The 121736-nt window shown below is 46.5% G+C and overlaps 1 protein-coding gene and 1 non-coding gene across 11 annotated transcripts; both read left to right on the forward strand.

Moving 5' to 3' along the window:
• Positions 1-5476: 5476 nt before the first annotated feature.
• Positions 5477-116249, forward strand: RBM33 (RNA binding motif protein 33). 10 transcript variants are annotated; one of them, XM_059886006.1, is made up of 20 exons: positions 5477-5971; positions 8983-9169; positions 17577-17655; positions 24389-24437; positions 27513-27589; positions 29597-29906; positions 33539-33655; positions 46822-46993; positions 52571-52779; positions 56946-57234; positions 60775-60833; positions 79195-79327; positions 79706-80049; positions 81245-81517; positions 82894-83181; positions 86474-87121; positions 102088-102297; positions 103701-103889; positions 110181-110269; positions 110391-116249. In XM_059886006.1, the coding sequence occupies exons 2-20, from the start codon at positions 9076-9078 to the stop codon at positions 110437-110439; spliced, it is 3678 nt and encodes a 1225-aa protein (XP_059741989.1). In that variant the 5' UTR covers positions 5477-5971; positions 8983-9075; the 3' UTR covers positions 110440-116249. The 10 variants fall into 10 exon arrangements, with proteins under 10 accessions (XP_059741989.1, XP_024847063.1, XP_010802995.1 ...); XM_010804700.4 differs by lacking the exon at positions 5477-5971 and adding an exon at positions 9283-10596 and having other exon boundaries at positions 9110-9169; XM_024991295.2 differs by lacking the exon at positions 8983-9169.
• On the forward strand, positions 19313-19385 carry TRNAG-GCC (transfer RNA glycine (anticodon GCC)). The gene has a single exon. It is a non-coding gene; the product is annotated as a tRNA-Gly (tRNA).
• Positions 116250-121736: the final 5487 nt, after the last annotated feature.

The raw sequence follows: 121736 nt of genomic DNA on the forward strand, positions 1-121736 counted from the left end.
CAAGGGACTCTCAAGAGTCTTCTCCAACACCACAGTTCAAAAGCATCAATTCTTCGGCGCTCAGCCTTCTTCACAGTCCAACTCTCACATCCATACACGACCACAGGAAAAACCATAGCCTTGACTAGACGGACCTTTGTTGGCAAAGTAATGTCTCTGCTTTTGAATATGCTGTCTAGGTTGGTCATAACTTTCCTTCCAAGGAGTAAGCGTCTTTTAATTTCATGGCTGCATTCACCATCTGCAGTGATTTTGGAGCCCCCCAAAATAAAGTCTGACACTGTTTCCACTGTTTCCCCATCTATTTGCCATGAAGTGATGGGACCAGATGCCATGATCTTCGTTTTCTAAATATTGAGCTTTAAGCCAACTTTTTTTCACTCTCCCCTTTCACCTTCATCAAGAGGCTTTTGAGTTCCTCTTCACTTTCTGCCATCAGGACGGTGTCATCTGCATATCTGAGGTTATTGATATTTCTCCCAGCAATCTTGATTCCAGCTTGTGCTTCTTCCAGTCCAGCATTTCTCATGATGTACTCAGCATATAAGTTAAATAAGCAGGGTGACAATATACAGCCTGGGCATACTCCGTTTCCTATTTGGAACCAGTCTGTTGTTCCATGTCCAGTTCTAACTGTTGCTTCCTGACCTGCATACAGATTTCTCAAGAGGCAGGTCAGGTGGTCTGGTATTCCCATCTCTTTCAGAATTTTCCACAGTTAGACACCATAAAAGGCTCAGGGCTCAAAATGCTTAGGGCTCAGGCGTGGCTTCACAAGATTTGTCACTAGTCAAAATGATAAACAGCAATTTTTAGTTGCAATACACAATGACCATATTTCTTTTTCCAGTCTGCAGTCAGTACTTGAGGATATTAGAGTTAATTGCCAGCTTTGCAACAGGGGGATGGATGTCTAACTTCCTTCAACAAGAAAGTGTTTTAATAATTTGGTCTTGTACGTTCACTCTGGGACTGGGCTGTTCTTATGTGAACCGCCTAGAACTGTTGGTGACACCAGACGGGGACCCCTGGGGCAGGGCAGCATCATGGTCATTTTTGTGCCTCCACTGCCCCACCCCATGCTTGCACACGTCTCGTGGTGGCTGGTGGGCAGCTAATGTTAACAGGAAGCAACTAAGCTAGAAATATGTATGGGTCCTTCACCCTCAGGAAGGTAACCCCAAAGGTGAGGAGGGCACACCCAAGTGACTACTTATCAGTTGGCACAATGGGACAGTGACTGTAAGGATGATGGGTATTCAGACAACACAAATCGTTTGGACTTGGAAAGATTAAACAATGTTAGCAAGAAAAAAGATGGGAGTTGAACTCATACTGAAAGCTAAGGTGTAACAGGGACCAGCAGGAAAAGATGAGTTCGATTTATAAGCGGCTAGAAGAATTAATTTAGAAAGGTAACATTCCCATTTCCAGGAGCACTGTTTTTCTTTCTGCTTTTACACAGATCTCAGTTTCATTATTCATACTGTACAGTAACTGCACAAAGCTCTCCACAACGTGGGGGAGGGATCAGACTGGAAGGTCTCCTGGGTGGACCGCTTGGTAGTGGGGGAGCCCTGTGAGTGTCGTTTCATTCTCTGTTAAAACAACAAAGGAAGACGGTAACAAGGTTGGGAGGCCAGCCACTGCCAGCTGTGATGCCCATGAGCACTGTCCAGATCGACATTTTAAACATGTTTCTGAAGCGTGATTGAACAACAACCAAAAAAGCTAGGGCTTTTTCTTTCTCTGTCCCCTTCCCACAGTGAAAATGGGTTCCCTATTTCCTCAAGGCCACGCTTTTGTTGCTTTTCTGCCCTGAAGATTACAGTTTATTTTCGGGGGAAGAAGAGGAGTGTGTGTAGGTGTGTGTGTAGGTGTGTGTGGTGGCTGTTCCCTTTCTCAGCCCACACAAGGGCTGTGCCCAGGACTCTGCCCATCTTTCTGGTCAACGCCTGATGCGGTTCGTGGAGAAGAAGCCTGCAGGATGGTGCAGGTCTTTCTGCCTCTGCAGCTCTGAGGGGCTTCCTACTCTCATGTTAGCCCACGTGTGGACTTTAGATGTCACTGAACATTTTTAGCTGAATCTTAGTTCCAGCTTCTAAGATACCTTGACTTGTCTGCTGCAGGTAAGCAAAGGCCCAGGTCCTGTTCTTCCTTGTAGATGTCTGTGTCTCCATTTTCCGTCGGCTGCTTTGGAACCCTTCGGTTCTCTGATGGATTGAGAAAATTGCCACTGATTGTAATTTTTTATTGTCATGAGCTTGGCAGTGATGTTATTTGCAGCTCTCTGTATATCTGAGATGAAACTGGAAATTTCTAATCTGCTTTTGTTGTTCTCCACTGAGTATTTAATTTCAAATATTGCATTTTCACCTCTAGAAGTTCCACTTCATATATTCTCTGTCCTTCCTCATTAGGGTCCCATTTACCTTAAGCCCTTGAGCATATTTATATCAAGTCTTAGAAATCCCTGGGCTGATAATTCTGTTGTCTCTGTTACGTATGTTTCTGTTTATTAATTTTTCTCCTGGTATTGGTCATATATTCCTGCTTCTTCCTTTCATTAGTAATTTTTCTTTAAATGCTGGCCTCTGTGAATTTTACTTTATTGAGGGCTAGGTTGGTTTTTTGTTAAAGAAAACTGAAGTTTGTTCTGGTGGGCCATTAAATTATGTGCTGATTAGCATAAACCATTTCAAGAGTTGTTTTTTAGGAGATTTAGTGCTCCTTTGTCCTAGTTCTAATGCATGGACCCTTCTTGGATCTTTCTGAAGGTCCTGGGTGGTCAGCCAGGGTTACCCCCTCTGGGTGGTTGAAGTTTAAACGTTGCCCAGCTCTGCCTGAGCTCCAAGAACGGTTCAGTTGATAGCTTTCTGGTTGTTCTGGTCCTCTGTTGATATTCATGGGATTTCTCCACACAGCAGCACATTCAAGGTGTCCCTGTGTGGATTCTTGGAGCTCTTCCTAAGCATTGCTGCATCATCTGCACTACCACCCCCCACAATGTCCCATGTTAGCCCCTCTAAATTCTGGTCTGTCTCCTCAAGTCTTTAAGACAGTTGTGTTTTATTTGAGTGTCCTCTCCTGCCTCATGGTCCAGAAACTGTTTCCAGGCAGAAAGCTGGACGATTATAAGGTTTCCTTTCTCTCAGTGCCCACAGGCTTGTGCTGCCTGTGGCCCAATGTCGGAAAGCAATTTTGTTTTTTCAAATGCGTCTTTTCAAGTTATGGAGTGAGGGGAGTCTGTCCCTATGTCTCCATCATGGCCAGAAGCAGTTTCTTTATGTCTGTGTTAAGATCGCCTTTGTGGATGCTGTTCAGTTTCATCATATACGTCTAGGTGTGGCTTTATTTTTCTTGCTTGTATTTGTTATGCCTCCTGTATTTGTGGGTTTGTATCTTCCATCTCTTGTCAAACATTGCCTCTTTTCCGTTCTCTTTTTTCTCTACTTTTTGCAATGCAATTTCTCATGAATTTGATTTTTTCATTCCAAGCTTCAAATGTTCAAACCTCTCCTTCATGTTGTCCCTCCACCCCCATCCCCCACTTTTGTGGCATATTCTGGGAAATCTTTTCCTGTCTTTAATTTTCTCAAGTCTCTTTTCTGTTTAACTCCTCTTTTGCATTTTTTACTTCAACAATGAATTTTTTTTGCAGTTTTATTGAGTTATAATTGATATACAAAAAAATGACATAAACTCAATGTATACAATTTGATATGTTTGGGTATGTGTATATACCTGTGAGACCATCATCACAAACAATCTACTCTTTGGTTCTCTCATTAAACCTTAACTTGGAGTACAACTGCTTCACAGTGTTGTGTTAGTTGTGCTACACTGTTTTGAAGCAATTAGAATTTTCCAGAAGTTTCATATAGAGTAGAACCCTTTTATTCTGAACCATTTGAGAATAAGTTCCTGACTTGATGTGCCATCAGGTACTTTTGTAAGAAGGAAGAAAAAATCTTGAGTCCATGTCGGGTCTGTTTCTGTTAATCTTTGTATTCTATTGTTTTTGCTGTAGTTAAGAATGTTGCCTATAGCCTGAACTATTCAGGACAGCCCATTCTCAAGGATCTGACCTTTAACAGTATAGCACTTTGCCGTTTGTGTAGAGATAAAAAAGTGGCAGAACAGAGAGTAACATTTGTCTTGCTGGGGTGGTTTATAGAAACACTGTAACCAGACCTTTGCAGAGAGCTGCAAGAACAAAGGATTCTAGTTTGTAATCATCACTTCCTTCCCTTTAATATAAAAGAAGCCTGAATTCTAACACATGCTTCTTTGGGACACTAGTCCATCATCTTCTTGGGTCTGTAGGCTTTCCAAATCAAGTGTTAGTCTTTGCCCCAACACCTTGCCTCTTGATTTATTGGCCTGCCAGGCAGCAAGAAACACAAACGTGGACTCTGTAATAGTATTTCCAACAAACACTTTCTTCCTGCATAGTACGTGCAATCATCAAAATAAGGAAGTGAAGTCTGCTACGTAACTCCCATCTTATTTCCAGACTCTGATTTTTGCAAATTGTTCCAATAATATTCATTAGCGTGAAGGATCCAGTTCAGAATCATGCATTGCATTCAGCTGTCATGTCTATTTTTTCTTCAATCTGAAAAAATTCCTCAGTCTTTTCTTGACTTGCGTGACTTCCAACACTTCGGAAGACCTTTGTGGTACGTCCCTCAATTTTTTTTGTCCTTATTTCTTCAAGGTTAGACTCAGTTACGTATCTGCGACTGGATTACCACCGGAGTGACACTGTTTCTTCCTGTTGCATCCTTTCAGGTGGCACAAAATTCTGATTTACTCCGTTACGGGAAAACGTTTACTATCATCAGTTAAGGCGGAGTTTTCTAGGCTTTTCCACCATAAAGCATTCTTTTCTCCTAAGAGCGTCCACGAGTACTGCTTGAGGATTCATATGAAGTCCTTTGGCATCTCTGCGCCTATGTTCGGCCTTCTCTTCCTAGCTAAAATGACCCATTTCTTTCCCCATATTTCTCACATTCCTTGTTCTTGCACCAACGTCAGTAGCTCGTCTGTACTTAAAGGCCTAGCTACATTCACCCCACCCACCCGCCGAGTGAGAAGCCGTCTTCAGACGCCTTCCCCCCAGCAGCCCTCAGCCTCCTCCGCACCCTGATGCCCTTTCTGTCACTCGTTAGCACCACGCTCTCAACCCTTCCCGCTCCTCTCGCGCTCTCGTTCAGCGCAGTCTAACAGTCTCAGGGCCCACCCGCTCAGCGAACCTGCCGCCGCCCCGCAGCCCGCAGAGCGCCAGCCGGGCGCCGCCCCGCCCGCCCTCGCCCCACGCGTCGGCCCCTAGCGCCGTGACTCCGCCCCCAGCCCGCGCCTCACAGTCCAAACACAGAAACCCGGCTGCCGCCCCGTAGCGGGGCGCTGGGCCTCTCCCACTTCCAACGGGACTTCCGCCGGGCGTAAAGCTCGGCGCCAACTGCTGCAAAACGCCTTACGACAGAGCTCGGGCCGCGCTACGGCCGGCAACCGCCCCGGCCCCCGCGTTCAACACTGGGCTGTCTGGAAGCCCAGCGAGGCGGCCGCTTGCGAGTTTGCCTTCCACCTTCGGCCTTTGTTTCCCCGGGGGCGGCCAGGAGCCGCCGCGGCCGGCGGGAAGGGCCCGCGCCGGCGCCTCCCGGCCGCCATCATCCCGGCGTGCACAGCGGCGGCAGGCGAGCCGTCCGCCATGTTGCGATAGTTTGTTGTTTTCTTCCTGCGGAGGAGCAGGCCGGAGGGCCCCCACCCGCCGGCCGCGCCGCCTCCGGCACCCAGGCCCGGCCAGCCGCCCCCGTCCCCCGTCCTCCCCGCCCCCCGCCGCGCGTCCCCGGGCCCCGGCTGGCCCGGCGGCCCCCCCCAGCTGGCTTGGTGGGGCGAGGCTGAAGGCCGGGCCCAGCGAGCACCATGGCGGCCGCCCTGGGAGCGGGCGGAGGAGCGGGCGCCGGAGGTAAATGAACGGCCGCGCGCGGGAGGCGGCGGCGGCGGCTGCGGGCCGCTCCCGGCCGTCGTAGTGCCCCCGGGAGGCTCGGGGGGGTCGGGGTCTCTGGTGTCCTTGTCCTGAGGCGGCGGGCTGCCTGCCCGGGGGGACAGCGGCCGCCGCCGGGCGCGCTCGGGAGGGTCGCGGCCCCGCTGGGGTCGTTCGGGAGGGCTCGGCGTGGTTTCCAGCCCCTTACTGGACCTGGCTGAGGCGCACGGACCTGAGGGAAGGTGTTTGCGGGGCATTTCAGAGAGTAAGGAGTCTGAAAAAAGAACCTCCCGCGACTGCTGTAATTTACCTGAACTCCTCGGTTGTCTGAATCCGGACCCATTAGTGCTTGCTTGTCAGCGTCTTGCAGAGGGTGGAACTGGGGCAGAAACGGCAGTTTTTTGTCTTGTCTTCCAACCATAGATAAGTTTGGCAGAGCACCTAACTCACACCTTAACCTGATTTTTTCAGGCAAAATCACTTTCTGCTTGAAATCACATTTTTGTTGACTGAAGTTTTTTGTTTGTTTTTAATATGAGTAAAACACTTGGAAGTGAGTTTTCTGATTGTTCGGAAACTGATAAAGGGGACCCTTAGGTGGAAAAGGGTGAACACCACCTGCATTCGGGCGGAGTTCTCATTATTGAAACGTTAGGCCATTCTGCTATATACTCTTCAGTAATAATGCTGATTTAAGGCTACATTGTAGCGATCCTGTCTAGGAGTTTTGGCCAAAGTATCGAAGAGTTCCTATGGCAAAATAGAAAAACCTAAGAGACCAGCGCTGAAATGTGACTTCAGGCAATATGATTTGTGCATGCCTTTTTTCTGTCACGTGGTTCCCCCCGAGGCTTTCTAGTTAGAGTTTGAAAATATTTGCTTTACTTATTGTTTACTTGCTGGAGTTTTGTATCATTTTCAAGAGGTAGGTAGTCTGGATACTCCTGGGTCAAAACTGTTTTCATTAGTAATACTAATGTAGCCTGGCATGTTTCACTCTTCCACGTGACTGCAGAGGAGTTTTCCAGAGGCTGTATGTATCACACGTGAAGACGTTATCGTACTGATGGCTAATGTAATGTGTGCTTGCATGTTTTTTCAAGTTTCTCATGTTTTGAAAATGGCAAATACCAATGAATGCAATTGACATAAAAGCTGGGTGATGTCCTCTAATAAGTTTGAATCCAGAAAGTTTTTGAGAATTGCCGTTTTAGAGGATTAGGCTTCATCCTTGATGATTTGGAGTTTTCCCTTCCATTTTGTCATGCACATCTGTTCTCCCATTGTTCTTAGACTAAAGCCAGGCTGCTTACTAAGGTTCGTTTGAGTCGTGCATGGCTCAGCCCCCAGCCTCAGCCAACTCCTGTCAGCCAGCTCCTCATCGCCTGGGTCTCAGGCTCCTGGAGGCTTCCCTGAGCGTTCTTCTTTGTGTCTCAAGTATGTCCGCCTCTTGCTTATGTGCCTCCCTCAGATATCTTGATTCTGTGGCAACCTTGTTTCTTATTCTGTGGCAACCTTGTTTCTCGAACATTTGTGGAGTTTGTGATTGTATTTGGTTACCTGATCGCTTCTTTTTTTACTCTCTCTTCCCCAGTAGCCTGCAAGCCCCTTGAGGAAAGTAATGCTGCCTGTTACACCTGCTGTGTATTCCAGGTTCCTGGCATGTAGTATATGGTCAATAAATACTTGGCAGCTACCCTTTTCTGTGCATTTTAAGTTGCACATTTACAGCAGTGTTGCCTTTTATGGTATGAATGGAGTCATGTAGTGTTCCCCAATTAGCTTTGTTCACTTAATAGTAGGTCTTGGCAATCTCTCCTGTGTTAGTAGGTGAGAGTTATGTGGTTCCACCATTTATTGATTAACGATATCATATTGATGGACATTTCAGTTATATGTCCTTTTTCACTGCTGTGGAAGATTCTGCACTAAACATCTACAGACACAATCGTGATGTGCTGAAGCAAATATTTCTGGAGGTTTGATAACTCCCGAAGTGGAAATAAGCTGCATATATTTTAAATTTTGGTAGCTATTTTCAAGTTATCCTCAAAAAAGCTGGTACCACTTTATCTTTCCAATGCTACTGTATGAAAGGATAGTTGCCCCATGCTTTGAGAATCTTTGTTTAGGCAGGAAAATAGCCTCAGTGTTGTAATTTGTATTTCCCAGATCTGTTGAAATTAATCATCTTTTCATGTATTACATTTATTTTTCTGTGAATTGTTTATATAATTTGTCTTTTTTATTGAGTGGTTGATTTATCATTTTAAAGAATTCTTTGTGTATTATGTTAGGATTATAGACTTTTTTTAAAATTTGGCTTGCCCTATGAAAAGTGAAAGTGAAGTCGCTCAGTTGTGTCCAACTCTCTGCCACCTCCTGGTTCCTCTGCCTGTGGGATTTTCCCGCCAAGAATACTGGAGTGGGTTGCCAATTCCTTTTGTTTTTTTAAGCTTTTGATTATGGAAGCTTTAAAATTTTACCTTGTGAAAAATGTCACTTTAATTTTTTTTTTTGGCTTCTTCTCATGGCTTGTGTGATCTCAGTTACCTGACTGGGGTAACCTGAGATCAAGGTAGTTAAAGGCTAGAATCATAACTACTAGGTCACCAGGGAATGGTGACCCCCTCTTCCCCCCTCCCGCCAAAATATTTTTTATATTGACGTCTAGTTGATTTACAAAGTTGTGTTAGTTTCTGGTTTATAGCAAAGTGATTCATTTATATATGTATCTTCTTGTTCAGATTTTTTTTCTTGTCACTTGTTTTTGTAAAATTTTTTTCCTAACGTTATCCCCATGCCAAGAGTTCCCCTGTGCTTTTAACATTTTATGTCTGTGCTTTTTTATGTTTAGCTTTTATTCCACATGGAATTTTATTTTGGATGTTGTGTGAATTTAGGGCTTCTAACAGTTTTAATACAATTTATTGAATTATTTCTTTTCTATTTTAAGATATATTTAAATTGTCATTCTTTCTTTTGTTGTTCAGTAACCAAGTCATGTCCGACTCTTTGTGATCCCATGGACTGCAGCACATCAGGCTCCCCTGACCTTCACTATCTCCTGGAGTTTGCGCAAATTGATGTCCATTGAGTCAGTGATGCCATCCAACCATCTCATCCTCTGCCGCCCCCTTCTTCTGCCTTCATTCTTTCCCAGCATCAAGGTCTTTTCCAGTGAGTTTGCTGTTCGCCTCAGATAGCCAGAGTATTATAGCGTCAGTATCTGTCCTTCAGTGAATATTCAGGGTTGATTTTCTTTAGGATTGACTGGTTTGATATTCTTACAGTCCAAAGGATTCTCAAGACTCACCTCTAGCACCATGGTTCAAAAGCATCAATTCTTTGGTGATCATCCTTCTTTGTGGTCCAGCTCTCACATCTGTACATGACTACTGGAAAAACCATAGTTCTGACTATATGGACCTTTGTCAGCCAAATGATGTCTCTGCTTTTTAATACACTAGGTTTGTCATAGCTTTCCTTATTGAATTCTTTCTTTTCCATTTTGTGATGTATTTAAATTCTCATAATTTTAGAAAATTACTGTTTCATAGTATGTGTTTGTCTATATACATTATAGAATTTTTTTCAGAAATTTCTTGATTAGCTCTGCATTTAAAATAAACTTCAGAATTGTCACATTCTATAAAGAATTCTGCTGAAATTCTTTGACGTTGCATTGAGTTTATTAATGCATTTGGGGTTTCCAAGGTGTTAAAGAATCTACTTGCCAATGCAGGAAATGCAGAAGACATGAGTTTGATCCCTGGGTCAGGAAGATCCTCTGGAGGAGGAAATGACACCCCCCTCCAGTATTCTTGCCTGGAGAATTCCATGGATAGAGGAGCCTCGTGGGCTACAGTACATGGGGTTGCCAAGAATCAGACCCGATTAGCACACACACAATGCAACTTGGGGACGATGGATATTTTTACAATATGTATTTTTTCATTCAGCAATAAGAATGTCTCACTGTCAAGCTCTTTTTTGTCCATCAGTCATCTACCACATTTTTGAGTATTTCCTCCATGCTAAACACTGATCTAAGAGGTTGGGTTATATAAATATTGGAATAGAAGAGATTGCAGATACGAAAACAGTTTTACTAAGGTAACTTCCAGAGGAGAAAGGATCTCTGCCATCTGTCTAGTCAAAGCTATGGTTTTTTCAGAAGTCATGTACGGATGTGAGAGTTGGACCATAAAGAAAGCTGAGTGTCAAAGAATTGATGCTTTTGAACTGTGGTGTTAGAGAAGACTCTTGAGAGTCCCTTGGACTGCAAGGAGATCCAACCAGTCCATCCTAAAGGAAATCAACGCTGAATATTCATTGGAAGGACTGATGCTGAAGTTCCAATACTTTGGCCACCTGATGCGAAGAGCCGACTCATTGGAAAAGACCCTGATACTGGAAGAGATTGAGGGCAGGAGAAGAGGGTGACAGAGGATGAGATGGCTGGATGGCATCATGGATCCAATGGACATGAGTATCCATAAACTCCGGGAGATGGTGAAGAACAGGAAACGTGGTGTGCTGCAGTCCATGGGATCGCAGAGTTGAACGAGACTTAACAACCGAACAGCAAATGGAACTTAACCTTCGTAAGATTTTCTTTATGTAGTTCTATTTTTCTTGTTAGTGTTATTCCTAGATATTTTGTATTTGTTGTTGTGGATGGTACAATTTTTTTTATCATACAGTATTCTGGAATTTTTTGCTGGTTTACCATAGAAAAACTATTTTCTTTTTTTGGTCATTATATATAATTGGCTTACTGGAATTTTGATTTAATATTTGATGCTTTAGATTTTCAGACTGCTGTATCTGCAGTCTCCTCTGTTCCAGTATTTATGTCTCATTTCTTCTTCTTGTACTTTTTGTTCTAGAAGTTTTCATTGTCAAGTCCTTCTATATAATGTCTGGTAGTGGGCTGACGACAGGCATCTCTATCTTGCCACCTTGTTAGGAGTTTAACGAATGTTCGTTTAATGTTTTACCAGTGCGTATGGTGCTTGCTGTAGGTTTCTGATAGTTGCTGTTTGTTTAGCTAAAAAAGTGTGTATTTTGAATTAGGGTTTTGATTTTATCAAATGCTTTTTCTGCACCGTGATCATGAGGTCCCTGCTTTTTATTATTCGTTCCTGTTTCTTTACCTGGCTGCACCAGGTTTTAGTTGCGGCACGTGGATTTTGGATATTCCTCCTGGCGTGTGGGATTTTAGTTGCAGCGTGGGATCTAGTGTCCCAGGCGGCCAGTGGTAAAGACTCCATCCACCTGCCAAGCCAGAGATGCAGGTTCCATCCCTGGGTTGGGAAGATCCCCTGAAGAACGCAATGGCAGGCCACTCCAGTATTGTTGCCTGGAAAATCCATGGACAGAGGAGCCTGGCAGGCTGCGATCTGTGGGATTACGAGAGTCGGAAGGCAGTGACATGTGGGACCTAGTTTCCTGACTGCGGATCTAATCGTGCACTGGCAGTGGGCTGTCTTAGCCACTGGACCACAGGGAAGTCCCGTGAGGCCCCTCTTTAATACCTTACTGTGATGTATCGATAGATGTCCAGTGCTGAATCAGCCACACATTCTTGGGTTCACAGTCTTCTGGTTGTTCAGGTTTTGTTCTTTTTGGTGTTCGGTTGCTTTTCATTTTAGGACTGTCTGATCATAAGAGAGATTGGCTTATAGTTTTCTTTGTGCTCTTCTGTGTTTTTGTAAGATAGGCTAACTGCCTTGAATGAGTTGTGAAATTTTCTGGATATTGTAAAACTCTCTTAAATGTTGAAAGAACTCTTGTCTGCAAAGCCATTTGGGTCTGTTGCCTGTTTAATTTTTGTTTTTTTTTTGTTTTTATTATTGGTCTGTTTAACTTTTTTAAATCCACGGGTCAATTCTGATAATTTTTTCTGGAAAAATTATTCTTTATGTTTATATTTTCAGTATAACAAATGATAGAGTTAAACGTTTCAGCTTCCTCAGTGGGTGTGTTGAAGGTAAATTTTTTGAAAACCCACGCATGTCTGAATGAAGTCTTATTTTCACACTTGACTGATAGGGTCGAGTCTTCAAGTCTAGCTGTGACTTAGATCCCTTTTCCTCAGAGTTTTGCTGGTACTGCTGTGTTGTTTTCTGGCGTCTAGGTCTGCTCTTGAGAAGTCTGATGACATTCTGATTCTTCATCAGTTGTGTGACCTTTTTTCTCTTCCAGGAAGGTTTTCACAGTTCCTCCTCATTGTTACAGAATTCATTAGCATAGGTCGAATTATGTTTCTTGTACTGCACTTGGTGGATACTTTGGTCTGGAAATGTGTGTCCTTCGGTTCTGGGAAATTATCTTGGGGTACTGTTTTACTCTCTTTTTCTCTGTTCTCACTTTCTGAAATCCTTGTTATTGAATTTTGATGCTTTGTTTATATACAAAGCATGAGCATGATGAAGCAGTTCATTGAGAATCTTTTGGAAGGATAGGTGCTTTGGCAGTTCACAGACTCAGAAAGAGCTGGGCAGCTCAGGCTGTGGAATATCAGGCGTCAGGGTCAGGGCGGTCTGGGCCCCGGGCAGGGTTGCGGCTGCTGGCGGGGCTTCTGCACAGGCTCCGGCTGCCACTTCCTCCTCAGTTCCTTTTCTTATGGAAGCAGAAATGTTGTTCCTGTTTGGCTGGGTGCCGCATATCTTCACTGATTTAGCTACACCAAAGTGTGGGTCTACTTTCCAGATCTTTTGATAAGATTTTTTTGTTTTTTGAGAGAAGCTGTAACTCTGGTAGTTACATATAGTTATATTTTTAAAATGTTGAGAATCAAGTTGATTAAAAAAAAAAAGACAACATAATTCAAAGATAGCATGTTCCTTATAGGCCACAGGATTCCAGCTGCAGGTTAATAGGTTAATAGTTGATTCTGCCTTCATAATTTTGTAGGTTCCATGGATTAGTGATCTTTCTACCTAAAGACTGAGGAAGTTATGGCTAGCTACCCTTTAATATTTTTATGTATCAGAGGGTTTGTTACTATGTGAAGTGAAAGTCGCTTAATCGTGTCTGACTCTTTACAACTCCATGGACTGTAGGACTATACAGTCCATGGAATTCTCCAGGCCAGACTATTGGAGTGGGTAGCCTTTCCCTTCTCCAGGGGATCTTCCCAACCCAGGAATCAAACCCAGGTCTCCCACATTGCAGGTGGATTCTTTACCAGCTGAGCCACAAGGGAAGCCCAAGAATACTGGAGTGGGTAGCCTATCCTTTCTCCAGAGAATCTTCCCAACCCAGGAATTGGACCGGGGTCTCCTGCATTACAGGCGGATTCTTTACCAACTGAGCTATTAGGGAAGCCCAGTTGTTACTATAGTTGCTTCCTCAATAAACTCAAGAGCGTTATACTTAGTGTTTGGTAGACCTGAGTTTAAATCTGATTTTGCTGTTTACTAATTTTTGGTTAGTCTTAGTTTTCACATCTGTAAAAGGAGAGTATGGGGCTGGATTAAATGAGAAAATGAATATAGCTACTTGTTGAAGTACAATGAAGCTTCTCTTCAGTGCTTCAGTAGTGCTAGACTTATTTGAAGTTTTATTATTAGTCTTATTTCAGTTAGGAAGGAAGTCATGCCTTAGCACTCCAAGTATGAAGGCTTTTAATACAGCAGTTAGAGGCTTCTACAACCCTTGGATAGCATCACCGACTCAGTGGACATAAGTTAGCGCAAACTCTTGGAGGAAGTGAAGGACAGGGGAGCCTGGTGTGCTCATGGACTCCTGGCAGGGGAGTCCGTGGGGTCGCAAAGAGTCTGGCGTGACTGAGCGGCTGAACAGCATCATCCACCCTTGGTGGTCAGGAGCACTTAGTCTGAGGACCAGAGCCTGATGGTTCAGAGTTCGTCTGGAGGCTGTTGCAACTGAAGACCCTTGTGGAAGCGTCAGTGGTCAGTCTCAGTCTGCAGCACTGGGTGCTGACTTCTGATGGTGTTGAGTCTCAAGAGGCCCCCTCTGACCGTCACAGCCCCTGCCAGCCCGGAGCCACGCATGGTTTTCAGTAGCCCATTCTGACTTATGAGAACCTCATATCTGTGAGGGGGTGTGTGTGTCTGTCTGTCCGTCCTGTGCCTGTCTCATGAGAGTAACTGAGATAATTGTGACTCAGACTTCCTGTGACTGCCTTGCCTTGCGTTCTCTAACTCGGAAGCGCACAGGGAAGGAGGCTCTGGGAAGTGTATTTCTTGCATTGTCTGCCCTGTTGTGTAGAGTGATGGGGACCACAGTCTCAGCATAGCTGTGGCTTCTCTCTGTGGAAGGAAGAGCAGCAGTTACTGGAAGGACTTTGTCCCTTTTTGTGACATTTCTTCCTTACACTTCACGAAGTTAGCAACTAACCATTAGCATTTTAGAAGGTTTCACTTTTAGAAAGAGGGTCTAGATTCTTGGGCAAAGAAGTGGGGCATTGTTTCCTCTAGATTCTCAGTCATGATGGGAACGTTCAGTTGGCTGAGCTCAGACCATTTTCCTTTCCCAGGTTCCTCAGGCTAACAGAGCACCCAAGAGTCTAGCTTTTATGGCTTGCATATCAGAAGGCAGAGCCCTGTCTTCTTTCAGGACTCTGATTGATTCCCAAACACAGGGAGAGAAGATTGAGTTGTAAGACAGGCAAACAGGTCAGTGTGTACCACACTTCGGAAGCAAAGTACAGAGTTTATTTTAGGGAAACCTGTCCAGGGTCCCATGCAAATAAGAGAGTTTTAAAACAAGACTACAAATTATTTTTCAAGCAACATAATGTATGGGCTCTTTCTGAAAATTTGCCTGGTGGTTACTCAGAATTTGAGTTATTTTGTAAGACAAATATGCTTACTTGGAAAGTTCTTGAATGTTAGTTTGATTCTTTTTTCTCATTACTATAAAGTTTAAATAAATACTGTTTAAATAAAGGGTCTGGATTTCCTCACCTATAAAATACGGAATTTTGAGTCAGTGATTCAGAATATGAGGTGTATACATGAGAATGGTGTCGAGGCAAAAAAGAAGGTTGAGAACCTTTGGACTAGAGCAAAGACAGGAGAACTTTGTAAAGGGCCAAATGGTAAATATTTTAGATTTTGCAGGTCATAGGGCTTCTGTTGCAATTCTCTGCTCTTCGCTTGTAGCTTGAGAGCTGTAGACAGTGTGTAACTGAATTAGCATATAGTGTTCCAATAAAAGCGTTTTTACAGAAATCGGGCAGTGGCTAAATTTGGACTAAAACAGGTAGCAGAGCCTACGTATGGGGGCTGTAGTTTGCTGGGTCTTGGATTAGACAGTTGGTGGAACCCTGTTCCAGACAAGTATTGTATAAAGTTTCTAATCTTAAATTCCAGGTTCCTGGAAAAGATGAGGAAGTAATAAGAATGCTAAGTAGAAGACTTGTGTTCATTACAGAGACCTAATTGCTGTGTAATTGAAAAGTGTAAAAATTCCAGTAACTGTTTCTAGTCTTGCTGATGGGGAACACTGATTCCCTCAGTAGCATGTATGTCTAGTGTAACCTTTGGCCTTGGGGTTTCTAGATTTCAAGATGCAGACCACTCTTCCCCTTGGGATCCAGTGCTGTGCTTTCTTCCTGTGAAACTGTGGACTAGTGTGGGCACATTCTGTTTTCTTGGTTCTACTCAGTATGACAGACAGAAACTTAAAAAGGACTTGTCTACATTCCAAATGAGAACAGAAGGAAAATGATGCAGAAAATGTGAGAGGAATAAGAACAGGCACACAGAGTTCAAGGTCTTGGTTTGTTTCTTAGGATTTTGAGTTAGGGTTCTTTTTTATCTGGTTTTGCATTCCATAATCCAAGTGGAAAGAAAGTATGTTTTGTTTTCTGCTTTATCAGGTGTGTGTTTGTTTTTTTCTTTGCTTATTGTACTTTTGTCCAAGCAGAAGGTTGCCCACATTTGCAATCATTCTCGTCTCCTTTGGGGAATTATGGTGATTTTGCACTTTAGGTATTTAGTTTCTCTCAGCAGTGTTTCATAGTCCTTAATTTACAGGTCTTTCTCGTTTTTTTATATTATGGTTATCTCTAGTATGTATTTCCTATTTTTATGTTACTGCAAGGATTTGTTGTTTAATTTCCAGTTGCTCATTCCTTGTATGTAAAAAAAAAATTGTTGACTTTTTAAAACTGATCTCATATTTTGCAGCCTAATTCAGTTCACTTACTAGTTTTTGTACTTTTTTCCCATAGATCCCATGTGATTTTCTGCATAGCTGATGATGTTTGCTGTGAAGAATGGTGGTTTTTTACTTCTTCCTTTTCAGTCTGAGCTCCTTTTGTTTTTCCTTGTCTGGTCGCACTAGGTAGAACTTGGATTACAGTGCTGAGTTGCAGTGTTAGGAGTCACAGCCCCATCTTGTTCCTGATTCTAGAGGAAAGCATTGACTCTTTACTTGGGGTGGTTGCTGTAGTTTTTCTATACAGATGCCCTTTGATCAGCTTGGGGAAAGTCCCTTCTATACTTAATTTATTCAGAGTTTTTAGGAATGTGGATATTCGGTTTTGATTAACTTTTAAATTGATTTTCCTCCTTATGTAGAGATGATAATGTAATTTTCTACTTTGTAATATGGTCTGTTACATTGATTTTTAAAAAGTACTGATTTTTGAATGTTGAATGAACCCTTCATTCCTGGGATAAATCCATGTGATTGTGATGTGGGGTATCCTTTTAATATATTGTTGAGTTCTATATGCTAATTTTTAAAAAATCATTTATACATGTATGTTTTGTTTTTCTAGTCTGTTTCATGTACCTCTGCTCTAATCTTTATTTTCTTTTGCAATCTTGGGTTTAATTTCCTCCTCTTTGTCTAGTTCCTCAGGACTTAAAGTAAGGCTGTTGATTTGAGGTCTGTCTTCGTTAGCGTAGGCAGTAAAGTTCCTTCCATGTACTGCTTTTGCTGCATCCCATAAACTTAGGTGTGTTGTATTTTTGTGTTCACTTTCCTCAAAGTATATTCTTATTTCCCTGGTTCTTATTTCTTCTTTGACCTATTGGTTGATGAAGTGTGTTGTTTAATTTCCATGTACTTGTGCATTTTCAGTTTTCTTTCTAGGATTGATTTTTAGCTTTATTATTACAGTTGACCCTTGAGCAATGCAGGGGTCAGTTGCACCCCTCTAACTGTTCTATCAGCGAGCTTTCATGCCTAAGAATGTTCAATAAATTGATTTTCTTTAGGTAGATGTGTAGTTTAAAATATTTTAATTAATAAAAATGGGCTTTTTTTTATTAAGCATTTATGGGCTTCCCTGTTGGTTCAGTGGTAAAGAATCTGCCTGCCAATGCAGGAGATGTGGGTTTGATTTCTGGGTTGGGAAGATCCCCTAGAGAAGGAAATGGCAACTCACTCCAATATTATTGCCTGGGAAATCACATGGACAGGGGACTGGGGGGCTGTAGTCCATGGACCTGGCTTAGTGACTAAACAACAAACAAACAACATTTGTAATTGCTTAATATTTTAGAATGTCCTATTGGGAATCCCTCAAAGAAACATTGTTTCAATATATAATGTATCTGTTTAAATTGAGTAAGACTGACTCATGGCCTCTCTCTCACAGATGATGACTTTGACCAGTTTGATAAGCCGGGTGCGGAGCGGTCCTGGAGGAGAAGAGCTGCGGACGAGGACTGGGACAGGTGCGGACCCCCCTGGTTACATGCAGGGCCCTTGCTGGCTCATCTCCTTCTGCCGCTAGGCCGGGCAGAGCTCTTCCCTGAGAACACTGTTAGCCGCCGATGCTCTTTCCTGAGTAGGTCTGCCTGACTGGGCTAAAGAAGGGCAGGGGTGGGTGTTCCAGGCGGAAGGCGTTGTGCGGAGCTCCTCCCCTGGCGGTGCTGCCTCCGGCTGCCAGTGGAGCTGTCTGTGTGTTTATCCAGTGACAGTGTTGAGTTGGTGGGCACTCGGAGCTATTTGGAGTAATTCTGTGCCCGCAACAACAGTAACAACAGAGTTCCTCCACATGCTGCATCGCTGCAAGGACTGCCCTCCAGCTGCGCCGTGCGGTTTCTCGTTGCGGTGGCTTCTCTGGCTGCCGAGCACGGGCTCTCAGTGTGTGGACCTCAGTAAATGTCACCTGGGCTCGTGGTTGCTGCTCCTGGGCCCCAGGGCACAGGCTCAGTAGTTGTGGTGCTTGGGCTTGGCTGCTCTGCAGCGTGTGGGATCTTCCTGGACCAGGGATTGAACCTGTTCCCCTGTTAGTGGATTCTTTACCACTGAGCCACCAGGGAAGCCGGGTATCTTGTAATTTAGTTTTATATATTTCTGACTAGTGAAGATGGAAAAATATATTTGGAAATCATTTTCAAACTTACAGGAAGATGTGAAAGTAACACGGAAATTCTTGCAAGGCTTCCTCGATCAGACTTAGGGTTGCTTTGCGTCATGTTTATGTTATCTTCCTCTCACTCATTTTACACACACAGGCACGCACACACACACAGACACACACGCACACACACACAGGCGCGCGCACACACACACACACACACACACACACACACACACATAGAACACTTTGTTCTTTCCTGCACCATTTGACAGTGGTTTGCAGGTGTCATGCCGCTTCCAAATCTGCAGTGGTCACCTAGGTTTTGTCAGTAGTCCAAATAACGTCCTTTTTAGTAAAAGTGAGTTTCTTTTTCTCCTCCTTGTTTCTTCGTCTGGAAGAATTCTGTCTTTAAAGGCTTCTGTAAAGGCTCTGTAAAGCCTTTGTGTTTAATGACTTCTGACTTTTTTGAAGAGGGTGCACCATTTCCCTGTGGACCAGCCCTCAGTGTGGGTTTGCTGGTGTCTCCTTGGGACTAGACTCAGGATGTGCTTTTGGTCAGGAGCGCCTTTTGGTGACCCTGTGGCCTTCCTGAGGGCATCTCTGCAGGAGGTACGTGATGTCAGTCTAGCTGCTTTCTGCCTTATGTTGGTAAGAAATTCTTCCCTACTCTGTATTCTCTGTGTTCCTAGGAAAGCTTTGAAGTGTGTGTGTGTGTGTTTAATAGTTACATATATAATCTACCTGAGATTGATTGATTTTTTACACTTGGAATTTGAAGTGTACATGGAAGTAGACGAGTACAGTGTAGGTAGCGTTCCGCCCTTCAGCTTCAGCAGCATCAGTATGTAGCTCGGTTGTGTATCTATGATCACAGGCATAATTTCATCCGAAAACACACCAGATTGTGTCTCTCTAAAAAATAAACGATTTACAAGTATAGCCATAGTAGAGTTCTATCCTAAGTCACTTAACATGAGTGTCTTATTAGTGTTCACACTTCGCTGTCTGTCTCATGTATATATAGTTTTCTGGTGGCTCAGACGGTAAAGCATCTGCCTGCCATGCAGGAGACCCGGGTTCGATCCCTGGGTCAGGAAGATCCCCTGGAGAAGGGAATGGCAACCCACTCCAGTATTCTTGCCTGGAGAATCCCATGGACAGAGGAGCCTGGTGGGCTATAGGCCATAAGGTCGCAAAGAGTCAGACACGACTGAGTGACTAACACTTTACGCTTTCATATATATTACAGGTATATACACATGTGTATTGTGGGTATGTTTCTGTGTTCTCTCTTACAGTTTGATTTGAGTGCAAAAGATGCAAATCCCATAAGTTAGGGGCTCTGCAGTGTTGTTCCTCCAGCAGGAGTAACAGTTCTGTTAGCTTTTTGTTGCCCTGTTACCAGCTGTTAGATGGTCCAGGTGGTGATGCTCTCATTCTGTCATTCCTCCTCATTTCTGTTGTGATAATTCTGTAATTATACTTGGTTCTTTTGAGGTATAGAGTAAGTGCTTGATTCTTTAAGTTTTCAAAATAATGGGTCAGTTCCTTAGCATCTTCCAGAGGTGTTTTGTTTTTGAACCATTTTGAATTCATAGATTTAAATACTGCATGTGCGATTTTATAACCCATTATGATTGTTTTCTTATTAATGCTTGAATTGCCCCAGTATTTGTTCAGTGGGAATTTATTTTGGCTGTCATGACATTAGTTGGCTTTCTGCTATGATGGAGCTGGGTTTTGTTTATAGTGTGAGACAGGGTTCTAATTTTCCTTGCCCTTTCCAGTGTGAATAGTTCTTGTCCCAGTGTTGTTTACGAACAGTCTCTTCTTTTCTTTACTCGTCTTCAGTGCATGTTTGCATGCGGAGGTGCAGTATCATGTATATTTCTTTATTTGATATTGCTAAAGCGTAAAATAACCTCTTCCGTGTACTGGGTGATAGAGGGTGAATTTTGAAAGTTAGGGAGAAGAAAGAGTCAGAAAGTATAACAGGCTGTATATTCACATAGGAAAGAGCATGTTCAAAAGGTTTTAACTGAAGGTCATTTGATGAAGGGTTTTTTTAAACGGGGTAGTGTTAAATAAGCAGGGAGAGTCGATGAGGTGTCCAGAATGTAGCAGCCAGTCTCACACGGGAGCAGTGATGTCCCAGGATCCAGCCGGAGCTGCTGTGGAGAGAGTGGGTGGTACTGGAGCAGTGCAAGTGGGAGGGAGCGGCCGTCTCCTCCGCCTTGGGACATTCTGTTGAGACCTCCATGGGCCGGTCCTATGGAAGAAGGGCCAGAGCTGGGAGCTGGCAGGGAGGGAGCTGCTGCGGCGGCCTGGGTGGGGAGGCGCGTGGAGGCTGCTCAGGCGCAGTGTTGGCACTCGCATTCCTGATTTTGAAAGGCTGCAGCCAGGTGAAGAAAAGTGAAAGTGTCAGTCACTCAGTCATGCCTGACTCTTTGCCACCCCATGGACTGTAGCCCACCAGGCTTCTCCGTGCGTGGGATTCTCCAGGCAAGAGTACCGACCCAGGGATCAAGCCCTGGTTTCCTGCACTGCAGGCAGATTTTTACCATCTGAGCCATGACTACCTGCAAAATACCTGTTTCCTGAAAAGTTTCCTGTGTAATTCTGTCGGTTAGTAAACATGTACCTGCTCCCAAGGATCTGATTGTCTTCCTCAACTAGTGGTCGCTGGCGAAGCCTCTCAGGTGCTGTGCAGTGGGACGCAGAAAGCCACCTCATCCTTGCGGTGCTCCTGTCACTTTCTAAGTACCTCTACTGTCTGCGAGCATTACTGCTCCCCCCTTTGAAAAGAGGCGATTTGGGCCACTCACTCCCTTTAATTCATTGTTTTTGGTGACCATTGGTGTCATTTTGGTAGTGTTTCATATTTTACAAATTTCTTCCCTTTTGTGTACCTCTTTATAAGGATCCTGCTTTATGATAACAGCGGAGAAGTACATTTAATTTTTGTGTGGTCTGTGTGTAGTAGGTAGGAGTTGGACTCTGGCACTAGACTGTCTCAACTCATCTGGTTTCTGACTTGGTGGCAGGGTGATCTTGGGCCAGTTATTTAACATCTTGAATCCTTGTTTTCACGTGTAAAAAGTGGAGAATGACGTGTCTGCTTGACGGGGTTGTGTTCTAGTTACGGAGATGTGTGAGGGGTCGGGCCGCTCGCCACTCAGAAGTCAGTAAACAAACCAGGCTTGTGGAAAGGCAAGTTTGCTTTACTTCAGGTGCCGGCAGCTGGGGTGGGGAGGGTGGCGGACATCTGTCCAAAGGCCGACTCCTGCCCCCGCCCAAGAAGCAGCGAAGGAAAGCATTTATAGACAGAGTGGTGATGAGGGGTTGCGTGCAGAAACAGCACAGTCGTCTCTAACGGTCATCTTCAGTTGGTCATCAGTGGTCTGAGTAGCGTCATCTTGGTTGTTTTAGGTACACTTAATCTTCAGTTCTGGGGTGTCAGTTCAATTCAGTCGCTCAGTCGTGTCTGGCTTTTTGGGACCCCATGAACCGCAGCACGCCAGGCCTCCCTGTCCATCACAAACTCCCGGAGTCCACCCAAACTCCATGTCCATTGAGTTGGTGATGCCATCCAACCATCTTATCCTCTGTTGTCCCCTTTTCCTCCTGCCCTCAATCTTTCATTCCCATTTCTTTGCAATCAGTTCTCAGAATTCTGGCAGCTCAAGTCCTGGGTACAGTCTGGTCGTTGTGTAGTTAACTTCTCCACCTGGGCTTTTAGTATCTATAAGACAGCTTACAAGATATGGCTCAGAATGTTATCTATAACCCTTGAGAAAGATTCCCTGGTGGCTCAGACTGTAAAGACTATGCCTGCAGTGCAGGAGACCTGGGTTCAATCCCTGGATTGGGAAGATCACCTGGAGAAGGAATTGGCAACCCACTCCAGTATTCTCGCCTAGAAAATCCCATGGATGGAAGAGCCTGGCAGGTTACAGTCCATGTGGTCACAGAGAGACGTGACTGAGTGGTCTCACTTCACTTCGGAAGGAACTAAAGGTCCTGACTCTGCTCAGCGACTGCATTGTTGTTAGTCTCCTTTGACCGTTTTCCTTTGTTTCAGCATTTCTCGCTTCTCTGGTTAAACTTACTCTTGACTAAAGTTTTGCACAGGCAAGAGGCGGGCAGAGGGCATGGTGGGGGGCGAGGGCCATACGGTCCTGCTCCGTTTCAGCGTGTCAGCACAAGAGCGAGTGTGTGTGCAGCGCCTAGAGTGACTCGCCAGCAGTGTATGGAGTGGGCGTCAGTGATCGCTCGAGCTGCAGCTGATGTGTGTTGCTCTGTGCGGTTGGTCTCTCCTCTTGCTTGCTTATTTAACGCTGTTTCTTACTACCTTTGTTAGTCAAGGAAACAACTGTTCATCTCTGTGCACTGTGTTCATTTACAGCTGATACAATTTTCATTTATCTTTTAAAAAATGCTCTTGTTTAGGAAAAATACTCATCAGAGTCACTGATTGCTTATTTCCATCTATGTGTCAGCAAAAGGCACCAACACTTTCTAGATTTTTGCTTATGTGATTACCAGCACCTGTTCATACTATGGTTTTTAAGAGTTCTTCCTAGTTAGTATCCCCTGGGCAAATGATATTACCTTCTGTTTTCAGTTATTTAGAGTGATGCTCCAGAGGGGTGCTTGTCCTCAAAGAGGTGCTTATATTTTTTGGGTCATCTAGAATCAAATTCTCAAGAGCAGTTATTGTAAATATTGTGAGTAGCAAGCGTTTATTTCCTCACCATTGGAGAATGAATGTAAAACAATGAAGATACAGAAATTGTATCTGAAAGATGATTAAATGATTTGAGGATTGAAAATGTTGAAAGAAGTTATACATTGTTCTCTGATAACTGTTGTATTTATGCAGGTCCATGAAAGATTTTTTCCATGAGCTAAGTTCTTGTCCTGGATTTGTCTCTGCTGTGTGACCTTGGGCAAATCATTTAATCTGTTGTCCCTATTTTCTTTATCTATAAAATGATGGTATAGGATCTATGTAAGGTAAACTTAAAGTAATAAAAGAGATACTCAGTGCATGAATGAGATAATTTGTTTCTAGTTCTAAGAGATAGTACATTGAATTTCTCTTGTAACTTCAAATGTACCTTCCAGGATATTCTGTCATTCTGCAGAGTAGCGCACTGGAAGTAAACGTGGGTTTTGAGTAAAATAGTGCTCGAAGCCTATGGAATCTATAGAAGTGTGTACCCAGAAGCCTTATGGAAAATAACAGTTGTAATAACATTGGTGCAGTTGAGTCTCCATTGGCGTTTGTACCTCGAATTGTAGTCTAATTGTTTTCTTCTTCTAGATGTTAGTCCTTAGACATTTGCTTTAAAAAGACATAACTTAATAAGAATAAATACAAAAGTAAGGAAAAAAAGGACATAATTTAGTGGTAGCTATCTTCCATCAGTTTAAAAATAAAAAAAAGGAAGTAGTGGGAAATGTCTCCAGGTTTCTCATCTGCTAAGGGTTTCTATTTTAATTATGAGAAAATCTGCTTTTGATCACTTCAGAACATAAGCATGCTGACTAGAAATTGCAGACAACTGACATGACTTCATTGTTATACAAAAATAATTCCTTTAGTTATTATGCTATACTTGAATGTTCTCATAAGCACTGATTTTTCATTTTTTAAGTTTTTCCTATTGATGAGTGTTAAATGGTCTCCCAGTGGTTTTGGTTTTAATTTTCCTAGTTAATGATATTGGGGCATGTGTCTTTTCCTGTTTCATTATAGGTTTTGAAAGGTAAGAGAAAGCATAGATATTACGTATGGTTTCTTTTTGCTCATTGATGAACAAGTCCAAAGAAATGAAGATCTCATATTGAGGTGAAAAACTAAGAGTAGAAGTCTGGTGAGAGCCACTAGTTGCAGCCAAGACTCCTACACTTAAAGGATTAGATGTTCCCTGTGTATTTGAAAATATTTTCATTATTAATAGAGATAAAGGAAAAGATAGCAAACTTAACGTGAAAGTACCAAACCCTAAAGTCCTGGGTAGATTTCCCCAGTGGTCTGCAAACTTTCCAGTGTTTAGTGGGAATAAAGCATTGTCATGTCTTTTTTTCCCCCACAGTGAACTTGATGATGACTTACTTGGAGAAGATTTGCTATCTGGCAAAAAGGTAACGATACAGTTCTTCCTGACATTAAATGATATTTAATTGCATTTAAAATAAGGAGTACGTCTTATGCATGGGATGTGTTACTGGAAAGTTGGGTATAGATTAAAATATTGTGAATTGATTACTTTTTATATGCACAAAGAGTTGACTGTATATCCGTAAATTATCTGATAACTTGTAATTCAGGCAGTGAATCCTTTGAAACAAATGTTTTAGTTTCTGGCATGTCAAGGCATTTGAGTGTATGAAAGTTGTAACAAAACTACCACTTGCCTTAAAGGAACTTAACATTTGGTGGTTAATATTTTGAATGCTGAATCTGAAATTTACTTTTTGGGATTCAGAGATAAGGATAAAATTATTCTCATATATGAACTTCTTTGATCAAGTAAAAACTTGGAAGCTGTTATCGCCAATGTGTGTATTTATGTATCGTGTTTATATGTATAACTTAACTCTACCAATATATTTTGAACATTATGAAACATACATTAAAAATAGAAATAAAAAGCCAGATATTAACGTGAAATACTAATTTTTTTTAACTTACTAACAATTTAAAGACACTTGTTATTCTCACTAAATATCAAGCTAGCCTTGTATGCTTAGTTTTTTTAAAGTCTTCAGACTGTGATGGCTCCTTACTGTCAGCAGTTACACTCAAGCTCATTGTTCTCTTAGGTGATTGGGTCAGATCAGTTGTCTGATTCTCAGATCTGATGAGGTTTTCCTTTTCATCTCATTTATAATTCGGTTGATGAAGGTCCAGTCCTGGCAGGAGTGCCAGTCCCGCCCCTTTCCTGTCTCTTACTCCACTGCGTCTGCATCTTCTCTGACACATGAGTTGCTGTAGCTGCTCTCCTTTCCAGTCCTGCCCCCGAGGCCTGCACGCGTCCTGGCTTTGGCTTCCCCCAGCCTTTCCTTTGTCATCCCCTGTAACTCTAAAGAAGAATTCGTTCTGTTACCTGTAAACCTGTGTGGTCAGAATGACTGCAAGGGAAGAACCCGTGAGCGTGCCCCTCAGCCTGCCCGTTTGTGAGCTTGGGCTGGCCTCGGGGTGCCCGTGCGTGGTGTGATTGGGGCGGGGCAGGCCCGGGGCTCGTGCTCCTACGGGGTGGGCACAGAAGGAGCGGGGACGGTTGTCTGCCTCTGGCTTAGTTTGCACTGCCTTGACGTGCACTCCCTGTATTTGGGAGCTCACTTCCCTGAGGTAAACACGTGTTTTCCTTTGTAAGTATTTAAAATGCTTTCGTGAGGGATACCAGTTAGATGCTAAAATGTTTAAATGTAGTAAAATAATTTTACATGCGGTTGGATTTCTACTCTTGGGCAAGCCTGATGTACTTTGCCCTGTGTTTCTGTCAGGGAGCCCACCTGGCCCTAATGATTTCACAAGTGTTCATGGCCGGTCTCTCACTCTCCTTGCCCTGCCTTCCTGCCGACCACCCTGAGCAGAGTCCAGCCTAGCTGTTCCCCTCCTGCCTGAGGAGACGCCACTGCAGCTCATCGGCACAGAGTAGTTAGGAATCAGCTGTGGCCTCAGGGCGGAGTGTGGCCCTCCACTCCAGCTTTCCAAGTGACGTTGGTGTTTTGGTCATTTTCTGCCTCCTGTGTCCATTGCTCATCAAGTTCAGAGCCGACATAGAGAGTTGAATCCTCAGAGCTCAGTGAGACGTGATGACCACCAGGGCCTACTGCAGCACACACTCTTTTTTGTTTGGTGTGTGATTTAATGGGTTTTTGACCAATATTTAGAAGTTTACCTAAAAACCTGAAGGGAACAGCCTATTACTGAATGAAATTTGGCTTTATTGAATTGTTATTTTTTAAAGATATCTTGTGCTTTTATTTAGCGATTCTGGGCAGCTAAATTTGAGTTCTCCCATAGCAGGCCTGGCCTTCCCAGGTGGCGCTAGTGGTAAAGAACCCACCTGCTAATGCAGGAGACACGAGAGACTCAAGTTCGATTCTTGGGTCGGGAAGATCCCCTGGAGGAGGGCATGGCAACCCACTCCAGTATTCTTACCTGGAGAGTCCCATGGACAGAGGAGCCCGACAGGCTACAGTCTGTGGGGTTGCAAAGAGTTAGACACGACTGAAGCGACTTAGCACGCACACATGCATAGCAGGCCTGGCTCATCCCTGTTAATGGATGACAGGTTCTGTGGGCAACTAATAAAAACTACAAATAAGATGGATATTTTTTGGGTTATATCAAAACTACCTTAATGAAGGGTAAATAGAGATATGTTTGAGAAGCCTAGGTTTATAATCTATAAAATGGCAGGAAAAGATTTCTGGTTTCTTTCTTTCATCCTTAGGTAGAAAATCAAGTCTTTTTTTCCCCCCTTGGGTGCATGTTGTGGAGGAATAGTAATTTATATATACCACAGAAATAATTTTAATAAGGTAGGAAAGTGTGAAGTTCCCCATCTTAAATCTAAGATACTGGTATGTGTTAGCTTAACAAAACCTGTAACTTGAGAAATTTGGCCAGTTGGTACACTCAGTAGACTGCCTCTGCTTATTCATAATATGAGTAGACAAACCTGTCAGGAACAGGAGAGAGAATCCAAGTTGTACTTATTTTCATGTATCCATCTACTGGACAAACCAGAGTTTTATTTTAGTCTCTTATCATTTCAGTTGGGCAATCTAGTTATCTAAAATCTGCTTTTTTCTAAAATTCCACTATTTTTTCTTTTGTTTATGTTAAATTTAATCAAATCTTAAGGATACCATTTTTTTGGTATGATAAGAAAAAATTGTTTGTATCATACTACCAAAGGACTTGTCGTTTTTTTCCTTCTTTGTTAGAGTCATAATATGATTCTTATGCTTGCTCCTTCTGTATTTACTTGTCTGAGCATCTGAAAATTAGTCTGGGGGAGTTAGCTAGTATGCCATGTGTAGAACCTTGACTGTCCCTGGTTATATCAAACTGAGAAAACTTTGTGAATGGCAAATGTTCTAATAACAAGGTTAGAAATAATCCAGTCAATGTAATTTTGCAGTTTTGTAACAAGTTTTCTTACAGAAGTGACACGCATTAATTAGATTTCTTGCTTTAATTAGAATCAATCGGATTTGTCAGATGAAGAGCTAAATGATGATCTCCTACAGAGCGATAATGAAGACGAAGAAAATTTCTGGTACTGAATATTATCTCATTAAAATGTTCTTTGTTTAAATTTCTAGTAACTGATTTATAGTTATAGTGGGATATAAATGATATTGTACTGTATCTTTACCATATGATTATATTCTAATATAATTATATTAATAAAGTATGTTATTATATTAATATAACTGATGTGGAAGCCGTATGTCTTTTACTACAAATAGATCAACTGTCTAAAATCATTGCTGGTCCTGCATTTAATAACCTGTGAACTCTGTTGAGTGCCGGTTATAGAAGTTCCAGATAGGTTTGTACTGCTCTTTTAGAGAATTCCTTTATTTGGATGGGGCAGTGGCCTCTGACTCAGTAATGTTGGTTGCAGTTTGATGTTGCTGCTTTTGTTTTCATTTTATACATTTTTTTACTTGTGCATATCAATTAGCTAAATTGTCATTTTGGAAATTCGTTTGGACTGCACTTTAGACTGTAGTTGACTATCTGAATATAATTGATGTAGTCAGTTTGGGCTGCCATAACACGATATCATAAACTGGTGGCCTGTGAGCAGCAGATACTTATTTCTTACGGTTCTGAGGGCTGGGAAGTCCAGGGTCAGTGCCGGCCTGGTTGGGGGCCATTGAGGCCCCCGGCCCTCTCACTGTGCTCATGTGGCTGGTGGGTGTGTGGGAGCCCTCTGCGGTCCCTTTTATAGGGCACTGATCCCATTCATGAGCTTCCACCCTTGTTCAGCATCTCCCAACGGCTGCACCTCCAGACACCATCACGCTGGGTGTTAGGACTCAACACATGAATTTTGCGGGGGATACAAATATTCAGTGCATGGCAGTAGAGAATATCTTTCTCTTGACTAAGAGCTTATAATAGTAAGTTCTGTTATAAAAAGAGGAAGAGGTATTTACTATACTCTTGTTAAGTGAAATATTTTCAATTTTATGAGGAAACATTTATTGTGAAAATAAAGACACTTCTTCTGTACAAATGTAATTAACAAATACATGCAATTTATTATTGAGCTGTAGACATGTAATAGATGTTTTTTAATATAAAGTAATTTTTATGGGTAACAGTAAGTTTTAAATTATTTATTCTACCAGTTATTTGTTTCCCAGTTTCATTCTTTGATATCATTATTAGATTTTGATCTTTTGAATTGTGTTGCCCTTGGAGTTTTTAGCCATGTAGTATCTTCACGTGTATGTGGAATGTTCAGTTTTTTTGTTAGGATTGTATGCTTAATGGGTGCAAACTTAGATTTAGCCCTAAAACCTTGCCTTTTAAATGTTGTTATTATGCATCTTAATTGTTTGACATTTGGCCTTTGTGATTTAACAGGTGGAATATGATTTTTTTTTCAGTTTTAAAATTGCCTTTGTTTATTTCACTCAGAAATTAGCTATTTTTTAAAAAATTTGAGACTAGTGTGAACTTGATTTAAACGTTGAAATGTATTTACATGCTAACTTTTAATGTTTTATTTTTTTAAAATACAAGTTTATAGTGTGCATCATAGATACAGAAAAGCTCTTAAAATTCCATTGGTGTGGGGAGGATATATGTAGACTTATGGCTGATTCATGTTGTACGGCAGAAACCAACACAACATTGTAAAGCAGTTATCCTCCCAATTAAAAAAAAGTTCAATCTATGATTTCCTATTTATAGAGTAATACTCCTGGTTTTACTTGGATGTCTTAGAAAATGGACACCACCCTTATTCTGAAAGATAGAATGAAGAGTGGTCTGTTTCAATCCTGGACTTCTCCCAGGCAGACCTGTCTCTCACAGTTGGTCTGATTCTCCTGCTCAGGTCACTGGAGTGACGATTGTTCGGGCGCTCAGGGTGGCAGGAGTCTGGTGCTGGCTGAGTGTGTAGCACGTGCGTTTCACTTGTAGTCTCTCTTGTAGTCTGTGTGCATTATCAGTCACTGGTCTCTGATAACAGTTAACTTAATGTGATGATTTAGTTTTGAGCTCCACTCCAGTTGCATACTTTTCTTTGTATTTTTGTCCTCTGTAGTACTCAGGATGTCACGATCAGTCTGACTGCCACGTCAGACATGGTCACATCATTTGAGATGTCTGACACTAACGACCAGTCTGCAGAACAGGAATCCGAGTATGAGCAAGGAGAGGACGAACTCGTTTATCACAAATCGGATGGGTCTGAACTGTATGCTCATGAGTACCCAGAAGAAGGGCAGTATGAAGGCCATGACGCTGAGCTCACAGAAGACCACATTGAGTACGTGGAGGAGCCTGAGGAGGAGCAGCTGTACAATGACGAGGTCCTAGACATCGAGATCAATGAGCCTTTAGATGAATTCACAGTGAGTCTTTCTCCTTTGTATGGCTGAAGATAACATGGCTGCCTGGGCATAGGTTTCTAGACTGATTTGAAATCTATTTCCCTCCCCTGGGAGGGAGGGAAATTAGACCTTATTATCACTGTCTGCCAGTTTCTTTATCTGAGCTATGACAAAGTTTGTGTTGACAGCTTGTTTGGCCGGAGCTAATGCTCCTTTGTCATTCTGGAAGGCTGCACAGAATTGTGACCTTGAGGATTGCACCCTAAGGAAGAAAACAGCTTTGTGTGGTGGAGATACACTGTCAATTGTTAGAAGTACTTAATGCAGCGCTTTTATCCAGGCTTTAGACAAGATCTGATAAAGTCCTTCTAAGGTGAAAAGATTATTGACCTGCTAAAGACATCTTTAAGGTGCTAATATTCCAGAGTGATTGATGTCCTGCTCATTCATCCTTTTTTGTAACTGAGAACTGTCTAAACATGAATAAAGAGATTGGAGGTTAGTTTAGGAAATGTCACACACAATTTGTTATCTGTAATCAGGAAGCAGAGATTGTGCTGATTTTTATTTCAGAAAGGTTTTGGTGGGTAGGTTTTTTTTTTTTTAAGGTTGAACAGTCAAAAAAGAAAAAGGTAGAAAAAGGTAGTAGTGAAAGATCATCTGTCTTAATGATTCATTATTGGAAGAGATTTGTTTATGAAACAAGCACTTAGTGAAATTTCTGTTGGAAGGGTGAGATCTCCATAGATGCAGTGGAATCTTAGGGTTTTCAGCATGTTGGCCTCCTGTGGTACCATGTTGGGGGCTGCTGGGAAGGGGTGGAGGTCAGCAGATTTAGGGCAAGAATTCTGCTTTTATGTTTTCATTCAGAGTAAATGATTTTTCATTTGAGAAAAAAATGTGTGTGTGTGTGTAGTTTTGAAAGAGATTGTTTACATGGAGCCTTAGAATATTTAGTTCCAGACACAGTTGTGTTTCCATATCTCAATAGTTATTTTTAAGGTTTGATTCTTTTTGAATGGTTTTTCTTTAGTAGACATAATCACTAAAAGATGTGTGTAGTTTTGGTAAACAGAATCGTATAAAAGGCATCGTGACTCCTTGTTCTTTCGATAACTCTGTAATGGTTTGTTTTGGTAATAAATCCTACAGTAGTGTGGACTGGTGATCTCTGGTTTACAGTGTGTTCATATACTGTGTTAAAGTGAGACACCGTAGTTTAAAATGCTCCTTAAAAATTAGGCCAAAATCTTTTAAAGTTGTGCCCAAGTATCTGCTGGTTAGTGTTGTGTTATTTCTACTACTCATCTCTAAAATGAGGTGCTTGGTCAGTCGTATCCCTTGTAAGTTCAGCATTTCAACAGATCTTTACCAGTGTGGAAGCAGTGCGGCCACGAGAATTGTTGAAACATGAAGCATGGCCCCTGCCTGCTGAGAGCTTAGAATTTAGCAGAACAGTCACCGTCTGGGAAGTGCTTGGTAGCACCTATACATGGTCACAGAAGAGGCCCTTCTCTCTGGTGTTCTTGCAGAGTTTGTTGTACAGAGGATTTCTAGCAAGTGAGGAATTTCTCTCTCTCGTTTTCCAAACTTGGGGTTACATTAGGCTCCTCATTGTCTAAAATCCAGCTTAAACCATCTGACATCTTGTGTGTAAGATTCAGGTATTGAAAAAAAAATATGCAAATTCAATACAGTCACAGTACTTTTCTACATTAAAATTAATTTTTTCAGAATTTAAAAAAATCTTGAAGTTTACTTAAGAATTCTGAATGCGTCTAAATATTTTTATAGAGAATTATAAAGTTTAAAGGTGAGGTAAAGGTCAGTATCTTTCTGGAGCAGTGTCAGCCACCCTCAGGATATCCAGGTTTATCATCATGCTCTTTCTTTTCTTCCCTGTTTAAGATTACTGGTTTCTTCTTTATAGTTATCACAGTGGTAGACACGGGCACTGCCACTTCTTTGCATGGGGAGAGGAAAACGCACTTAAGCTGTGAAATACTTCTCCAGCTCTGCAGTGAGGGCCTCTTCCTGTTTTCTTAGGCTGTCACTGGTGCACAGATTAATTAATTATTCATTATTAGACTAATGAACATATGAGTCGATTGTGTCCCTGTATGTCCCAGAGGTGTTTTAGTTTATTAAATGGTTTATTTAACTGTGGTTTGTGTCCTGGTTAGGCCATGTTGACTCATACACTGGAGCTGGAGTTGAACTCTCTACTGATCCTGAGTGTGTTCTATCTGTTTGAGCTCACGCAGGCCAGACGGAGGGATTCTGTAACTGGGAGTAGAATTATAATATTGCAGAATGTTACAACCAGAAGGGACACTTACCTAAAAAGTTGATAGTAAACTGTAGTGTTCTTTCCTGTCATACTCAGAAGCAGTTTTTTTGACTTTTGCTGTCCTAATCCTCAGAGTGAATTGAGATTTGATATAAAAAATTGTATTCTTGTATTAGGAAGGGATGTAAATTCTTTATTATTCAACAGGATATTTGGACTTTGTTAGGTGATTTGTACTTCTGAGCATAACTGGATTTACTTAGTGCCTTTAAAGTTAACATAGATTGAGATTTTGTAAAGCAGTGTTCTGTAAAAACAACTTGAGGTTGGTAATTTGTGTAACAGCAGATTTTTGTTTCCTGGTGAAAATTCCATGGTGTGGACTCTTCTCCCTTGTATGTTTACTGAAAATTTCGCTTGCCTCTTATGGCCTTCTTTGAACTCTGACAGTCCTGCTCTCAGTGAATCTTGGGTAGTGATGGTTGCTACTTTGGGTGGAATGGCAGCAGTTTCCTTGGGGAAGTAAATGCAGTATGTAGGGGCGGTCTTGAGAGACAGTTGAGGGGCCTCAGGAGGTCCATGCCTTGTGTGCTGCTGCTGTGCTTTGTGTCGAGACTGGGCCCCAAGCGGTGAGCTGTGCAGGCCCCACCGCTTGTCTGCTCTCCCCGCTGCCTTGCAGCTGCCGATGGCTCACTTCAGCTGGTGGCCAGGGACGCTGGGAAGTTCAACTCCCCTGGAGGGGAGCGGTTGCACGTGCCTGTCGGAGCCCTTCTTTGCTTGCAGTTGTTTCTAGCCAGTTTGCCTGTTTCCTTCCCTGTGCTTTTAAGAGCTGCCTGCCTGCTACCATGCTCCTTATATTCCCTGCGAACCTGAGGTCATCCTTCTAATTCAAAGGAGCGGCTGGTGGAGAAACTAACATGCAGTTTTAATACAGCTCCTGTGTTGAATTGAATTGCCCATACTTATGTTGGCTTCTGCTGCTATGAAAATAGTTGAAGTTGGGCATGATTCCAGCCCCAGTACTGCTGCTGAGCTGCTCTGTGCAAGCGCATGCACGCTTTGTTTTTTAAGATTCCATCTCCTTGGTGTTGATTTTGAGAAGAGCTGTGTGTTGGGGTCCTTGGAGGTTGAGGCAGAGTCCGTGTCACTGCCTGTATTGACCAGGTGGGCACGCTGCGCTTTGCTCTCGTTAACGCTCGGGGAGGTCCCGTTCTAGTTCTGTGCTTCGTGCTTTTCTGCTCGGTCTGGTAATCGTCATAGTAAAGTGTGCTCATGTGGCTCAGCATGAGTCATGAAGAGGAAAAGTGCTTACGAGCCCCAAAGCAATACGAGAAAAACTTATTTTCTGTTTAATGGCTGTTAGGATGAAGAGTACTTGCAGGCTTGTGGGCAACAAGGGATGAAAGAGCAGGAAGACTGTGTTGCTGAAGAGGAATTAGATGAGATTACTGATTCCCAGGTTGATCCTGAAACTGAAGAGGTATTTGTTCATCTTTTTAAAAAGAGTCCAAAAGTTTGCTGGTTTTTTTTTTTCTTCCATATTTAAAAAGAGCATCTTTTTAATGTTGGTGAAAAGTTAATACAGCTCCTCTTTGAAGTATGAGTGTAGCTAAAAAAGCAGAAACCAAAGTCCCTGAGCTTGCAAGAATCTTTGGACAGTGACTTCTGGTGAGCTGTGGTCTCCAGATAGATGTCTGCCCTTTGAGTGTTAGAATGTCTTAGCTGTTCTATGGGGTGTAGGTAGGAATCTTTTGAAATGCGTAGTATATGTTAGTGCCTTGAAAGAAGTACTGGGATTATCTTAAGTTAATTAGCATCAGTTAAATTTGACCATTATTCAGAAAATATTGCAGACTTCCCTGGATTTAGGTGCTGTGTTAGGTATTGAAGAAGCGATGATTGAGAAGCTTGGTTCTGGTGCTCACGGAACTTGCAGTCTAAAATAGGGGAGAAAAGACGAGCACCCATTCCAGTGAGGGAAAGGCAGAAGACCTGCCGGGAGGGAGGCTTGGGCCTGCTCAGGAGCACGCGCTGGGGCCTCTCTGTTTGGGTGTGTGTCTTGAGGGTGGGTTGGGGTGTTGAGGCTTTATGGAAGAGGTAACCTGTCAGGCACGTCTGGAGAACTGCGTGTTGTCGGGACAGATTGGGGTGTGCTGTGAGGTGGAGGCCATTGAGTTCTGTTTCCAACCTTAGAACTTGTCCCATGGGCCAAGCATGCAAGCTATAAAGCCATCCTGTAGTCTTAGAACTTGTTGGTTTAAGATTTTGTTTTCTTCTTAATGTGTTTTCTCAGTTATTTTTCTTAATACCTCCCCCCTCTTTTCCCTAAGAGGTCATGAAGAGTGATGCTTCACGGGCTCAGGTCATTTATACTAGGTCTTACAGCAGTGCTCTATGAACTCAGTGTACAAAGCACCACCCTTTCTTTTCCCTGATACATGGGCTGACAGAGCGTGTGGACGTGTACAGACACTTTCTGGGACACAGCCTTGTTCTTCTCCAATAAGCTAAATTTGATTTTTGTGCTTTCTCTTTCTTTTGCTCTTTGAAATACTTGAAACTTAAGAGAAAAGATAGAAAAGTAGTAGAAAGATCGCTTTGCTCAGATTCTTCAATTTTAGACAGATACATGTAATCAAAGGAACCGAGACAAAGCTAAAGGAAATGTTAAGAAGTGGTTCTCCTACTGAACTGCTCTGTTCTGAGTAATGAGCCCCCGCCCAGAGGTCCAGGGAGACGGATTTATGCGTGTCGTGCTTAGCACCATATCCTGTGTACTCTTTGCCCAGTGCAAGGCCAGTATGAGCCTCGATTAGGTCAGACTTGTGGAAGGCTGATTTTGGCAAAAGATGTCTGAGAGCGAGCTAAAAAGTCGTTAAAGGATGGTGTATGTGTGGGGGTGCTGACGGAGGTGGCTGTGGGGGTCATTCTGAGGGTGAGTAGTTGAGAGGGAAACAGGGATCCAGCGCCCATTAGTTAGTTCATGTCCTCTTCATTAATTTGTAATACTTTGTAGTTGGAAAATTAATTCCATTGATTTGTTTTTTCCTGTAACTTACTCTTTCAGTATTCTAGGCAGTACTTCTCCTTACTGTGACAACATACTGTCTTTGTAGTATATTTTAGAGTGAGAAAAGGTTTTATAGGTATTAATCTTTAGATTATCTCTGGAAATATAAACTATTATTATTGTAAAGCAGTTAATAAGAATTCTAATCGGTGTTACACTTCAGCTTGAATGCCTTCTGGAACTGATAGAGGGTATGACTTATAGATTTAGATATTTCAAACTTTTGTTCTTGAGCTGTAGTCATTAAAACATTGAAGCAAAAGTGGGCTATTATTTAAAAATGGTAATCGCTCCTTCCATTTTCAGTGTCTTCTGAACAGAGAGATTTAGGGAGAGAGAGAGGTGTCTTTGGAGGAACATTAATGATCAATCCCAGCCCTTAAAGTAAATGAACTCGTGACATGTATGAATTAATAAGATAATAGCTCAGATATATTAATACTTAGGAACGCTTAATCACTGGGACAGAAGTTAGACCCCTTCCTTGAACCTTAATGCCAGTATTGATCTGAGATTAATTAATGCCAGATTTTATATGTACTCAAAGAAAATGTTTTAATAATAGTGTGCTAGCTTTAGGCTCACCTACGAAACAGAAAACTCACCAAATAGTACAAGTTCATTTCTCACTAACGTAAAAACATTCCCCAAAGCGTTTCAGATCTGGTGTTGGCCTCACTAGGCAGCCGGGTGCCCAGGCTTCTTTCAGACTTCCATGCAGTCCCAGGGCTCTGCGCTTGCCGTGGTCCGCGTCCAGGCAGTGATTGCAGCAAGGCTGAACAGGCCCGTGCCCACCGTTGGAGGAGACATCCCAGAGTTCTCAAACAGCACTTGATAAACGTCTCGTTAATTATGCATTAGTCACATGGCTGTGCCTCCCAGCCTAAGGAGGCTGGCTAATACAGCGTTTTAGTAGGTGACAGCACCTCACGTTCAGCTAAAGCGGGGAGTGTCATGATCAAGGACGTCACAGGGAACGGGGAACAGGTGCCCGCCAAGTCGTTTTGCTTTTACTCTACTGTTGTTGGTATCACACCTTTTTAAGCCATAAAGGAAAAGAATGATTTGATCATACACAAATACCCCAAAACAGTATAAACAAGTTCAGAGAAATGACAGTATGGGGAAAGAATATACATATAAGACTAGAAATTAATGTATTTAGTAAAGTTAACATATTCAGTGCGTTCTGTATATTTGTAAAAAGAAGGGCAAAAAATGTGAGAAGGTAGTACAAAAATAAGACAGATGATTACTAAGTGTATAAAATATATTTAATAAAATGGAGGCAGTTGTGAATTCTAACCTGTCTTAATATTGGCAAAAATAAATACACTGGTCAGGTGTTGTTTATTCTGTTGGAGGATTATCTTGGAGATGGGAGATAGTCTTCCACGACTCTGTCATGTCTGTGCAGGTTTGGGGAGCAGAGCACTGACTGCCCTTTGTTCCTGTCTTTTCAAGGAAAGACGTGTCTGTCTCTGGAGCAAGGGGCGGGCCTGCTTTCTGTTCATGATGACAGTGCCCTGAACGCAGGTCCCCCCACAACACAGCTCCCTCTGTGCAGGGTCAGCTGCCCTCTTTGTCTGGTAGCCCGCCGGGAATTGGGGCTCACGGAGCTGGCCCCCACACGGCACTGCTGCTGTTAAAAGTAGTAAATTGTCCTCATCTGTGACTAGGAGTGTCGTGCCTTCTCACAGCCTCCATGAAACAGTGGCAGACCTACCTTAGTAGCCTGCAAGAAGGGTGAAATTTCAGACCCTTCCCTGTTTGTGACAGTGTCAGAAGCCTGAAAGTGCCTTGGCTCAGTAATCCCAGGTTAATGAAGTTACCCAAGAGCCCCTAAGATGTGCTCAGGGACACCCGTGCCAGCTGTTTGTCTGCAGCCTTGAAAACAAGTGGGCCCAGCGTGGATTTTTCTGCAGGGTTAGATGAATGATGGCCAGGGGGCTACACGTTCCTAAAGGATGCCCTTGCCCTCTTGGACATGGAAAGAGACTTGTGATGTGTGACACGAAAAGAGCAAGCTAGTGGGGTTCCTCTGCTAGGTCCTCCATGCTGTGCATGTATAAACGTGTGTGTGTGTGTGTGTGTGTGTGTGTGTGTGTGTGTGTCTCAACACGTGTCTGGGAGGATCAAGACAAATGGTGACAGTGGTCACCTCTGGATGGTGGGATTATTATATATTTTGTACATCAAATACTGTAAAATATTTTGCTGTGAATAAGATAACTTTTGTGAACAGGGAAATACTGAGCGGTTAAAATTTGACCCGTGGTAATTTGGAAGGCAAAGAACTGGGATGCATTTGTTTAATTCCTGTGATTTCTAGTTGATATTAACCCTAACTTGAAACATCTTAATGGTGGTTTTCTGTATGTACATTTTTATAGAGAAGAGAGTAAACTCTCAGCCAGATTACATAGTTTATCTTTTTTATACTGTCTCTTAAGAGGTATATTGTTGGGTTTGTCTTCCAAGATGTATGTCCCATAGTTTTAAACAAAATATTTCAAAGTATTTTTTTAAAAGTTACACATTTTTCTTACGCTCTGTCCTTGATTGCTGGTTTGTTTACCTTGTTTGTGTTGCTTGGTTTTGTATTGATGGAAACTTCTTCGTATTGCTCTTTGCTCTCAGGTCTTAGTAGTCCTTCTTGGAGGCAGGTAATATGCTGGACTTTGTCCTGGCAACAGGTGTTTTGGTGGTGTTTTCTTCCTCATACTGGGATCACTGAATGTCCGTCAGAGCATCATTGTTGAGAACTTGTATGCGTGGTACTTTTGTAGGTGCTGGGAGTGAGTGTTGTACATTATTTCGGTACCTTTTGGTAGGCTTTGCTTTTGGAGGGCTGTCCTCCCATCTTTTTTAGACATATAAATAAATTACATAGTCCTCATGGGAGAACAGCAGTTTTATTTTGCCACATACACCTGTGTTCTGGTGTCTTTCTAGTCTTTTGACTCGTGTTCTGGGGATTAGCTGCAGGGTGTTGTGGAACCAAACCGTTGCACTCACCTTGTGTTGTAGTGTGCATGCTCTGGGTTGCTTAAAATGGACTGGAAAGCATATTGCAGTTTTTCAGATAACTTCTTTCTCAGAGTTATGTTTAAGTACACACTAGATTCTGAATTATGGAACTAAAAAGAAATTTCTGTTGAAAAGTCTTATTTTCAGTGACTCCTTTTATTTAACTAATGTTCCTTCTTGGTTAATACAAAAAGAATCACTGTACTTGGAACAAGTTAGAAAGATCTAGTTATGAAAACTAACTCTTGAGCCTTTCTAATTATACAGTCTTGTCAGTGCCAGCGATGCTTCTGTCTTCAAACGTGGTTACAAAGGTTTGCTATTTGATAGTTTTGGCTTGTATAGAGGAACAGGTGAGAAGTTTAAATAACATCTTTGTACCATTTAAATTTGAAGTACTTTAGAAATTGTGGTAACATTTACATGCAGTGGTATTTACATCTGAGGTATACAGTTCAGTGTATACTTGAAGATCAAACAAGATCTTCACGACCCAGATAATCACTGTGGTGTGATCACCAGCCTAGAGCCAGACATCCTGGAATGTGAAGTCAAGTGGGCCTTAGAAAGCATCACTACGAACAAAGCTAGTGGAGGTGATGGAATTCCAGTTGAGCTATTTCAAATCCTAAAAGATGATGCTGTGAAAGTGCTGCACTCAGAATGCCAACAAATTTGGAAAACTCAGCAGTGGCCACAGGACTGGAAAAGGTCCATTTTCATTCCAATCCCAAAGAAAGGCAATGCCAAAGAATGCTCAAACTACTGCACGATTGCTCTCATCTCACACACTATTAAAGTAATGCTCAAAATTCTCCAAGTCAGGCTTCAACAGTACGTCAACTGAGAGCTTCCAGATGTTCAAGCTGGATTTAGAAAAGGCAGAGGAACCAGAAATCAAATTGCGAACACCTGTTGGATCATCGAAAAAGCAAGAGTTCCCGAAAAATATCTACTTCTGCTTTATTGACTATGCGAAAGCCTTTGACTGTTGTGGATCACAACAAACTGTGGAAAATTCTTTAAGAAGTGGAAATAGCAGACCACCTCACCTGCCTCTTGAGAAATTTGTATGCAGGCCAGGAAGCAACAGTTAGAACCGGACACGGAAGAACAGACTGGTTCCAGATAGGGAAAGGAGTACATCAAGGCTGTATATTGTCACCCTGCTTATTTAACTTATATGCAGAGTACATCATGAGAAACGCTGGGCTGGATGAAGCACAAGCTGGAATCAAGATTGCCGGGAGAAATATCAATAACCTCAGATATGCAGATGACACCACCCTTATGGCAGAAAGTGAAGAACTAAAGAGCCTCTTGATGAGAGTGAAACAGTTGGCTTAAAATTCAACATTCAGAGAACTAAGATCATGACATCTGGTCCCATCACTTCATGGCAAATAGATGGGGAAACAGTGGAAACAGTGTCAGACTTTATTTTTTGGGGCTCCAAAATCACTGAAGATGGTGACTGCAGCCATGAAATTAAAAGACACTTGCTCCTTGCAAGAAAAATTATGACCAACCTAGATAGCATATTCAAAAGCAGAGACATTACTTTGCCAACAAAGGTCCGTCTAGTCAAAGCAATGGTTTTTCCAGTAATCATGTATGGATGTGAGAGTTGGACTGTGAAGAAAGCTGAGCACCGAAGAATTGATGCTTTTGAACTGTGGTGCTGGAGAAGACTTGTGAGTCCCTTGTACAGCAGGGATATCCAACCAGTCCATCCTAAAGGAAATCAGTCCTTGGTGTTCATTGGAAGGACTGATGCTGAAGCTGAAACTCCAGTACTTTGGCCAGCTGATGCAAAGAACTGACTGGGAAAGATTGAAGGTGGGAGGAGAAGGGGGCGACAGAGGATGAGACGGTTGGATGGCATCACTGACTCAATGGACATGAGTTTGAGTGAACTCCAGGAGTTGCTGATAGACAGGGAAGCCTAGCGTGCTGCAGTTCATGGGGTCGCAAAGAGTCGGACATGACTGAGTGACTGAACTGAACTGACTGATGCAGTTCAGTAATTTGATAGACGTGTACAGCCAAGCTACCCTCGTTATCCCTGAAGGTCCCTACCTTGTTCCTTTCCAGTCAGCCCTGACTCCTCTCAGAGGTGAGCCATGCCTGTGGTTCTGTGTATTTAGTCTTTGCTAGTCTAGAACTAGCGTTGGCGACTCAGTAGGTGTGACTGTGAGCAGACATCAGGAGACAGTGGAGGACAGAGGAGCCTGGTGTAGCGCAGTCCACGGGGTCGCCAAGAGCCAGACAGAGCTTAGCAACTGAACAGACCAGTGATGGTGTGCTGGTGTCTAGCTTCTTTTGGCCACCATAATGTTTTTGAGGTTCATCCAAATAGTCATTTATGCCCACAGTCAGCAGTTCATTCCATTTGATGGACATACCTTGTTTGTTTTCTCTTGATAATAGGTAATATTTGGGTTGTTTTCAGTTTTTCTGTTATCATGGATAATTAAAAGAGCTTATTGTACTTATGTTTTTGTGGATATATCTTTTTTCCCTGTAGCATTAGGTAGAAGTGGTACTACTGAAACAGGGTCGAAGTATGTTTGATGGTGTAAGAAACCGCCAAATGGCTTTCTTGTGTTTGTACTGTTTATACTCCCACCAGTCATGAATGAGAGTCTCAGTTTTCCCACTTGTCTGTCTCGTGTTTGTATCATTTTTTTGTCTAAAGGCTTTCCTTCCCCGTTGAGCCCTTAGTGCTGTGTGAGGCTCAGGCGCCGGTGGCGTCCGAGCCTCTTTCTGGAGCCCGCTCTGCCCCGTCGCCAGCGCTGTGCTGTCTTGGCCGCTGTGGCGTGAGATCAGGCAGTGCAATCCGCCAGTTGTGGCGCCTTTTCAGGGTTGTTCTGGCAGTCTGAGTCCTTTGAATTCTGTATATAAATTCTGCAATTGACTTGTCAGCATCTATTAAAAATCTGGTTGGCATTGTTTTTGAACACTGCATTGTATTTTCAGTCCAGTTGGGGGAAAACTAGCATCTTAATAATCACATTGCCTGCTAATAACCACAGGCTTCCCTTGTGGCTCAGCTGGTAAAGGATCCGCCTGCAATGAGGGAGACGTGGGTTCGATTCCTGGGTTGGGAAGATCCCCTGGAGAAGGGAAAGGCTGCCCACTCCAGTATTCTGGCCTGGAGAATTCCATGGACCGTGTAGGCCATGGGGTCACAGAGAGGCCTGACTGAGCGACTTTCCCTTTCAGTCACTTACTGATTCTTGGCATTGGGCAGGCCACTTAATACTCCATTGCCTTAGTTCCCTTTTCTGGAAAAGTTATAACCACTTAATACAGTTCAGGGATCTGATACATGTGTACATCCAAGTTACCCTCATTATCCCCAGAGATCCCCCCTTGTTTTCTTTCTAGTCAGTCCTGACTTCTCTCAGAGGCGAGCAGTGTCCTTAGTTCTGTTAAATTAGTCTTTCCTAGTCTAGAATAGGAAAGTTAATAACCACAGTTTAATGGTTCTCACTTGTGTTTTTATTTCATTCTTTTTGCCTTGTTGACCTCCAGTATTCTGTAGAAAAGAAACATTGAAGGCATTTATTTTTGCTTCATTCTTCATGTTAGGGGTGAAATATTCAGTATTTTATCAAGTAAGTAATATAAGCTACCTGGAGGTTTTTCAGTCAGATTGAAGCAGTTCTTTTCTGTGTCTAGTTTGCTGAGTTTTGTTTTTTTTTTAATCAGAAATGAGTGTTGAATTTTGTCAGTGCTTTTTCGGTTCCTATTGAGATAATCTTGTATCATCCCTCGTTTTTTTAACGTGCATTAAATTGACTTTAAAAACTATTGCCTATATTGCGGACTTAACTTCTGTTTTGCAGATTTTCCCGTTAATGTCCTCTTTCTATTCTGGGGCCCAATCCAGGGCACCACATTGCTGTCCTGTCTCCTCTGGTCTGCGGTAGTTTGTAGGTCTTTCCTTGAGTTCCACAACCATGACAGTCTAAAGAAGTGTCCTGCCCAGGTGTCCCGTGGAATGTCTTCTAACCCATCCTTGTCTGGTGCTTTTCTCATGGTTAGACTGGGGCGATGGGATTTTTGGAAAGAATACCATGAAGGTTAGGCGTCCTCAGCCCATCCTGCAGCTGTGTGCAGGACTCCCCGGCAGTGTCCGCCTTGGTCAAGTGCCGAGGTGGCCTTGGCCAGTAAAGATCGTCATTCCGTGAAGTTCTGTCTTTCACATTCTGTTCTCTGTTCTTTAGAAGCAAGTTACTAAGTCTAGTCCTCACCTGTGTTCACGAAGTCCTGTCTGTGTTCACGAAGGTGAGCGAGAGGGACTTAGGTGCCACCTCTGGAGAAGGAGACTGTGTGTACATATATTTGGAATTTTTGAAACGAGATTTGTTAAGTTGACTGGTTTTTGAATGTTAAATCAGTCGTGTGCTTCTGTCTAAACCTTCACTTGGTCATGACATATTTTCCTTTTTTGTGGGATTCCATGTGGACAGAGAAGCCTGGGGTGCTAGAGTCCATGGGTCACAAACAGTTGGATGCTACTTGGTGATGGGGCAACATAAGCGATTTTGTGTCTGTGTTCATGAAGGAGATGGGTCTGTAATTTTCTTCTCTTGTAATTTTTGCACAATTTATTAATAACTGCTAGTCTTTTCAGTTTGTAAGTTTTAGCTCTTGGTGGAATTAGAATTGATTTTTATTTATGATATAGATATGATAGTATAGAATTATTCTCTATCAAATATTTTGTAAGCACTAAAAACGTTTGGGAAGGTTTTAGAAGCAGTGTTCTCTATAGCTTTCTATTTCAGAGAACTACCCAGTTTCCCACCCCACCCCTTTCAGATTTGGGATGGAATATTGAATTTTCTTTTAGAAACTGAGATCACAAGTTCATTTCAGAGTTAGCTAGAGAATGTAACAAAACTGGGTCTTGCTGCCTCTTAGAGTTTCTAATTATGTATGTATGTTAAGACTTTGGTGGACTTGTCTGTTTTGTAAAGAACTTTCATGATGATTTTCATATGCATCCTCTGTTAAGTATTACAAATGCATCTTTCAGGTTTTTAAGATAATTAGCTAAAAATCAAACCTTTGAATATTTTTGGCAGTGTCTATATAATGAAGTCAGATATTTACATACAATTTAAATTCTTACAAAATATAATCAGGGTAACTTGATCTTTATATTGGTATCCAACACTGCTCTTCAGTGGAATTTTACTTGTGAATGAAATATTGTGAATATATGTGAATATTCCATTCATAAGTATTTCTCTGCAGAGAAAGTCAACATTATGGCAGATAGGTATGTTAATCCTAAGTCCATGGCCAAAGAAGATGCCCTTTTTTTGAGCCTAGTATTTAGAGTAAGAGGTAGTGACCAGTGGCTGAAAGAGTGAGTCTAACTTGGTCAGTGTTGCCAGGTGACCTATACTTGAGGCAGCTGAAGCCAGCAGTGTTTCAGGTTCAGCTCAGGGCTCGTGTAATCCTTGATGAAGTTCAAGTGGAACTGGACCCTGAGTGTGAACCAGAAGTTTGCGTCCTAGGATATTCTGTCTCTCCAAAAGTTGACATTGTGCCACCCTTTTTGTAGTCAGGCCCTCCCTCCATTGCTCATCCTCGGCCTCTTGGCAAGTGTCGTGTGTGTGGAGGTGTGGCGGTGTGTCCCCTTTGTGTGGCGGTGTGGCGGTGTGTCCCCTTTGTGTGGAGGTGTGTCCCCTTTGTGTGGCAGTGTGTCCCCTTTGTGTGGCGGTGTGGCGGTGTGTCCCCTTTGTGTGGAGGTGTGTCCCCTTTGTGTGGCAGTGTGGTGGTGTGTCCTCTTTGTGTGGCGGTGTGGCGGTGTGTCCCCTTTGGCAGTGTGTCCCCTTTGGCGGTGTGTCCCCTTTGTGTGGAGGTGTGGCGGTGTGTCCCCTTTGTGTGGCGGTGTGTCCCCTTTGTGTGGCAGTGTGGTGGTGTGTCCTCTTTGTGTGGCGGTGTGGCGGTGTGTCCCCTTTGGCGGTGTGTCCCCTTTGTGTGGAGGTGTGGCGGTGTGTCCCCTTTGTGTGGAGGTGTGGCGGTGTGTCCCCTTTGTGTGGCGGTGTGGCGGTGTGTCCTCTTTGTGTGGTGGTGTGGCGGTGTGTCCCCTTTGTGTGGCGGTGTGGCGGTGTGTCTCCTTGGAGTGACTCACTGCACCTTTGACTTGCGGCATGGTGCCTCTGTGGCTTCACCTCAGTTTTTGTGTAGTTGCTTCCTCTTTTATTGCTGAAAGAGCATGCCATAGTTTGGATGTACAGCAGTTTGTGTATCCATTCACTGTTTTTCTATTTTTGGTCATCCAAAATAGAACTGTAATACTTTCCCTGCAGGTTTTTACACGAACATAAGTTTTTATTTCCCCTGAGTAAGTGTCTGGCAGTGGTAATGCTGGGTCATAGACTAGAATTGTTTGCTGATGTGTTTCTGGTAGCCTGTAGTATTTGTTTCAGAGAAACAGTTTTCAGCTTGTCTTTGTTATATTTGGATTTCTTAGATGGAGACTGTGTGTAGAATAAACTGTTATTAGTTTCAGTACTGTCATGTTTTACATTAAACTTGCTTGTAAAGTGTTTGAACTGTAATTATTGTTAATGATTGAATTAAAAATGACTACTGTAATAAAATCTTTGCTTTATCGGTAGTGATTTCTTTTCCTCCTCTCGCCTTGCTGCTTAAAGTGTGGTCTGTGGACCTGCATGTTGGCTTCACCTGGAGCTTGTTGGAAATGCAGAATGTTAGACCCCCACCTGCAGAATCAGAATCTGCATTTTGGCAGGATTCCCAGTGATGAATATAAACCTTCAATTTGAGAAGCACTGCTCTGGAGCATTAAGAGGTGGAGAAGAGTATTTTGTAAATGAGTTGACTTTTTGCTCGGTGTGAGTGTAGTGCAGCACACACATAGCTGGGTCCATCTCACACGTCATTCCTGTGGTTTCAGATGTTCAGTCAGATAGAAGTAATGGTATCAAACCAGCAAAACAACAAAATGCCAAGGTTCTGGTGCTTTAAAATTCTACAGTATACTGAGTATCAGAATACTGAAAGGTGGTTTTGCAATCATTAGGCTAAAAGTTATAGTTTATATTCAGTATTTTATTTTCAGGCATTGATTCTCTACTGTAGGGTTTATAGCAATGAATGTGTGCATTTTTTATGCAGAAAATGTTGGGGAAAGAGTCCAAAATGATTGTATCATTTTCTTTCCCTTGCACATTTTCTAGTAAAGTGGTTCATTTTTGTTTCTGTTAAGAGTAAAGGACATGTAAGAATTATGAGCGATGAGACTAAAGGAGCAGTTTTTAAGTTTGCAAAAAGCATAAATGAATCTAGCCGTCAGTAGGTACCTGTCTTATTACCTGACAATAGGGCACTAAGATCTAACATGAGATGAAAGTGATCAGTGTCAGACGGAACATGAGTTAATACAGTAAGAATTGTTGATAAATTATTTTAGTTTGGGACTAGATTAAATAAAATTTTTGTAGGAATCCTGACATAATGAAATATAAGATAAAAACTGGTTTTAAGGACTCGGCTGGTGGCACAGTGGATAAGAACCCGCCTGCCAACGCAGGGCACACAAATTGCAAACCACTTGCTACTGGTCGGTTAAGCCCACGTACCACAACTGCTGAGCCTGTGCTGCAGGACCTGCGAGCCGCAACTGCCGAAGCCCGTGTGCCCCAGAGCCCACGTCCGTAACAGGACGAGTGTGTGTACTGCAACAGAAGGGTCGCCCCTGCTCTCCACAGCTAGAGAAGGCCTGTGCAGGGCAACGATGACCCAGCACAGCCATAAATAAATGAATTTAAAAAAACCAAACAAACCGAAAACTGGTTTTGGTGTGAAGCGAATGAAAAAAAAAATAGTCTTCTGGTTAATAGTGGTTAATAGTCTGAACCAGAGGTAGTAACTCACAAACCCTGGACAGTGGGAGGAAGTAGAAAGGGGTGAGAAATGATGCAGGAAAGATTGTACAGGCTGAGAGAACCAGAGAAGCCAGGCGACCCAACAGTGGATTCGGAGCACTTGGCTGCCTTGAAAGTCAGAGTAGATGGGGTCAGGAGTGCCAGGAAATGTGGGGCCTATTGGTGGGAAGGAGTGTGCTGTCATCTAACGGGAGCCACAGGTGGCTTCTATGCTGAAATCAGGCTCAGGGACTCTAGGGTCAGTTTAATTAACATACTGAACTTTGTTTAGATCTGAATTAGAGTCTAGGCCAGCACGGGTGTTTGGAAATCATGTTTGTTCTCTTATGAGTGGTTACAGTGTATAAGACTGTGTGTATTAACTAGGAGTAGGAATTTGAGTTTTTTCTAACGTCGTTAATTTTTAATATTAGAGGTTTTTTCTCCTAGGATCAGTTTAATGTTTCTCATGGCTTTATAAATGGGACATTGTGCTGTATTTTTACGTCTTAATTATAAACAGCTTTTATGTGTGTGTACACATACGTGTATGCGTAACCGTTGTTCAGTATTTAATTCAGAAGAGTATGAGCTCACTTTCCCTCCTTGCTCTTTTGTCTGTCTGCCATGTAGGGAGGCATGGAGACTTTGGAGCTGCAGAAGGACATCAAAGAAGAGTCAGATGAGGAAGATGATGATGATGAAGAATCTGGACGATTACGTTTCAAAACTGAAAGGAAAGAAGGAACAATTATTAGGCTCTCAGATGTAACTAGAGAGAGAAGGAACATTCCAGAAACTTTGGGTAACATTTTTTACCTGTCTCACATTCTCTTGCATTCCCATTTCAACTTCCTGTATAGTACTGTTACGATTAATGAAGTAGATAAAAAACAGTTGACTTTATAGATTGTTATGCATGGTGTTCAGAAGGTGGATGGTCTGTATGAGGTGAGAGCTGAGTTAATAGTGCTGTAAAAGTCGCTCTATAAAAATGACTTGTCTTCTGGATTAAAAAAATGTTTGAATAAAATATCTGTTGTTTTGAAATAGTTTTCCTTTTGTAGTCTGTGACTTAGACTTGCTCTCCTGCATGCCGCGTGGTTCCTGGCTGGCTCTGGGAACATGATGTCGGGTGGTGCAGGGGCGTCTCGCCTTTCCCAGGTTGCCAGGGCTCCTTTTGGGCCAGATGGGCTTCATTCTGTGCCTTTTAGTGTCATTACAACCGTGTCTGCGGTGTGTGTTTTCCTCTGCGCCGCCCTGCTCAGTGCCCAGGGAAAGGGCTTGTCTGTCGCACCATCAGTTGCACGTCGTTCTGTTGCAGACCCACAGCAGGCTGCTGCTGCTGAACAGAGCCTTTTCCAGTGTTCACCGTGCCCACATTCTTCTGGAGTTCTTTCCAGTGCCCACTGCAAGGAATAAAGCAGTGGTTCTCAAATTTGAGCAACAGAATCCCCCAGAAGACTTGTTAAAACGCATACTTCTGGGTGCACTCTCAGCTGCTCCGATTCAGTAGGTTTAGGATAGTGCCCAAGAAAGTTGAATTTCTGACGAGTTTGCAGGTATTGTTGTTGCTGTTGCTCCAAAGTCCATGCTTTCAGAACCACTGGGCTACTGTCCTGTATTCCAAGGAGTAGGGTGGGTGGGTGGAAGAACAGAGAATTATACCTGTTCTCTGGTCTTGGTCAAAGTAAAATCAGTTACTACCTTTATTACTTTGTAAAACCGTTATTTGTAGCCACTTACTGTTGGAGGCCTGAGCATGTGTCTCGCAGTGGCAGAAATGAATTCTCTGTGAGAACACCAAGCTTTCAAGGTGCACATCGTAATAGTAGTGAGCCCATCTTACCATGTTACATCCCTAGGTGAGGTTTGTGGAGAGATTGATCTGGAGTCTTAGTGTTCTCTGTCTTTCCCTTCTGGTTTCCTGCTTCTAGCTTTTGGCCCAGGCTCTTCCCTGGACTTTGCTCAGGTTATGGTATTAACTTGCTTGTTGGTTTGAACCAGTACAGCATAGGCTTCTAAGAAAGAGCTGAGAAGTTGGCCTTGGGTAAAAGGAGATGGAGCCAGCTTAGGTCTTAAAACAGGGGGATGGGAAAAAATGAAAAGTGTTGTCATCAGGAGTGATTGGCAGCGTCACACAGCAAGCATATTGAAACAGACATCTCAGTCTTGGACTGGGGTAAGACGGGCAAGGGAAGGATGGCGCCCTCGCTGCTCACAGACAGCGGTGGCTGCGGCTTGTTAGGGAAGGAGAGTGCCGTCGAGGGGCGGGGTGCGGTGAGCGTCCCTTCTGCTTCTGTGTAGCTGGGCTGTGGCTTTATTACATAAATCTGGGAGCTGTACGTTATGTCTTAATAAGTGTTAGCTGCATGTTCTAAGTGTGTGAAGTCAGCTCTCGGACACCATTAGGAATGGTGGCCTTTGCTCTCTGCAGCCAGCTGCTTATGGGCTCTGGTACACTTTATACATCACCCTCTCTGCACCCCCAGAGCCCCTGCTCCTCCTGTCCCCTGATCCTCAGCTACGGTTATCTCGCCTCTGTTCACTTGAACTTGACCCAAGCACTGACAAGTTCTGAAGTGTCTGAATTGCCTGTGTTGATAATTTGTACTTGTGTTATCCCTGCGTCCCTTTCTTTTCAGGATCTTTGCCTCATTTGGTTCTTCACAGGGTCATTTGTACTTTTTTTATTAAATAATTTGTGTTGCTTTTTTTTTTTAAAAGTCATTTCTTAGTTCTATAGTCATGTCATTCTGAGACAAGAGGCTGGAAAGGGTTATTGATGGGCAGGTTGGCCCTTTAAATGTGGGCGGAGAGGCAAGAGTGGCTGAAGCATTAACAGTTCGACCATTTACCATTCTTTTAAACGTTAGGAAAAAGCCTTTAAATGTATTTGTGCAGAATGTGATTCTTTGGCTAGATAATAGGGCAAATAAAATTGACGCTAAGAAGTATCTTTCTCTGTTCCCTATTTGTAAGCCCAGTGTAGGAAAGCTGCAGTAGGAAAGCTCCGTGTTTAAAAACAGGTTTTCATTTTTCTAGAAAAATTAGGATTATTCCCAGTATAGAAATGATTTTTCTATCTATTTTAGAGTTTGGTTTCCTAAAGCAGTGAGCTCCTTTGTTTCCTTAACACCTCTCACCCCAACAAAAAGTTAATTTTATACAGAAGAAAAATATTCATTGAGAGAAGCTCCTATAGTATTTGGTATACTAGATATTCCCATGAATTTTTACTCATCACTTTGTGTACTCCTGGTGATAGAAACACCAGTTTCAGGTTTTGTATACAGATGCTTGCATTGATTTGACTGTAAAGCTGCTCATATACTCTTTGTAATGGGATTAAAATATCTTGCTACCGGAGTATGTATATCTCCTGTGATGGATTTTTCTTGACAATTGATCTCTTTTAACATTCTGAATACAAATAAAGGCAGTTATTTTGTGATACCATTGATTACTTTTGAGAACATTCTGCTCTACAAAGAAGAATGAAATAATGCTCTGGCCTGGGAATAGTGAGTTCTCTTCAGAATCTGGAAGGGCATTCAGTCACTTTTAGTCTTCTTCACATTCAAATGTATGATGTCATCCTTAAGTAATTCATATTTGTGACAGTCTTGACCATTATGGAGCCTGAGACACAGATGTTGATCTGTATTTTCAGTTCATATTGGATTAGGCATAGAATTTTGGGCTTTTACCTGAGTTATGATCTTAAGTACTGAGCTTCTGTCCTCAACCAGGATTCTGGGAATTAAATACCTTAGAGAAAATGTGACATCATCAGTTTTCCCAAGGATACAAAACTATATACTTAAGAGACAAGTTTTTCATTATATAAAAAGGATCCCATAGGATATGAGGGCTTAATTCTCTCACAGAATGCAGTTGAAAAGGGTTTCTAGAACATGCATGTGTAAGAGAAAGATTTATTTTGAATGGCAAAGTCAAAAGCCATCTCTAAAACATGGGTGTCACTGACCAGTTACCCTGAAGTGTCAGCACAGAGGTTCAGAGGGGCCAGTTCTTTTGCCCTAGGAGGTGGACCTCAGATTCTCTCTGGAAGCAGTACCAGTGGAAAACGAAAGGCTGTGCTTATTTTAGTTAGGCTTTTATAATTTGTGATCTGTAAGTACCCTGCTGGGTTTTGCTGTATTCCAAGTTTCACTGGGCACAGGTAATACGTTAAATTATGTTTGCTTGCTTTAGCCTGAAGAACATTGTTGTTAGGCCCACATAATGTTCTCTTGAAATAATATCCTTGTTTACTTTTGCTTAAGGCAAATGATCTTTGGGGAAAACAGTTTTTTTTAATTGATATACAAATTGTGTGTTTATACAGCAGAATACTCCAATAGAGAAAAGAAATAAACATCTGCAATAACATACAATTTTTTCATATATTAATAACAATTTAAGATCACTAGTGCCAGCAGTAAGATAACTACCTTCAGTTTACACAATGGTCCTTGCATTTGCAAGGTTTTCAAAAATTTCTTGATTCAATTATCTTATTTAAAAAAAAGCCACAACCAAAAATAAAAACCTCAGACTGTCATTTGTTGTTTCTGTTTTGCCAAATAAACTGTATTTTGTAGACATTCATTATGTATTAAAGTATTTTTAGGTACATATGTTTTTCTTAAGCACATTTTAGAAGGGGACAACACAATGTAAAACTTTGTTACATTACACTCTTATCTCCATTACACTCTTATCTCTTTCCTTTGGAATATGGACCAAGTTCAGAAAACACTTAAGCAGAAATTAACATTTCAGTTGAAGTTACAAATGTAATTTCCATCCTGTCATATTTTGGTGACCTTTTGTGACAGCTTGTCTCAATTGGAGGAATGCATTTTTACTTGCTGATTAAAGATGTCATTTGAAACCATTTTATTACTGGGGATAGTGAAATTAATCTTGACACTTAGAACCACTAGAAAAATAATTGCTGATTCACCACATAAAATGTGTATGTGAACCTATCATGTAGTCAAGATTAGAATAAAAGTCTGTGCTTGTTAAGAGGAGATTAAATTTTCTTTGGAATGGAGTCTAGATCCATTTGAAGGGAAGGGGGTTACCTTAGAAACAATTTCCAGAAAATGAAATGTGGCTTAGAGATTTTGGAAGAGTTTGGAGATGATTATGGAATCCAAGGTAGGAGAAAAACTGGTAATATTTAAAATGTACCCTTTGCTGTGGAAGAAGGCATGCTGCTCAGGCGCTTCAGTTGTGTCCGACTGTGCGACACTATAGACGGCAGCCCACCAGGCTCTTCCGTCCCTGGGATTCTCCAGGCAAGAACACTGGAGTGGGTTGCCATTTCCTTCTCCAATGCATGAAAGTGAAAAGTGAAAGTGAAGTCGCTCAGTCGTGTCCGACTCTATGCGACCCCATAGACAGCAGCCTACCAGGCTCCTCCGTCCACGGAATTTTCCAGGCAAGAGTACTGGAGTGGGGTGCCATTGCCTTCTCCGGGAAGAAGGCATGGGAATGCTTCTTAGTAGAATTCAGTGAAATCTTTGAAAGGTGTTTACTAATAGAGCATATATTATCATAGCTTAGAACTGTATTTGAATAAGTTACTTTTTCTTCTAAGAATTCAGAATAATGTGCCTACTGAGTAGGGCCAGAAACTTTGATTGTCGCCCCATAGCATTGATCAGAGAGGAGGGCATGTTCTGTGGCTTTGCTCGCATTTGCTGTAGCTTCCCTGTCAGGTGGTATGGATGGAGGTCTGTCTGCACAGAGTAAAGTTGGTGTTGTTTTTAAATAAATCAGAAAATCTGGCTTGGTGTAGTACTAAATGAGTTTCCGTTCTTTATGAAATTTAAGTACTTGGCTTGAGAGTGATTTTATTAGTAGTTTTGCTTTTAAAGCAGAACAATCAGTGATTTCTAATTTTTGAGTCTCTGTGCCACTGTGAATTAATACTTACACTGGATTCGCATAGACGAGTGTCCTGGTTACTGGGGTAGCCAGGTCTTGACCAACATCATCTGCCATCAGTGAAAGAACGTGATGCCTAGCAGATGAGGAGTGGTGGTTGGGTTGAACTTCTTCAGCTCCTCCTTTTTAGCTTTCCTCAGCACATTTTAGTGGTCTCAAATGAAGATTCAGATTTACAGGAGGTCCTCGTATGTTAAAGAAGAAGCATGTCTTCATGTAACAGGCCTCGTTCATGGCGTCCGGGTGTCTCTGTACCCTACCCCCGGCTGCTTACTGCTGAAGTGGAGTTGTTTGCTGTTGGTGAAGCACCCGCTGATCCTGAGTTTCCTTGTCACATACTTGTTTTATTTTGTGTCTCCCTATAGATCTGATTTCGCCTCTTTGAAGGTATCTAACACATATGCATCTTTTCAAATAGAGCTTTCAGCAGAAGCCAAAGCTGCGTTGCTTGAATTTGAAGAGAGGGAGCGACAGCACAAGCAGGGCCGCTACGGCTCCAGGCGGGGAGGAAGGAGAGGAGGCGCGTCCCTGTGCCGTGGCGTCGGAGACCAGAGGAGAGAGAGCAGCGAGCGGGGGCGCGCCAAGGACCACAGGCCCGCTCTGCTGCCCACGCAGCCCCCTGTGGTGGTGAGTTGCTCAGCTCCGTCCTGGGAGCCTGCACGCTGAGAACAAGGGAAAGTTCTCTCTGGTATGGGTTTCGTATTTTCCATTTGCCTTAGTCTGAGATGAAAATTTAGTAAAAGGCGTCACAGCTAAAGTTTCTTTATAGCCTGTGGTATGATTTCGTTGTTCAGTTGCGAAGTGGTGCCTGATTCTTTGTGACCCCACTGACCGCAGCGCTCCAGGCTTCGCTGTCCCTCAACCATCTCACGCAGTTTACCCGGGTTCATGTCCATTGAATCGGTGATACCATCCAACCGTCTCCTCCTCTGTGCTCCCTTTCTCCTCCTGCCTTCTTCAATCTTTCCCAGCATCAGGGTCTTTTCCGCTGAGTCTGCTCTTTGTATCACGTGGCCAGAGTATTGGAGCTTCAGCATCAGTCCCTCCAATGAGTATTTAGGGTTGGTTTCCTTTTAGATTGACTGGTTTGATCTCCTTACAGTCGAAGGGACTCTTAAGAGTCTTCTTCAGCACCATAATTCGAAAGCACTTGTTCTTTGGCACTCAGCCTTCCTTATTGTCCAGCTCTCACATCTGTTCATGACTACTGGAAAGACCATAGCCTTGACTTTACAGAAGCCTTGGCTATACAGACCTTTGTCAGCAAGGTGGTCTTTGCTTTTAAGTCTGGGTTTGTCATAGCTTTCCTGCCAAGAAGCAATCGTCTTCTAATTTCATGGCTGCAGTCACCATCCGCAGTGACTTTAGAGCCTAAGCAGAGGAAATCTGTCACTGCTTCCACTTTCTCCCTTTCTATTTGCCATGAAGTGATGGGAGCAGATGCCAAAAAAATCCTAGTTTTTTAATATTGAGTATTAAGTCAGCTTTTTTTCACTCTCCTTCATTCTCATCAAGAGACTCTTTAGTTCCACTTCACTTTCTTCAATTAGAGTGGTATCATCCGCATATCCGAGGTTTTTCTTCTGGCAATCTTGATTCCAGCTTGTAACTCATCCAGTATATGGTCTTAAAAATCCAGTCTTCTAGTATTGAGGTGGTGAAGACTGATTCTTTGCCAGTACTGAGGAAGAATCAGTGAGAGAGCTGATGTCTTCCACGGGTCAAACCACACAGGAACCTTGCTCGTCTCTTCTGCTGGTGGAGGGGCGCTGCTCCTGTGAACACCATCCTGAAAACACAGACTGTGTTACATTGAGAATCTAGCCATAATGGTGTATTTTATAAAATATTTTTTCTTATAATCTGCTTACCATAGGTTTTTCCTTAAATGTAGCAGTTTCTCTTACAAATAACTGTCATCTCCTCTCCATAGAAATGGAGATTGTCATATCCATTAAAAATTTTCATAATTTAGGACTAAATCATGTAATTGTAATTTCAGCTTCGTTTGAATTTCTCAGGAACAAAGACAGGAAGTGTAGTGGTTTTTTTGGGGTTGTTCTTTCAGTTAACTGTAGTATTTTACAATTTTTCCTTCAGAAGTTAGTCTTCAAGGACAGATTTATTTAATGTAAATATGTGTTTGCACTATCTACCCTCCTACATTTTTACGTGCGTGCAGGGGAAAATCACACCTGACCTCGGAGTAGAAAATTGTGTTTTAGTAGGCATTCATTTGTGAAATAACAAAGTAGAAAAGGTGATATACTGTTTTTGCATGAGAATTCTAATTTCAGTGAACAGGGAAGGCCGGTGGGTTGATCACGGCATAAAGAGATTGATGATATTGATAGCTGCTCTCTGCTCATACCCATTTGTTTTTAAGCTTCTCTGATAACAGGAAGATTGGCCCTTCAGTTTTTTCCTTTTCTTCCCCATCTTGCGTCCTCGCCCCCAACTTGCATTGCGTGTGTTGAACTGCCAGCTCCATGATTTTGGCCTCCGAAGCGGGGAAACAGCCAGTAGGTGACGAGTTTTTACATAGCTGTTCCTCCATGATCCTGGAAAAATAACTGAACTCCCTACTTTCTTACCCAGATAGAGAGGCTCAACTGGGAGCCCTGAGTGCTTTAGAAGTGTTACCCAAGTGTCAGTTGGCCCAAGTCCCTCCTGACAGCAGCATCGTGTCTGGAACTCCCTAGGTGCCAGCGGGCTCAACCTGCTGCCGGCCCGACTCCGCCTGCCGGAGCCTTGGCCTGTGAGCTGTACGCGCGTCTTTGCTAGCAGTGGTATTTTAGAGCTGCAGGTTGCTGAAGCAGTCACAGCTTTCTGGCATGGCCTTAACCTTGCTCTGCTCATGTCCACCTTGGTCCCGGCCGCACCCCAGCCCAGAGCCGTCTGTGTCTCCGGCTCCTTTTCTGCCGTGGCTCTGCTTGTGTCTGTTTTCTCCTTGGTCCATCTGTTGGCGCTGGCACTTTGCTCCTGCCGCTCCCGAGCGTGCTCTGAGGATCGCCTCCTCACCTTTGCAGTCTGTCCTAGTAGACTGCTCTCTGGGCCCTTGGGCGTCACCTGTGAGCTCCTTTCTTGAGCCTCTCTTACTTTGAGTGTCTTGAGATTGGGGTGTAGTCTCATCTCTTCCAACGGGGCCCCTTCTCTCTCTCCTGTTTCTTTGGCTGCATTGTCCTCAGGCCAGTTTCTGATCAGAGCTCTCACTCGGCAACATTGTCCTTCCTGCCATCTGCTCTCTCCACATGAGTCTGGGTCTCTAGCCTGCACCTCTTGCCAGCTCAGTTTCTTCATTTCCTAGCTGCCCTGGGCTTCTCTGCATGGCTGTTACCCAGGCCCTAAATTCCCCTTGTTTAGAACATGTGATCTCCTTAAAAGTCCTTTGCGTGGTCGAGTGCGGGGCCCTGCCCTGTGTGCTTTCCCGGTTGAGTTCAGGTTTAGTTTAGCTGCCCCTCTGTCAGCGCGCTGCCCATGCGGATTCAGTGCTGATGGGATGGAAGAGGCTGCTTCACACACAGCTGTGCACGGTACAGATGCCGTGCCTCAGAGGAGGGAACGGACCAGTCTCTGGGAGAATGTGTGCCCATGGATTTATGCTAGCTCTGCATCTTCAGGAAAGCCCTCCCCGAGGAAGGACAGGTTCGACAAGGTCGTGTACACTTGGGTTTCAAAATTCTCAGACCACGGCTGTTTCTTTCCTTTAGCTCCCAGCGTCTGTAGCCTGTTAAATGGTCCGTCTTCTTCTGTCCCCTTTCCCCTCGTCTGTCACACACTGTTAGTCATCGTCATCAGACACTGTAGAGGCTCCGGAATGGAATTCAGAAGCCTCTGAAGTCTGGCGTCATCCCAGGCGACCAGTGTGCAGGGTGCCCTGGCCGGTGGCAGCCTGTTGCCTCTGCCGCCCTGTGCGGCCGGTTGGATGAGTGCTCATAGGCAGGGCTTGTGGGACCAGGTTCTCTGCTCCTCTGCTTGCCAGCCGCGAGGAGGATCACGACGGGCCGGCTTCGTAGGCTTGTTGGCGGTGAGTTACTCCACATACAGACCTGTCAGCGCGTGCTTAAGACACCGGCGGAGGGGAGGAGGCCCAGTGCTCTTGAGGCTGTGGTGGGGGTCTCCTCCTCTCTCAAGACTGTTGCGCTAAGTAACCCCGAGATCCTTGACCACACAGAGGGTGTGTGTTCCCACTCTAGCACCCTCCGATCTTCGAATGTGGCTGCAGCCACGCTGGCCCACGAGTGCGCCTCCGGGCGTGTGTTCCGCCTCCGCTGCTCTCAGGCGATGCCATTCCACCGCTTGCCTGGCTCCTTCCCCTCCTTCCTGGTTCAGAGGCCACCTTCTCAGGAACCGTCCCTCCCCTCTGGGAGCCCTTGGCCCTCTCTGCCACCTGCTTTCTAGCGGGGCTGCCCCTGCACTGCCTGCCCGTTTCTTAGGCTTTCTGGAGGAGGAGTGGGCCCGCCCAGGCAGCTTGTGCTCCGCCCACAATGCGTGGCTCGTGGCAGGCAGTTCTGATGGTTGAGCTGCAGTTTTTCCCTTTTGGAATCCATGCGTTATGTTCGGGGGCTGCGGTCTTCCCTCTTTGTCCTGATTTTGGCTCTCGTCGTCAGACGGTAGCCATAACTGTGAGCAGGTGGAGCAGCTCATTTATCCTGCTGTTCTATACGTTTGTTACTAATAAACTTACTTCTGAGTCAACTCTTACAGTGCAGTCAGTGTGAAATCTGTAAAGCACTGGCATTTTTCCTTGTAAGTGTTGATTGTTGTGACTTTGTCTCTTTTGGTGGTTTTAGACGTACTCTCCAAGATTAATTCCTCCTCCACAGCCTCAGCCACCGCCCCCGCCACCACCGCCACCGCCTCCGCAGCAGCCGATCCGCAGTCTGTTCCAGCAGCAGCAGCTCCAGCCCCTGCTGCCCCTGCAGCACCCGCACCACCCGTCCCCTCCGCAGGGGATGCACATGCCGCCCCAGATCGAGGCCCCCCGGGTGATGATGACCCCTCCTCCCGTGACCCCACAGCAGCCCAAGAACATACACATCAACCCCCACTTCAAAGGGGCCGTGGTGACGCCCGTTCAAGGTACGTGTCTCCTTTGCTGTGGTCAAGTTCCAGGTGACTGGCTAGTCCGTCGTCACTTCCAGGTCCATAAGGACTCCGGGGGCTCCCCGAGTCCTTCCCGCTGCTCACATGCATGCCGGCTGCCGGGTCAGGCTCCTCTCAGCTTGTGTGTCTCCTGTCACGGTGCTCCGGGGAGGGCATTGCGAGCGTGCGGCAAAGGCGCAGGGCCTTAGAGGCCACTGTGGAGGGCTCTGGGTGGCCCTCCTCGTCACTTCCTGGTGGGGCTGAGTGCCAAGGGCCTGTCCCCTCAGGTGCCACTCGCGCTGCTTTTTTGAGTTCCAGAGGCGCACACCCGTCTGTTCATGGTCAGTTCTGATAGTATGATCACAGACGCACGTTCCTCAAGCGAGGAGACTAGTTCTGAGCAGTGAACACGGAGCGTATCTTCACGCACCCGCTCAGCGCAGCGTTGAGGCAGACGCCGTTCTCCGTGAGGTTGGAGATCTGCCGGTGAACACAGCGGTCAGCGCTTGCTGTGGGTGTCGTCTAGCACCTTAGCAGCGACAGTGAGCCATGAAGACGGTGAATGAAGGCCCCGTGTGGCGCGTTGGAGAACGGAAGCGCAGTGCTGAGGAGAGCAGGGGAGCCCTGTGGTGGCGGGGCCGACTGCGCTGAGAAGGGAAGACCCGAAGGGGCGGGGGCTGCTGCCGTGCCTGTCAGCGGAGGGGTCTTCCAGGCAGAGGGGCCGGCCGGCGCAGAGGCGCCTCTTTCTGACGAGGCTGTGCCTTTTGTGTTCAGGTAACTAAAGAGAGACCAGGTGACAATTAGTGGAGTGCAGCGGTGGAGAGAAATGCGGAGCCTTGTCGTGTGAGACCTGGGAGCCTCCTGAGAGCTTTGCTTTTGTTCCGAATGAAGTGGGCCGTGATTAGAGGAGTCTGAGCACAGGAATAGCATCGTCGCTGTGTGTTTGACAAGGGTTGTTCTTGCTGCTGTGTTGAGAGTGGGCTCGTGAGCGGCAGGGGTGGAAACCAGGTGTTGAGTGGGGAGGTGAGTGCAGTGGCCCGGGTCAGGAGCCGGGCGTGCCTCAGGGCAGGACTGATGGATGGGCTGAGTGTGGATGGGAGAGAAGACGCAGCGACGCTGAAGGGGCCCGAGTGCTGGAGGGCGGGGTTGCTGTCACGGAGCGCGCTGGAGGCCCAGCAGGTCTTCAGGGGAGACCGCGAGCGCTGTGCTGGAGGCACCTAGACACGCAGGCGCGCGTGTCGGGGTGAGGTGACCAGGAAGCGTGCAGACGAGGTCTGGGTGCGGAGCTGGAGTGGGGCTTTGTGGCATCTCGATGGACCTGGGGCCTGGAACCTGGGGCACGTGACATGCCAGGGTGGGGGTCTGCAGGGAGGGGGAGCCCAGTGCTCGGGCGGCTGGGGGCGGGCTGCAGGCTGGGTGCTGGGGCCACAGTCGCCGGGTCTGTGGGGTTCAGGCAGGGTGCTTTTGGTGACGTGGTGGCGGTACACGCCTCATTGAGGTGGGCTTGAGCGGGAACGGGATGCAAGCGTGGGAGACCATTGTATCGACAGGGATGAAGAGTGTCTTGCCAAGATGGACGTTGGGGAGCCTGAGAGTGGGAGTACTGGGCAGCCCTAGCACCCCCTGGAGCTGTCGGCCATGAGCTTGGATAGACCTGGCCACCTGCATGGTTCTCTCCAACCACACTCCCCTTTCTGCGTCAGGTGTAGCCTAGACAGCATTGGAGTTGCTGGAGTTAGGCTGTTGACGAAGCAGTAGAGGAGGCGTCTTGCTCACAGTGAAGGCCATGGAGTGTATGATGATAAGGGGCCAGGAGATGTTTGTGGGGTCCTGCAGTCGGGAGGTTAGGGTCATGGAGGGAGTGAGGCGGGAAGGTTGAGGTGGTGTAAGGTCATGGAGAACGTGCAGGTCTCAGGGCTGGGGCAGCTCTGGAAACAGCAGCTTGACTGTGCTTAGTTAAATAGAAAGCCACTGTTGTTCTTGAGAGAGACTGGTTGTCTAGTTGTCTCCTGTACGCAAAAGATAGAGTAACCCAGTGATTGTCAGCCTCACACAGTCAAAAGGTGTTTTAAAAAGTTAAAAAGATGTGTGCATACCTTTGATAGCACCTACTTTCGTTTCAAGGATGAAGAGTGTTTTATCATATTGTAATCAACCAGTTTTGTTGGAAATTTAACATGTTTTTGAGATTTTCAGTATTAAAATTGAAAACCTAGTCCATTAATTCATGGGACAGTGTGGGATATAACTAGTAAATGCCAAATGTAAAGAGTTCAAGGTTCAGCTGGAACGGTCTCTTAGCATTACAGGTTGTAAATTGTCTTCTGTTCACAGCGGAGGAGGAAGCAGGTAGGGAGAAGTGTGATCTTAATTAGAAGTCTAATGTACCGATTTCTTTGCTTAATCATAATAAGCAAAAAATAGTTTATCTTAGTGCTCTATTTTAAAAATAATGTTGATTGACTTTTAAGCTGTATTACTTCTGTGGTGCTGATTTACCAGAACTTTTTCAAATTAAAACTAAATGCTGTTACATTGTTCTTGCTGAGTTCTCCATGGTATCCCTTTGTGTCTGTCTGTGTTTGATCTTCTCTTATAAGCACATTGGTCATGTTGGATCAGGGCCCCTGCCCCGCCCCCGTGACCTCATTTTCCCTCCATCACTTCTTTAAAGGTGCATTTCCACATGACCTTCCGAAGTCCTTGTGAGGAAGATTCCGGGGTGTGAAGCTGAGAAGGGGCTGCCCTTCAGCCCTTGCACCTGGCCATCCGAAATCTTCCTGGACGCGTCTGGCAGGACATTTTAATGGAGGGGTTAGCATGCTACCATAGAGTGGGCACCTCTTGCGAGGGAATTTTTTTACCTCCCAAATCAAAATCAGTATAAGGCTCGTGTATGAAACAGCTTAAACATGCAGGGTGTGGAACTAGCATCTGGCTTTTTCCCTGTTTTTGAAACTATTTGACACTGTTCTGGCAAATTGCTGGAACTGTGCCTCTTGAAACACACAGACGACAGGTCTCGGCGTGGCAGGCTGTCGGGTCGGTTGTCCTGCGTCACAGCAGCCGGCACAGATAGCCACACTGTGCGTGTGCGTTTTCTTCTCTGCCCGCTTCACTCGTCTCCCACCTCCCTCCCTTATGAGCCTGGAGGATTGGGATATAAATTTGTTTTCAATGGGCGTCGAAAAATGTAACTCGGATTAGATACCCTGGATCACCTGCATATGGATGTCGGAAACAAAGGAGATTTCTTACTGTAGAGGAATAATATCTTCTTTGGTGCGAAGTATTTTAATTCTAAGTAAGAATTCACCGTTGAAATGGAAGCTTCTGCTTGTGCTGTTGTACACTGAAGACAAAAGTTCTCTCCCCGTCCCTTTATGGAATCGTATCATTACAAACATGCAGCCTTTGCTTAAGTGTAAACCTAGCGTGTTGTGCACGTGTGTGTTCCGTGTGGCGCTCGGTGTGCCGTGCTCCTCTCCTGGCGGGTTCAGGTGAAGCCAAGTGTAACGAGTGCTGTTTTCCTCACAGTGCCCTTGCTGCCAGTCCCGAGCCAGCCGAGACCTGCGGTGGGACCCCAGAGATTCCCAGTGAGTAGCAGCTGCTCCTTCTGCTCTCGTAGGGATGAGCACACATTTACCAGGAAATATTAATACGGCAAATACAAGTGGTGCCAGCCAAATATAAGTTTAAGGATTTGTAAATATTGACAATAATTTTTGCAGTGGAAAATGTTTGTTAAAAGCTTAAGGTCAATGGATTTTTGAGAATGGAATTAATTTTGTTTAACTGTAAAATTGTTGAATCAGGATCATCAGTAGAATGCCTTTTGTCTTAAAGAATATGAATTTTGATTTTATTGTTGCCTTATGTTAGGTGAGGAAGGGCCTTTATTATCTTGTGTGTGGAGCCATTTGTGCACTTGGGGAAGTGTGAGTGTGTGTATGCCATTTTAGGGAGTAATAATGAGATGTCTACTTGTTTAAAAAAACAAGCGCAAAGGTCTTCATGAGCCATTGGTTTTATATTTTAAAAATGCAGGTTTTCTTTTTAAAGTATCTTTAAAACACCCTCGCCCCACTTTCCTGTGTTCCCATAATTTTATCCATTCTTCTGATAATGTTTTAATTAGAAGAAAAATGTCCATTAAATAGTTATCCATTTAAATAAATAAATTTCATTTTATTTGACTTTTTGGTTTGATTTGTAGTTAGTTCATAGTTTTATTAAATCAGTGAGAATGTGTTCTAAGAACAATTTGAGAAAAAAAAAAGGACCAGACCATAACATTTTAGTTTGTATATAAAACAGATGTTGTTTTGTTGATGCTAAATAATCTGATTTCCTGGAAATACCTAAATGACCTGTTTGACCCTAGCTTTGATCCTCAGTAGTAGCTACCATGTTAACCCACTCCAGTGTCTTTGCCTGGAGAATCCCAGGGACGGGAAGCCTGGTGGGCTGCCGTCTCTGGGGTCGCACAGAGTCGGACACGACTGAAGCGACTTAGCAGCAGCAGCAGCTACCATGTTTATGTGGGTCATAAATGAAAGATCTCAATGTGTAGTCAGATGATTATTCAAAAAGACAGTATTGGATTTAAAGGTTCAGAATATTTTTTAGGAACTTTCTTGATTTGTAGTTAATCTTTATGACATCATATTATTTCTAGAACTGATTCTTACTGGTTTCATATGCTTTATTAGCTAATTTTAAAAAATTAACTGATAAGTTCTAAAATCTAGTTATTTTAAAAATTAGGTGACATTTATTGAGCACAGATCCTTGCTTGAAACAGGTGTCTAAATAGTTAGGATGTATTTAGTTTCATTACTCAAGGGTAAATATGTGTGTTTGGTGAATAATTTAACTGCTAGTTATTATAAAGCACTAACATTTTTTAAAATGTACTTTTTCTTATTTTCAGGGTTGTGAGCTTTTGCATTAGAATCATAATTGATTTTGTGTTTATAGTTTATTAGAAATGCCGAGATAAAATTTGATGAAAGCAAATGTGGTTTAAAATTATAAAGCAAGCTTGTGTGTAAATATAAAATTAGAATAATCATTTGCAGTTTTCAGCTACTTATAATTTCAGTTGTGCAAACATTTGTATCTGATACTAAAAGAAACCTTGTATTACTTGAAGTCATTACAAAGAGGATAATAAAATAATTTGTTTGTGAGAAATTAAACTAAAGTTCTGTAATACTCTGAGGGTGGTAAATATTACTGAACTGCCCTTGGAGCACTTTTTGCGAGGTGTAATGTTTTGTTATTTTTAAGGTGGGTTATGTGTACAGATGATGCGAAACAGGCTAGAGATTAGTCATATGTGTGATATAATTTGAGAAATAGTTACTGCCATTTAACATGTGTCTTTAAGCCCCAGTGCTGGTTCTTAAACTGCGTGCTCAGTTGTGTCTGACTCTTTGCACCCTGTGGACTGTAGCCTGCCAGGCCCCTCTGTCCATGGGATTCTCCAGGCCAGAAAACTTGAATGAGTAGCAGTCCCCTTCTCCAGGGGATCGTCCCAATTCAGGGATTGAACCTGCATCTCCTGCACTGGCAGGCAGATTAAGTTACAACAGAGGGTTTTTTCTGAAGTGCTTCAAATTATTACTGGGAAGGAGGCTAACTCTAGGCTGGCTCCTGTTGTTTTACATACACCAGATTTTTTTTTAGTTTTAAAACATCTTAATGCATAATTTTAAAAGTTATTTTTCTTTTACAGTTATTTCCAAGTTTTGGATATATTCCCCTTGTTGTCCAATATATCCCTGAACCTATGTTACACCCAGCGGTTTGTATCCCCCACTCTCCCACCCTTATTCCATCCCTGCCACCCTCTGCCTTGTAAGCACTGGCTTATTCTCCATATTTGTGAGTCTGCTGCTTTTCTGTTACATTCACTAGTTGTATTTTTTAGATTCCACATATATGTGATTTCGCACAGTATTTGTCTTTCTCTGTCTGATTTATTTCACTTAGCTTAATATCCTCCACATCCGCCTACATTGCTGCAGATGGCAAAGTGTTCTTTTTTATGGCAAAGTACTGTTCCATTGTGTGTGTACATGTATATACGTCTTCCTTATCCATTCATCTGTTGGTGCACATTTAGGTTGCTTCCAGTCTTGGCGGCTGTAAATACTGCTGCTGTGAACATTGGGGTGCGTTTATCTTTTTTGAGTAACATTATTTCTTTCCTTTTCTACTCATCGATTCTGCTTGGTTTTTTAGTCAATGTAGATGTGGTTTCGTGACCACTTCGTCTCTCATGTGCTGAGTGTTCTGGATAGTGCTGGTCCTTAAACCATAAAGCGTATGAGCACAGGCCCACGAAGCCTAGTTTCCTCCTGAAGAGAGAATACTGTTGGGGCTTGAGAAAGCCCCTTGGGGATTTCCTACTGATGGCAGTGTACCCTGCGGGCTCTTTCTTGGTTCTTTTCGATAGAGGAGTTTAGTCTTTATTTGTTAAACTGAATTTTGCTTTGTAAAGTGACCACACACACACCAATTGATAAAACATATGTTAGGAAGGCTAGCTTCAGTTTCATCATAGGGTCTGTGTGAATCAGTGTGCTTTCTTGCTACACAGGATAAAGATTTGAATTACAGATTGTGTCAAGCAAAGCAAAGTGCATTTTGACTTTGTCTTTCCCCTGCCTAAACCCCTTTAATGAATTTCCATTGCTCTGCTCCTGGACAGCTTCGTACGCTTACTCGTCTTGTGTGAGAAGCAGATTCATGTCTCTATAGAGTCCCAGTCATCCTGTGCTCAGTGGAACCAGTCTGACCCCGGACCTCGTGTGCACAAGTCCAGATGAATAGTTGTTCAGTGCGTGTGTGCAGGGATGTGACTGTGTGCTGCCTTGCTGTTTATTAGGCACCTGTGTGAAACAGTATAGAGAAGGGGTATATCTTTTGCACAGTAGAATTCCATAATCCACATTTAACTGTACAAGAATTCAGGTGTATCAGTTGACTAGAGAGTAAAAAAGGCAGACAGTAGTTGGAAGTAGCTCTAGGTTTTCAGATTTTAACAGGATTAGGATACAGTTGGTATAAATGTGAAGGTATTCCTTCTCCTCTCTCAACACTAGTAAACTTTACTTTCTCTTGTTCTTAAAACTTTGTTTCGGGCTGTGCTGTGTCTCTGATGATACGCATAGGCTTTCTCTAGTTGCGGTGAGTGGAGGCTTCTCGTTGCAGTGGCTCCTCTCGTTTGGTAGCGCGGGCTCTGGGCATGCAGGCTCAGTAGTGTGGCCTCAGGCTCTGAGCAGGGGCTCACTCGTTGTGGCACATGGGCTTCCCTGCGGCATGTGGGGTCTTCCCAGACCGGGGATCGAGCCCGTGTCCCCTACATTGGCAGGGGGAGTTTTAACTCCTGGGTCACCAGGGAAGTCCTCAATTTTACTTTCTTAATAGTCTATTTTGTTGGACAGTTTTGTAAAAACTTGAGAATTCTCAATTTAGCACTAGTGTGCCTAGAAACTGTACTAAGTGATAATACCTGCAGTCTTAGAATTAAACAATTAGAGAGAACTCTAGGGGCCTGGCGGGCTACAGCCCGTGAGGTCAAGGAGTCAGACATGCCTGAGTGAGTGAGCACACACAAGCTATGCTTAGTGTAGCAACACTAATATTTTAATTTCCTATTAATGAATTTTATTTACAGAATTGAATAAACATTTTCTAAAAACAAAGATTTGAATGTCAAAGTAATATCCTAAGAAAGGGATGCCTTCCTTTTGACCGTTTTGGAAACTCCCGCTGAAGCTCTCAGCAGCGAGCCAGCGCGCCTTGTGTCAAGTCAGCCTCTGTCCAGACGGTGTTTTTCCTTCATTCCTTCGTGCATGGGATTTAGTGAAGTGCTTTGTCATTTAGGTTTCTGTCTAAAAATTAGATTCACGTATTTAATTTTAGTTACAGATATAGCCATTAGTGCTTTCTTCTCACTTAAGCTTTTATTCCCAGGACTATTTTATTTTTTCAGGTCAGAATTGTGAATCTTTTTTTAAACTATAATATGTCTCAGTTGATAGCACACATATCAGAGAATGAATCCTTTTCATGCTTACTTTCATATCAGAATATTAATCTGCTGAATGTAAAATGTGCCTTGGAAGTAGTGACTGCTTACAATCGCGGACAGACACAGGAAGAGAGCGTGTGCTCAGGAATTCAGAGTGCCTGTCGGTCCCTCCTCCCTTTCAGCTCCTTCTGTCCTGTCCAGTCCTGGCATCTAGCCACCTACCGTGCCCCAGTCTGCTCCTGAAGTGTTTCCGTTCCTGCCAGGACCTTTGAGTGGGATTTTGCAGGACAGTGTGGTTTTCTCTTTTGTTTTGTTTTTGCAGGGGAGTGGGGCTGGGGAGACTGTTCACCTTTCTGCAAGTAGGCTTGTGTTTCTGTGTCTGTTAGAATTCTGTTCTGAGTTCCAACATCTGTGTTTTACACGTTAGTTTCATAGGTTTCTCTTTCCACAGAGGCTGTCTCTGATGTTTTTGTCATTAAAGTTTTAAGTCCTTTCCTTATCTGTAAGTATGGTTATTCATTTATGTATTTGTCCTCAGATTTGTTGTTTTTAAAAGTTTGTCCACTTAAAGTAACACTGGAGTGTTGATTAATGATATTTTCAGAAGTGTTGCTTTGAGATTTTGCTAATGTAATTTGTTTTCAGTGTCAGATAAAGCGTATGGATAAATTTTAACTCCCATTGTGAAGATTCTTGACTTAGGGTATTTTAAAACCTATTCATTCATTTTGCATTGGTGTTTCTGCCAAGGCTGGTATTTCAGGGTAGCTAGTTAAATACTCAGTAATTTGGCTGCTGAATAATTTCCTAGTGATCTTTGTTTAAATTAAAACTAAGTTAAGTTCAGAAAGGACTAGCATGCCGAGCTTGAATTAGTCTTCTTAGTGATGCCTTTGTGAGGTAGACCCCGATACCTGGGGCTGAGATTTGTGTCTCCCGTGTGATTCCAGCGCCTCTCAGGTGGGTCTGACTGCGCTGTGCTTCCATGGAGCAGGGGGCCTGGTATCAGGTGGTGGTGATTGACACTTCTGGATGTGTTTTATATGGCGTTTCATGCAAATCATGTTTGATGAGACTGCTGCATCAAATTACATTTCTTTCTGATTACAGCCCTTGCAGATGTGAATCCAGACTTTATTCCATCTAGGAAAAAGAAGTCTTTCTTTTGAACCCTCACTGTTTTTACAACTTGCCTTCAATGCTCTGTAATTATTAGCACTTAAGATGGGGAAGTCATGATGGGCATTTTCTCTGATCAGATCTGTGAGTAGTAGCAGGCAGCTGTGGGAGGAGACTCTTCCCGCTGTCAGACATTGTCAGGCTTGCAGCACGAGAATGCATTTTAAAATGCAGGTGACATAATACCCAACATCCTCCATTTGCTATTGGGTTTCTGATTAATCATGATTACCATACATTATCATACCATCAAATTTAATCATATCAGTGAATTCCCATCTGCAGCAGTAACAGGAGCAGCTTAGCACTGTGGTAACAGCTATTAAATATGGTGGCTATAAAGCTGAGCGCCCCGTGGACTTGACTGCGTGCCCTGTCAGCGTGCATTGTGTGTGCTGAGTGGAGAGACGGTGGTGGGAGTCCACACCCGTAGCGCGAAGGCAGGGAGTACGCAGGTGTGCTCAGTCTGAACTCCTTGTGATCCCATGGACTGTAGCCCACCAGGCTCCTCTGTCCATGGGATTTCCCAGGCAGGAATACCGCAGTGGGTTGCCATTTCCTTCTCCAGAGGATCTCTTGCACCTCCTGCATTGGCAGGTGGATTCTTAACAAACCTGGGATCCCACAGGAATACTCAAGAGATCAAGTCAAGCCATTAAGTCTCAGTGTAAAAACTGCACTGTTAAAGTGTGATATACTGTTTTATTTAATTTTGGGCTAAGTAAGAACGTCAAATTGAGTTGAATACCTTTCATAAATCCCGAGATAGATAGCTCCATTGTGGAGTGGACTTAAACTTTGAGTGTGACTTGCCCATCTGTAATTGAATAATTCAGCCAATGAAATACAATAGCACAAATTTTCAAAGTCTTAGAATGACTTCTGTGCAAAGAAAATCTCTGTCCTATTTTTACTGATTTCTCCTGCAAAACATACCATTTTTTAAATTAATGTTATTTTTCCTGGAGTCCTTGAAGAGCCATAGTTCTTTTCAGATAAATTTCGAAAGTGACCTTATTTTAAAGTCCCTGAAAGCGCTTCTTACAAAAGACTGGAGGTTTTGTTTTGTTTTTTTTTTAACTTGTGAAATTTAGTCCTTTTGATGCACAGTCTGATTTTTCACAGCTACACATAGGAGCGTCACCACTGCTGTAGACAGGAGTTCTGTCTCCCCAGACGACATTGTGTGCCGCCTCTTGTAGGCAGCCCTCTCCCAGCCCAGCCCCTGGCAGACCCTCATCTGGCTTCTGCTCCTGAAAATGTGGGTGAAGGGAATCGCGTGCCGGGCTTCGTTGTGGGTCCTGCTTCCTGCACGCAGCGCAGTGCGTTGGAGACACGTGTACCCCTCGTCACAGCAGCCAGGGGCTGTCCTCCCGCACGGACCAGCAGTACTCCTTGTGCAGTGTGCCCCCGTTAGTCTCCCCAGTTGCTGTTTGGCCAGAATTCTCTGTGGTCAGAGTGGGTAGTTAGGAGGGCGGGTTGTGAGCCACATGGCAGATACGTTCAGATGAGAGTTTTGAAACAGGCTGCATGCTTTCAGTCCATGGAGCTGGTCCTGCTGCTGTGCTCAGTCCTTGATTCAGTGAGGAAATACCGTCTTTCCTGGAGCACGTACTAGTGACTGATTGGTCAGTGGAAAATGAAGAGTATCATTGAGTAATTACAGTATTCCAGATTTTGTGCAAAGCTTGCATTCCACAACCTTAAGAGGGTATCATTTTCTCCACTTTACAGATAGAGAAACTGAGTCTTGGAAAGGGTAAAAGGTTCAAGTTCACATAACTGGTGCAGGAGGTAGGATTGGAACCAGGTCAGTCTGAGTCTCTTGATCGTGCTGAACCTTCTCCTTTTTTCTGAAAATATTAAAACACACCTCAGTAAACTGGAGAGAGATAATTGCATCTGGTAAGTTGACTCATAACCATAACATATAAGATTGTGCTTGTCAGGAGTGCTGCAGTGGAGAGAGTCCTGTGTATGGTAGGGCCTGTCATTGGGTGAGCTTGTTAAGAAAGGGTAAAGGAGGGGTGAGAGGCAGGGATAAAGAGCTTTTCATTTTATGAAAAAAAGTAGCAAATAGTCTTTAGTAGGTTCCTCAGAAGCAGTATTTTGTACTGAAGTGTTACAACTTGCGGTGCCTGCTCCTCCTTGAACCAATAATGTTACCATGGCGCATATAAGTTCTGGCTCCCACCCCAGTAGGAAACCTAGGGCTGGCTGCTAGGAATATGGTGCTTCGGAATGTTTAGAATGCATCTGCAAATAAGCGAGTACCTTCTAGGAAAATGAATGTAGACATTTAAACAAGGCATAACCTGAAAGAAAAAAGAAATCTATGGGAAACACTGAAATAAGAGGATTAACATTGTGACAGTGGGCTCTAATTTTAATTGTGTTGGGGGTCACCAAGTGGTCTTTATTCCTTGCATTTAACCCATTTAATCAGAATTAACTGAGAGGCATTATTTAGTGTCTTTTGGTTTCTTATATAGTTCTTTGCATTTTAAGTGAGATTAATAAATGAAAACACGTTGAAGCAGCAGGCTGTAATTTATTGAAAGATTCACGAAGTTTCAATGACATTGGTTAAGGTATTCAATTAGTCTTACTAAAATATACCAACTGACCCTTTCAGGGAAGCTGATAAGTCACATAATAGCTATTAGAACCTCTTTATTCTTTGCATTATACGATTAACTTTGTGCTAAGCAATTTATGCAAAGTTTTCATCTTTTTTTTTTTGTAACCAAAGTTATCAGTTCTTCCTGAATAGGATTAACATAGATAACATCATATAATTAACAAGAGATGCAAAAAGGAAGTACAATTTGTATAAGAATTATATGAGGAGGATGATAATTTCTTACCTTGGACTTTTAAAGGGATTAAAGGAAAGCAAAGCAGAGCAGTTACGTGAAAAGATCAAGGCCGAATGGCAGCAGTGCTAGAAACTCTGTTGAGCGAGGTTCCAGCTCCCTGATAGTCTATTAAAATGGCTAGAGGTAATTTATTACCCTTTTACTTGTGAAATGATAGACATCATTGAATGACTGTTCACATCAAGAGAGCGCCCGACTTGGGAACCTTGGTACCTGAGGACAGATCGGTCCGGGAGAAGCAGTGGGTGAGAGGAGAAAGCACTTTTAAGCCAGGAGTCTGACAGTGTGAGTTCATGCCCTATTTATTGCCACTGGTGGTGGTATTCACTTGCTCAGTTGTGTCTGACTCTTTGTGAGCCCGTGGACTGCAGCAAGCCAGGCTTCCCTGTCCTTCACCGTCTCCTGGAGCTTGGTCAAACTCATGTCCGTCGAGTTGGTGATGCCATCCAATCATCTCATCCTGTCGTCCCTTTCTCTTGCCCTCAGTCTTTGCCAGCATCAGGGTCTTTTCTAGTGAGCCGGCTCTTGGCATCAGGTGGCCAAAGTATTGGAGCTTCAGCTTCAGTATTAGTCCTTCCAGCGAATATTCAGAGTTGATTTCCTTTAGAGATTGACTAGTTTAATCTCCGTGCTGTCCAGGGGACTCTCAAGAGTCTACTCCAGCACCACAGTTCAAAGGCATCAGTTCTTCAGCACTCAGCAGATAGTCCAACTCTCACATCCGTACAGGACCACTGGAAAAACCATAGCTTTAACTGTGCAGACCTTTGTTGGCAAAGTAATGTCTCTGCTTTTTAATATGCTGTCTAGGTTGGTCATAGCTTTTCTTCCAAGAAGTAAGCGTCTTTTTACTTTTGTGGCTGCCGTCACTGTCCAGTGATTTTGGAGCCCAAGAGAATGAAGTCTATCACTGCTTCCATTGTTTCCCCATCTGTTTGCCATGAAGTGATGGGACTGGATGCCATGACCATGGTCTTCATTTTTTGAATGCTGAGTTTTAAACCAGCTTTTTCACTCTCCTCTTCACCTTCATCAGAATGTTCTTTCGTTCCTCTTCGCTTTCTGCCATTGACAGTGTGACTTTGGCTAATTCAGTTTAACCCTGTAAACCTGAGCTTCTTCATCCCTTAGGGGAAAAGCGATTGGTTCTGCTGTGTATGAAAAACACAGTTGCTACTAGGGTTATCAGCCAGGATGCGAATGAGGCTGCATGTAACGGACAGCTCGGGTAACAGTGACTTAGAAACCTGCTGTCATATTTTTTGCATAAAAGAGAAAGTTCTTCCGGGTTGGTGTAGCAGTTCTGTATTGTTTCCTCTGTTGTTGTCGGTTCTGTGTTGTCATTTTTTCCCACGTTTCGGGCTGAAAGAGGAGAAGGAGCAGGAGGCAAAGGCGTGTGCCCACTGAGGCCACCCCACCCAGCAGCCAGCTCGTCTTGTCTCAAGGCGGGCCTGCTGATCTTGCAGCTGGGCACCCTGTTGTCCTTCCATTACTGAGCGAGAGGTGAGAGTTTATACTAGGGAAGCAACGCGCAGGCTTTTCCACACGGACAAAATACGTGGTCCGAGGTTAAGTTGTATAAATAGAGAAAAAGAAAGTGACATGTGTATTCAAAACAGAACAGAAAATGGTGAGGGAAAAATGGTGTTGTGAGCTTAACGATACCTATCTGTTAAAGTATTTTATACAGCCAGTACTTACTGGTAACAGTCGGCAGCTTTGGGGACCTTTGAGCTGAAAATTTTTCTGTTTAGATATCCACACTCCAGTTCTGTCGCCCATCGAGGCGAATGGAGGCAGTTAGGGGCCTGTGCGTCTTCCTAGATGGTCTCCCTCGCGTCCAGCACTGGCTGATATCGCCAGAGAGGGAGCCCTTGTCACTGTGTATGTTGAGTATCAGCCACTGTCTGTCTGTCTGTCTGAACCATCTGTTGTTTTACCTGCCCTCTTCCCAATTCTGCTTCCACCTGGCTCTCCTGCAGGTGTTTGTCGTCCTGGAAATGGGCTTCTTCCCAGTTGGACAGGATTCGTTTATCGTTAAGCTGGCTCTGTCCCGGTTTTGGCCTCCCTCGTTTGTCCTCCTCAGGGTGGCTTTCCTCTCCTTTGGGGCCCGTGTGTGACCTGCCACGACCTTCCCTGGCACCCGCTGCCCCCACCTGGCTGTCCTAGGCTCCCGCACCTTGCCAGTGTCCCTTAGTTTCAAGGTTAAGCCCACAAAACCCCTGTCTCCATTGTTACTCTGTTGAGCCTCTTCCAAAGGCAGAGATTTCCTTGTTTACTCAGCTTGAGTCAGCTGTTTCTTTCTAAGCTGTAGATCGCATCTGTGGCCTTCCCTCCTTTTATCAGTGTCTCAGGTTGATCAGATAAGCACCCCTAATTTGTTTTGCCCGTTCAGGCCAGCTGTGGAATCTCCACGGCCGTCTGACTTTTGCCTTTAGAATTTACTGTTTTTCTTGACTCTAAAGCATGCACACGCTCTCCCTCGAGTCAGACACTGAGACGGAAAAGGGGGTACGAACGGAAGCCCCTGCCCTTGCTGTTCACAGCCCGCAGTCAGCAGCGTTGTGGCTGGGCGTCCCTGTCTGTCCTTGGGGTGAGGCCTGGCTCCGGTGCGTTCCCGCCTCGTGCTTTGTGCAGGGCGGGTGAGTGCTCAGAAGAGTGTCACGAGCAGGAGCTGCCCAAGCGGAGCTCTCTGTAGTGTGGGCAGCAGAGCCTGGAGGGTCGGGGTGCATGGCTAGGAAGGGCACCGGGGGTGCAGCACAGGAGTGGTGGAGCCGGGCTGGCATCGAGTTTCCGGTCAGAGGCCCCCGCCCTGGCCTGACCTCCGGGGGCGGGGGCGGGGCTCCGCAGTGTGAGTCCCACCTGAGTTGTCCTTCCTGGGTAGAATGTGTGGCTATGGCAGGGAGTCCTCGGTGAATCCGCCACCGTCTGCCAGGGTGGCACGTGCGTTGCTGGGATGTCTGGCCCTGGCCAGTGAAGGTGGCATGGCGACGGCCCCGGAGTGCCCAGCATGGGAGCGTCAGTGGAGTGGACTGACTCCACAGCCCTGAGCCCTCGGTGGCTCACCTTAGGAAGCTTATTTCTCACTCAGGTCCCGCTCTGGGCATCTTCCTCTGGCCCCCAGGTCTCTCTCCAGCCCTGGCAGGTGGGGAGAGAGGGAGGGCTATCCGTTGGAAGTTGTCTTGGACTGAGTGGGCCTGTAGCCGGCCCCCATCACCTGTGCTCGAGCGCGTCTGCCAGAAGGTGGTCGCGGGGCCATGTGGCTTTAGGATCGTCATGTGTTTTCCAGAGGCATGGTTCTCCAGTAGGCTCTGCAGCCAGGAGGAGGAGGACACTGGCCTGGGCTGTGCTCCTTCACAGCCGTGTTGGAGAGTACCCACCCACCTCCCACTTCCGTCTGTTCTGCAGGGAAGGTCCCTCTTCTCTAACCGTAGGGACATGGTTGCAGGGTGCGGACGCGAGTCTCCAGGTTCGTGTTACCTTCTCTCTAACCGTATGACATCATTACGTGCAGGTTACAGCATGTTGCTCTTCTGAAGTTAGGTTGGGGGGCAGGGGCTGTCGGTCTTGGCTGCTCTCTGTTCTGACTGCCCTGTCTGTGCTCCGAACCTACCAGGGTCAGGAACCGGGGGCCGGTCGCCGGCTCCTCGGCCAGCACGGCCTGCCTCCCTCCCTCTCCTCCCTGAGGCTCCCGGCCGCCCCGACTGTGCTTCCCGGCACCGGGCACTGGGTGTGCTGTGGTGTCCTCGATGGGTGTGGGCCTGGGACGCTCGTCCCTCGGGCGTCAGCACCTGGGAAGAGCCTGAGTGTCAGTGCAGGAAACGGAGGTTCGATCCCTGGGTCCCTGGAGTAGGAAGTGGAAATCCCATAGACAGAGGACCAGGTGGGCTACAGTCCCTGGGGTCACAGAGAGTCTGACGTGACTGAGCAACTAAGCACAAGCCCAATATAATCATTAATTATGTGAATACTAAGCTAATACAGCTGTAACGTGTGTGTGTGTGGGGAGTGCCGTCTGTAGGAGCGCCATGGAGGGTGACAGTGACAGGCATGATGAGCCGCTGCTGCTTGCTGGGTGCTCCTCAGTGCTTGCGTGTGCTTCGTCTTCCCCTGTGAGGTGGGTCCTACCCGTCTCCCCTGTCCTATGGAGCAGGAAACCGAGGCCCAGAGCGATTTGATGGTGTGTGCTGGGCTGTGAGTGTGATTGTAATGGGAGGGCTGGGAGACACGGGCTGAGACTGTCAGTCCAGCCCTGGAGTCCACTTTCTCAGTCACTGATGCTTTAGGCTGGAGGATCGTTTGGAAGTTCCAGTTCCAGGTAATATTACTGATGCAGAAAGAATTCTGCGGCTTTGCTGTGTATTGCTAAAGGACAGCTGAATGCATGTGTACGTGCTGTTAGCACAGGGCTGATCAGTAAAAGAGAAGGTTTGGGGGGGGAGTTGAAAATCACAGTCTGAAGATTCCAAGGGGGGCAAGATTCATGATCCCGTGTATGTTCAGTTTAATATCAAAAATTGTCCTTGCTGCTGCTAAGTCGCTTCAGTCGTGTCCGACTCTGTGCGACCCCATAGACGGCAGCCCACCAGGCTCCCCCGTCCCTGGGATTCTCCAGGCAAGAACACTGGAGTGGGTTGCCATTTCCTTCTCCAATGCGTGAAACTGAAAAGTGAAAGTGAAGTCACCCAGTCGAGTCCAACTCTTAGCAACCCCATGGACTACAGCCTACCAGGCTCCTCCGTCCATGGGATTTTCCAGGCAAGAGTACTGGAGTGGGGTGCCATTGCCTTCTCTGAAAATTGTCCTTAGAAGTTAGAAATATTCAAAATAATCTCCCAGGAAATCTGAAAGTGCTTAGAGACCCTCAGGCAGCTTGAAATTTTTCCTGAAAACTAGCTCCATCAGTCTCCTTCGAGCTCATTCTTGTAACTCTGTGACTGCTTCCTTTTAGGAAAGGCTGAAGGGGTTAAGGAGAGGATGTGTGCCCTGATCTCCTCCTCTGCAAAGTGAAAGTCAAAAAGTAGCAAGCTTCCTACTAACACAGTGGGGAAAGCCAGTGTGTTTCTCCAGGGATACTTTGCCTAATTTGTCATGAGAGAACCTGGGTTTGGGCGGACTTGAAATCACTTGTGTGACAGAAGGAGAGAGAAGGTTGTAAAGAGCCCCATTGCAGCAGCCACATGACCAGTGCCATTCAGAGCTTCATCTGCGGGGGTGAGACTTGTGGCTCTAAGGTGCATTTATAAACAAAAGGCAGAGTTTATAAATAACCACAGATGGCAGAGGAAGCCTGAGTGTTTTCCCAGCATGATGTGAGCCTGATAGGAGAAATGCTGTGAAGTACTGTGACTTCACATGTTAAGTAATGAAGAAAGCTGTGTTTGTAGGCAGGACAGAAAGGTTAGGAAGTGCTTCAAGCTTCTCTGAACTGTGAGCAGAATCAGGGAAGCAAGACAGAATCCGCGACTGCTGGCTTCTGGGGAGCTGAGCGGAGGCGGCAGCTCTGGAGGATTCTTTGGCACCTGGGGCTGAGTTCCGCCTTCCAGGTGTTGACGGTACAGCCAGTAACACTGCAGACCTCGTGTGTCCTTCAGTGGCCACTCAGGACTGAAGCGGAAGTGGGCTGGGCTGGGCGGGGTGCAGGAGGCCCTGGACGAGGGACTCTGAGAGCATTGCTTCTGAACAGTGGAAGTTAAGCTTTGTCTTACTTCTTGGGGGACCGGTGAGAGTCTTTAAGTCAGTAAACGTTCCGGTGAGCGCCGCTGCCTTCCCGTGGTTCATCCGGATCAGCACTGAGGGCTGAGTGGAAATAGCCATACAGGACTTTCTCTCTTTCTCAGAAAACGCTTTTACTCTTCCCATCCTTCTTTCTGATACCGTTTCTCTATGTCTGTCCTCTTTTGTCAACTCGCTAGCATAGCAGTGACTGATACAGCTAATGAGCTGTGAGTCCTGAAGTGTGCTAACCGTAGTTCAGATTGAAAGCTTGTTAGCAAATCAGTAGTGTAATAGTTCCAACTGCTGTTGTAATTCAGCATCTTGTTCGTGTTTTTTACGTGAAAGCTGGCCAAATGCAGTATCAGAATGTGAATGAAAATTTCTAGAGTACTGCTAACATTAGCCTTGAGCACATGATTCATGGCAGAAAGTTCTCTGTGGATGGAGGTGCACCTGGGGAGGAAGCTCGAGGGGCAGGAGCATGGGAGAGGGTCACAGGCAGCCAGGGAGCCTCAAGGGACGCTGCTGGGCCCGTCAAGAGGAAGGGGAAGCTTGGCAGGGGTCTGACGTGGCGTGTGTAGAGCTCCACCCAGCAGTGCTGGGTTCTGTGGGGATGCGGGCTTGGGGGCCAACCTTGGCCCGGGCGCACACAGTGTCTCCCAGGACAGGCCACTGGCAGGAGAGTGAAGGAGGGACAGGGAAAGGAAGTTTCTGAACCAGGGGCTTATGAGAGGGCTCACATTTTGGTTGAAACAGAAGCACAGAGTGAACATCCTGAAGAAGTCAGGATGTGGACATTTGTACAAAATGCGATGGTTTCCAGAATTCATGTTTTGCATAATAGTTATAAACTGTGATTTTCACATCTGAGTCGGGAAAGTGTCATTTTTAGAATCCCCAGATTTAGTCATTTTGATGACTTATATGCACTGAAACTTCCCCTACTGTATTTTCACTTGTTTTTCTTGGGTACTAAAATCTGTGATTAAAAAATAAAATATATAATAGTGTCACGTGATTGGATTCCCTTGGCTGTGAAGCGGGGCACGTCCCTCTGCCCTCACCGTGAGTCGGGGAGTGGGAGCTGGGGCGGTGGAGGCTGTGGCCATCACGTCTGGTCTCCGCCCGTCCTGCCTGCGACACAGGTGCTCGCGCCAGCTTCACAGAGTGACTTGACTCCCGTGCCGATGGCTGCGGCCACTGCTGCTGCCCCGCGGGAGTGCACTGGAAGCAGGGGCTCTCGCGTGGAGACTGAGTCCTGGGAAGGAGGGAGGGTTCTCTCTCCCTCTTGTGACGGTGCCCAGACGCGAGCCTCGGTGCCGACTCCGGCTGGGCCTGACTCGTCCCCGGGTCTCCCACCACGTGCCCTTGGGGCTGTCAGACTAGCCAGGGAGGCAGGGCATCGACCCCAGGTCCCGGTGACAGTGCCGGTAAGCCCCCCCAGGTCCAGCCCAGGCGTCTCACGCCCACTTCTCAGCACACGGGTGGGCCGGCCAGAGTGAGGGCCTTTCCTGGCACAGCCGTCCTCCTGCCATCGACGGGCACTTCCACAACCACGGGGCTTTCCTGAGGCCTCTCGGGGTGCTGTCTGCCCCGCCAAGCCTGCACCCAGGCAGACCCTGCCCTGGTGGCCTGACGCAGGCCATACACACTGGCTTACACGTGATCCCCGTGCAGTTATCTGAAGGGAGCTAACATTTCTTAGGATGCTGTAAAGGTTGAAAAGGTTTTTTTACTTGTCTTCAGGTATGTGTTAATGTTTTACTATTTGTAAGCTAAAACCTCATGAAAAGTTCATGTGTTTTATTTTTATAAGGCTTTAAATTTAGTGGTTTCTTTTACCTTTTACACCCAGTGCCTTGTTTGAGGCTGTGGTGTATGTAGTTAATGTCTCTTACCTGTCCCTTCTGTGTTGGTCTCTTTGAAACTGTCTTGGTGCTCCTCTTCCGGAGGAGGGACAGGCAAGTATACTCCATAGTAGGCTGAGGAGCAGGCTGTGCAGCTGGACCCCGGTTTTACTTAGGTGAGCGTTGCTAATTTGTGTATCACATTGCACAGATGGGAGGCAGCATGACCAGTCAAATCTTGTCGTAAAACAGAGGGCAGACAATTTTAAATTTTATTATCTGGGCCACTCCAAGAAAAATGATTTAAGCATTAAAAAAAAATGATTGGACCTTGATTGCTAATATGTTATCATCCAGAAAGTTTTGAAATACATTTACATGTGAGGAAGAAGGTCTGTAAAACTACAGACAGGATACTAGTGCTGTATTTCATAAATACTTTATTAATAATTGTTCTTTCTAAGTTACTTGACAAAATACCCATGTAAATGCACACTACATATTCATTGACTGCACACAAAAATACGAGTCGTTTTAAAACGGGGGGAAGAGTGGCAGTGGAAGGCAGAAGGCGAGTCCGTGGGGATTCCTAGTGTGGTTTGACCAGTCGGTGTCCATGTAGGATAGCTGCTGCTGGTAGAAATAGGCTTTTCCAGCATTGTATTGGGTTAGTGCAGAAGAGTAAATATGGAAGAGCATCCATATCACAGCATCATATTCGAAGTTTCAAATTAACATTGTGATAAAAATATGTACATTTATTAGGGGTACAAAAATGTGATGATTTAGTCTGAGAGTATACGGTCATGTATTCTCAGTTATAAATCCGACATTTGTCAGTTCCCAGTATTTAATGCTTCAGTTGTATCTTAATTGGTGCCTTTATCTAGAATGAGAGGTGATGTTCCCTTACGTCAGATGCCAAACATTCTGAGGTGAGAGTGTCCTCGGTTTCACCCACATAGACACAGACTTCAAGAATTCCATCCTTGCGGCTTTCTGACCACATAGCTCTGTGTCTGTCTATGAAGAAGTCATGTTTGTGTCTAAATATAGTTTTGTTGATGTCATATAGCCAACGGTCTTACAGGTTTGTGATGTTTATTCTGGTGTTCATTTTGCATTATCCTTAAAACACTGTGGAGAGAGCAGCTGTTTAAAGAGAGAAGGAAAGCAAATGTAGTTTGCAAAAGTGTTTTCAACATTGTAATAAAATGCCACAGTTAGAGAGACTCGCTAGTTGTATTAGTAATAAAAGGACAGGAGAATCATTAGAATTTCAAGTTTGTGGGAAATGTGATTTTTTTTTAAAGTTGAGAAATTCTTAATGAAGTGTTATTAAATGATAGGATATATAGTTAATGAATTTCTGGAAAAATAAGTAGGAAAAAATGGGGCTTTCTTAAGTAAATATATTTTTTTTTTAAGTAAATGTATTTTTAAAAATTCTCCATAAATACTTGGAAAACCAACTGAAAAATGACTTTTTAAGAATCAAGATACAGTTGATTTACAATATTAGTTCTGGGTGTATAATATAGTGATTTAAAATTTTTATAGATGATATTTCACTTAAAGTTATTGTAAAATACTGGCTGAAAATTATTATAAAATACTGGCCTGAAAAAGAAGTAAGTAATTTTAGGTTTTTTTTTTTTTCTTTTGTAAATTTTTACTGGTAATGTGTTCTTGAAAAATGGTAATCTGTAAGAGTTCAAAATTTTTTAGCCAGTAGAGTCTGACTGTGGTATTTCTTTTGTAGTAATGTGGTTTCTTAAACATTTTCATCAGCATTTTCACATTTTCCTATTTCATCAGACGTGGCTGATTTTTGTTACAGTACACATTCAATTTCTTTTTCTTCTTTTGAAGTAAAGCAGCTTCATAGCTGTGGCTTATGGTCCTTTCAGAAAGGTAGCAAAGAATAGCATGTTTGAGAAGATAAATGTCAGGAACGCTGGAAGTAGACATTTAGTCTTTCAGATTAATGGGCAAGAAGGTCAATAATTGCGTGGATTTCAGTAAGCTTAAAATATTCTGCTGGTTCTGTAGTACTGTGCAAACATTGAATTAATTTTTAGGTGTTGCATTTTGATGGCTGACTGTTTAATTATGGGAGAGATATACAAAATACACCTGTTTTGTAACATGAGGTTGTATATAGATGGGGGTGGGGCTGCAGGAGATCAGTTACTTGATGTTTTCAGAGGAAAACTTAAAACAGATACACCTTTCTGAACATTGCCGCTTATTTTCCCGCCTTCCATCCTGTTTTCCTGCTGTTCTTTAGGGCCCTCCAGAGTTCCCGCAGCACACGCCTGGCCCCGTCCCCAACAGCTTCAGCCAGCCCCCTCGGCTTCCTCTTCAGGACCAGTGGAGGGCCCCGCCCCCGCCCCAGGAGCGAGACCCTTTCTTCTTGGGAGGTAAAAGGGGGTGCGGAGGACGGGAAGAGAGCTGTGTGGGGCCCTGTGCCTGGCCACGTTTATGCTTCATCCGCGCTCAGCCCCCAGCCGGAGCTTCTGTGAAGAGTGTCCGGTTTCTGTGCCATAGCCTGCCTGTCATTTCAGATGCTGTGGTTGGCCACTAGTGGCATCTGAAATGTGAAGACCTCACAGGAAGGGGGCCATCATCTATAGAAAATAACGAAGGAAGCGATCTAGAAACAGGCAAAACCTAGAGTTCTTTTCAGATACTCACCCCCAGCCACCACTTGTAACTTTTGTCCTTAGTAGGACAGTACATAAAGCTGATTGCTACGGAGTGTTCTAACTAGAGGTAAGTAATGTTGCAACTCCCCTCAGTTTCAGGTGAGCCGAGGTTCCCAAGCCATCTCTTCCTGGAGCAGCGAAGTCCCCCGCCACCGCCACCTCCTCCCACGCTCCTCAGCAGTGGTCACCCTGTGCCCACGCCCAGCCCGTTGCCGTTCACCCAGCCCGGCCCAGCGTTCAGTCAGCAGGGGCAGCAGCCTGTGTTCCCCAGAGAGAGGCCCGTGAGGCCAGCCCTCCAGCCGCCAGGGCCTGTGGGGCTCCTGCACTTCAGCCAGCCGGGGTCTGCAGCTACGAGGCCCTTCATCCCTCCTCGCCAGCCCTTCCTGCCAGGCCCGGGACAGCCCTTCCTGCCCACCCACACGCAGCCCAGTCTGCAGGTGAGTGGCTTGTGGTTCAGAATCCAAAGGACAAGCTCCACCTTTTCATTCTAGTCTTTTGAGATGTGGAGAGTGTTTAGAGAACAGGGGCGTTAACCTTAATGTACTCTTGATTAAAGACAATTTTCTTAATATTGCTTCTTAACCATAGGAAAAATGGAGATAGTGATTGTCATTTTTTGGGGAAATGAAAAAATTCAGTATTAAGATTTTGTGAAGGATGTTCTATATACTGCTAATAAAATTACGGCATATTTTGATAATACCTTCGCTTATCACTGCAAGATTCTCAGAAGGTTAACAGGAAGTTGGGTTCTTTGTCAGATCACATTCCTGCAGTGTGTAGTGGGGAAAAAGGGGTTGCTGCTGCCTCCTTATTTGAGAGATTAGTGTGCCCTCTGCTGGTGGTTTTTTCATCAGCTGCTGGAGTGTGCTCTCATCAGAGCGTTTCGTCCTGTATTTTAAGTTTCCTCTTGAGGTGTGTAACGATGATGTGCTTGAACTAATTGTTTAGAAACCACATAGAATATATACCTGAAATAAAAACAGGTAAACGGTTATTTCTTAAGATGTTAAAGTAAGATAAACATTTTCTTCCTAAATTATTTTATTAAAAAACTATAATTTTGGAATTCCCTGGTGAACCAGTGATTAGGACTCCTCTATTTCAGTGCTGCAGGCATGGGTTCACCTTGGTTCCACCATCTAGAAACAGTTAGCCCAGCTGGGGTGACACATTGTTCAGTCTTTTCAGTGCTTGCGTCCCCATGATGCTTTCTTTCCCCAGTGAGCTTGTTGCCATCTCTCGTGGTGGTGAGTATCTTTCACCAGGCAGACGTTGGCATTATCTGGCTCCCCAGCTCAGGCACGCGCTGGCTCTTTCAGTGCGTGGGGATTAGACAGTGTTGCAGAGAGCGTCCCTGAGGTTGTGTCTCCTTCCTCCTCAGTTATTACCTCAGGATGCATTCCTGGAAGTTCAGTATTTGACGGTTTAGAGCAGATGGAAAATGCCAGATAGTAGCTTTTGGCAAATTACTGCCTTTAAGGTATTATTCACCTTCATCAACCAATCTGAAATGAAATTGGTGCCACTTGAAGTTCCTTCTGGTGTTGGGTCTTCAGGGAAGTGGCTGCACTGGAGCGTGACTGGTTCACACGTGGTAAACTGTCATCTCTCTCTCTTTTGGCCTGGAAGGGGCCGCTGCACCCCCCGCTGCCCCCGCCACACCAGCCGCAGCCGCAGCCGCAGCCGCAGCCCCCGCTCCAGCCCCCGCTGCAGCCCCCGCTGCAGCCGCCCCCACCGCACCAGCCTCCGCACCAGCCGCAGCAGCACCACCACCACCTCTCCGTGCCGCCCCCTCCGCTGATGCCTGTGGCTCAGCCCCAGTTCAGGCCTCACATGCCGGCGGCCCAGCCTCAGCCCAGCAGCAGCCGGATGCAGTGCCCCCAGCGCCCGGGGCTGCGGCACGTGAGTGTCCCGTGTCCTCAGCCAGCTCCGGGGATGCCTGTTCTGGCGCAGGACTTTGGTGTATCTGCCTGTTTCTGTAGTGATAGATGATGAGGTTATTGATTGATGCATAACTTTAGAGAATATTTTTGGGTGATAGTCATGCTACCTTTGCCAGTGGCTTATCACTTGCTACTGAGATTATCTCTAACTCCTCAGGCAACTAGTGCATATGTAAGTGAATTCAGGAAGAATTTATTGAATATCCTTTGTTGTCAGGCGCTACTCTAGTTCCTGGCAATAGACCAGTGCACAGAAGAGATGCATTTCCTGCCTTCATGGAGCTTAATCATTGGGGAGAGCCGCATTGATTCAAGTGCTGTCAGCAGATGTGTGGCTTGTCAGGCGTCGAAAGAGACTAGAAAATGCGTGTTGCTCTGAAATTCAAAGATTAGTCATCATTACTGTCTTGTCCCCCATTAGATGGACGCATGCTAAGTCATCTCAGTGGTGTCCGACTCTTTGTGACCCCATGGACTATAGCCCACCAGGCTCCTCTGTCCATGAGATTTTCCGGGCAAGAGTACTGGCGTGGGTTGCCATTTCCCTCTCCAGGGGATCTTCTCCACCCAGGGATCGAACCCGGGTCATGTCCATTGCAGGTGGATTCTTGTCTGAACCACCAGGGAAGCAAACCTGTGTTTTTCTCTAAGTAACGTTGAGACTAAAATGATACAAAAAATTGGAAAGAATTTCCAGATTTGGAAAGGAGGTGCTTTGTAACCTGGACTTATAAGCAGAGCGGCAGACGATGCCCTCAGCCTTGCGCTGAACTGCCTTGGGTGCTCCCTCGCTGGCTTCTCACAGATCTGCACGCTCCTCTAGGTGTGCAGTCTGTTGAGAATCCTGAGAACGAACATGACTGACAGGTGTCCTCTCCGATGAAACCTTGGGGCATCTTTCTCCTCCAGAGTGTAGTTTTTTTAGGGCACTAACTTAATGCTTCGTTCTTTGTTCTAACTGGAATTTAGGGGCCCGTTGACCATGGGGGTGCCAGTAACCCAGCTGACTCCTCATGCAGGAGTTGATTGCTCTGTTGATTCTGTTAAAAAATGTCCCAGTCCTGTAAGGCAGCCACTGCAGTCATCTGGTGTAATACGCATAAAGAGGAGGCTGTTCGCAGGCTGATATGGTGCCTTTCCCAGTCCCAGGGCTTAGCTGTAGGCTATGCTGCTACATAGAACAAGAGACATTTATGTAGGAGGAAAAGGTTTACCAGCGGGACAGTGTCCGCCTCCCAAAAGAGAAGTCACTCACTCAGTCAGATTAATCTCATGTGCCCAGTTTCTTCTCCCGAGTCTCCAGTTGTGATTAGAATTTCTTTCTTCCTGTGACAGAACACTACTTCTCAGAATGTGACCAAGCGACCAATGCAGCAAATGCAGCCAACTGCTCCGAGAAACAGTAATTTGCGTGAATTACCGATCGCGCCGTCTCACGTTATAGAGATGAGTACCAGTCGCTGCTCCTCCACACCCGCGGCTCAAGTGAAACCCATCATGAGCACGTCTCCCGCCCCGAGGCCCGGGGTGGGGCCCAGGAACACACAGGGGAAGGCCGAAGGGAGAGCCAAGCCGCTTAGCCCTGTGGGTCAGCCTAAAGAGGAAGCCAAGACCGGAGCAGAGGTGGGGCTTCTTTTTCTTTTTAATTAAAAAATAATACTTGGTCTCAGACAAGGAGATCTTACAATCAACCTGTACCTCTTAGGGAAGAGGTAAGCACTTCTTCCTGCTTAGAACACACTTAGCATCCAGTGTTCTTCCCAGAACCTTCCCACGTTCTTTTCACTGGTTTCTCCTTGCAGCCTAACCACCATATTCAGAGAAGGCAGTTTCATTCTCACTGGCCCTGTCTTAGACTGTGTTTATGTATTTATACAGTTGCAGTTACATGTTGCACAATCTGTGTATATCAGGAATCTTAGCGGACTACTTCTCTAAAAGGCCCAGATGATAAATATTTCAGGTTTTATAGTCTGGATGGTCTCTCAGAATGACTCAGCTCTGCAGGTTTAGCACAGAAGCAGTTATAGACGGCCCTGCATGGGTGGGCATGGCTGTGCGCGGTGAGCACTTTGTGTGAAGAGTCGGTGCTGGGCCGAATTTGGCTCATGGGCCTTGGTTAGCTGACCCCTGACATACACGCTTACGTTCCTGAGACTTGTTCTGCTTTTACACTGTGAACTACCAGAAGAGGACCAGCTTTACTGTGGACCTTTAAATAAGACAGGGTGGGCGTATTTTGTTTTGAATTGTGTAATTATTGCTGATTTCTAAGCAGGTATAAATAGGTAAGAATAAATAAAAATGCACGTCCGTGTTCTACGTGATTTCCAATTGAGATGTTATTTGATACAGTTCTGGTTGCTTGGTTGTGTTTTGCTTAGAGGTGGCTCAGTGTTAATGCAGTGTTAGTCATGAAGCTTAAAACTTTTAGGGTATTTCTTTCCATTAGTAACATGTATTAGCTCACTCCTGGGACAAGCCTCTTCCGTCCATTGGTCTCCTGTCCAAGTAATGAGTGTGCTTATCTAGCAGTTCCCTGCAGCTTCCCTCTGGGCTCCCCTAGAATTACAGACACGGAGGCTGGGCAGGGTCTCGTGTGACGCAGCTTTCACAAAGCCGGGGTGTCTGGTGTAGTGCAGGCCGGGGCACACCCCTGAGCAGCCGACTGCCATGGCCAGCAGAGCGGCTCTGAGCCTGTGACTTCACGCATGCTCCTGGGTGTGTGTGTCAGAGACGTGCCAGAGACCTGTATGTGAAAGTTATGCTAATCTATAGTAGTGTATAGAGTGTAAGAAATAAGTATTGTGTATTCACTTAATGTTAATCGACTTCATGTATAAAAGAGTAATGGCACAAAGACTTTCTTCAGGTAAGAATACAGGCAAGTCGTGTTTTCTTATTAGATTGTCTTCTAATAAATTATTGTAGCAGCTGTTAGGGTAATGCTTCCAAATCAGAGGTGTAAATATAAAGTAAAAATATTGAGCTAACATTTAAAAACATATTATTAGAAGAAGGATGACATTATGGTTTTAAAATCAATATATGAAAAAATAATGTAGATTTACAAAGTGGACTGAGATAATTTAGAAATCTTTGCTAACAGTTTTATCTTGCTTTTATTTTATGTAGGTAGTTCCTAACTCACGTATAAATGGATTTGGCTCAGAAAAGTGAGGTCACACACAGTTGTATGATGACAGTGGCTAAGTAAAATGAGCAAGGTGGCTTTTGAGGCTTGCTGTTGGGCAGTCTGCCCGTCCCGTCCGTAGTGGCTGGTTCAGCAGGCTTCTGCGGACGCCTTCCCTAGAGGAAGACGGGCACTCCGTGCGTGACGTGGACTTGCGGGTGGCCACAGTGCAAGTGGGGTGGAACCAGGAGTGCAGTTTTTTGTGGGGGTTGTTTTTTTGTTTCTTTTGCTTTTTAAAGTCTTCTATTTGTTTTGCTTAGGTAAACGTGAAATGTGATTTCTCTTGTATTCACCCAGTTGATAAAGATATAATAAAGGACAAGTCTGTTTTGAAATATTTCTACCTATATTTTTGAACATACTGGAACTGTTTTTTGATTCCTTGGGGAAAAATCCGAGTAGGTGGTAACTGTCCTGCCTTTCAAACAGTGCACCTTCCGGACCTGTTACTGCTGCCCCAGGATGACCTGGCTCTTGGGCTTTTTGAACATCTGTTTTCCTGTCTTCCCCTAATGTCCCTTCCAGCTCTGTGTAGCCCTCATCTAGCTTCAGATTTGCTGTTTGAAGTTAGATGGCTGAGTTGGTCAGAATTGCTTCTGAGATGCAGGTAATGAGGCTTTGGCTCTGTGCCTTGTAGGTCCAGTGCACGGGCCCTGGGGGCACCAGCAACTCTTCAGCGGTATTTTAGCCTTATGCTGGTGGTTTAGTCGCTCAGTCGTGTCTGATTCTTGCAGCCCCATGGAACTGTAGCCCGCCAGGCTCCTCTGTCCCTCGGATTCTCCAAGCAAGAATGCTAGAGTGGGTTGCTATTGCCTTTTCCAGGGGATCTTCCCAGCCCAGGGATCGAACTCGGGTCTCCTGCGCTGCAGACAAATTTAGTCTTTAATCCCAAACTTGTAAGGTTTATCTGTTAGCAGTGGGTTCTGGGCAGATTCAACCCTGTTATATTCTCTTGTAAAGGGTCTGTGTGTGATGACATCTATGATTTTTTAGAAATAAAATTATTACAATTTTAAACATGCTTAACTTCTAATAAAGTTTCCTCTCTGAATGCTTTTTTTTTTGAAAATTATTGGACTTTATAAAGATTATTTTGATAGACTTAGAGTGGTTTGAGGCTGGCATATTAAAGGCATCCCTTATATACCATTAATATTCCAGTACTGCAATTGGCAGCATTTTGATTCTGAGGAGAGTGCATGAGTTCAAGGTCAGAGAGATTGACTTGGCTGTTCATTATAAGCAATTATTCTGTGACAAATGAGTTTGAGATCAGACTGAAAATTCTGTACGAAAAATCAATAGTTCTAATCAGGCCCTTTCAGGTCATTTACACCCACCTTTTGTTGGTTCGTCAGAGAAGAGCCAGATAAAACCTGTGACAGCAGGGCCTCCCTGCTGCTGCAGTTTCCATTTCAAACATATTTTGATATCGTAAATGAATAGTTTAATTGATTTAAAGTTGTAAATGAGTGGAAATTTACATTATTTAATTTTTAATATTCTGATAAGATTTTCCAAATTAGCTTTAGCTGTGTAAATTTTTTTCCCTCCCCCGGGGAAGGAGTTCCACTTAAAGTGTATAGGCAGATTTGAATGGTTTCTTTCAGATCCTGAATTAAAGGGTTTTTAGAAAGTGCCTTTTCTTAAGTTTGTTGAAACAGACTAGAACCGTAGCTCGCCTCGTACTCCAGAGTAAAGCACTTGTGTTTCTGGTTTCAGTTTCCTGATGAAGACGAAGAAACGAGGTTGTACCGCCTGAAGATAGAGGAGCAGAAGCGCCTGCGAGAAGAGATCCTGAAGCAGAAGGAGCTGCGGCGGCAGCAGCAGGCGGGCGCCCGGAAGAAGGAGCTGCTCGAGAGGCTGGCCCAGCAGCAGCAGCAGCAGCAGCAGCTCTGCGCCCCGCCTGCCCCCGCCGCGCCCGGCGAGCCGACGCCCACCCCGCCGCCCGCCAACGGTAACCCGCTGCTCCCCTTCCCGGGGCCTCCGGTCAGACCCAATGTGAAAAACAGACTCCTCGTCAAAAACCAGGATGCGGCCGTTGCAAACGTTCCACCAAAAACATCGGGTTTTGTGCCGTCTGGTGCTCACACACAGTATCCAGGGCAGCAGATGAAACCACTGAGACACTTGAGACAGGCCAGAACCATACCTCAGAGTCCAGCTCAGCACAAAGCCCTGCAGGCAAAGCCCGCCGATGCGGAGGGGCCGCCGCCGCCCTCGCAGGCCGCTCGAGCCGCATCCCTCCAAGGCCGGCCCCCGGAGGCCAAGCCCGGCGCCAAGAGGACTGTCATGCACCGGGCCAGCAGCGGCGGTGGAGACGGGCCGCACGTCAGCTCCAAGGTCAGGGTGATTAAGTTGTCAGGCGGGGTAAGTTGACGAGGTCACCAGGGCCTCTTGGACTCTGTGTTTCTCCGAGTGTGTCCCAGCTCCCAGAGAGTCTGTGAAGGTGGGGTCAGGTCACCCTCTGCAGTCCCGTGGGCAGCTCCTGTCCCCCGAAGTGCTGGGACCCCTGCTTCAGGTCTCTTTGAGTGTTAGTGGAAAACCAGTGTGACAATTCCTAAAGTCCCGTTTTAGGAGTTTTGTAGAATTTTTAACTTCTTTTTGTAGATAATTTATAATAGACTCTTCAGTTTTGTTTTAAAAATTAAATTTCCTTTACCACAAAAGAGGTAATCTATTGCGTGTAGCTTTAGATTTAGCGGTGCCTACGGGTGGGGAGGGGACAGTGTGTGTTGCTTTTAAGCAGCTTTGTCCCAGACACCATTTCCTGTCTTCCAGTTCAGGCTGGTTGCCCCACCCCTCCATCCCCATTTGAGGAGAAAGGGGATCGACCAGATCCTGGCATGTAATCACGGGGGTCTTCCCGCAGTGTCCTTCGGAAGTGGGGCGCACGTTGCTCCTGCCTCACCTTAGCTCGGAACCCGTCTTAGAGCGTCTGTAGTGAAGCAGCCTGCCTCTGCAGTCTGGGTGAACCCAGCGCTTAAACCGAGCAGACTGGCTGCAGACAGACCCTGCTGTAGGAGACCCTCCTGTCAACCCGCGTGGAATGCTGTTGTTTTTCAGTCGCTCAGTCGTGTCTGACTCTGCGAACCCATGGACTGTATAGCTGGCCAGGCTCTTTTGTCCATGAAATTTCCCAGGCAAGAGTACTGGAGTGGGTTGTCATTTCCTTCTCCAGGGGATCTTCCTGACCCAGGGATCGAACCTGCGTCTTCTTCATTGCAGGCAGGTTCTTTACCACTGAGCCACCTAGTGCTTTCTTAACCCTGCCGTGCAGTCTCTACTTACTGTAGAAGGTACGCCCATCTCTTGCTTTGTCATCAGTTAACCACAAAATATTTACAGTAGGGAAAATGCGTGCTTAGTCGCTTCAGTCATGTCCAACTCTGTGACCCCATGGACTGTAGCCCGCCAGGCTCCTCTGTCTATGATACTCTCCAAACAAGAATACCGGAGTGGGTTGCTATGCCCTCCTCTAGAGGATCTTTCCAACCCAGGGATCAAACCCATGTCTCTTACGTCTCCTGCGTTGGCAGGCGAGTTCTTTACCTCCAGTGCCACCTGGGAATCCTGTAGGAAAAGTAAAGGACCTCAAATTCTCAGTCCCTCCGGGGACGGCAGAACCACTACAAGTGGAAGGAGTGTGGAGCCATTTGCTGTGCTGAATCAAGGGCAACTCGTCCTTAGCCCTTTAATTAGATGAGTTTCCATTGCTTTTGTTTCTCAGTTTGTATGCTAAAGATGTGAAGTATTTCAAATGCCGTAAGAAAATTTTTGATAAACCAAATCTATTTTTTCTCACCTCCATTCATTGTGATTCAGAATGTTGATAAGTAACTGGCCTGTGTTGTATCAGATTGTTTTATCTCTAGGTGAAAACCCAAGTGTTCATCAGTTTCTAGCGCCTTTGTGGCTCCTTGCTTTTGACCTTGTTTTAGTCATAGTCTTTGTCATGTTTTTACTGGAGTTATAAACTCAGAGCATGGGCCCTGGGGCCGAGGTTGGGAGTAGGCCTTTTGCCCAGGCAGTCAGGTGGTGCCCTGTGGGCCAGTGCACTCTGGGCTCTGGGGGACTAGGAGGTGCAGGGCGCGGCTCTGCTGTTACGGGCAGTCTTCAACTGATGAACGCCTGGTCTTCAGAAGAATTTATTTGCTTCAATTTTTGCTCTTTTGCGCTAATGGAAGACAATATGTTTTTTATATCAGATCATATTCTGAAATCATGCTGTATGATTTTACAATACACAGGAAAACAACAGAGGAATTTTACATGGAAGTAGTTATCTGCCAAACGTTGAAGTGGTTTTTTAGCTCTTCTTAATCCTTAAGTTTTAAGTTAACTACCCAACGTGTTCTGTGAATTAAGATTTTTTTTTATTCCAGTTCATTTCAGTCGCTCAGTCGTGTCTGACTCTTTGCGACCCCATGAATCGCAGCACGCCAGGCCTCCCTGTCCATCACCAAGTCCCAGAGTTCACTCAGACTCACATCCATCGAGTCAGTGATGCCATCCAGCCATCTCATCCTCTGGCCTCCCCTTCTCCTCCTGCCCCCAATCCCTCCCAGCATCAGAGTCTTTTCCAGTGAGTCAACTCTTCACAGGAGGTGGCCAAAGTACTGGAGTTTCAGCTTTAGCATCATTCCTTCCAAAGAAATCCCAGGGCTGATCTCCTTCAGAACGGACTGGTTGGATTTCCTTGCAGTCCAAGGGACTCTCAAGAGTCTTCTCCAACACCACAGTTCAAAAGCATCAATTCTTTGGCGCTCAGCCTTTTTCACAGTCCAACTCTCACATCCATACATGACCACAGGAAAAACCATAGCCTTGACTAAACGGATCTTTGTTGGCAAAGTAATGTCTCTGCTTTTGAATATGCTGTCTAGGTTGGACATAACTTTCCTTCCAAGGAGTAAGCATCTTTTAATTTCATGGCTGCAGTCTCCATCTGCAGTGATTTTGGCGCCCAAAAAAATAAAGTCTGACACCGTTTTCCACTGTTTCCCCATCTATTTCCCATGATGGGACCAGATGCCATGGTCCTCGTTTTCTGAATGTTGAGCTTTAAGCCAACTTTTTCACTCTCCACTTTCACTTTCATCAAGAGGCTTTTTAGTTCCTCTTCACTTCTTTCATATGGGTGGTGTCATCTTCATATCTGAGGTTATTGATATTTCTCCCGGCAATCTTGATTCCAGCTTGTGCTTCTATTCCAGTAATGCCTCCATATTGGCAACTTCCGCCTTTTCAGAGGATAGTGGTCTCTTGTTTGTATCTCTGGAGTAGAATAGTGTTTCCCTCATGTCCTGGGTGGTTGTTGTTGTTGTGGTGGTGGTGGTGTGTGTGTGTGTGTGTGTGTGTGTGTGTGTGTGTGTGTGTGTGTGTTTGTGTTTTCGTGGGTAGGAACTGTTTGTAAGAGAACATATCCGTTGTGCAAAAAGGAGACCGTTGAAGTGCTAAACTAAGTACCCTCTCATTTTCCCTCTTCCTCCTGCCCCTGCTGGTCTTTGTCCCTTCGCAGGGACTGAGGTGTTAATGCCCAGGACTGTGTTGTGTCGCGCACCTGGAGCTGAACTGGCCACCCCGGTGAGGGTCTGGCAGGGGCTTCCTCTCTGGGAGGATTGACTTGTGTGCTGCATCTGTGGAGAATGTTATTTATGCATTTCAGGTTTATAATTACTCGTTTAATAAAAGCATCTCATTGTCAGCCAGTCCATGTTCTTGTATTTTGCTATGATTCCAGGCCTTCTTCACCTTCTGTTAGTACCAGAGTGTATGTTTTGTTCATAAGATTTCCTACAGAAATTTACTCTTCAGAGAGTTTTATTTCCTTCACTTTTTTTTTTTAACCTAAACTGGCATCTAATGTATTAATTAAATTATTCTTTGCATTCATTGGTCTCTGTACAGGACACTGAATTATCATGGTACGTAAAGCTGTTTAGAAATTATGCGTTGGTGGTGATCAGAGTCAAAATATGCATCTACAGAATTTTTAAAGAAGACAGAATTTTCTTGGCAGTCTTATTCTGATATACAAATTGAAAATATATTACAACTTAAATTAGGTTTCTCTAGGTGAGCTTTTACCTGTGAGGCAATGGTGAATCAACGAGAACTTCTCTTTTTGTCATTTTCCATATTTTATTATCTCTAATTAAATAATTTTTCTTTGGATTTTATTAAATTGGGTTTTTTAAAAGGTGAAAGAGCCTGAGTCTTAAGACTAGGATTTTCAGTCTGCCCTTTCATTAATCATATTGTCTTTAAAGTGATTTTAATTCATACTGATCACCCAGGGAGACTCTCTGGTCTTTTTGTATTGTTCCTCTTTGTTAGTTAATGCATTATGGACATGGGAAGCGTTTTCAGGAAGGACGTAACAGAGAGCCTTTTTTGATGTTGGCTCTCGCAGTCAGGTGAGCAGGGTCGTGGTCTGGGTTGAAAGCTCACAGAGCCGGCCCTCACGTTCTTCGAGGGCGGTCTTGGGCATTGTGTGTGTTGTTGGCCGTCCTGAGGTTATGTGTGTGGAGCGTGGGGATTGAGGCCCTTGTCACCAGGGCAGAGTGCACACGTGTGTACCTGAGGGCGGGGCGAGGTGAGAATGACAGGGCTGTGGATGAGAGAGGCCCGTGGCTGGATGCTGGTCTCTTATGTATTTCTTTGGGACCTTTCCAACACAGAGAAGGTACTTTATAAATGTCCATTTTCTTTTCAGAATGCTCCTAAGGCCCTGTCTAGAAACACATTTCATGATTTTATGCCGTATAAAAAGTGGTGGCTACTGCTTATCAAGTATTATCAAGCATACTGCTTACCAAGTACAGTCGCTGCTTAGCATGTATTCACAGCAGCCTTACAGGTTAGCTCTATTATTTCCCTTTTACAGTTAAGTAAATTGCGTGTCGGAGAGGTTGTATTAGTTGCCCAGGGCCACTCAGCCACTAACTGGTAGAGTGAGGCCTCTGAGTCTTGTGCTTTCTACTGCTATTTATAGTAGTTGTTTTGCTGCTCCTCTTCCCCATGTGTTCCTTAGTTCTAAGTTAGGGAGAATAGTCTGCTGTTTCCAGTGAGTGTATGGTAATCAGGGTTGATTCAGAACATCTTCAGGGGGCTTTCTAGAGTAAGGGAGGGATCATGTTTCATGTCACTTGCCAACCCTGGTTGGTGGCGACCAGCCCTGAGAATTTTGGGAAGTGTCTGGAGGTACAGCAGAGTACCCTGAGTGGTGAGTGTGGAGTGGCCTGGTACGTTTGGGTGATCACCTGGCCACTAGCCTGGTACGGTGAATTGAAGTGGGTGACGGTGCCCGGTGGAGGGCGCTGGGACGTGCTGTGTGCTATAAATGTGTCTTAGAACGTTTCTGTATAAATCAGAGTGGGTCAGATTTTTATTTAAAACTTTGGGTTGAAATCATGACGGGAACTTGAAATTTAGAGAGACCTTTTGTTATGAGGCACACGAAATCTCTCTGTGAATTTTCGTTTTCCCCCACTTGTATTTTATTGTCTGGATTTATTAGGTGAGACTTAAAAAGGAACACATTAACACTGCTTTTAAAGAGTATTACATATCATCAACTATTGCTTGTAAAATTTAGTGTGCCTCCCCGAATATTGTAATCACCTTAAAGAATTTCATTTGATGGAATGGTTCTATTTTTATTACTTAAAACATAGGAATATTCTCCATTTGCTCACTTCTCAGAAAGCTACTTTTAAGTATTTAATTCTCAGAAAGCAAAAGAGAGCAATCTTGTTAAATCATAGCTGCTGACGTCCCCTGGTGGACCAGTGGTGAGGACTGCACCCTTGCTGCCCAGGGACTGGCTTCAGTCCCTGGGCGGGGAGCTGATCCTGTAAGCCCCGTGGCATGCCCCTCCTCCGAGCGTCACAACTGTTCATGACCAGCGCATAGTCCAGAAAAGCTCCTCAGGTTCTAACTGAGCATATGTAAAAATACAAACTGATCAGTGTAACTTACTGTAGTCTTCCCCGGCCATGATTTGTGATTAAACACCAGAAAAAAGAAAGAAGAGCATGTGCCAGGAGAAATTCAGGAGTTTAATTGGGCCTGCAGCTCTGTCTTTCAGTTTAGGGGAAACAGGGAACCTGTGAGGTGTGTGTATCGGGCCACCTGGCCTGCGTGAGCACCAGTGTGACCCGGGGTCTCAGTGTCATGGGGAGGCGAGTGCCTGTGCCCAGCCCAGGGTGCCAGCTCAGTACCTGCGTTCCTTCTGTGACCCGGGGTCTCGGTGTCACTGGGAGGCGAGTGCCCGTGCCCAGCCCAGGGTGCTGGTCAGCGCCTGTGTTCCTTCTATGACCCGGGGTCTCGGTGTCACCGGGAGGCGAGTGCCCATGCCCAGCCCAGGGTGCCAGCTCAGTACCTGCGTTCCTTCTGTGACCCGGGGTCTCGGTGGCACCGGTGCTGAGCTACTTACCTGTGTTACTCAGGGATGCTCAGTATTACTACCGTTCCTTTAGTTAAGGGCAGGAAGAATGCCTTCTTCCACTGTGCTTTACTGGAGGAAGAAATGGCGACCCGCTGCATCTTCTTGCCTGGAAAATCCCACGGACAGAGGAGCCCGGTGGGCTACAGTCCATGGGGTCGCAAAGAATCAAGACATGGCTGTTCTTTAAGAAAGTGAAAGTGGAATTCAGCTGCTTTATTCTGATTGAGGTAATGAAATGTTAAGAATTTGCCAGCAGATTAAGGGAGGAGCCCTTAGTTGTGCCGACCACTCAGGAGGAGAGGGGCACCGAGCGCCTGAGCAGGGGAGCCCGCCGTCCGGGCGGGAGACTCAGAGCTCCATGCCTACGGTCCCAGCTTGTGTGGGGCTCTTGCTTCAGGGGGTTGCCCTGCATTTGTAGATTTCTTCTTCCTCGAAAGTTATTGTCAGGTTTTCTTTAGAGGTGGTAGAGGAGGTAAAATGTGTACAATCCTGGTCCTCTTTTGTGGAGTAGAGGCATTTTTTGATAAAATACAATCTCAATTTAAGAGGCGTTGCAAGATTAGTAAAACATCTGCCGGATTTATTAGAGAGAGCAGCATTGGTCCACGCTTGGGGACTCTGGTCTGAGGAGGAGTCACCGGCAGAGGTGGAAGCGGCCCCGCTCGCTGCCCCGTCGTCCCTGTGGTCCCGCGGTCCAGCCGCTGCTCCCGCAGTGCCGTCTCTCTCTCGGCCCCGCCCACATGCACATGCCTGGGCTCCCGGTGCAGCCTCTGCCCTCTCTCAGAGCTGTGTCCCAGTCAGTGCTCCTAACTGAGGCTGGGTTTCCTCCTTGGTTCATTTAAGAAGCAGCTGTTGATGACACTAGTAAGTAAGGTTGCTCTGTGTGTGTGTGTGTGTGCGTGCGTGCGTGTGTGTGCGAGCGTGTGGGCGCGCTCAGTGGAGTCCCGGCTCTCTGTGACCCATGGACTGTAGCAGGCTCCTTCCTCTGTCCATGGGATTCTCAGGCAAGAATGCCAGAGTAGCTTGCCATTTCCTCCTCCAGGGGATCTTCCCACCCAGGGATCAAATGCAGTCTGCTTGACAGGTGGAGCCACCAAGGAAGCCCTCTCTAGTAAGCAAAAGTAACGCCAGAAGTACCATGAATCCCTGTTAGTTCTTCTGGCTGCCTTTTCATGCTGAAATTTACAGTCTGCTCCCACATTCCTCTACTCCGTTTACAAGATGGGATCGTGTCACGCATCTGTTTGGTGAGTTGGCGGTGCTGACACGTTCTCAGGGAGCCCCAGGCCAAGGCAGGGCAAGGCTGAGCTTACGGGTGTCACTGCATCACGCAGCCAGCTGCCCGACCAGGAGGAGGGCTCAGCTGACCACCTCACTGGTTTCTGGCAGAAGCCGACTTGATGCCATGGTTTTGCACAGCACCTGGGAGCCGAGAACATTCTAGAGGACCAGGGTAAAGCAGGTCTGGTGGAAGTGAGTCAGAAACGAGACAGTCAAGGACAGGCCTGCAGCGGGCCTGTGACAGGGAAGCCCTTCTGGGAGGCCGCCCTTCTGGGAGGCCGAGTTGGGGAAACCGTGCTGACACAGGGAAGAGAGTCAGGAGATGCCCTGCCTGGGCAGACGGGGCCGGGGGAACGGCCCGACTCCCGGCTTGCTGACTGTAGTTCCCCTTTCCCTGCTGTCCATCCCTCTCCGGTAGGCAGAGTGGTCTCTTCTGTCTCCTGATCATTTCCCTGTTAGAGGTGCTGGTGAGTTCAGATGGTGGGAAAGCAGAAACACAGGCCCGAGGAAGAATGGGTCATGTGTCTTGAACAGTCACTTGTTCGGTAAGATGTGTATTCTAGACTTTTCTTGGAGGAGAAGCCGCTGTATGGTAATACTTATTTTTAAGAACTTTAAAATACTTTAGTGGGAAGAACTGATAACTTCTAGAGACATGACCTTTTAATCATTCTTAAACACGTGACCTTCTTCATTTGGGCAAAGTGGACTGTAGTTCATTAGAGGACAGAAGTCAGTCTTAATGAATCAGAATGTCTGCACGTTCATTTATGGGTGTTTTTATGCATATGCTGTTTCCGAGTGAGATGAGTGGTTAAATCAGAAAGAGTTCATCTGTAATTAGAAATCAGGATTTGCTCACCCACCTTCTTCAGCAGAAAGAAATCTGCTTCCTCCAGTGACCTGGGTGCCTTCCCTGTCCTCACACCTAGCAGCTGGCAAGAGCGGGAGACGGGTCTTCTGCACAGGGATGTCGCCTCGTGCTCTGAAGGAGGTCCTTCTCCACTGCCCGTCCTGGGAAACTGGAGACGCCTCGTTGGCCCGGCACCTTGCTTTGTTTCTCCAAAGGCCAGTCAATTTTGCTTTTAAACGATTTCCCCAAACCTGCCTAGTCTCAGAAAGTAGAATGTTGAGAGTGAGAGCACTTGCGTCACTGCGCAGTGGTAGAGCCCTGCAGAGAGGTCGGTGTGCCTGCTGGTGGGTCCTTTTCCTTTCTCCAGGAAGCCAAGCCCTGGGGCGGTGCCTTTAGTCTCAGAGGATTTTGTTTCAGTTCAGCCAATGTAGACCTATTACTGATTAGGAAGCGTTTTAGGTTTAAGTTGTTGGTTACACTTTTTGCATGCTTGCCGTATATAAGGATAATTTATTGTAGAGACTAGGTGAACACTGCACGTGCGAATTGTTCTCACCTTGAATCATACTGTAGCAGTTTAAGTAGGGGATTGACCCAGGAGCCTGGAGAACAACGTTATTTCTATTCACTTCTCCTTTAAACAGCAGTCTCAAAGACAAAATAGAGCCTTAAATGCATTGGTGTTGAGAAACTTTGCGTAGTGTGCAGATCATTTATTGTCCAGATTCCGAGTGAGCTCTCTAAAGAGCACAGGCTAGACCCAGTATTGTTGCAGCTAATAGGAGCCGCTCGTGAGGTCTGTGGGCTGCAGATGAGCAGCGCTGCGCTGACAGTGAAGCAGGCCTTATCGGCAGGAGAATTCATAAGAGGCTGCCCTGGGACCCCAGCCACTGTCCTGCCGTGTGTCCCGACAATGTTATCTGTCCTCTCAGCGCGGAGTATCACGTGTCTGTCATGAGTACAGAAATTAATTTAATGTCACCTGAAGACATGCAATTAATCTTTTAGAGGTTTTCATAATACCTTTACAGAAAGAGTTGCCAGTTTGGCGGATTTGGATTTTAGGGTTTAGAAGAAGATAAGGAAAATTAATTTTTCATCAGGGTTAATACAAGCTAGCAGGGCCACAAAAGCTGAGAAAAATGGTTGGGGAATTTGTCAAGTGTTGTCACTCTCGAATAATGCTGCTTAACGTCTGATAGGTGTAATCAAGAGTTGAGATTTCTATAGAGAGGGATTAATCAATTTGCTCACCAGTGAATGCAAGTCAGTGATATCACTTCTTCATGGGATTTAAGAATGAAAATAAGATTTGATCTGTCAAACTGCAGGACGCCCTGACAGTATCAGTCGGCATTTTTATCTATACATTTAAGCCATTTGTTATAAGTAAATTTGTCCTGCTAATGTTGGTGGCTGCAAACCTCATTTTTGGGTAACGATGAAGCTGATAAAAAGTATTCCTTAAGCTTACTTAATTCAGGAAGTGCCTCTTATATTTAAGAAAAACTACTCTCAAAAGGCACTTTTTACAGTATTCATTAAAAGATAAATCATTTGTGGAAAAAAGCCAGCAAAATATTTCCATTTTGGTCTAAGACGGGCCACTTCTTTTCTCTTCATCTGTTCTGGAGGAAGTAAAAGAAGTTTAAGGCCATGTCTAAACACACTAGTGTGTAAGGAATTTAAAGCGGAACCGTGCTGCCCTAGAGAAATTCACTTGCAAGGTGAATTTCCTTTCTTTGAGTGGCTGGAATCTGCCATGCACAGACGACTAGTAATTTCCTTACATTAAGACAGTATGTTTCTAAAAGTCCTCGTTTGAATTGACAGTATCTTTAAATTTACATAACTGAACACTAACAATTTTGGGATGTCTTTTCAGTGCTGTTAACTATTATGTGTGAGTTGTAGAAGACTTGTAAGTCAATGGGTGGGTTCCGTTTGGGTTGGTTCTAAACAGTCACCGTTTTTCTTCTGTGTCTCTGTGTGAGAATAGGTGTGAAAACATGTTTCTGGCCGCAGCCTAGAAATTCGCAGGTTGACTGTTTGCTAGTGTTAACGGGAGTGACTCTGGGATTTAGAAATTCCCCTGAGAACTAGCTTTTCGTAGTGCTGTTTTGAAAGAAAATAATTGTTCTCTCAGTTGGAAGAAAAGCAGCACTGTCTTTCTTACAAAATAAAAAAACTTGTTACTTATATTTAAGGCTTGAGTCCTCAGCATGATTTTCAGAAAAAAGTCAAAGCAGCGTATTACAGTAAGCCTTCATTTCCTTAAAATGATGTGACTGAGTGATGGTCAGTCCCTTTGTTTCCAGCCCTGCTAAAAATCGTTATGTTGGATGTTAAGAATAAGCTCCTGCCTACGAGGTCGTCTGAAGTCCATGCTTTGGACCCACCAGGACAGGAAGTCCCGGTAGCACTCAGTGTGTGACCAGTGAGAACAGTGGTGTTTACTTTGAAGGAGATCGAGGGAAACAGACCCAAATGTACTTCTTGTCAACTGGGAGACATTCAGAAAGCAGCTCTGTGCATCCTCCCTGGGCAGAGCATGGGGAATGATACCAAGACTCTGGTGACTAAGAGCCTAGGGGGCCGTGGGCATTGCTGTTTTGAAGTTTCTTCCGTCATCTGTAGCTACAGGGGGTGTAAAGCACTGTCCTGTTGTGAATGTGAGTAACTCTAGAGCTTGCTCAGGCCTCCCCCCACTCGTGTGAGCAGATGATAGCTGTTTTTCCTAAAAGTTGGGCTTTTGTCATAACCCCTGCCTGAAACATCCCTGTATCTTGCTCCTCGCTGACTCGTTAAGTGCTCGTCGTCTGCCTGCTCTGTGCCGATCGTCTTCTGTTCCTCTTCGGTCCTGAGGCTGCATGGTGACTGGTGTCCCTGTGGGCTCCCCTTCTCGTGAGCATTGAAGAAAAAGAGTGCAGCTCCACGACCTGGGCAGCCTGAGGACTGGAGGCACTGCTGTGGCTCCCCACGAGGGCGGAGTTGGGGTGCTCACTGCGCTGGGGAGATGCAGGCCGGGCGAGGAGGCCCATGTGGAGGAAGGAGCATGGTGCGGCCCAGACATGGCTCCTGTGTCATCTCAGGTGGTCTCAGAGAGTCCTAGACAGAGAGGCACTTGTGACACTTGTTACCTGTGTTTCTGAGCTGTAGATGGAAAACAAGCCTACTTTAAACTCTTTCTTGAAAGGACAATAAAAGTTTAGAACTTGGGTTTTCAGGGTTTTTACATGACCTAACATTGTCAGGTGTGAATTATCAGTCTCTTACTCAAAATGGCAGTAAAGAGAATTTTTATTACTTGCCAGTGTTTATTGACTAAATGTTTATGTTCTCAATTCCTAGTTTAAAAATCATCAGATCACCACAGTATAGTATATGTATCATCCAAATACATATAGTGTATACCTTAAAACAGGCACACCCTACTTTTGGTACAAGCTCTTCGTTTTAAATAAAAGTGACTGTCTGGATTGTCTACGTTTTTAGTTTTGGGTTGCTAAAGAAAAATTTTATGACAGTACTGCTCATTGTCCGTCGTATATATAGACATCATTCCTTTTAGGGCACTTGTAGTAGCTAACTGCTGATTCCGGCAGCGTGGTGGAATGTTTGCTGAGGCCGCATCATCGCACTGACAGGGGCACTGCCCCAGGATCCTGATAGCACAGGCTTTCTTCATAGCACTTTCAGACGACTTAGTTTTTAGATGCCTGGTCTACTGTTTATTGTTTTATTCAGTAAATATCTCAGTGCCATCTGCATGCACCAGAAATTTTGGCTTGGTGAATAAAAACAGATTCACCAAAGTGCAAATCACTCGTTTCTCTAGACACTTAAAAATGGCATATGCTTTAGTTGTCCTCAGACTTTACCCTCCTCTCGGGAGCTTCCAGTGAGTCCATAAATGGAGGACTTTCCCATAGAGGTAACCATACACAGCGGGTTCATTTATCCACATTTGTGAGAAAGGCAGACGTTGGAGGAGAATCAGTCAATAGACTGTTGGGGAGGTGAGCTGTGTGGAGAAGTTAGTGACCCAGTGCTTCCTGCGTGTAAGACACAGCCTCTGGTGGGACCTGGGGTCTAGTGTGATGTGTCTGCCCCTGTAGAAAAAAAAAAAAAAGATGTTTTAAAGAACAGCAAAACTTAACCCTTGCAGAGTGAATTTATGAACCATATACTAACATAATTTCAATGTGATTTTAGGTAGATTAATCAATAATAGATTACTGGCTCTTAACAATTAGGAATATGTGTGTATATCCTAAAAATGTTCAGCTTTTTACTATAGAAAAATTTCAAGCATATACATAACTGGAGAGAGTTCACATAGCTTTTCCAGACTTCTCATTAACTTTATGTGAATTGTGGTCCCACAGAACGGCCTGGCGTGCCTTTCCGTAGGGCTTCCATTTTCCTTTGGGGGTGCTTCTCCATCAGGCTGGAGTAACTCGCCGCAGGATCACATTTTAGGCAGTTCCTGATGACAGAATGTAGGGGTACCCTCCGCTTCAGCTGTCCTCAGCCCTGGCTGGACGTCACTGGAAGAGCCTTAAGATACGCTCGCGTCTGGGCTCCCACTCAGGACAGTGTGACTGAGTGGCTCTCGACTAAAGCCCAGGAACAGTAACATCTGAAAGCTGCCCAGGTGACCGACGTGTAGGTTGAGACCCTTGGCTTGTCTCAGGCCAAGTGTGACGTGAGCTCTCGGCTTTGGCAGATGTCCTTTATCAGGTTGACAAAAGACCCTTCTGTTCCTAGTTCATCAAGAATTTTCATTATGAATGCCTTTCTTGTATCAGTGCAGATGGTCATGTGGTCTTTTCCTCCACTAATGTGGTCTGTAAATTGATTTTTGAATGTTAAACCAACCTTGCATTCCTGGGATAAATCTTACATGGGTATGGTGTATGATCCTCTGAATTTAGCTTGCTGACATTTTAATGAGAATTTTTTTCATATATATATATACACATATTCATTTATTTATGAGGGATAGTCTTCTGTGGCTTTTGTTTCTTTTTTGTCTTTGATTTTTGTATCCCAGAAAAACAGGCTTCAAATATGAGTCGGGAAGTTGTTCCTCCCCTTCCGCCTTCTGAACAAGACTCTGTAGAACTGGTGGTCTCTCTGTCTTAAATATTTGATAGAATTCACCAGAGAATCCATTTGGGCCCGGGTTTTTCTTTGTGGAAGGTTTTTAATGATCGATTCGGTGTCTTCTTAGATTTCCAGATTTTCTCTTTCTTCTTGAATCAGTTTTGTTATCTTGCATCTTGCCTGGAAAATCCCATGGACAGAGGAGCCTGGCGGACTGCAGTTCATGGGGTCTCAAAGAGTTGGACGCGACTGAGTGACGGAGCACACAGCACATCTTTTATGGAATTTGTCCATTTCGTCTTAAGTTCCCTGATTCTGTTGGTATAAAGTTGTTCAAAATATTCTTTTACATTTCGGTAATGCCACTTTTCATGCATTGGAGAAGGCAGTGGCAACCCACTCCAGTGCTCTTGCCTGGAGAATGCCAGGGACGGGAAGCCTGGTGGGCTGCCGTCTGTGGGGTCGCACAGAGTCGGACACGACTGAAGCGACTCAGCAGTGCCACTTTTATTTCTGATTTCGGTAATTTGTGTCCTTCTTCTCTTTTCCTTAGTTTAGTGAAGCTTTACTGGTCTCAGGAAAGTCAGTGCTTGACTTTTCCCTGTTGTTTCTCTGTTTACCGTGCCCTGGCTTTTCTCTGTGATCTTATTTCCTTCTCTTCAGTTTTGGATTTGGTTTCCTATTTGTTTCCTAGTTTCTTGTGATAACAGGTCAGGTTCTTGATTTTAGATCTGTTTTCCTTCCTGATGTCACTGCTTTAGTTGCAGCCCCTCGATTCTGATGTGTTGTATTTTTATTTTCATTCAGAATGCCTTCTGCTCGGTGTCTGTCCTCTTTCCACCTCCGAGCCCGGTCTCCTGGCTGGCGGCCGTGGTGCCCCCACGCTCAGGGGCCGGCCGGTGCTCAGGAGGCAGCGCCGCCCAGTGCCTGGCCTCGGCCCTGCGGTCCCCGCTCCACTCAGCTCTTCTCCCTGCTGTCCCCCGCGGTTCCCTGTCTGCCCTGGGGGGCTTGTCTAGGCCTCCAGTAACTGATTTCTAGAGTTTCTTCACACCATTTTGTGGATTCCCAGCTCGTCTGTTTTTGTCCCAAACAGCCAGCGTGCATGTGGGGACTTGTGACTCAAGAGGGGAGGGGTGACTGGGTGCTGTCAGCCTGTGGGTGCTGCGGGGTGCCCCACTGTTGAGGGTTGTATCTGTAGGGAGGACGTGCTAGGATGTGCCCAGGGGCTGTCGGGAAGATGACCCACTTTCATGAGGTTTGAAAGGGAGTTAAAAGTTCAAAGCAACTGCTGATGCATACTATCAGATTTTCAAAAGGATGCTCCTAACAATGGAAAAGGCATGTCAAGCGTGAACTATTTTTAAAGTTAAGCAGTATTTCATTGAACTAAAGAGGACCTACTTTAATAATTACACATCTCTTGAGTGGATCCAGTAATTAAAGGTCTTAGATTTAAATTTGATAAAGGCTCTTTAACCTTAACGCCTGTCAGGTGAGCATGTCCTTTCCGTAGTGGCCCTCATGAGATGGCCGGTGGGTGGGCCCGCCCTTGGTTGAGCAGTGATCGAGGTGGACCCCGGTGCTGGGGAGGGAGGCTTGCTTGTGCAGACACTGACCAGCGCGCTGCCTTGTCTGTTTCAGCAGGGAGGAGAGAGCGACGGCTTTTTTCACCCAGAGGGCCAGCCTCAGCGGATCCCTCAGCCCCCAGAGGTGAGGCAGCAGCCCGCCCGCAAGGTGACACTGACCAAGGGGGCCCTCCAGCAGCCCCAGCACCCTGCATTGGGGGCCCACATGCACGCGGCCGGCCCGCCAGGCATCAAGAGCATCCAGGGGATCCACCCAGCCAAGAAGGTGCGGCCCAGCCCCGTCCTCTGGAGTGCTGGGAAAGGAGCTAGAGCACCTCCGCCCCTGGGTTGAAAGCTGATGTGCTCACAGGCGTGCTTCCCTCCCTCGGCTTCACGGTGTGACTCTGGAAGCTCACCGGGGCCCAGGGAGCGGTTGTCTCCTGCAGCTCAGAGTGCGCTATGGGCGCGGCTCTGCGTGGCCCCCTACCCTCCCAGCTGCTGCTCCAGAGGCTCCTCTGAAGTTTCCTCCTCAGCGCCTCGTTCACAGATGGGAAGCCTTTGGGGTGAAGTCCCCTGCCCGAGGAAGTGCTTCTGGCCCTGGTTCTTTCTGCACCGAGGGATGCCTTGTCTGAGCTCCGTGTGTGAGATGAGAGCCGTGGCCACCTTTCCAGGAGAGGAGTGTGCGCCATGTCCCATCATGTCCCGTGGGGGCACCCCTCCCCACAGCTTCTAGTGAGGGGCGTCTTCATGGCCCTCCCAAGGCCCCTGCTCTTTGCCCGACAGCCGCACACGTGTGAGGAGGATGGCAGACGCCTGCTCTGAGTTCTCCTGGAAGCGCTTGGACCCTGCCAGTCCCTCCCCTGCTGGTCTTGCTGCTGATACTGAGGAGTAGTGTTAGTGTGAAGACCAACCTAGGTCTTTGAAATGTTTAAATCACTTCGTGTGTGTTATCTCATAAATACCTTCTGACGCAGGAGCAAACAGACTGTCCGTTTGTGCTGCGAGAGGCACCCCCCCAGTCACATTCATCGTACCTTCGGGTCAGAGCTTTAAAGAATGTTCCAGTCTGAGTTCCCTTGAGTCGGGTGTTGTCCCTGGATGAGTGATGAGAAGGGCCTTAGGAAGGGCCCCACCATAGCTGTGAGCACAGATACTGCCCTCAGGGTTCTCTAGTCGCTGTAGTTGGGGTGCCAAGGAGTGTTGTGTGGTGGGGGTGGGGGACCCCTGCTGCAGAATCTGCCTTTCAGGACGGATACTGCCGTGGCCCGCAGTGATGGGGAGTGGCTGGGGGCAGTGCCGCGCAACTTCGCTGGCACTGCCTCCCACCCCCCGTGCGGGCCTGACCCACAGTGGGGAACTTCGGGCTCTGGGGCCCGTGAGGACCCGTGTCTTGGTGTCAGCCGAGCGCCTTTCTGGAGCCTGTGGTCCTACTGCTGCATGCACAGGACGACCGTGTGAGCAGGTCGACTGTGGCACACAGTGCCCCCTGGCACCGTGCGTGCTGCCCAGGCTGACCGAGACTGCACCGCTTCCTCTTCTCCTCATGCGAGTCTGCTGGCCCTTTCTGACAGTGGGGAGCAGCTGCAGAGGACCCTGCAGCCCGTGGTGTATTTTGGTGGACTCTGGCAGACGCGCTCACGCTATGTCAGACATGCAGCCTGACCCTGAATGGTTTTCTCTCGTTACCAGGTGCTCGTGCATGGGAGAGGCCGGGGCCTGGCGGGAGCCATGGGCCGGGGCCGCCTGATGCCCAACAAGCAGAACCTGCGGGTGGTGGAGTGCAAGCCTCAGCCCTGCGTTGTGTCTGTGGAGGGGCTCTCCTCGTCCACCACCGACGCCCAGCTGAAGAGCCTGCTGACGTCGGTGGGGCCCATCCAGGTGGGCCACCCTGTGCCTTCGGTCTGTGCCCTCCGTCTTGCCCTCCCAAGACTCAGTTCTTTAAAGCCCCTGAGAAGAAAGCTGAATGTTTTACCATTGTGCACGCTTGGTACCAGAACTTTTTGCCTGAGGGTTAGAGTGTTTGGAGTTTTTCAGGTGCTCAGAAACTTCATGAACTGTTTATTCCAGCTGAACAAATTATCCTTTGAAATCCTGAAATTATCCTTGAATTCTTGAGGAGTGGCTTGTCTGTTATCAGACACGTTAAGCTTGTATCCACAGAGAGCTCTTCTTGGACAGCCTGTCATAGAACGGGTTAACCTGCAGGAACACAGCTGGCGTCAGAGAGCTTACGATGCTTTTAAAAATACAGGTCTCCTGAGTGGAGATTCTCCAACCTATGGTAGTTGAAAACCTGGGATCAGATCACAGTTGAGGAGTGAGCCTGGGACCCCAGGCTGGGCTGGGGTGGAGTGGGGTGGGTGGCGAGTCCAGGCTTGCCCTGGGCCCTGCTCCTGGCTGGCTCCCAGCCTGGGTCGGGGCGGGAGGTGGTGGTGCTCTTGCTCTCCATGTGTGACCCCGGTCGGTCTGGGCTGTGCTCCTGCCCCGCGGTCCCGATGATTCTCCTGTGCGTCCTTGAGAGTGAGCCTGCGCTCAGGGTCAGCGCGTGATGGCAGAGCCGTTGCTGCTCAGCGCTACGCGACTAACCTGCAGAAGTCGGAGTTTGAGTGCTGCGTTCTGGGGGCCATTTTCCCATTTGCCTTTTTTTCTTTCTCCTGTTCTGGAAAGAAGGATTAGAGATCATTGTGTTAAAGTTTAATGGAGGGCACTTTGTTAAAGCAGAGCAAAACTACTACTGGGTATTTAAAGGCTTCTTTTTATTAGAGAAGAAGACGGGAAGATAAGAGTGGTTACATCAGGTGCCCTTAGAATGCTGCTGGAAGGAGTCCCCAAGGGTGAGGAATTCAGCAGCTGCCCAGGAGGGCCTGTGGGCCATCCCAAGGGTCCCAAGGAGCCAGCACCCCTCTGTCCTTGCCAGTCTTAGTCCCGAGGGATGGTGTTGAGGGGCGTCCACAGGTCTGTAAGCACTGAGATCACACAGTGCTGATGTAACAAAGGTTGCCAGCATTAGATAGCTGAAGACCAATGTTGGTAAGTTTAAATTGTGAGAAGATGCTTATAACAAGACTTGCATGTGGTTTAACTGTAAATACCCTTCAAGGCGGGTGGTGAGGAGGTCCAGGCCTCCTGGCTGCGGGAGAGGCAGACGTGAGGCCTCTGGTGGGCTGGGCTGTGGCGCCACCTGGCGCCCGCGTGCCCTGAGAGCAGGCGGTGTCTGCACCCAGAAGGCCCTGCCCGGTGCCCACCAGTAGGGCTGTGGGAGGAACCGGAAAGAAGGGCCTGTCTGCCTGTCCACCACGCCAGGGGTCCTGCTCGTAGGGAAGGGACAGGCAGTCTGGGGTGGAGTGAGAGTGCGGTGGCTGGCTTAACGTTGGGGGTCGTGGTTGGGGGCTCCGTGGACAGGTGAGCCTCGTCAGCTGCCGGGCCTTCCAGGATGTGGTGGGGCCGCGGGCGTCGGGCGTCGAGGCGGCTTCCGTCTCGGTCCCGAGTTTGCTATTTCCTGGAGTGCAGCTTCCCAGCCGAGGACTTCCCCCAGGCACCGCACAGTAGTGCACGTTTCGTCTCCGCCTCTGCCTCTGCTCTGGTTACCGCGGAGGTGGGGTGAAAGAGACATGGGTCCCCGGGCGCTGCAGAGGGAAAGCGTGTGCCCTCAGAAGGAGGCCTGTCTTCCCTGCGTGAGGTCTCTGGGGTCACTTCAGGCCGCCAGTGCGGCTGTTACGGGGCACAGGCACAGGGGAAGCCCTTGTTCTGGGGGTATCTTGGGTTACCTGGTGAGGAGGAGCCCCTTAGAGCCATCGTGTGAGGTGGGATTGTGCTGAAGCATCTCACCTCCTGTGAGGAGCCCTCCTGCCTGCCTTGTCTGGTTTTGACGGATCAGGAGCGTCTGGGGTGACCTGGAGGAAGTCGGGATCTCAGTGGAAGCAGTTCAGTTATTTTGGAGTTGAGGACGTTTGGGGAAGAAAACGCTAGGTGTAGTTAAATGTTGCTGTTCAGTCGCCCAGTCGTGTCCGACTCTTTGTGACACATGGACTGCAGCACGCCAGGCCTCGCTGTCCCTCACCGACTCCCGGAGCTTGCTCAGACTCATGTCCATTGAGTCAGTGATGCCATCCAAACATCTCATCCTCTGTCGTCCCCTTCTCCTCCTGCCTTCAATCTTTCTCAGCATCAGGGTCTTTTCTAGTGAGTCAGTTCTTCACATCAGGTGGCCAGAGTATTGGCGCTTCAGCCTCAGCATCAGTCCTTCCAGTGACTATTTAAGAGAAATGTAGATATTCCCAAAACTGATGTTTTGAGCTTTAAAGAAAACAGGCGTGGCCACATGATCTGAAGATTGTTAACCGGAGGCTGACACGCACAGTTCTGAAAACACTGTTGTAAATAATTCTCCCGAAAAAGAGGATTCCAGGCAGAGTGCATGGTAACCCAAGGGCTGTGATCTGTAGGGTAAGTTTGTACAAGATGAGAGTGGAAGGGGAGCCTCAGAGTGTCTCTTAACTGTGTCAGAGCAGAAGGGACAGCACTTACGCTGTGGGTGAGAGGAAGCCCAGACATTGGAATTGAGGAAAAGACACAGACTCGGCGTCAAAAAAGACCACATCTCGTGTAAACGTGAAGAGGAAGCAGCGTGTGATGGAGTGGTCTGAGACGCCAGAGTCGCTGTTGCAAACACCCCATCACCAGCAAGAGGGTCGGGTGACCTGCGTCCAGAATGAAGAGGGCGGTGCCCCTGCACTCCAGCCCAGCCGCGGGCCCTGGGGAAGAGAGCTGGAGTCGGGGCAGGCCCGCCGCCTGGCACGCCCCAGGCCTGCCGTGTGAGAAGGGGGTTCCCCAGGTGCCCCTGGGGCCTGGCCGCCCAGGGGCCGCTGTCACTATAAATCTGATGGCTTATACCTGGGGCTCTGTTTGAGCATTTTTGTGTGTGTCTAAAACTCCGAATATCAGCGTCAGTTTTGGCTTCAGTCGGTTCCCGAAGGCACCGGGAACTGTTGGCCAGAGTAGGGAGAGTAGTGTAGGTGATTTTCAGGACTGCGGGTTCACTGCAGAGTCCCCCCAGCGTGGTCGTTTATTCAAGCACACAGACACCAACGCAGGCTCTTCCTAGAAAGAGGGGGAGCTTTCCCTGAACAGGGAAAAGAGACCCAGAACGGTGAGGACAGTTTTCTGGACTTTAACTGCCCGCTGCCCCTGCAGTGCTTGTGGCAGCTCGTCCAGGGGCCTGAGCGGGGCCACTGAGCCCACGTGCAGGAAGCCGCCCCGGGAGGGCGTCGTGGCTTGTGTTCTGCTGTTCACAGTAGCGCAGGTGTTCTCGGGAATCGTCTGCAGGTGTCTTGTCTCTGAGAAATGACAAGTATATCTGGGTGAGGTGGGCAAGTGAGCCTGTCCCCATGGGCCAGTCAGAGAGTGTAGAGTGGAGACAGAGTTTACCTCTCAGTTTGTTCTGGGTAAACTAAAGTGCTTACTTATTTGGAAATGGGCTGCTGATTTGCAGGATGTATTTTCAGAGTGGAAGCTGGTGATTATCATGCATGCCCTTTAGTTTATAGTCTACGGGATCTTCTTGTATCTTCCCAGTAGAGGGATCGCTAGTATTTGTCACTTTGGTAGGTCAGAAATGGTTAAATATTCAGTTTTGGCAGTGTATTAATGTTTTATCTGAAAATAGCCTCTGTATTTTGAAAAAAAAAGAAAAGGTGCAGAAATGTCAATAAGGGGAGGAAAAACAGATTTTAAGACGGTGTTCTTACTGCTTATGTTGACTGTTGAGAAGCAGCTCACGCCGGTGATTTAAGAATTTCATTGAAAGTTTACGCTCTTTTGATTGATACTTTTTCAATTAAATTGAGCTTTAAACCAGGTAGATACAGATAAACAAATCTTACCTCAGATGCCATTTTATATGATAAGTGGTAAACAGGAAGCGTCATGTTTCACTCCACATTGTGAAGTCACCCAGAGGAAATACAGCCTCAACATTCTTTTTCTCAGAAGAAGAGCATGGTGTTTTCAAAATCTAGATTCCATCTGTGAGTCGTAGAGTGCGGATAATTATCTGTGCCATCGTAACAAATTAGTCTTCCTTATCTGTTCCTAGTTGAGTGATTTTTGTAGCTTTCGACAGAATAAGTCTAGTAAGCTGTGGTTCTTGTGTTGAGAACTGCCGTGGTGTTGGCAGCAGTTGGCACGAAGCTGTGCTTGGCATCCTTGAGTGCTGCAGCCGCATGGCGGGAGTGGGGACCTGGGTCAGGAGGCGGGCCTGGCGGGGTGTCTGCTGCAATGCGGGGCTGTTCTCATGACCGGAGGATAGCTCCTACCACGCTCCCCTCAGGGCTCCGCGGGTCACGGGACAGCCCGGCGTTTCCTCTTGCCTCTTCCCTTCGGGGGCAGCTCTAGAGTGTCAGCAGTTGGAGATGGTTGGAGGAAAAGACAGAGAGCGGGTGTGTGCTGAAAGCTGGGGCCGGCAGGTGTCTGTCGAGTAATGCAAGTGGGATTTCAGAGGCCAGGAAAGCTGTGTGCTGCCGGTGTGTCCCAGAGAAACTAATATTGAGCTTTTCTTGTCCAGCTTTACTTGGAGAAGGAAATGGCAACCCGCTCCAGTACTCTTGTCTGGAGAATCCCATGGACAAAGGAGCCTGGCGGGCTACAGTCCATGGGGTCGCAAAGAGTCGGACACGACTGAGCGACTTCACTTTGTCCAGTGAACTTAGTGATCAGTGAAATTATCAAGAAAATTCTTGTGCTTCTGGGTTTTGTATCTGACAGAAGAGGTGAATCTGCTGTTTGCTGAGCTGGCGTCAAGAGGGCCTGCCGGTGGCTGCCCTGCACCCGGCATCCTGGGCCTGCTGCCGGTCAGGGTTGCCTGGCGGCGTGCCGGGCGACCTGACTGCCCTCCGCGCGGCCGGTATGAAGCTCAGCGCCACGCCAGCTGGGCACTGGAGACTGTTTCTGTGTAAGTGCCGGAGAGCAGCTTTTGGGAAAGCGTTTCCTTAGTACTCTGCTCACCGTGCTTACTCGTGGGGTGCTGTGTTTATGAGAGTTGGGGGCGCCTGTTCTGTTACACAACGTGGCTTTCTCAATGTGTTTCAGAGAATTGATGTTTTGGCTAGGTACTTCTGTTGGAGGTCTTTGAACAAGTGCTCTAAAACGAAACCGCCACATGTGTAAACTCTTGTCAAGGGTGGTGTCTTGCTGCTGGTTATGTTTCTGGCTGCTGCACTTCACTGGGCAGAAGCCCAGACACAGCAGATGGCTCTCAGTTGCTGAGTCCTTGCTGCTTCCTCGGGTCGGGTCCTCCAGGGAGCAAGGTCTCTGCCACCCCCCACCCCACTGGGCACTTTGCTCACTGCCCCAGAGACATGTGGCCAGTCACGAAAATGCTTGAGAAGGGTCAGACTCTGGAGAGTGGGCTGGCTGAGAAATCCGAGTCCTCCTTCGGCGTGTCCCTCCCAAATCCTAGAGTGCTCTGTTGGAGCACAGAGCTCCTCTCATCCTTGGGGCAGGTGTGAGGACCATCTGTCCGTTCACGGTCCTGGCACTGGTGGTCTCGCTACACAGATCTGTCCACTCCACGCACGCCTCTGGTCTTCACTTGGGAGAGTAGCCTCGGAAATGGTGTTTCACATCCTAGGATTTAATTTAAGGTGCCGCTTCATGCTCCCCGACATTTTAAAGTGCAGAGTGTGAGCAGACAGAGCTGAGGGCTGCCCCGGTCCCAGCCGCGCCCCCTGGCAGCCCCGCTCTGCGTGAGGACCTGGGTCTGCCCCAGCGGTCCTCGGGGGAGCGCCGCCCCTCCGCCCTGAGCCCCTGGCCCACCTCGTCCCTCCTGTGTGAGTGGGGCCCGGGGAACGTCGCCTAAGGGGAAGGAAGTCTCCGAGGGTGGGCGCCTGCCTTAGGCCTGTGTGAGCAAGTGGAGGGAAGGAGGGCAGCTGGCGAGCAAATGAAGGAGGGTCTTTACACCTGGCCTGGAGGGTGCTGAGTGCTGCTTAGGGCCGGGGCGTGGGGCTGTTTCGACGGGGAGCTTGAAGTACTAGTTTGTGTCAGGGACCTGCGGTCCGCCTGGACTGGAACCTCGTGTTAACCCCGACGGACCAGCGTGCGCGTCACACCCTATGCCGCGGTGTCGCGTGATGCACAGCCCCGCTCTGACACGCTTCTGTCCTCTTCCTGCAGAGCTTGCAGATGCTCCCCCAGCAGCGGAAAGCCATAGCCAAGTTCAAGGAGCCAGCCCATGCGTTGGCGTTCCAGCAGAAGTTCCACAGGTAGCGTGGAGTCCCTGGGGCCAGACGAGGGTGGGCCGGCTGCAGGACGCGTTGCGGAGCGTGCCGTGGGCGGTCCCACAGGGCAGGGGGCTTCACGTGTGTGCCGTGTGCCCTCCCGCAGGCACATGATAGACCTGTCCCACATCAACGTGGCCCTGATTGTCGAGTGACCTCCGCGGACGGGCTGACCGGGACGCCGCACACACACTGTGGAACTCCTCCGGAGCTGCGCGCAGAGGCCCCACGAGCCGAGTCTCTCCATCCACAGCCCTGCCAGGCCGTTGTCCGAGATGCCCGACGGCCTGGGGTCGATTCCAGAAGAGCTGGACTTGAGGGACGTGGCAGACTCGCGTCGCCGTTAGAGCGCTCAGGCTCTGTTGCCACCACAGAGAACTGCAGTTCCGTTTTCTTTCGTTTTCCAAGTGCTTACAATGCATGTAGACGTTGTTGTTTGTGATCTCACTGTATGACCGATCCCAGTGACTTAGTCAGGAGAGACCATCACCGTCACAGATGCTCAGTATTTTTCACAGCAAAGAATATTTGATAATGGTTGCACTTATCTTCAGTGCAGGCTAGACGAGTGTGTTTCTCACCCAGCTTCACTCGCGTTCCTTTCTCAGAAGGCCCTCCAGGGCATTTGTGAAAACGTAGAGGCAAATTCGGGTGGCGATATCTTGGGAAGCAGGGTGTGCGGGTGGCTGGGAGTGGTGCCAATTGTGCAGCAGATTCTGCTTCTTGTAAATATTCCCAGAGCGCCAGCCCAGTTCCAGAGGGAATGCCCCTTTCTACACTCTGCCCAAACACCATGGAGAAGCTGGTGGGCACTGGCGTGAGCCCCCGGACTAAGCGCAGGTTTTGGGGCCCCGCTAGGTGAGGGTAGGCCAGCTGGAAGCTTGAAAGGACCTGTTTGGTTTTTTCCTCTTTTTAGACACAGCCCCAAGAGGCATAGTCATGTCACCAGCTCTGTGATACGTATGTGACTGTTGGGAAGCCTGGTTATCACTGCTGTGACGAGCGTTTTCTTTTCTGAAGGCCCTTTGAGCAGGGGCCTTTGAGCAGGGGCTGCACTGTCCTTGAGCGGAGCCCGGAGCAGGGGGCTGCTTGCTCGGGCGTGTGGGCGGGCGGCTGCAGAACTTGGGGTAGCTTCATGCAGGTGAGACGCTTGCACCCCGTAAAGTCATCTTCAGTGAAATCCGTTGTGGGCAGACGATGGCAGAAGTCCTTACTGTATTTGTGCTCGTGAAGGAGTCTCACTGTTGGGATTTTCTAACATGGGCCTGAACTACTGGGGCAGGTGATAACTGGGGCGTACTCAGACTTTTTAGCTGAATTTTATACGTAAGATTTCCTGTCACGTTTATTAGTAGAATTAAGGGAAACAGACGCCTGTGCTGGTTAGCGCAGCGAGGACCCTCAGCAGGGCACCCCTTTCTCAGCTTTCTCGTGGGGAGCTGAGACACAGGTCATGTGATCTTGTATCTTCTTGTTTTCACAGTTGAAATTTTATCTTTTTCAAATTAAGTCACCAGAACTGCAGGGGAGTGTTGAGACCCGCGAGCCTCTGTAGCGCTGACTCCACAGTGCGCCACGTGCTAGGAGGGAGCCTGCAACGTGAAGGTGGGTGCTCATGGCCGCTGCTCAGAGGCTGCAGTTCCAGGAAGCGGTAGGCACTGGTAGAACACCCTCGATCACCTGTTGCTGGGGGCGCCTGGCGCGTGCCCCCACCCCCCCTCCCCGCCCGTCTTCACGAGTAGATGCAGGTGTGTTCACACGAGCATGGCTCGTGTGGCTCAACCACAGCGAGCTGGGTTGAAGGGGCAAGTGGGGTACTGCAGGCGCCATGCAGCGGGGTCCAGGCCACCTCCCCCTCAGGCGGCAGGAGGCTCACAGTTACGGGACTTGTTCAGGGCTTGATGACGCAGTGAAATGAGCCTGCCGATTTTACCGCTTTTTGAAATAGTGTGCTATGACTTTGAAGCTAAAAATCTGCCCGTTGTCTCCATAACGTAGCTAGGCACCCTTTTTTCTAGTTAGTGATAATAAACGAATCCTATTTGGGCACCTTGTTCACGGCTACCCTAAGGGCTGCTTTGTGTTGTCTGAGCCCGATATGGTGCCCCGGGACACGTGTGCGTCTGTAACTGTCTGCACACACCCGGAACATGCTTTCTCTGGATAGAACATTCTTGAACGGCCATCGGCCAAGTCGGCCAGGCCTTCCGTCAAGGCCCGGTTAGAGAGGCTCCCCGTGGTCGCCTCCTGACACGCTGGGCCCGTGGGCACGGGCTGTCAGTGCCGGCCAGGCTTGGGGACGCAGCCTCGGTTTCCTTGAGGAAACTGGGAAAGGAAGGAAGCAGAATTAGAAAGGAGCACTATTCCCGCCTCGCGCAGTGCAGTGCAACCAGACCACCGCACGATGAACCCCCTGGGAAGATCTGTTGCAACCATTATCTTTGTTCTTTATTTATCATGCATTTAAAGTGAGATGCAGAAGCAGTTAACACACTATGTAAATATGGACCTTTTAAAATTAAATCGTTATGGGAAATGCTTTCAGTTCAGCAACATCGTAGCTATTTGTTAGTTCTTTTGTGTTGTCTTATCAAAGTTTAATGGATACAGTTCCATAATGTTGATGTGTTTGTGTGTATATTCGATTTTTATAAAGATGGTAGTAAGTCAATACATTTATCCTGATCTGTGTATTATTTGTTCACAAATTCAAGAAGCCAGTAAATATCATTATATCTCATAAGGTAAAGACTTTAGCGATTATGTGGAGCTCAGGTACCCTTTCTTTTCGTATTATCTTGTTTTGATTTTAATGCTGTAATATAAGTTCACTTAGCTACTTACTGAGCTAACCTTGCATTTCCGTTGGTCTGTCCATATCTGTTAAGTCTTACGTGATATCCTTCTAAGGGAGAAATACCAGCTCTTTTTTCCGAAAGCAATGTTGAGGGTTCCGCCCTTTCTGGCCGGGCAGCACCCTCAGCAGGGCCTGTGCCCTCTCTGCACCGGGGGTGGGGGGTGGGGCGGGGAGGGGGGCGGGGGGACTTCATCGTAACTATTTCTGACTGGGGTCTTCTCATGATTTGTAAAAGGTCCTAGATGAACAATTGTTTGTGCTTAGTTCTGTAGAGTTTCTGAATTGTGACAGCTTTAGATCCTGCACTCGGGGATCTTTTTTTTTTTAAGGGCGTTTTGCTAAATGATGCAAGCAGACTTTGTTGCTGGAGGGAGGCTGGGAGAGGTGACCAGGGTGAAGAAGGACAGGACGGAGTGCAGGGAGGTAGAGCATGCAGGGCTGGCCAGGAGCCTGGTCCTGACGCCCGGCGCTGAGGAGGAGGCAGCTGGGGTGGGCGGGCGGGTGGTGGTCACAGCGACGGCCACGCCAGGGCCGCGCGCTTTGCGTGCAGCGGACCGCCAAGCTGGTGGACGAGAGGAGGCCCGGCTGGCGGATCTGGATGGTAGATGAGACTTAGGGCCAGGTTGTTCTGAGAGCCTGTCACTTCTTTCCTTTTTTTTTTTTTTTTTGACTCTTTTGTAGTTTTTGTTGTTTGTTTTCTGCTTTTTATTTTTTAATTTCTCTGTTGTTTAATTGAAGGTAAGCTCAGTGTGCTTATGGACCATTGACTGCCAGGGACCCTGATGAGGACAGTCAGGTTTTGGTTGAGGTCTGTGTGCAGAGCGCCTAGAGCCACGCATGGGGTGTGGAGCCCCCGAGCCCCCTAGCTTCTGGCCCCCAGTCCCTGGAGTGGCAGCGTGCCCCCCGGCTGCACCCCACCGGGAGCCCTGCTTCTGCAGACCACGCCGCCACCTTCTGCAGACCATGCCCCAGCCTGGACCCCATCCCAGCCCCCCACCGCAGCCCAGCTCCTTTGTCTCTGAGTGGGTGGGGTGCTTGAAAGGCATGGTTGACTTTTTTACAGGTTTTTCTAAGTGACGGTATTCTGAAAGGGGATTAACTAACTGAAGGGGTGGATGATACAAAATGGGACCAGGAGACACCCCTGTCCTCTTGGAGGAAGCCATAGGAATTACATCCGTTACAGGGAGAATGTAGATGTTCTCCTGTACTTAATGAGCATTTAAATTAGCCTTTTCACCTCTTTTTAAATCATGTGAATGATGTGTTGTTTTGGACATCAGTAAATATGAACTCTGCAAAGGCAGTGAGCCTTGACTTACTATTAAATCCTAAGGATTTTGTGTAAGGTTTTTTTGCAACCTGTTTAATTTTCCTCATTTAAAGGGCCCATGGTTCTGTGTCCTGGAACCAAGCAACCCTCTGATTCATATTGGATCCCGGGTATACCTGCTGGTAGCGTTTGGTGGGGAAGGGTCTTTGGTTTTACACGTGTGAAAAACCTGCTCTTTTTAGAAAATGTGCAAAAAATCTTACGTCTCTTTTCTGTGCTGTATTTTGGTAGGAAGTCTTTCATTAAGATGAGGAGGCAGTACAGGCGTTTCTAGTGAGAACTTGCTTCTTGCTCTCACTTCTCACCAACTAAAATGTAAAAAGGCCTTCATGTCGGCGCTTTAGTTTACTGATTTTGAAAGGTATGTAGAAGAATACAGGCCTTTAAAAAGAAACATGATTGTAGTCTTTGAATTTTAATACTTTCCACAGAATGGACAAACAGATGTACTGTTTTAATATATTCTGTATTTAGTAATTTAATATACTCTAGAAAGTAGACCTCTTGACATTCTTCTAGCATGATTTTCTTTTAAACTGTTTTTCATTTTAAGGGCACGTAATGGAACCTGATTTTTAAAGGACTGTTTAAGTTCTGTGCTCTCTGCAGTATTGTCTCAGGATATATAATTTATGTTTTTAAAGCAACATTTATATGACACACATTTATAGCTATTGACGGAAGAGCAAATAACCACTTGTTTTGATAACTCAGCTTTGCTTTTCACAGGCGTGGGATCCAGAATTGTTTTTTCCTCTGTGAGGATTTTAACTCTAAGGCTTTAATTCTGCTGTTTAATTTTCAGGTTCACCAGCAACACAGCCTGAAATCTGATTTGTTTTTTTTCCTTTTCATTTCTGAGCTGGTTCTCTTTGCTGGACTTCCTGTCTGGTCTCACTCCTGCTGCTGAGAGTCTGGGCTCCATCAGCCAGGCCTCCTGCACACCCCTTCCTCCCCTCGGGGTTCCCTGCTAAGCCCACCCCCACCGTCCCCACAAGCATGCCCTTCTCTCACTTGCGTTGCTGGCTGACCGTTCTCTCCTCCTGCTGCCGCCTCCGGTGACTCTGTCCTGGCCGCTGTGTCCCGTGTTGGCGTTGAGAATTCCACTCAGCTGTCGCGAGTCCCCTGTGCTGCGTCGTCTCACCCTTTGCTTTGACAGGTCTGACTCCCCATTTGTTCCCGCAGGTCTCCGGCTGGCAGAGTAACCTCTGGGTTCTGTTGTTTGCAGGCGCTGCGCGGAGGCCGGCCCGCGCCCGGGCACTCACCAGCCCTCTGTTCCTCCCTCTCCTTTTGCAGGACCTCTCTTGCGTGGGTCAGTGTTAGTGGTAGCGCGCTCTTCTTCCGCTGGGAGGCGACGGCCCGTCGGGCTCTGTCGCGCTCTGGCTGGCTGTGACCCTTCCTAAGCGTATTGCTAAGTGCTGCGAGCTGGCCTGGGCCGGCTCGGCACGGCGTCTGCAGCTGTGTTTGTGGGGCGCACACTGGGATTGAGGAATCAAGAGCTAAGCGAGTTGCTTTCTTCTGGGTGATCTGCTCCGTGTCTCCACCCAGCGCACCACTCTCACGTTTGCGGGCGGGGATGGTGCCTTGTTTTACCCCGTTTTCCACTTTGCGCTAATCGCTGTGACAGCTTTATCAGGAATATGTGTGAAGAACCGTTGTGACATAGTTGGAAAAAATGTATTCTGTGTGTGTCATCTATGTGATTCCATGCCAAGAAATGTGTTTTGAACTGTATTGTAATTCGAGAGATGTGTTAATAAATACCTTGCACTTTCTGCTTTTGTCCATAGCTTTTATTCCCTCTCCCACTCGGGTTCGGTCCGTCCCACGTCTTCCCCACCGGGACCATCCCTCAGTGGACGGGGGTTGTCCTGAGGCCCCCCAGGCCCACCCGCTGTGGTCAGCTCTTGCCCTGGACAGGTGTCCAGCCAGTGGCCAACGGAAGGTCAGGCGACCGACTTGCTCCCAGTCCAGGTCTCATGAGGCGACAGTGACCAAGCAGGCAGATCACTGCGTTTCGTCAGCCGGAAGTGGGAGACGTCCATCCTCCTTTTAAATGTTGTGGAGCATCAGAGCTAATCTGTAGCGTTTTTCAGAGGAAGTCGGTGATCGTGACACCGAGAGTGGGGAAGGTCACTTGCCGTCGCCCGCTGACTCCCTGCTTCTGTCACGAGAAGCGGCACGCGCCCATGTGCCTGCGCTGCGTGCCCGCCCTCCAGTTCAGGCGCCCATGGCCCTTCCCAAGTTGCTGCAAACTGCTCATAACCCATGGTCTTTAAATACTTTAAAAATAAAGCGCCCCTCAGAAAACATCGCTAAAGGAAAAGCTTGAGGAAAAAAACCCAGAGGTCCCCCCGCCCAACACCGTCGCTCCCCCCGCGCTGTACAGGCTGGGACTGGGCTGCAGCCGCACCTACCTGCCTCACTAAGGACAGAAGGGAGACCTGTCCCTAAAGGTAGCCTGAATCTCAGCGCCGTTCTCCCCAAGGTACGGGTGAGAACGCGCCCAGGTTTCAGGTAAGGAAGAAAGGTGGGAGAAGAGGCTGGTTTGCGGGAACACAGATGAAGAGGAAAGAGTCCACCTGAACAAAGTCCAAGATCCCGGTGGGGGCGCAGGTGGGCGAGGGTGCAGGTGGGCGAGGAGGGCAGCGGTTTGGACGGAGAACAGCCCACCTGGGCCTGATGCCCGGCTTAGGTCCCGTGCTGGTGGCCTGGTGGGGCGGGGCCCTCGGGGTCACGTGGGGGCCTACCTGACCAGGGCGAGGCCCTGCCCCTGCGGCTTCCAGCTTCGAGCCCTGCCTGAGGGTGCAGGCCTCCTGGGCTGCTCCGGCCTTGGTCACTGGGCAGCTGGGAGGGCGAAACCATGGGACCTGCCCGGCACCTGCCCACCTGAGTCCCCCAGGACGTCCAGTTCCCAGCCCTCCATCAGGCAGACCTGGAAAGGGGACTGCGTTTCAGCGCCGCAGCCCTGGTTCTTGGTCTGCGAGACCAGGACCCCCTCCTTTCTCAGGGCTACTTGCCTGAGGCCCGAACCCTTGGAGGAGCTACCAGGATCACACCTCTAGGGCACCGCCCATCCCATGGTCAGCTCCCACCCAGGGTCACGCCCTCCCTTAGGGCCACACCCCCAAGGGTCATCCCTCCCAGGGCCACCAGCCACCCCCAACCCAGTCCCTCCTGCCACAGGGTCACACCCCTTGGGGTCACACCCTCCCCCAGGGCTGCCCCCTTCTCTAGGGTCAGACCCCCAGAATCCCATCCTTCTCCCAAGGTCAAGGCTTCCCCGATGGCCACAGCCCTGAGTCACAACGTCCCCTAGGGTCACACCCCCGGGTCACACCCTCCCAGTTGGCTGACCTGACTCCTGTCTCTCCACCATCACTCTGGACATTAGGAAATGTCTTTCCCCAACATGATCGGCAAGGAGATCCAGCCAGTCAATCCTAAAGGACATCAGTCCTGGGTGTTCTCTGGAAGGACTGACACTGAAGCTGAAACTCCAATACTTTGGCCACCTGATGCGAAGAGCTGACTCATTGGAAAAGACTCTGATGCTGGGAAAGATTGAAGGCAGGAGAAGGGGGCGACAGAGGATGAGATGGCTGGATGGCATCACCGACTCGATGGACATGAATTTGAGTGAACTCTGGGAGTTGGTGATGGACAGGGAGACTTGGCGTGCTGCAGTCCATGGGGTTGTAGAGAGTTGGACACGACTGAGCAACTGAACTGAACTGAACAACATGATCTGAGATGGAGACTCAGTCCCGTGACTCCCTCTCTTCCTCGGCCGCCCCTTACGCAGGCCTGGGCCACGGCCTGTGTGGACCCCTCCTGGACCCTGACCTGCTGAGCTCGACTAGCAGGTTGTTAGGGGACCGGGACCCCCAGTCCTCAGCCCCGCCTCCCCTGGCTGCCTCCCGCTGGGGAGCCGGCTCTTTGGGCACCCTCCCAGTCCACTCCCTGCCCTCGTGCTCACGGAGCCACACCCCGCTCCTCAGGACACTTGCCTGGCATCCCGACGGTGGGCAGCCAGACTGGCGAGCCTGCTTTGAATTGGCAGCCGCGGACCTCAGGGAGGAGCCCAGGTGCCCTGGGAGGCCCAGCTGCATCTCCCGGTCAAGCCAGGGTCACTCTCAGGGGGATCCCTCCCGCCTCCTCCCCTCGGTGTCCATGGCCTCTTGGCCTCCCCTTTCAGCATAAATTCACCTGCTCCCTCACCACCCAGCCTCTCAGCCTGCCCCGCGGTGCTCCTGTCCAAGGCCAGCGCCCTGTCGGCATGGCCGCCACACAAAGACCCGGGGCCTGGGTGGGTCTCTTCCCCTCCGGGACTTTCCCTTCTGCCCTGGACCTTTCCTTTCAGCAGCAGACGTGCAGGAAACAGCCTCCAGTGGAAAAAAGAAAATGTCTTCCTTGACCTCGTAACCACTTTCAGCAGCCGATGCACAATTCTTTCCCCGTTTTTGTAAAGCTCTGGTGGCTCAGGCAGTAAAGAATCTGTCTCTAGTACAGGAGACCTGGGTTCGATCCCTGGGTCGGGACGATCCCCTGGAGGAGGGAATGGCAGCCCACTGTGGTCCTCTTGCCTGGACAGTCCCCAGGACAGAGGTGCCTGGGGGCCTCAGGTCTGTGGGGAAGCGTGACGCTGTCACTGAGAGTTGTCTCTTTTTGCCGCCTTCATTTTCTCTTTTGAAAATTCTCTTGAATCCACAATAATGTGGCTTTCGACCCCTGCATTTCCCCAAGACTTCTCTTGCTAAAAATGTTTCTGGTACCCGTGTCACCAAGTTCAAGGATAGAGCCTCAGGACTCATCTCAGGCCATCGGAGCATGTAAAGTGGTTGATGTCCCTGGTGTCCAGGGTGCCGCCTTCTCTTCCATCTTTCTCCTACCCCATCCCACCACTCTGGGCTTGCCTGGTGGTTCAGCGGGTAAAGAAACCGCCTGCAATTCAGGAGACCTGGGTTCGATCCCTGGGTCGGAGAGATCCCCGGGAGAAGGGAAAGGCTGCCCATGTCAGTATCTGGCCTGGAGAATTCCATGGACTGTACAGTCCAAGGGGTCACAAAGAGTCGGACACAACTGAGCGACTCTCACTTCACTCACTGCCCCCTCTAGGTCGTCCCCGGAGCTGCTGCTTGGGCTCCCGGTGGGGCCTCACCTCCAGCTAAAGGCCGGAGCCCTTGGGTCTCTCCTGCCTCAGTCTCCGAGCACTCCCCATGACCTCAGGCCATTCAGTGGCCTGAAAGGTCAGCCGGAGGCCCCTGAGCACCCCCATCCTCCCATGGACTCTATCCTGAACTCCAGACTCGAACCTGTGTCCCTGCTGAGACACCCAGATATCCAGCTCACACTTGGTCCAGCTGAACTCTGACCTTCAGCCCCATCTCGGGACATGGCAGCTCATTTCTTGGGGGTGCCCAGACCCCAAACTCCGGCGCCCTCTCTGCCTCCCCCTCCTCTCGGACCACGGCGCATCCAGCGACCGCACCCTCCAACGCCCCTGGAATCACACCTCTTCTGGCCCGCAGCTGCCACCCCAGTGACGCCCGCAACCTCCCACAGCCTGGGCTCCAACAGTTTCCCTGCACTCACTCTTCCCTTCCACCCACCGGCCGTGAGCAGACGTCAGCTGGAAATGTCTTCAAGGTGCAGGTCAGATGACCCCACTCCTCTGTGGGGGCGCACCAGGCATTCTCATCTCACCCAGGCTGAACCCCCGACCCCGACCATGGCCTCCAGGCCTCGGTCCGCAGGTTCCCCGCGGGACTGCGCTCCCTCGTCCTGGCCCTGCGACGTTCTGCCTTCTGCCCACGGACGTTGTCCTGGCCTCTCCACGCTCAGGCCTCTGTGGAGGCGGCCCCCTTCCGATCGCTGTCTCTAAATGATCTCCCCTTCCCTCGCTTCCGTCATTTTCTGTCTCCTTATATGTTATTCTCCTGGGGGCTTTTGCCCCGCTTTCTTCTTTCTTACAATGTCCAGCAATTTTGTATTGTATGTGGGGCACTTTGCACACATTTTTGGGAGCCTGAATTTTGTTGTCCTGACATGTAAAGAATGTTCATTTTTATTCTGGAGGCAGCCAGCCTTAGGGAGGGCTGCCATGAGCCTCTTGAGACCTGGTTTCCAGCTTGGTTTGGCCCATCTCGGATGGCCCTTGTTCAGGGTGCCTGTGGCCGGGGTCTCGCACGGGCCACCAGGACGTTCTGCGACATTTCCGCTGGGTCGGCTCTGAACCCTCTGAAAGCTCATGGGGACCCTCTGCACAGGTCTGGAGTTCCTCCTCTGGGTAGCTTTGTCCTCCCCAGAATCCTGTCCCACAAATCCCAGTCTGCCCTGGGGGTCCTGGAGCCGACCCTGTATGGTGACAGCCCGGGTACCCGTGTCCAGGGCCTGGAAGAGACGCCACGTACATTTTCCCCTACCTCACACCTGTCAAGGGGCACAGCCAGGCGGTCTGTGGTTGTCTGCTTGGGGTTAGAAGCAGAGCTCCTATCCTGTTGGCTTATCTCTGTAGACTTTATTACCAGGAGACCCAGGCTCAATCCCCAGGTCAGGAAGATCCCCTGAAAAAGGGCATGGCAACCCACTCCAGTATTCCTGCCTGGAGAATCCCATGGACAGAGAGGAGCCTGGCGGGCTACGGTCCACGGGGTCGCAGAGTCACACGTGAGTGAGCGACTAACACACACACAGTAACACGTTACCTTCTGTTTATTTTGTTGATCACATGCCCATCTTCACTCTTTAAGCACGTTCTAGAAAGGAAGGACGTGTTTTCTGGGTTTTTCCTGATGTATCTGGAGGGAGTGAGCAGGCAGGACTTATCCCCAGGTGGTGCCCCAGCGGCACCTTGGAATTCAGGGGTCCCGACCTGGGCAGGAGTGGTGGAGCCTGAGCTGGGGCCCCACCACCCACAGCCATGTCTTCCTGTGTTCGGGGCCCAGAAACCGACGTGGCCTGAGGCCCAGGGACCAAGCAAAGCTGTCAGCCCTTCAGTAGAGAGCAGGTGCTTTCTGAGATGCCCGGTGGGGAATCTTGACGTATGAAGGGCCCTCAGGTCACACTGGACATCAGTGACTTCTGGGCCTCACCTTCCACACTCCTCCTCCTGGATTTCATGGTGACTTGTAAGCCCCAGGTTCCAGGTTAAAAAAGCATTTTTAATATATGTATGTAAATTTCCATACTGATTTTTATAAAACATGGCCTTATGTTTCTTGTCCTTCGTAAAACAAATTTCGAGTTCTCTAGAGAAGACA

The sequence above is a fragment of the Bos taurus genome, chromosome 4, assembly GCF_002263795.3.
Source record: "Bos taurus isolate L1 Dominette 01449 registration number 42190680 breed Hereford chromosome 4, ARS-UCD2.0, whole genome shotgun sequence".
Taxonomy (NCBI): Eukaryota; Metazoa; Chordata; class Mammalia; order Artiodactyla; family Bovidae; genus Bos; species Bos taurus.

Coding starts and splice junctions, on each gene's coding strand:
- RBM33 (XM_010804693.4), top strand. CDS start 7,324: ATGGCTCAGCCCCCAGCCTCAGCCAACTCCTGTCAGCCAGCTCCTCAT. Junction 17,656..24,388: donor GCGGACGAGGACTGGGACAG/GTGCGGACCCCC, acceptor TTTCCCCCACAG/TGAACTTGATGATGACTTAC. Junction 52,780..56,945: donor CCACGCAGCCCCCTGTGGTG/GTGAGTTGCTCA, acceptor TGGTGGTTTTAG/ACGTACTCTCCAAGATTAAT.